General features: G+C 44.7%; 5 protein-coding genes across 21 annotated transcripts in view; 2 read left to right on the forward strand and 3 right to left on the reverse strand.

Annotated features, from left to right (window-relative positions):
* Positions 1-12,815: 12,815 nt before the first annotated feature.
* ARL11 (ADP ribosylation factor like GTPase 11) lies at positions 12,816-15,626 on the reverse strand. Its single transcript, XM_033006635.2, has 2 exons — positions 15,241-15,626; positions 12,816-14,237 (listed from the first exon to the last, which is right to left on the reverse strand). Exon 2 carries the CDS (start codon positions 14,219-14,221, stop codon positions 13,679-13,681), a length of 543 nt encoding a protein of 180 aa, XP_032862526.2. The 5' UTR covers positions 14,222-14,237; positions 15,241-15,626; the 3' UTR covers positions 12,816-13,678.
* Positions 15,627-25,891: 10,265 nt separating this feature from the next.
* RCBTB1 (RCC1 and BTB domain containing protein 1) lies at positions 25,892-59,300 on the forward strand. 4 transcript variants are annotated; one of them, XM_033006682.2, is made up of 13 exons: positions 25,892-26,165; positions 32,407-32,577; positions 33,450-33,600; positions 34,085-34,251; positions 36,896-37,054; positions 38,142-38,249; positions 39,214-39,356; positions 42,485-42,675; positions 46,350-46,476; positions 46,972-47,123; positions 47,818-47,948; positions 51,113-51,262; positions 58,994-59,300. In XM_033006682.2, exons 2-12 carry the CDS (start codon positions 32,434-32,436, stop codon positions 51,251-51,253), a joined length of 1,614 nt encoding a protein of 537 aa, XP_032862573.2. In that variant the 5' UTR covers positions 25,892-26,165; positions 32,407-32,433; the 3' UTR covers positions 51,254-51,262; positions 58,994-59,300. The 4 variants fall into 4 exon arrangements, with proteins under 4 accessions (XP_032862573.2, XP_032862574.2, XP_032862576.2 ...); XM_033006683.2 differs by lacking the exon at positions 58,994-59,300 and adding an exon at positions 54,458-55,173; XM_033006684.2 differs by lacking the exons at positions 25,892-26,165; positions 58,994-59,300 and adding an exon at positions 26,685-26,763 and having other exon boundaries at positions 51,113-52,148.
* On the reverse strand, positions 53,226-79,149 carry PHF11 (PHD finger protein 11). Of its 3 annotated transcripts, none has more exons than XM_042806051.1 (12): positions 79,061-79,149; positions 75,988-76,131; positions 71,759-71,894; positions 70,086-70,193; positions 69,191-69,324; positions 67,150-67,170; positions 66,038-66,084; positions 63,285-63,343; positions 61,704-61,770; positions 59,955-60,077; positions 58,553-58,624; positions 53,226-54,137 (listed from the first exon to the last, which is right to left on the reverse strand). In XM_042806051.1, exons 3-12 carry the CDS (start codon positions 71,864-71,866, stop codon positions 53,998-54,000), a joined length of 879 nt encoding a protein of 292 aa, XP_042661985.1. In that variant the 5' UTR covers positions 71,867-71,894; positions 75,988-76,131; positions 79,061-79,149; the 3' UTR covers positions 53,226-53,997. The 3 variants fall into 3 exon arrangements, with proteins under 3 accessions (XP_042661985.1, XP_042661986.1, XP_042661987.1); XM_042806052.1 differs by lacking the exon at positions 79,061-79,149 and adding an exon at positions 78,610-79,003; XM_042806053.1 differs by lacking the exon at positions 67,150-67,170.
* Positions 79,150-83,898: 4,749 nt separating this feature from the next.
* On the reverse strand, positions 83,899-106,319 carry SETDB2 (SET domain bifurcated histone lysine methyltransferase 2). Of its 5 annotated transcripts, none has more exons than XM_042806039.1 (15): positions 106,202-106,319; positions 105,494-105,856; positions 104,607-104,666; positions 102,147-102,269; positions 100,651-100,716; positions 99,760-99,862; positions 98,482-99,048; positions 96,817-96,936; positions 95,450-95,592; positions 94,800-95,028; positions 92,703-92,787; positions 91,625-91,733; positions 90,518-90,840; positions 89,250-89,338; positions 83,899-85,344 (listed from the first exon to the last, which is right to left on the reverse strand). In XM_042806039.1, the coding sequence occupies exons 2-15, from the start codon at positions 105,525-105,527 to the stop codon at positions 85,227-85,229; spliced, it is 2,169 nt and encodes a 722-aa protein (XP_042661973.1). In that variant the 5' UTR covers positions 105,528-105,856; positions 106,202-106,319; the 3' UTR covers positions 83,899-85,226. The 5 variants fall into 5 exon arrangements, with proteins under 5 accessions (XP_042661973.1, XP_042661969.1, XP_042661970.1 ...); XM_042806035.1 differs by having other exon boundaries at positions 95,450-95,619; XM_042806036.1 differs by lacking the exon at positions 106,202-106,319 and adding an exon at positions 106,092-106,191 and having other exon boundaries at positions 95,450-95,619.
* A 193-nt stretch (positions 106,320-106,512) lies between these two features.
* CAB39L (calcium binding protein 39 like) overlaps positions 106,513-141,420 on the forward strand; it is a 66,692-nt gene continuing 31,784 nt past the window's right edge. The window contains exons 1-3 of one of the 8 annotated variants that reach the window (XM_042806047.1): positions 106,513-106,529; positions 129,745-129,873; positions 135,267-135,415. In XM_042806047.1, the coding sequence (XP_042661981.1) occupies positions 135,314-135,415 (102 nt within the window). In that variant the 5' untranslated portion in view covers positions 106,513-106,529; positions 129,745-129,873; positions 135,267-135,313. Of the gene's footprint in view, positions 106,530-125,667; positions 126,408-126,767; positions 126,887-129,744; positions 129,874-133,321; positions 133,539-135,266; positions 135,416-141,420 lie in introns of those variants that run through there. The other 7 variants (XM_033006657.2, XM_009962781.3, XM_042806044.1 and 4 more) reach the window with 7 other exon arrangements.

A 141,420-nucleotide genomic window follows, 5' to 3' on the forward strand; every position in this document is an offset into this window, starting at 1 on the left:
CCGCTCTCCCTCGGGAGCTGGGGAGCACCAAAGCCCAATTTTTGGCTTCCCCCTCCCCGGGGGGCTCGTGGCCGGGAGGGATGGCCAACCCCCCCCCCCCCGCCTCAGGCACGAGTGACCCCCCCGGGGAGGGGAGATGGGGGGGGTCAATGCATTGATTCACCTTGTCCTGCGGCCTCCCAATTAGCACAGCCCTGCTTTAACGACGGGGCGGCGCCGGTGGAGGGAAACCTCTCGACCTGCTTTGAACCTGTGAGCTGAACTTCGAGCCTGTTGGCCGCGCAGCAGTGGCTCTGCCACCCTCGCTCCGTGTCGGGGGGGGGGGGGGGTCGCCTGGAGGAGCCCCTCTCCGGGGGTGGGTCGATGGCAAGAGATGAAATCCCAGGGCCGCGTTTAAACCTTTGCAAACGCTCCTCCGTGGGGGAATGGGAGGGGTAAAGGTTTCGGAAGAGCCCGACTCCAGTTCCCACGAAGCGGTTTAATCTCTTTGGTTCCTTCGGCTTTCGGGTGACAAAACGGAACCGGAGTTGCATTGGTTTCTTGCAACCTCTTGATCATGCAGCAGATCCTACCTCGACGACTTGAAAGACCCTACACTGGAACAAGGAATGCATTATTTTAAGAGACCTCTTATTTAGAAATAATAAAAGCTAGAGGATATCTTAATGTTCTCCGTACTTCTAACAATACTGACGCTTTCGGTTTGTTTGCTTGAGCTGCAAAACAGGAGTAAGAAGATCCACTGACGGGCATATCTGTAAAATATTTTTGAAAATCTCAGCGGACTATAAACGGTAGTTCAGGCCCACTTTGTTCCTCTAATCTGATCTGTAATGCCCTCTAGATTTTGAGTGCGCTTCAAACTAATCATTTCTACCCAAGCCAGCCTAGCGGCACCGTGTTCCTTCTGTTGCATGAAAAACACTCCCTTTTTTTTGGCGCCATTATGCTTCTATTCAAACATACGTGGGTGTCGTGGTTTAGGCCTGGTTGGCAGCCAACCACAATGCAGCAGCTCTCTCTCCCTTCCCCTCCAGCAATGAGAAGGGACAGAGAGCCAGGCTTGGGGTCCGAGATAGGACTGGGATGGGGGAAAATCCCCCTTTTATGATCACGAGCAAAAGGCAGACTCGTTAGGGGGAGGAAAAAAGAACATACATTTATTACAGACACTAACAACATGTGACAGAGTAGGACAGTGAGAAGCATTACCACATCTTGAGAACACCTTCCCCCCACCCCTCCCTTCTTCCCGGGCTCAGCTCTGCTCCCGATATCTCTACCTCCTCCCCCAGGGGCGCAGGGGCAGGGAATGGGGGGTGCAGGCAGTGCTGCCGCTTCTGCCATCTTCGGTGAGGGGAGTGTCCAAAACTTGTTCCCCCTGCTCCATCGTGGTCCCCCTCTCACAGGAGACAGTCCTCCACAAACTTTCTCCGACATGAGTCCCTCCCACGGGCCGCAGCGTTCCCCACACTGCTCCGACGTGGGTCACTAACTTCCTCCGACTGGATTCCCTCCCACGGCTGCAGCCCTTCCCGAGCTGCTCCGGCGTGGGACTCCCCCGCATGCTGCAATCCTCCCAGCGCTGAATTACAGCAGCGGGGGCTGCCTTTTCCCATGAGACCCCGGCCTTCTTTGGGCACAGCACCTTGATCAACCAGGTGGAAGCCACGGGCCATAAATCGGTGTCTGCTCTACCGTAGATCTCCGTGGGTGGCAGGGGGGGCCGCCCTGCCGTCTCCCCACAGGATACAGGAGGGTCTCTGCTCCGGCACACCTCCCCCCTCCTTTCTTCCTCCGTTCCCCCACTGACCTTGGTGTTCATGCAGCTGCAGCAACTCCTCCTCACCAGTCCCACTGCCCGTCACCACGTCCCTTCTTAAATACGTTATCGCAGAGGCGCAGCTGATGGGCTCAATTTCCCAAACAGAAGTGGAGCTGACGTGGAGCTGGGGGAGCTTCGAGAAGCTTCTCACAGGGGGCCGCCCCGATAGCCCCCTCCCCTGCCACCAAAAAACTCCACCACTCACTCAACCCAGGACAGTGGGACAACAAATGAAGCCCTTGGAAAGGACTTTCCAGGAAGAAAAGTTAAAAAAAAAAAACAAAAAAAAAAAAACAAAAAACAGTAGAAGGCTCTGGGCTCCATCTGAGGGGGAAAGCCTCGGGAGGTTTTGCTGCAGGGGTTTGCGATTGCCGCCGGGGCGGGGTGAGCTGGAGCCGCTGGAGTTAACGCGGCGCGGGTCGGCTGCTCGGGGTGCCAGGGTGCGGCGTTAGGAGCCGGAGCAGCTCCGTGCTTTGCCCCGTCCTGGTTTGTGCGGGCGTTACCCCGCCGCGGAAGGGGCGAGGGGCAGGTCGGCTCTGGGCTTGGACGCGGAGCTCTCCGAGCAGCTGCCTCTTCAGGCGTCATTCGTGATGCAGCTCGCTTGAGCAGCGTGCGCGGTTATAAAGGAACGGAGGCCCTGGGGTATTTTCAATTTTCATCTTTAAAAAGAGCCCGCTGGGGACCTTACAGCCTTGCGTGTCACACCTAAGCCTATTAAAGCCGTGATTCTTGTGTCTGAAAATGACGGGCGAAGTCCTTACCGCCCTTTGCCTTCACCCATCAGCAATAAGGTCGGGTCAGTGGCACCGTGCAACCTCGGAGGGGGAAAAAAATTTGCGAAGGATTTAGACACCCCCCAGAGGAAGGCTCCTCCCGGGAGGCGGTGAGGGAACTGCAGGAGGGGGTTCGTTTTCAGTTGGCACCACGTACGTTTAGCAGGGCCCGTGGACGCGGGACGGGTTAACTGTCATCCTTACCAAGGGGGGCCCTGCAGAAGCCGGCGGTGGTTGGGTCTTTCCAATGTGCCGAAACGAAGCGTAGGGGAGCTCGTGCCTGCACCCTCATTATTTGCAAGCCGGTCGTTTTTCGTGGCCCTTTTTCTTTTTTTTTTTTTTTTAAAACTCTACCTCATGAAGCCTAGATGATTCCCCCGTACGAAGTCTCTGTACCTGAAAAAGGAGGGTGAAATTGAAATATTTTGCCGGTGGCTTTAAGTTCATTTTCAGGTCTGTGTGGGGAGACGCTCTAGGGAAGCTGCACCCCGTGCCCTGGGATTAGACCCGTCGCTGTTCCTTTCTGTCTGATGTAAGTTACAAGTGGTTTCCCCCACCTTTTGCACTTCTACATCCTGCTAGGGTTCCCCGAAACCTAGATACTGCCTGCATTTTATAATATTTAAAATAAGGCATAAAGTCCTGTTCTTGCTGCGGTGACCCCAGTTGGTGGGAGAAGTGACTGCAGCGAGGTCTGGCCCTGGCCCTGTAGTTGTGAGGGAGAGTATTTGACATTAATTCTTTGGGAACAATTTGTGTGGTCTTGGATTTTGCTCCTTAGAGCGTGGCAGTGCATAAGGAATCCCAGGGAATTGAATGTGTGTAGGGGGAATCTTCGGACTTGTCAAATGATCGCGTTTAAATCAAAGACATCCAAACTCTTCCAAAAACGTGTAGCTTCCTGAAAAATGCAGTCTTTCAGCTTTTGCATCCCTCAATCCCTGTCGTTTTTCAGGCCTCCAAGCCGTTGCCTTTACTGGTTTAGAACAAATATTAAAAATATTTTTTTTTTTTATTTTTTTAAATGAGAGTTAAAAACCCCCTACCTTTCTGCATGCTTTGAAGTGAAATGGTTCAGCTGGTGCTAAAACACATACGGACACCTGCATCTTACATGGAAAAATTTCCATCCGAAGGGCTCATTTGTGAAGGTTCACAAGAGGGGGGGGGACGTGCAGACCCTGTGTCAGACACTCGGCGATACCGCTCGCTTCCAGCTCTGTCTGTAATCTCAGCGTTTCGGGGCTCTGGGCTGAAATGTTTAACCCTTTGCTGAGAAAAGGGCGCAGTCTGAGAGGAGCACTTGGCAAGGTGGCATCTTGCTTCTGCAGCAGGAGCGTATTCTTGCCCTCCCCGCTGCCAAACTGCTGGGGTTTTAATCCCGACCTCGGCCACAGCAGCACGGAGCCGTGTCTGCGCTGAGCTTTGCGTGGCTACCGATATCCAAGGAGGTGGGTTTAGGGGAGCTCAGCTACAGGTCTGTGCCTGAAATATTAAAAACTGATGGAAAGGGAAGAAATGACTGTTTGTAGCGGTCACAGTTTTCTCGGTGTTCGGTATTTTAGTCAACATCTGAGCTCTTGAAATAATCCAGGAGATTTACTGACCCAAGCAGTTGCTAAATTGAATTGAAGAAAGATTTGGCCCTTAAACATGGGAAAGAAGATTTGAAAATGTGAATGCTGCATGAGAAATGGAAGCCCATCAAACTCCGCCATCCTTCTTGGCGTGACCCGGGGACTGCTTCTCATGCTTCCAGTCGCAGGAATACTGCTGCAAGTGTTCCTCAGAGCCCCTGAGCCCATCAGTTTTTTGCTCTTACCCCACCTCCGATTGCCTACTCGAAGAGAAACGCTGCAAGAATTGAAGTGTTAATTAACACTGAGGACCTGGGGGCTCTTTTCTTCTCCCCTCTCACTTAGAAATCATCACAAGGACAGGTCGCTGAACTGCATCGATGTTCCTTCCCAGCTAAGGTTGCGTGAGGGCTACGAGCGGTGGCGGAGGGGCAAAAGCTCCTCGCTGGGCAGGTTTCGCAGCTCGCAAAAGGAGCTTGAGTTGCTCTCCTCTTGCAACCGGGGGCTTCGCGGTGCTGCACCTCTCCAGCAGGCTCCCAAAAGTGACATCCCGGTGTGGTGGCAGCGGTGCAGGCAGTGGCACGGCAAGGTGGCAGGAGGGGAGGGGTGGTGGGGGGGGTGTCCGTGCCCACCAGGGCCCCCGGCACACGTTTAGGTCAGGAGGGGTTTCTCGCCCGCTCCATCAGCCACCTGCACCCCTCCCTGCCCGCCTGTGGTGGGACCACCAGTCAGGGCACCCCCGAGTGCTGCCCCTTTGCTTGTTTTATCCCTTTATTCCTCCTGAGACTTCATGAGATCTCCGTTAGCCCCGGTGCGGATTAAACGCATCGCAGCCTAAGCCCCGAGTTGCTGAGCACGATGTTTCGGTTATGGCTGTGGACAGACCAACGCAAGTTTCTGCAGCCGTTCCTGCCGCGTGGGGATCTCAGCAGCTTAAAGGTTTCCCGGAAATTTGCTTTCCCAGGTGGGCCCCTTGGCTCGAGGACACTTGGTTCCCCCCGTCCCTCCTGATTGCTGAGGGTGTTTGCCCAGGAGAGGGTGGGTGTTAGGCGGGATGCTGTCGCCAAGAAGCTTGGATAAGACGGCAGGGGGAAAAATAGGTTCTTTTGCTTCCAGCTCATTTGGGAAAAAAAAAAAAAAAATACACAAAAAAAAGGTGTCCTCCTTACACAAAGCCTGCTGTGGCTGCAATCCACCAAGCGCTAAACCAGCATGAAGGCTCGGTGAGATTCCCACCGGCCATCCCTGCAGCTGACCCATGTGGGCATCACTGGTGCGTCGCCAATGCTGGAATGACAAAGCCTCCTAGAAAAATCACCGTAGCTTTTCCAAATTGTTTTTATTTCGCTGATTCTAAAGCCTCAACGTTTAAAATTCAACGTTGACGGAGCACCGAATGTTTCTGCTTCTGGGAGGATCTTTGCCCTGAAGCTGCAGGGCAGAGCACGTACGGCACCATCGGCTGGGCCTTGTTCCCAGGGACTGAACGTGCTGGGTTCAGCTGCTGGATACAGAGATGTGCAGTGCTGGAAATACACAGTGCTGTGGCCCGAAGGAGGTATAAAGAAACCAAAAATCCAGGTAAGACACGACAAACCCAAACAGTCTGACCCTGACTTCTTCATTTTTTCTGACTCTATAGTTGATTACTTCAACGAGGCAGCCTCGTTTGGGTGTAACTTTTGGGTTGCAGCAGAAACTTCCCGCACTGTGCCTGGTTTTAGGGAGTTTGTTTTGCCCGTTTTTTTTTTTTTTTTTTTTTTAACAGATGTCTTCTTTACCTTGCTACTTTATCTTTTTTTCCTTTCTAAAAGATTGACATGACCTTTAATGCAGTACTCGTACTAGCATCACGGGAGCGACGTGCAGTCTTGAAAATCACAGCAAGTATGTTCTCAAAATCTCTTTCCTTGCGCCTATTTTCTTTCCCGAGGCACATCACCTTCAAGAGAACGGCAAGAAGCTCCGTTCAGTTTCAGCACCAAAATGAGACTGAAATCATTTAATTAGGCTGCATCTCCCACGAGGAGGAGGGCAGAGGCCGTGAGATGCTCCACTGGCCGTGAACCGGGCGGTCAGGGCTCTGCTGCTGGCTGGTGACAAGATCAAAGTGACGGGCAAAAGCCGGGGGCCCAGCTTGCCATGAGCCAGTCTGTGGCATTTTCTGCTTCTCCCCCTGGCCGAGGCCCTGCTCTTTCCTGGAGAGGTAACAATTTTCCTGCGCTGGTGCTTTCCTGTCAGCGGTGGCACGTGAGCTCCCATGCAGGGGTGGAGGCGGCTAATGGGGTCTTCAGCTCTGCAAAGTGTGTGTGTGGGGGGGAACAACAAGGTCATTTGTCACCTCTGCTGATGGCACTGGGGGGATAATGTCGGGGCTTGAGCTCAAAGGGCAGCTGAGCAGCATGCAGAAATTCCCTCCCTTCTTCCCCCCCCCCCCCCCCCGCCCCAGCACTGGGAAGGAGAGAATGAAGCAAAAGGCTCAGGAATTGCGATAAGGACAGGGAGGGATGACTCAGCCATTATGGACACAGGCAAAAGACGGACTTGTTAGGGGAAGAAAAAAAATACAGATTTAATACAGACACTGAAAAACAACAACACTTAACAGTAGGACAGTGAGAAGCATTGCCACATCTTGAGAACACCTTCCCCCCACCCCTCCCTTCTTCCCGGGCTCAGCTCTGCTCCCGATATCTCTACCTCCTCCCCCAGGGGCACAGGGGCAGGGAATGGGGGGTGAGGTCAGTCCTGCCTCATCCATCTCAGGGGAGGGGAAGCTTCTGGCATTCTCCCCCTGCTCCAGCGTGGTTCCCCTCTCACAGAAGACAGTCCTCCACAAACCTTCTCCGACACGAGTCCCTCCCACGGGCACTTAAAGGAGGCCGGGACTCTGAGGGGAGAGGCAGCCCCCGCTGTGGTGGTTCGGCAGTGGGAGGGCTGGAACACGCTGGGGGGGGACCCACAGCAGAGCAGCCTGGGAACGGCTGCAGCCCGTGGGGAGGACTCACTGCTGAGAAGGTTCGTGGAGGACTGTCTGCAGTGAGAGGGGAGCCCCGGGGAGCAGGGGAGGGCTGGGCGGCGTTCCCCCCAGCTCCCGAGCAGGAAGGAGCAGGAGCTGGCTGTGACCCCCATCCCCTGCCCCTGCGCCGCTGGGGGAGGAGGGGGAGAGATGGGGAGAAGAGCTGAGCCTGGGAAGAAGAGAGGGGTGGGGGGAGGTGGTTTTTGATGTGATGGTGCTTCTCGCTGTCCCACCTTGTCTGTTAACTGTTAGTTTTGTTAGCGTTTGAATGAATGTTCTTTTTTTTTTCTTCCCCCAACGAGTCTGTCTTTTGCCTGTGACTGTAATGGGTGAACACTCCTTCCCTGTCCGTAACTGGATTCCTGAGCCATTTTCTCTTCATTTTTTTCCTTCCCATTCCTGAGAGGGGAAAGGGGTGAGTGAACAGCTGGGTGGTGCTTAGTTGCCCTCTGGGCTCAAACTATGAAGGGGGATGGACCTTTAGCGTTGGTCTTCATTTACACTATTATCAAAGCAAAGGATTACTGTTAAGTGCTGTTAAAAGCCAGAAAATAATGAGGTGTAAAGCGTGTGTTTTTATGAGCAGAAAAGACCCTCACTTGATCGTACCACCCCGGGGAAATGAGGGCCCCGGGGTTTTGCTCTCAGGTGGGATTTTGATTCCTGAGGAAACCTCCAGTTTGGTGTTTCCAAAGCCCTTTAGCTCCATTATCAAACCTCACATGGGCCGGCGTGAGTTTGTCCTCTCGCTGCAGAAACCAGTGATTTCATAACTCCACCACGGTTTGGTCAAAAAGCAAACACTGCTCCTATGCCCAAGGCAAAGCGGAGCCCTTACCGCAGAGCTGCCCATCGCCAAGCGGTGTTTGTTTGTGCAAGTAGTTGTGGCCTGTTGAAAAAAAAAAAAACAAAAAAACAAACATCCTTGTTGCCACATCCACATGTGGTCAGCCAGCACAGCCCAAAAAAAAAAAAAAAAAAAAAAAATGAGGCCTATGGGGGAGAATTTAAGAACAGTTCATCGGCTCTGAGGGGCTCCAGGGAGATTGTTTCTCGCAGCAATTAGGAGACGAGATGTTGATGGTGCCAGACTGTTTTAAAGCATCAGAGCTTTGGAGGTGAGAGGTGTTGGATTGGGTCGGAGCAGAGGTTTATACTTTTGATCCAACCACGGAGAGGCAGGCAGGGGTGTGGGCAGAGGGGGACACACTTGCCGGGTCCAAATGGGCATCACTTTTCACAGCAGTCAGCTAATTTATATATATATATTTTTTTTTTTTTTTTTTTTTTTGGTAGGAATTTTCTACAAATTGCATTGTGTGAAGTACAAGGTGGGGGGCTGGAAAGCTCCCAGCCATGTAGGCGTTGCTGTGGTCCTAACCCAAAAGCCTGCCTTCACCCGGCTTTTTTAATGATATCCAGACAGCAAGCCGAGGCCTGCGACTCAAGCAAACGCATCACAAAAAAAAAATAAAATATCGGAAAGTTTAGGTGAAGGCCACTTAAATAATGAGGTGCAAAGTGTGTGTCTTGATGAGCAGAACAGACCCTCACCTGGTCATACCCCCCTGGGAAATGAGGGCCCCAGCTCTGCTCTCAGCCAGTGTTTTGATTCCCCGGGGGAAACCTCCAGTTTGGTTTTTCCAAAGTCCTTCAGCTCGCTCATCAAACCTCACATGGGCCCGTGAGAGCTTGTCCTCTCGCTTCAGAAACCTGCGAAGGCTGTCATGTCTTGATCTGTAGTTTGTCATTTGTCTCAGTCATAATTGCACGACTGGTTTTTAATACCACTTGGCAAGCTTATTAATTTTGTTTTTAAGAGGCGGCGTCACGCGCGGTTTTACTCCTTGTTTTTTCTTGGTGAGTTACATGGGTGAATCTTTATAGGTGGTGTTTCAGGAGGAAATTAATTTGTAGCCGTTAGGTGCATTAAAGTGATAATTAAGACATGCCACTGCGTTATACAGCTTCATAATAAAATGTGGTTTTTTCAATCTTTGGGGTTTTTTTCACGTTGTATTTGAAAAGAAAGCTCTCCTTAGTTTTTTTTAAAAATTCTGAGGGACTTTTTCCCCCCACCCCAGGCCTCTGGCTGCTGCCCTGACACACTTTCCCCCAGCGTTACAGCTGGTGACAGTTCCCTGTTTAAATAGTCCACTGGCCACCACTTGCCCTGCAGCCCTGGGACCTCCTGGTTCCCCTCCAGTCCCAGGCCCTTCAGCAAGATCGTGGGGAACCCCATCAGAGAAGCTCCATCAGTAACTGCAGGGCGAATGCCCACGTAGGTCCATCCGAAAACAAAAACAACAGTGGCAAGAGCAGAAATCAGCTAACACGCCAGCAGAAAACCTTTTGTGCCATGGATTGGCTGGAAGATGGGAGCTGTGAAGGAACCAGGGAAAAGGTGAATTGTCCTTCCTGTACTGGTGAAGAGAAGAGGAAAAGGTGACTTTTCCTTCCTGTACCAGTTTTTAATGTTGTGGGTTTTTTTTTTTTTTTTTTTTTTTAATTTTTTTTTTTTTTTTTTTGGGGGGGGGTTGTTTGTTTTTTATTTTTGTTTTTGTTTTTGTTTTTTTTTTTTCCCCCGCTCGCTGTTTTGCTTCTCTCTGGGGGCAGATGGAAAACCGCTTGTCAGAAAATAAAAAATAAATCTGTGCTGGGTTCCTAGCCGCGAAAGGGCTTGTTGAAACTGCTTTAACAACCAGTCCCACAGAAAGGTTAATCAATCAGTGAGTAATTAGCTGGGTCCTTTCATACACAGGGCGAAAGATGAGCGAAGTGTCTCGGTGCCCTTGAAGGAGGCAGCGGGACCTGGCTGGCAGATCCGGCTGCGGTGCTCCCTGCAAAGCAGAGAAGGGATGGAAGGTCCCAGGACTGGAGGAGCTGGTGGCCCTGGGCAAGAGGCTGCTCTGACAGCTCCAAGCAAGGGCAGGCCCTCACCGGTATGGTTCTCAGCCCAGCGGTGGCTGGGAAGATTAAAACGCAATTATGGATTCCAGCTAGCTAACTGTGAAGGTGAACACCCACCCGAGTGCCTCTAAAGGCGCTGGGCTGCTGAACCCCCATCCTTGGAGACACCCCAAACTGCTGCACCAGCCCGCGAGCGACCGGATCCGAGCAGGGTATCGGACCAGACGTCCCTTCCAAACCCTGCTGTCCCACCACTTTTGCCAATGCATTTGGCTCATAACCACCAGGTTCAAGATCTCGCGCAAAAGCCGACCGCGTCACCAACTGAACACTGACCGGGTCAGTTAAAGAGAGCTGGTGGAACTGTAGGCAGCTACTAGCAGAGTCTGGAGGTGGGATGCAGATTGCAACAAAGGTGGGTGCGAGGGGGAAACGGCAGTGAAACTATTCCCAAACAGTGTTTTTCCTTTCTAAAGAGAGCCAAATACATACTTGTTGCTGAGAAAAACAACAAAGAAATAGACCAGAAACACCCTGCTGTTCCAAACATCTCCTTTCGGCTTTGAGACAGCCAACATCAGGGACAGCAAGAGGATGGACTTAGCATCCAGAAAAGCTGCTAAAAAAGAAATCCTGAGCAACCAGAGCGGGGCTCTGGGGCCGATAACCCAAAGGATGCTTCAAATTTGGGAGCAACCTGAAACAAGAAAATGTCCTGAGGATTTTTCTTTTGCCTGCTACTAAGAGAGAAGCTGTGTCATTTTAGAAATCGGCACAGAGGCTGTGACACTTGTCACACACCTAGGAAGATGGAAACTGTGAGTTCGAGGGTGCCCTCCTGGCTGGGGTCTGTAAACTTGTTTTAACACACTTTCCAACTCAGGAAAAAAAAGAGAAAATAATTAGAAGTAAACTCCGTGTTGCTGTTTCAAACATCATGGCCAAGCATCGTTTTGACAGTCTCTAACAATGGCCTAAATGAGCTGAGTAATGTGATAGAGCATCTAGAAAAGCCTTATTCCAGAAAACAAGAACGGTAAATCACATGATGTCCCCTGAGACGGGGTATTTTGCCAAATTACTGCTTCAGGGGAAGTGAGAACACTGAAAATAACTGGGGTGTTTCTTCATCAGTTTCGGGCATTCAGGCTTCCCACTGCCAAAAATAACCCCTTCTTCCCCATCTCCCACCTCACTATTTTCATTTTTAATTGGTGACATCTACCAAAGGCTGATGGTATTTACCGTCAGAGGAGTCTATTTTTAATCTTTAAGGGCATAAAACCCACTCGTGTGGAAATGGGAAGGCTTCAGCAACTTTTTAAATCACCAGCAGACAGTCCTGTAGAGTCAAATGCACACATCAAGCGCCGAGTTAGACTAAACCCTCCAGCCTGGGTTGAGTTTAAACCATTGCTGATCCTCCACCCTGATGTATAAAACTCAGCTTTGCACCACGTGAGACGATGCAAGACCTAAACACCAGCCAACTCAAGAAAGATGTTTTGTTTTTTTTTTTTTTTTTTTGGCGTGACGTGATGACACAGACCCCTTTGCAGTGTGCCTCGAGGACTGCCGTTCAAAACGGCCAGCTGGGCCCCCAGGAAGACGGGGCTTTTTCACGTCCTGGCTGCCAGGTTGCACAGACGACCTGAGTTTGTTCACCCCTGTCTAGATAGCAGCACGTGTGCTGTCCCACACAAGCCGGGAGCTCCACCTCTGACAGCCAAATACGCCACACGTGCGCTGGGAGACTCGCGCGTCAGAAGCAAACGATGACCACCTACAACAAGCCAAGGGCCAATCAACCTCCTTATGTCAACTGCAGAGATTTAAAGATGTGATTTTGTCCCCTTAACATGCACCCAGCTTTGTCATATAATGCGTTAAACAACCCAGTGCTGTTTAACTATACTCATAACCGTGATCACTTAGGCCAGACCAACGCCGGCGTACTATTTTATAGCATATAATAGTTCTTACATATTAACCCAGCTAAAAAATGTGACTTTTTTCCAAAGGGAAGGATTACTTTTATTGAGACCTTCCTATAAATGTCATATTCTGTTTCTTCAAGACTCTTTACGCCTTGTTTTCCAGCTGCTGTCTTCTATGAAATGAGGCTGATAACAGCACCAGCAACAGCTGGATGATTAATTCCTTAACAACTGTAAAATGCTCTGGTATGAACAGAAGAGGATTTTGCTGTGTATTTCTCCCTGGTGCTTCTACATTGAACAAGTTCTTCCTTGAAAGCAGCTCACATCTGCTGCCTGAAAATTTTATGTCCTTTCTTTCCCCTTCCCCCACTCCTTTAATTCATTTCATAATAAGGCAGGGACTGCTATGAAATTTCTTAATTTTACCCCTGAACAACAAAATTTTGGGTACAGGGAGCATTCAGGCACACATTTTGTAGGTTGTTTTTTTTTTTTTTTTTTTTCCAACGGTGGGTTCAGCAGGATCAGACAAAGACCATCACTGCAGGAAGGGACTCGGTGCCGTCGTGAGCTGCCGGGGATATTTCGACTGCCCTGAACACAGCTGAGTGTGGAGACCCCTCTGGTTACCAACCTGCCTGGGCCCATGGTTACCAACCATTTTCCATCGGGTGGTCTCCTCCAGTTTTAGAGAGGGGGGGTTTTCAGCTTCATCTTGGCTGTTCAGGCCACCACGATGATATTTAGAGGTTGACTGGCCATGCAGACGTGTTTCCAAGCATCTAGAAGTCAGATCTGATTTCTTTATTTTCAAATGTAATCCACGGAAAATGAGGTGCCATTTTCATTAAATCAGTATCTGATAAAAATAACAAATTAGAAGCAACACCCAAAACAAGAAACGCAGAAATTAATATATACACATCCTTGAACTGCATTATGCCATCCAATCCTGATTCACACCCATGGCTCAAGGATTATACCCGTAGATACCGCATTAAAACCAATTAGCTGTTGGCTATTTGAAGTCCTGCTCCAGTTCAGCAATTCCCTTGGAGCTTTTCCAGCTGATGGATGTGTGATTTAAGCTGAGAGAGGGATGTGGCATGGGAGCACGTTCAAATAGCCCCCCCTCAGCTCCGTGGGGATCAGCCCATCAGGGTAGCTGCATCTGGGCTGGGAGCTGCAGAAAAAAAATAACCCCCCCCCCCCCGTCCCTTCTGTGCATCTCCGGTATAATTTGCTCTGTCAAAAAACATCTCCGAGGAAGCACTGGACACACACACAGTGGATGAGTGGAGCCTGGTGACGGCGGGGCAAGCTGTGGCTGGTGATGAGAGCCCAAGAGATGGAGCCAAAAATGCTCCGCGGTGGGATATTTGCTCAGAGGTCCTGGGGGTGGGTTTTGGTGGCGGGCGGCCGGGTGCTTTTCAGCGCGGCGCGTTCCAGCCGCAGATCTGCTCGCTCTCGTGGGGGGCAGTGGGGGGGTGGCACCTGGAATCCGGGATCCTCCCCGGCAAACCTGCGGGCAGAGACGAGCGGGAAGGGTCTGCTCGAGGTTCAGGTTTGCCCCAGGGCTCGCCTCCTCCCCGCCGGCCCCTCGAAGGGCTGCTCTCGGGACAGACCCCCTCTGCTCATGACGCTCGTGACCCCCGCAGCAGCTCTCCCAGGATGGCCGGGATTTCTTGCAGGCCCTGCCCGGTGAGGGCACTGCAACCCCGCAGCGCCCAGCGCCTCTTTGCCAGCTGCCCCCTCTGCAGCCTCTTCCCCAGGTCGGCGGGAGCCAGGGCCCCCGGCACCTCCTGCTTGTTGGCCAGGAGGAGGACGGGGACGCCAGCCATGCTGGGGTGGCTCAGCGCTTCCTCCAGCGCTGCCACGGCTTGGGGCAGGCGGGCCGTGTCGGCGCTGTCGAGCACGAAGACGAGAGTGCTGGTGTCCTCCAGGTAGTCGGGCCAGCTCGCCCGCAGGTCGGCTTGGCCTCCCACGTCCCAGAGGTCGAAGGACACGCGGCAGGGGGTTTGCAGAGACTCCACGTTGAAGCCCACCGTCGGGCAGGTCTCCACGGCCCGGCCGCTCTTCAGCTTGTACAGAAGGGTGGATTTGCCAGCGAAGTCGAGCCCCAGCATGACAACTCGAGCGTCTCTTTCGCGCCGGCCTTTGGAGATCAGCTTCCCCATCAAGATGCTGTCACAACTGCGGCGGAAAAAAAAAAAAAAAAAAAAAAAAAAATTGCGACCGAGACGAAAAAAAAAAAAAAAAAAAAAAAAAAAAAGGAAGCGAATTGAATTTCCGCAGTAATATCAGTTAACAACGGAGTGCTCCGTTCTGCCTCTCCAAGAGATCAACTTAGCTTTGCTGAAGAGAGACGCAGGCAGCTTGCTTTTGCTTCTCTTTGTAGCTAAAATGAGGTCAGAGCTATTATTTATGAGGTATGGAGCAGAGCCAGGGAGAGCCGCTGGAAACAACCATTTCTATATCCCAGCCCTGCTGCTGCTAACTTCCATTTTCACTCACGACCTGAAATGATCAGTGCAAAAGAGAGACAACATCTAGCAGGAAGAGGTGGGGAGATGGTGGAGCGAGTTTCCTCCTCGTTGCATACAGAAGTAAATAAGCTTTTGTTCGTTGGCTTCTCTAGGGGAAATCCACCCCCAGCAGGACAGGGCAAGGAGGAACCCGGGTTTCAGACCAGAGTTACTCAGGGAATTTGCTGAATCACAGCTCAAGGGTGTGGATTTAAACATGAGCAACAACACAACTGATAATTTTTCCGCCAGTCTTACGGGAGAAAATGCAAAACCAATCTCCGTAGCATCAGCTCCCACTACCTGTTGCACAGATAGTAACGACAGCAGTTTAAAAAAAAAAATGCATGTGAGCATGTTTTGTTTTTTTTTTTTAATGTCTCATTGAAATATGACCAGTCAAAACGCCTCCCCTGGGGTGAAAATCTATAAAAGTCTTTACATCAAGTTATTCACTACATTTTAACTTTTATAAGTGAAGCGAAGTCAGTCCTCTGTGGCTGAGAGGGTAAAAAAATCCTTTAAAAGGAGGGAAAAATGTTCAACAAGACAGCACCACTTGGACTTTACATGCCAGAGGCAAAAATACGCTGCTGAAACAGCTCCCGGCGTTGCTTGTGTAAGAGCAGCTGATGGCAGCCAGGCAGACGCCCAGCAAAGCTGGTATTTACCTTCTTTATCCGTTGGTTTTTGGCTCCTAAAAGGCTGCTCAGGGGTGTGCAGAACTGAAAGCAAGCTGTAAATCTCCCGCTGCAGCATTAACGCAGAGCTACTCGCCGGCCACTTTTCTTTGAGGACGAAGAAGGAAGCATTATTCCTCTGCACTTCCCTGGGACTGCGAGGGACGTCCACGTGTCTGTGGGAGATGCAGTTTCCCCAGCGATGGTCTCCGCGTGACGCCTCCAAGCCACCAGCCGAGGCTACTGGGGAGGAAGCTCAGCACGTGGAAGGGACTGTCTGGTCAGTGGTGGCCAACCAGAGGCAGGTTTCTTATCCTGGGGGCAAGAGGTATCAGTTTTCCATCTTTTAAGAGAAAAGAAGGTGAATGAGAAACGAAACAAAACCAGGGAGCCAGCCCAGAGAGGCTGCACAGGATCGCAAGGGGTCCTACAGACCACGCTTTGCAAGGTATTTCTGTAATATATGTCTCTTCATCCGTCAACCCACAGAGCTGGCTGGCACCAAGAGCCTCCAGGAGGTTTGTGCAGCTCGTGGGAAGGTAAGATGTGTTGCTACGGTCAGGATTTAGGTTCATTCAAAAGCTAATCCTTATTTACAACAGTTGTTGCACAGTTAATCTAACAGCACTGCCACGCACGTGACAAATCATGCAGCATGTGTTCACGTGTGATCTTTTCTGAAACTCGTCTATAAATGGAAAAAGGGCAGGGAGCTCTCTAGGTGGGAATAAAAAAGGAGAACTACGATGTGCAGTGGATCCAAATCCTTCAGGGAACTGTTAGTACACCCTGCGGTGCATGCTCCTGCCCAAAGGCTACCCATTTGTCCGAGTTTTTAATTTAAAAAAAAAAAAAAAAAAAAGGTAAATTGTTGTCTGGCTCCTTAATCTGCTCGCTCTCCATTTTGGGAAAACCTTCCCTCCCATATCGCGTTGTACTGTAAGACCAATGTAGTTGGTATTTTTTGACATACTAGTGGGTCAAGTGAATTGCCTCTTGATTTTTTTCATGCTTTTCCTGCCTTTGCTACTGCTTGTCTTCTCTGAGGCTTGATAGGAGGCTGTGGTACACACCTGTTTCCTCTGACCAGACATTCATAGCTCTGAAATTTCTTTTAAGTAAAGTGGAATATAGGAACAGGAAGCAAGGGGGGAGATTCTACCATCCAATTAGTAATTGAGTATTTGAAATATGATGTGATGGAGTCTTTATTGCATCACTCTAACATGCTACAGAAATAGGCTGTTTCTGTTAAAAAAAAAAAAAAAAGAAAAAAAAAAAGAAGAAATAAAACCAGAATAAAGAATGCAACTATGGTACAGTCTTATCATAGACTGCTTTCAGGTTTTCTGTGGCACGGAATAGAGTAATTCATGGGCAAATAGAGGCAACTCTGTATCCTTTTTTTTTTTAACATTCGCATTCCCTATGTATTGAGCTGCAGCCTATTTTCTTTCTACCTGCCAATTATTCCAAATATAGGATGCAAACTGTGCCTACAGAGTCTGTTCCACCCACAGCTATGTTATAAAAGCATGGTATTTCCAATAAATAATACATGGGAGCAATTGCAAGTCTGTTTAAGAAAGAATGAAAGAAAAGAAAGTAAAAGCAGACGAGATGAGCTCCGGGTGAGTCTATTGCCAGAGCAGCAAGGCCGTATGCTAAATAATTCAGAAACTGTGTTCAGAGGCGAGGACAGCCCCTACCCCAGCTATGTCTTATGTGGGCATAACAAATGTTCTTGCCTTGTGTTTCATGTCTCCGAATTCACAGAAGCAAAGCCAGGGGTTGCTAACTCCATTTCTAATTTCACAGAAGTTCAGTCAATTTGTTTGTTTGCTGTTTGTTAGGCACGCACTCCCCTGTTTCCTAGATATTCATCACAAAGAGCAATAATGAGAACTAGTAACATCGGAGAGAATCCCCCCCTCCTCTCCGTGCCCTAAATAGTCCCATAACTGGAATTTTGTCCCAGTCACTAATTCACCATCAAAGCGTTTTGCCCTCACTTCATGGGGCGCAGACGGGACGAAGAAGGAAACTTTGAACTGAAAGAGGGTAGACTGAGATTGGACACAAGGCAGAAATTTTTTTACAATAAGACTCTGGCACAGGTTGCCCAGAGAAGTTGCGGATGCCCCATCGTTGGAAGAGTTCAAGGTCAGGCTGGATGGGCCTTTGAGCAACCTGATCTAGTGGAAGACGTCCCTGCCCATGGCAGGGGGGGTGTGGGCTAGGTGACCTTTAAAGGTCCCTTCCAACATTCTACAATTCTAGGGTTCTGTGACCCGCAGGAGGACACGAGATAGAGGCTTTGGAGAACAAGCCAACAGTTGATGGTTCCCTAGGGAGATCACGTCATCTCAGGGTTAGAACACAACGCTCTTAGTATGCCTGTCAAGGCAGTCTTCATGGCTGTGATGCCACACACCAAAACAGCTCCGAAGCAGGTAGGTCTAATTCTAACCAATTCACTGGAAATCACTGCTAATCACGGAGCGAAGGTGTGGCTGAGTCCATCAGAACCACTTCTCGGGAAGGCAGTGCCCCTTATTACACGTTGCCAAACTGCTAGAACTATCCCGAAAAGCAAGGCAGAGACTTCCAGGCAAACTGCACATCAATCCTTCCCTTTTATTAGTGCAAAACACTTCCCATTAACAGCCTCACAGGCATTGCGCAGACACTGCAGCTCTGTCTCTTGGGTTAGGCATGCTGTGACCTTTGCATCAAAGAAGTAATTAGAGGGATGTGAAAGCTTAGTTCCCCTTGCCACTGAAACCAAAATAGTATCTTCACTAAAACTATAAATAGTTTTTACCCCAGAACTGAATTTCTTTATAGATAATATGTAGACAACATGGGTCTAATATGGGCCATTTCTAAATGACCTCACAATATTCGCGAGATCCACAGGAGTCTCAGGGCACCGAGGGCACTGAGGGGCCTCACCAGCCCTAGCCATCCTCCCTGGGGGTGTCCCCGCAGTGTCCCCAGGCAGCGTCCCCAGCAGTGATGCCGCGGAGCTCAGGAGACAAACGCTTTTCCCCCTCCCTCCCCCCCCCCCCCCGCCCCCAGCACACCCCTCTAACAGGCACGACCCGGAGGGCATGTCCCTGCCCAGTGGTGGAAGTAGCTGTGGGGACACAACCCTCAGCAAGAGCCACGAATAACAGGAGGAGATCTGGTCCTTCCCGTGTTTATCCTAACGGCAATCGGCTTGGAGCAACAATTAGATCCCAGCGCAGCGGAGGCAGAGCGTACCAACCCACCCAGACTTGCTTGTGTCTCTGAGGAAAGCCACCAAAGCTGCCACTCACCTAGCCCTGCCAGTGTTCCCTGCACGATCTTCTCGCTCTATTGTAGGTGGAAGGACCATGGATGGGAGCTGAAGGAGGCTCTGGACGGAGGCGGATGGGTTGACCTGGAGATCCCACCTGTCTACCTGCTGGCAGTCATCTTGAAGGGGACTTCTTCTGAGTTTGGGCTGGGAATGCTCCTTGCAGAGCTGCAGGAGCCTGGCTTTGACCTAGCCAGGACCCCAAGCTAAAGCCCCGACAAAGCCAAAGGCGATGTTCAGCCTGAGGGAAGTTTGGCCTTTATTTTTCCCGTATCCCCGTCCGTTCCCCCTTGTTCTGACACAGATTTCTGGCGTGCCTCACGCTCTTCCCCAGCGCTCTCCCGCTCACAGGCTGATGCTGGTTCGCTTGGCACGTGGCCGGGAAAGCTGCCTGTCCCATCAGGGTTGATGGATAGCTGTGAGAACCCGCAGATGCAGGCAAACTGCTTCCTCCTGACACAGTGTCCCAGAGGCTTGGAAGCTGGTTTAGCCTACTCCGAAAGCTACAAAGCACGGCCACAGGCTACAGAAAAATCTGCCTGTGGCGACATCTCTTGACAACATATGACTGCTCAAAGTTGTTGACCAGCTCCCCAAAAGTTCAGAGTATGGGGATTCACACAACAAAATGCACAGCAGGTGTTAAACGCCTGCCCTCCAGGTGCTCATCAAGCCCTCGGAGAGAGGTGCTGGTACCTCTAGGGCATTCCTGGTAGGGCTGGATGCTGTTCCATCAGCCCAGCTCATCCTGTGGTGTTTATTTTGCTCCCGCTTCTTGGGGCAAACGTTTGATGAAGGAAAATGTTTTTTTTTTTTTTTTTGGTAGCATAACTGGCAGTGGATGTGCCATTGGCTTTGTGCTTCCCTTACCACAGTTAACTCTGCCCAGAAATGTATGACTCTAGCTGGAGAGCATAAAAAGTTCACCTGCTACACGCTCACTCATGCCGTGTCACAGTTTCCAAAGGAGAAAACTTGGTCCTTGTCTCTTCTTAGTTCCCACATGTCCAGCCTGATCTGTGACCCCTGTGTTGAAGGACGGCAGTCACCAGGAGACAAACATGCCCACCGGTGTGAGGTCCTGCTCCCTGCTCAACACAGTCAGGTACCATGAAAGGGGCTGAATGTTTGCTTTCCATTTCAGAGCACTCTGCTGTCAGCGAGACAGACAAACCGCAAAAGAAAAAAACCACAGCTTGTGGCACCTACCAATTGCCTAAAGGTGTTTGGCCAAGAGCACTGGACTGGCCATGGTTAAGCTCTGCAGAGGAGAGCTTACTTCTGAGCTCTGCCTTGCAGAACAACCACACAAGTTTTCCCCCCCCCTCCCCCAGGTCACAGGTTTGGATTTGAAAACTACAGGATAAGAAATCTCAGTCAAAGACCTTCCCTACACGGGGCTACGGCTGCCAGCAGCCCGCTGCTTGTGACGAGTTCAGTGGCACGGGAGAAACTCAGCTCCTTTTGTGGCCGGGCTCAGCATTCACTGCAGGTTGAACGGACACAATGAGCTGGTCTTCGTACCTGGAAACTTGGTGAAGAGTGCCCAGGACGGATCCAAACAGAGCCTCCATTTGAACTTCCATGAGCAATGTTCTCCTCATCGTGACCAACCAGCACCGCCTGAAAGAGCGTCAACCGTGGCATGGCGTTGATTTGTTTGTCCTCAGCACTCCTGAAAAGAGATGGTATATGCTCTAGGGTATCTGGGAAAGTTCTGATGCTTATTTTTTTTGTTTTTGGTGTTGTTTAGTGAATATTTCCCCACTGGTCAATTTTTGTATGCCTCATATGGCTGGAACGGCAAGTTGTTGAGAAGATGTCAGGGCCCTGAGGGCCTCAGCCCACCCCCTTTCCCAGGGAGGTGGCCGATGCCCAGGGCTGGGGCTGTCCCTGCGTGCCCCCCAGCCTGCCTGCTCCCTCGCTGGGGGCAGTGGGATGGGTCCTGGCTGCCAGACCCTGCCCTGATGCCCCCTTGGGAACCCTCACCACACTCCGACAGAGAGGTAGATGTGGAGAAATATGACACAGAGCAAAGACTTCTCCCTCGTGTTCTCATCCCTTAGCTGGCTGGTGTTGCAGCAGCTGATGAGGAAAGAGCACTTTCCTTGCTTTGATTTTTGTTTGAATTACTGTGTCTTTTGTATATGACTGTAGAATATTTTTCATAAATATTGTTACTCCAATCTCCGAATTCATAATTTCCAAAGCCGTTTAGAATTTTACCAGGATGCAGGTCCTCTCTGTAAACTCATTTATTCAAGTGCTACCCAAATTGTTTTAGTTTTTCCCACATGAATTGGCAATGCTCTGTACTCTTCTGCCTATACCACTAGAACTCTCATTCCAGATCCTCCTTCCTATGTCTGAAATTCACAGATCTCTTCCTCCTTGACTCCTAACACCTCAGCTTTGTTTCCTCAGGGCAATTAAAAACTGAGCTTCTTTGGCTTCTATACCTATCCTAATACCATCACTCCCTTTCCTGAGACTATGCATTAGCTCTTCCTCTTACAGCTGGTCTCTATCCCAGTTTAGGTCATATGTTCATCTATGCTACATACTGCAAACATGCTGTTTACACCTACAAAACTAGTGAAAATACAGCTCTGGCTATCTTGAAACGCCTTAATCTCAATTCTTCCATTATTCTTAATGTTTCTAGTTGAAAATGAAAAAAGGAGTAAAAAATAGGTATAAGTACAAAAATATCAAAAAAAGGCTTTTACTCAGTCCTCTCACGTAACCTAGTATTTGCCTCTCCATCTGTTGAATGTAAAAGCTATGAAGCAAGGACTGTTTTTTTTTTTTTTAACGATTCCTTCAGTTGCTACCAAGAGGAAGCCCTAGAGAGGTCATCAAATAATGCTTAACCGCACTGCCTGCTTGCATTACCTATAATATAGGCAACATCTTATCTGAATCTGTTACTTCTACGGGAGGTAAAATTACAACTTGGAGGTACGCTGACGAAGGTCAGCTCTCCAGATTAGTCCAGGGAAAATTCTGCTTTGCAGTATACAAATCCAGTTCCCCTTAAGGGGCCTTTCCTCATTCCAGTTACACAGGAAGAAATGTGACTAAAATAACAATGTAAGCATGGACCTGAAAACACACCTCATACAACTTGCCAAGTTCCAGAGCAACAGTGGAGTCTCACTCTCAGGGCTCCTCAGATTCAGGAGTTTTGGATGCAAGGTTTTGTTTGATCTTTTTTTTTTTTTTTTTTTTTTTTTTTGAGTTTTCATCTTAGTTTGCATGTTTAGGACATTTCATAACAGTAAAGGAAATGTATTGAAAGATACCGGAAATTATCAACAGGAATGAGAGCTAAGACAGATCTTTACTACCCTTCTGTCTGGTAAAACGGATGAAAGCAAAGAAAAATCTGTGAAAATTCAGAAATTGCATTTCATCTGTCTGGTCACAGAGTGGCACTGTTATCCCACACATTTCTCGATGGAGGGACTATCTCCCCAGGAATCAAACAGCTCCTGCCAAACCGCAGATGTCAGAGCTCCTGCTTTGATTAGGAGAGGACTTCCCTCTGCAGAGCCCTCAGGCCTTTGGCACCCTTTCGCTGCAGGATCGCTTTGAAACAGGTTTTACTGAACAACAGCTGTAACGTATATTCCATGTATCTGTTCTTTCACATCTGTGGAGAGCTGATGGTGAGGACTGCAGAACAGAGTTGGAGTAAGATGCTGGCTATGTGCAGGTGACGCTTAGTTCCAGGTTGGTTTCATATCAGATTTAGCTGGCATCGTATTCTAGGACTCTGCAGTTTGAATGAAAACAGTTAACTGGCTGATGGAAAAAATAATGCGGAATGAGGAGGAGGAGAGGACTGTTGTCGTGGTTTGAGCCTGGTCGGCAGCCTAACACCACGCAGCAGCTCTCTCTCCCTTCCCCTCTGGCAATGAGAAGGGACAGAGAGCCAGGCTTGGGGTCCGAGATAGAACTGGGATGGGGAAAAATTCCCTCTTTATGGGCACGAGCAAAAGGCAGACTCGTTAGGGGAAGAAAAAAAAAGAACATACATTTATTACAGACACTAACAACATGTGACAGAGTAGGACAGTGAGAAGCATTGCCACACCTTGAGAACACCTTCCCCCCACCCCTCCCTTCTTCCCGGGCTCAGCTCTGCTCCCGATATCTCTACCTCCTCCCCCAGTGGCGCAGGGGCAGGGAATGGGGGGTGCAGGCAGTGCTGCCACTTCTTTTATCTTCGGTGAGGGGAGCTTCTGGAACTTGTTCCCCCTGTTCTAGCGTGGTCCCCCTCTCACAGGAGACAGTCCTCCACAAACTTTCTCCGACATGAATTCCTCCCACGGGCCGCAGCGTTCCCCACACTGCTCCATCATGGGTCACTAACTTCCTCCGACTGGATTCCCTCCCACGGCTGCAGCCCTTCCCGAGCTGCTCCAGCGTGGGACTCCCCCGCATGCTGCAATCCTCCCAGCACTGAATTACAGCAGCAGGGCTGCCTTTTCCCACAAGACCCCGGCCTTCTTCGGGCACAGCACCTTGATCAACCGGGCAAAAAAACCCCACCGGCCATAAATCGGTGTCTGCTCCACCGTAGATCTCCGTGGGTGGCAGGGGGGGCCGCCCTGCCATCTCCCCACAGGATACAGGGGGGTCTCTGCTCCGGCACACCTCCCCCCTCCTTTCTTCCTCTGTTCCTCCACTGACCTTGATGTTCACGCAGCTGCAGCAACTCCTCCTCACCAGTCCCACTGCTCCTCACCACGTCCCTTCTTAAATACGTTATCGCAGAGGCACAGCCGATTGGCTCAGTTTTGGTGCAGAGGTGGAGCTGACGTGGAGCTGGGGGAGCTTCGAGAAGCTTCTCACAGGGGGCTGCCCCGATAGCCCCCTCCCCTGCCACCAAAAAAACCCCACCACTCACTCAACCCAGGACAACCGTTTTGAAGAATTTTCTTCTTTTAATACCCTTTAACAGGTCACTGACAGTTGCTGTTATGACTCCTCACTGTGGTCATTTATAGAGCTGCAGATACAGAACAGACTTTAATCTACAACTGACGAGATCATAAACTCTCCTAAACTTGGATTTACCTATGACTATGCACACCTTTGTAATCTCTGTTTTCAACAACATATACTTAGTAATGAAACTGCTGATTCAGGTTGCATTAGGATTTGGGGTGTAATTCCATGCCATGCCACGTCCATTTTGAATCTCAAATGTTCCCAGTTTGGTCACTTGAGAAAAGCACTTTATTGTCGCCTGCTATGGTTATCAAAAGAGATGTGAGCTGAGACTGCCAGTGTAAGAGAGAGGGATCAGCATCTGAGCTAATCCACCAAAGTCAGCAATGAGTTACACGTGTTATCTGGGTGTTGTCTCATGCCGTAATGCCTTTTATTCTACAAAACTTGTCTCTGAGCATCATTGCTTTCCCTGGTTGGCCTATTTAATGCTTTCATAGCATTTCCAGCTTGTCGTAACTTTTCCAAGATGGATATAAGGTTTCATATCCCCCTTCCTTCCAGAAAAAATGACGGGGGAAGGTTGTTTTTTGTTATTGCTGGCTTCTACAAAAAGCCAAACTGAAGGAACTGGAACTAGTTATTTGCAAGATTATAAAATTACTTCTGCTCCATACAGAGCACTTTTTTTTTTTTGCCATTTCAAATGATTGTAAAGCTCAGACATGGTATAAACTGCCTGCAACTACTGTTTAAGGACTTACTGCACATGGTGAAAACTAATTAGTGATAACTAATAACAAGAAACTTAAACCCACGTGAATAAAAAACTGACTAGGGGCTTGTGTTCCAGTACTTGTTAAAACAACTTGGCTTCTGTATATTGTAACTAAACAGGTGTGTTCTACAGTACTAAATAGGATCAAAGTTTGGCTTGCACAGCTCCACCTTTGTACACATTTCCTAGCAATGTCAGGAAAGGCAGTTCTTGACAGCCGATTCCTTTTTGGAGACACAAACACCAGCTGAAAATAAGTGTTGTGTATGTTTTCTTTCCGGCTCTTTTAGGGCTTCCCATGGAGGCTCTGATGACACTTTTCCATGTCTTCTTATTTATGTCTTCTCTTTTTGTCATCCCAGAATTTGCACAACCTATTCAGCAGTGCCTTCCCGATGCCAGCTGCAGTCACTCAACAGTGCAGTAAGCAGGAACTTGGCGGGGAAAATCTCTTTTTACCCTGGACCTACTGCTGTGCTTTCCTCGCCTCATATTCCAGGGCAGAATTTCTTCAGCATCACTGATTCCCTCTCAGAACAACCCATCCACGCTTGATTCCTGGTTACTGAAATTATTTTTTTTTTCAAATTAATTTATTCTTTAAGCCGCTTTCTCCTGAATTGACCACCCCCAAACATACTTTCAGTGGGCTCTACCCCACTGCCTTATGTTTCAGATTGATCAGCTTCCCACTCACTGTAAACCCCAGCTGCCTTTTGAGCCTGTGGAGAGTCAGGAAAATAAGTAAATTTTGAGAAAAGCGGAAGCCACTTCCTGTTAACAACTTTGTGTAACAAAAGAGCTCCCCTGGGAAGGCTGGTCTCCCATCTTCCTTTTTCTGGATCCTCCCCCAGCTTTGTCTCCTCTAAACTGCGATGAGACAAGATTATGTAAATGTTAAGGTCTAACAGGTAGTTACATACTGGCTAAAAACCTCTGAATGCAGTTAAGTCTTTACGTGACCGTGTCTGAAGACCATTAACACCACGTGTAGAACCCGGCTGGTTTCAGACGCTACAGGCGCTAGACTGAAGTGTAAGAATCACGGATCCCACCACAGCCCTGGGAGCTTCTGCTCGGTTGTGGCCAGAGCAGGAACCCTGGGCTGGTTGCAATCCCATCTGACCTTCTCCTCGGCTTCGAGCCACTGAGGGCGCGGGGGCAAAGCGGGTGCCACCCGGTCCCGTCGCCGCGGGGGTGCGGCAGCCGTGCCCGCCGGCCTGACCCCGCCGCGGCGCTCGCTGGGCCCGGCCGAGCCGCAGAGCCCCGAAGCCTCACACAATCCCCAGGCGGGACGGGACGACATGAGACAAACCTCCGGGCCCGCCGGAGCGCCCTCAGGGCCCTCAGAGCGGGGCGGGGCCGGGCGCCATCCGCTCCTCCCTCACGGCACAGCCCGGGGAAGATGGCGGCGGGGGGGGGGGGGGGGGGGAGAGGCGTGGCGCCACGTGGTCACGCTTACCGCGCCCAATAGGCGCTGAGGAAAGGGGCGGGGGGGGGGTGGGTGGAAAGCACCGCCCGCCGGCCACGTGACGGCGCGCGCGAACGGTCGAAGCGGTAGGGGGCCCGCCCGGGGCTTGGCGTCACGTGACGCGCTCCTCTGGCCCTACCCGCCCCCCCCTTTCCCTTTCCCCTCGCCCGCCGCTGTCACGTGCGCGGCGCCGGCGCGCGCTCTTGCGCCCCTCAGGCCCCTTGACCGTGGGGGCTGGGCGCCGGGCGGCCGTTAACGGTCCTAACGGCCCTAACGGCTCTGGCACCTCGGAGACAGCGGGAGCGCCCGGCCCGCCGGGCGGAGCGGCCGCGGGAAGCCCGCCGGGGGAATGTCGCCGGGGCCGGGTGAGGAGCGCTGGGTGTGGGCGGCCCCTGCGTGGGGCTGCGGGCTCCTCCAGCCCCGGGCGTTTCCGTGAGGGCTGAGGTTTGGCGTGGGCGGGAGCTGCCGGGCGGAGGTCACCGCCGAGACCCCGCTGAGGGTCTGTGCGGCTGATGATACCCACCCGGGGGAGGGAATGCTCCTTCGGGGGGGGGGGGGGGTTCATCCGAGTGACTTGGCGAAGCTTTCTCGTAGTCCGCCTGTGAATTGCTCCCATACAGCTCTCCGAAGGTCTCTCTTCCTACTTGGCGTAGTTCACAATATGTTCTTACAGATTTTTTTTTTTTTTTTCTGATTTGTGGTGTTTCGGTTCATCCTTCCCTTTGTTGTCTGCTTCCTGAAGGCTGAGATCTAGCTTACCAAAACAGCAGAGCTCTCAACATTTTTTTTTTTTCCCCCCTCACTGGGCTTTATATGAATAATTAGTGTTTTTTTCAGTGTTTCATACACTTCTTCTAAATTAAATATTAAAGGAATATTTACTTTTTAAAAGAAACTTTCAAGTTCTAATTTAGACAGTTTGAGTTGACCTCTTTCAGAACACATGTTGTCTACTGACAAAAGGTGAGTGGACTTTAATCGTTTAAACTAGGAGAACGGTTATGAGAAAAAGATACTAAACTTTGTAAATGGAAGTGGTTTTGGAGCACAAAGGTTTTTAGGAAAAACAGCGTTTGGAAGTTGCAATAAGTCTTCAGAGCCTTAATACGAACGTTTTCCTTCAAATGCTTATCTCTGTACTTGTCAGACTGAAATACAGGTATTGCTTTAGAAGATGTCGTGTCCTGAGTGAATCGCTTCAATAAGTTGCAGTAATGGTTCAGCTTAAAAATGAAAAAGAAGGCATATTGTGATTGTAATTATGATTTTGTTGTTGTGGGTGGATGACTGTCATTCTACTGAGGGTTTTTTCCTATTGCTGAAGCGGTATTATGTTCAATGGTATTCATGTGCGTGGTGCTTTTTGCTTGCTTGTATCTCAGCTGGTTACTCAAAGCAAATAAGAGGTTTGGTTGTCAGGTCTTAGATCAGCAGGTTTTTCTTTCCCTGCATTGCTCATAAAAGGCATCCAAAAATAAATCGTGCAGAGGTTTGAACGCACAGATTTTGTCACAGAAATCTTGCCTTATGTAAGGTCGAAGGAAAGTGAAGGCATGTGATTTCAGGGAGTGGAATATCTTTGTGTTGGCAGGGAGAAAGCCTCAATAACATCACTTGGTTCACACATCTGATTAATGTCAATAGTATGTATTGTTTCCTTGTTCTTTCTCAATACTGAAATACGAGATTAAAAAAACAAGCATAAACTGGAGAAAACATGGTGAAGATTAGTGCTATGTCTCGGATTTGGCTCTTTCTTGGTTGAAGTGTACTTAAAAAAGGATCAAGTGTGCCAGTCACTTCTTGTTGTCCTAAAGGCAGATATCCCAGCTTTTGTGTTCTCACTGCTGCTTATAATTCCCATAGACAATTAGGAGAAATGAAGGCCTGAGCCTGCAGTTTCTTTCTGTGCAGGAATAAGTCTGCCCAGCTAGAATACACTTCGGCGTTGGAGCCTGAGGAAAGAGTGAAACAAACAAACGCGCAATTGTGTTCAAGCAGCTTTTACAAAATGAGGGGATAATCTTGGAGGAGTTAACTACAGTTTTTTGTTTCAATGACAATTGGTATTGTTTTCCGGGTGGGATGTTGTGTTAGGCTATTGTTCTCTCCAGCGTGGATTTGTTTAGCTGAACTATAAACTCTGTAAAACTTTATTATTTAGCACTCATTTAAAAAAACATTTTCTAAACAGTCTTTGTTTTATTATTATTATTATTTAAGACAGGGATTCATGTTTGCCTACATATATATCACTGAGAATCAGAATGCACACTTTAGAAAGCAAGCTAGCGAGAAGTTGAATGCATAGGCAGCAGTTTAGCACAGAATTTCTGAAAGGCTTATGTCTCTGAAAGCATGTGGCTTTTATCAATTCTGAGCAGATCTAGATTTTTTTTCCCTAATGTTGTTGACTGCTCTGAGTTCAATTTCTTTTTATTGCGAATATGTGACCAGTTCATTTTCATTCTCTACAAGTCATCCTTTCTTGCTTATTTTTAGCCTCACTGAAATTCAGGCAGTTATCTTTGTTCCTGTTTATATAGTGAGATTGTTGGATAATTTCAAAGATGTCAAATCAGTTAGAGGTATTGTTGCCATAAGCTCCCTCTGCTGGTTAATTCTGCAGTAGAAATAAAGCTATATGGTGTATAGTTGTTTATCACCGAATCATGCAACAGAAATTAAATGACAGTTAAAATCAGTGACATACAGTGTTTCTAAAAGCAACTATCTACCAGAACACCAGGTTTAAGCTTACAACTTTTATACTCCTAAGACTTTTAATTGCAATTAATTTAAAATCTAGATGTTGATATGTAACTGACAGCTACAACCTTAGAACTGCTTCTGTCATGTTGCATGCAGAATCTAAACAATAGCTTGAGAGCTAATATATTGAGACAGCTATTTGCGTACAGATTAAATGAACTTCGTTACTTTGGCCTCCATCTGGTACCTTTGCTACCATGTTGTGCTTACAAACTTTCAGTTAAGGTGCAGTGGTTGCATAGCATGTAATGTAGTGGCGTGCAGGCCTTTATGTGATTATCAGGAGAAGTAAACAATAACCTCAGCTCTCTTATTGATGCAGTACAGCAAGGGTAAGAGAAGGACACTGTGTTTCTTCGTGCCGCTGCTTGCCGTGACGTGACTGAAGTCTCCTAAATCAGCCTTTCATAGCAAGGATTTGCCCAGAAGAAACTCTGCACATGCCTTTTCACCGCCATATTCAGCCAAATGTTGCACAAGGATGAAGCCTGAGTGTGATTGGTGTGAGAGGTCAATCACAGTATTGCAGTGTCTACCCTTTTGGAAAGTGTGCAGTGTGTCTTAAAGGATGCTAAAATTAATTGGGTTTCTGTTTTGATAACCCTCAATTACTTTACCAACATCTCCATTTACAGTGCTATATATAAATATATATTCCCTAAATACTCTTTTTCCCCACTGCAGACTGTTTTTTTTTCCCCCCTCCTGTGGCAACTAGAACTTTTATTGGAAAACTAGGAAATTGGCTAAGATTGTTAAGGAATCCATCTTTAGAGAGGAAAAAAGCGGATCTTATGCCTAGGTTGGACATTTATTTTCTGTGGAAAGCACAGAATGAGTAGTTAAAACAGCTTTCCATGCACAGTTAAAGGTAAGCAGCAGTGATCCATATATAAGCCTCAGAACTTTCAGGTTTGTGTGTTATTTCACTCCTTTAGACATAAGCAGAAACAAAAATAGCTACTGTTGCTACTGCAAAAATGTTGCAACTGAATGATAGGTACTCTAGCAAATGGCAGCATCTAAGGACAATAATATTTGTAGAGGAGGGGAAAAGGGTGTGTGTCTGAGGTGAAACAGTACATATTATATAAAAGGCAAAAGATGTTTTCTGTTTGCTTGTTTTTGTTTTAAGGATTTTTGTGAACCTTCATTGGTTGCTAAACCTGGGGGGGCTTTAGGATTGAGATTTATTAAAGAAACTAACCTGCCAGTGGCAGGTGAATTGTCATTAAAAACCTCTCAGGCAAAACCCTTGAAGTAACTTTGTAGGATTGTAGTAACAGTTGAAATTGGAAATATACAGCATTGTTTCAGATAAAGCAGAGTTACACCTGTCAAAAATTGTGAGGTTTTTCATCTGTGGATGGAGTTCGTTGCTCATGTTTTCAATCTCAAAAGTCCTGTGTGCTTGAAAGCTTTTCTTTTTTCTACTGGTATTAGTTTCTGTGACAAGATATCCAGCTGAACTCTGACATATGGGAAATGCAGTGGAACTCACGGAGGTTTTGGAAGTGCTTGGAAAGGTTTCGTCAAAGAAGAGTGGTTAACTGGGTCATACAGTAGTGGAAAATAAGCCAAGAGGATTAAAGATCTAGTGCAAAGATCAGAAAGGGAGAGGTAAAGTAGCACATTTTAAACTGGTTACCTTTAGAGTAGAGTAGGTTCTTAGGGTGCTGTAAAACTTGTTAATTTACTAGGTCATGCTTCATCAAAATAACATTTTCTCTAAATGTCTTAAATAGACGGGATGTGTTGGAAAGAACTTCATTGAAGAAAGTATTTTCCTTAATGTCCAGTTTATGACATGTTTTTGCATTGCCAATTATATAGTATATGAGGCAAATTAAATAGGTAAAGTCAGAAGAGAAAATCACTTGGTCTGCTCAAAAGAACAAGTCATCGTGCTCTCCTTTTAATCGATCGATAGTGTCGTATGTTAAATGATTTCCCAAAGTGAGGTAACAAATCTTAGCAACTAACTAGCTTGAGTTTGTAACTGGACTAGAAACTAAGGCGGCTTAACTGCATTCAAATCTGTTTAGCTGTGTCAAATGGGCTGTGGTCTTGGCATCAGGTAGACTTTTCAAGAGCTGTTCTACAAATACATTTATTATGAATGTGCCATCTGGAGACTTCAGGTGTTGTCAAGACCTGCTTCAAATGTGAAATGTAGAGTGAAGTCAGGCTCTCAGTGAGAGAGGTGCCTGTAGTGCAGATCTGGGTTTGTTGGAGCAAGGTTAAGAAATCTGATAAGGACACAAGTTTGGGTTTTCTTTGTGTTGTGTTTTTTTTGCACGTATACTTCTACTGTGACCTTGGTGTTCCTCAAACTTTTTGAAAAAATAATAATAATCCCCCTCCTTCCAAAAAACTCTGCACTAAACAACCTGTATTTTAGGACTGACTGTTGGTCTTGAATAGCTTTGTGAAGCCATGTCTTGGTTGTCAGCGCAGTTTTGAGAACCAAGCATCAGAACCAAAAGAAAGAGGCTCTCCTGTTCTCACTGCTGTCCATATCTGATACCCAGACATCGTCAAGAAGAAGCCTGACTTGAAAGCAACAGAGCAAGGAGTGGGGGGATAGCATAGGACTGGAGCAAACAAATGAAAAGGAAAGAACTGAATGTTGATGAGAGGATGGCATCTTAATAGAGACTACATTTCTTACCCGTTGAATGATTCTTTATGTGGGTTTTTTTTGTTCTGTTTTTTTTTTGTGTGTGTGTTTGTTTTTTTTTTTTTTTTTTGATGGTGGTTTCTGTTTTGTGTGTGTTTTTTTTTTTTTTTTTGTTGTTGTTGTTGTTTTTTTTTTTTTTTCCAAAATGGTTAATTGTGACTTGTATCACATCAGTGACATTCTATGGAATTCTCCATCTAGTGCTTTTCAGATTTCACAAAACTTGCTGATATGTCTGAACACGGATCGTAGATTGTCAGTGGCAGAATCCCTTCAGGGCATGAGTGATGTTACAATTTTTATGTGCAGGATTGAAGACCTAGATATGCTCTGTGTGTTTGTTGACTGTTGTTCTTGAGCTGGTGGAATTGTCCCAAGGAAGCTGGGAAGAAGGAGCATTGTGGAAGGATGAATTACATACATCTGTGTTCACTGACAGATGATGTCTATACCCAGTCATGTTTCCCATTTTTAATGTGGTCCAGCTTGTTTCTAAGTAACAGATTATGACAATTTTACTTAATTGCTTTTCTCTGATGTGTTTCCCTGCTTAATTGTACGAACTGATGAGTTTGTCATGCTTTTGTGCTCTCACAAATAGTTTTTGACCATAATAACAGCTTTTAATTATGCAAGAGGTGACAAATTTAGATCGTGTGCTTAACAGCCCTAGCTTTATTTTTATTTGCAGGATTCACATATACATCAACAGTGTGCTTACAACGGCGTATAGAAGTTGTAAGACTGCAAAAAAATTTTCACAAAGCAAAAATTTTATAAATGGGAATTCCAACGGAAATTCCCTCTGAAACCCACTCTGCCACTGGTGGGTATTTGCTAGATCACAAGCTTTTAATAAGTTTGCTTGTAGAACAGCAGATGTTTAGTTAAGTAAACTGTATTCAGTACAACTGTCCTGTTAAGGAATGGTCTGTGCTTCCGATGTCCTACCAGTGGCTTGCTATTTGTTCACCTTAGTACATGGAAATAGAATGACACGTTTCATACAGAATGTTAGACTTTCAGAGCCACGACACATGTATCTTCTCTCATTTAAAGGAAATTATTACCTGTTGCTGAAAGTGCAAAATACGCTTTTTAATAGTTAAAGTACACTTTTTTAATAATTAAAAAAAATATTTTTTTTATTACAGAAATGTCATCTTACTTGTAGAAACGTCATGACACACAGCAGCATCATGGTGGATGTAGGCAAGTGGCCAATATTTACCTTACTGTCACCTCAAGAAATAGCATCTATTCGGAAAGCATGTGTATTTGGTACATCAGCCAATGAAGCTATATACATAACGCACAATGATGAGGTAAGGCTGTAATGAAGTGGAACGTATGTTCTATAATTAGTTGTTTTCAGAGCCCACTGAATACTTGTAAGTTAATAGCTTCTCAAAAGCATTGTGTGAAATTTGTATATTTCGAAACATGTTGGATATAAATGATGATTTTTTTTTTTTTTTAAGTCTTGTACAGGGACAATATAGATGGAGTATTTAGGAAACTTGCAAATGGCAAAGGCTGGGATGGATTACGTGCACTTTTGAAGACAGTTAGAATACAAAGGAAGTTGTAGTAGATTGAAATTAAGTGAAAGCACTCCAGGTATGAAGATAAAAAATGAGGTTGTGGCTTGATAAGTAACAATCCAGCAGAAGATTATCTGTGGATTTTAATGATTCAGAAACATAATGCAGGTTAGCACTGTGCTGCTGGAAGAAAACAAGCCAGATGTTTTGGGATGTATTAATGGGTGGGTTTCTTGTAAGACTGGGTAGAGTAGGATATTTTATTTTTTTTTTCCCTCCTAAGTCCTATCCAAGCTGCCTATAGGATGAGCCTCCCACAGTACAGCTGTGGCTGCTCTTTAAAAAAATGTTTTTAAAAGAAGGTGGCGTCTTCCACTTTCACAGTTTAATACTTTTTATAGTACAGTTCCTGCAAATGAGAAACCTAGCTTTCAGGCCTGCCTGGACCTGAAGAATTCAGACCCACCAGTGAACTTCCAGTGTCTTGGTGCTGACTCTTGAGCTTATTAACTTCCACGAGGGAGGTTTCTGGCTTTTGAGAGTCTATGGCAAAACTCTTGTCCTGCATTTATGAAGACCTGGATATTGCCACATCTATGCAGTGCATACCCGAGTATAAACCGCTTGAAATGAGTTTTCCTCTGTTTTTTCAGGTATTTGTTTTTGGACTGAATTGCAATAATTGTTTGGGAACCGGAGATAATCAGAGCACAATAGTACCAAAGAAGTTAGAAGCCTTATGTGGAAAGAAGATTTCCAGTCTCAGTTATGGAAGTGGACCCCATGTTGTACTTTGCACTGAAGGTAGAAAATTCACATTTAGTGTACAAACATAAGTTACAGGTTTTAAGTTCCACTTGCATTTAATAAGAATGGATTAAGGTGTAATTGTGTTAGCTTGTTAATTGGCTCATGTACACTAAGGGGCTCTCACTGGTCTTAAGTGGAACTAAATGTATTCTGTATTAGGTAAAGTGAGTTTCCATTTCCATTATGTTGCAACTATAGAGTTTTACTCTTTCGTTTATGACGTACTCAGTCTTACCTATGCACTTTCATATATTTCAACAATAAATCAAGAGGTTATACTGTTATATATACACGTATAAAAGAGTTCTATACAAAGTATATATTTTTTTAGTATGCGGATGCTTCTTGCAATAGCTTCACCATTTGTTAATGTCCTTTCGCTTTCTTGTTGGCATTTGCTAATTTGTTAGAATTCTGTCTATCTTAACTTCCTCGGAATTTTTGGTGGTTTTTATAACAAACTTAATTTTTTTTGCAGATGGTGAAGTATATGCTTGGGGACATAATGGTTACAGCCAACTTGGGAATGGCACAACCAATCAGGGCATTACTCCTGTTCAAGTTTGCACAAATCTGTTAATAAAGAAAGTGGTGGAAGTAGCTTGTGGCTCTCATCATTCCATGGCGCTGTCGTTTGATGGGGATGTAAGTTGAAACCTGTTCAAATAGTGCACATGACCTTGCAGCCTGAAGTTCTTTCTCTATAGTGTAGTTGCAATATAACCTTTTCTCCTGCTGCCTTAAACTAAGGTGTCCTTTTCTTCAGAGCAGGCCTGAAAACAACTCAGAAGAACCTTATCCACAAACCCCAACAAAAAAAAACCCAATCCAATCACAAAAGCAAGGGAAGAAAAGCTTAGTAAACGTTTGTGTCTTTCATTTGTTGTGTCTCCCAGGGAGGAGACCAGAAAGCTGTGCCACTTACAGGTGAAAGAATGGTTTGTGAGGTGCAAAATGTAACATTGTTATTTGCTTGTAGTTCTGTTATTTAAGGGGTATATTGAGTTGTTTGTATTCACTGGTTAGTCTTTAGTCTGTTTCTTGTAGTCTTCATGAATTCCACACAGGTGCTGTAAAGGAGTGTTGCTCTGCACACTTCTCAATACCTTTGTGTGTAGCTAATGAAAGAACACTTTGTTTATATCCAAATCTGCTTTATGCTATTTGCTTAGATGGCTTAAGGCTATGTGTCAGGGGAAACGAGTACAGTTAGTTTCCAGTTAGTCAGATTTGACCAATGTGTGTGTCTCTGATTTGAGTTGCATGTTACTGCATGGAGGAAAGCCTCATTTCAGCTCTGCTTTAACAAAAGAGTTCTAATTTTAAAACCTTCCTAACAATGAAAATGGAAATTACAATTATTTCCATTTTGGTAATCTGAGCAAGTCTGTGTTATGGTTCAGCGTGGAGTCGTAGTGCAACGGTAATAGAAAGTAGCAAAGCAGTAATTTTTAGGCTAGGAAAGAGACGCTGGATTAATTTAAGTGGTCTGTGTTGTATCTGAAATGAGAGCCCGCGCTTAGGGAAGATCTTCATGCTGTGGCATTTCACTTGGTTAAATGATAAAATTTGATGTGCATGCAGGAAGGAGAGGGTGTTCAGGTATTAGTTAAACTAGTGGTGCCTGCTGCTGTGTGGTAGCTGCCTGTGATGGCCATGCTGTCTCTTGTAATAAATGTAGCATGCTTGAAATGGAAGCAGCAAAGCTTCTTTGTATTTACCACGGAGTTGAGATTTGCAGCTTGCTGGCTGTGATGGCTAGTTAATGTACTATAAATCCATCCCTAGCATACCTTGCAGTAGCTTTGTCTATTTGTGCTCAGAGGTTTTATCTGTACCAGAATGGATTATACTGAAAACAGCAAAATGTGTTAAGTAGAGTTTTATTTGCAGAAAGATTTGGCTGCAAAGCCTTGTGACTTGATATGTCTGGCGATTTGAGAGGCATTGAAGTTGGAAGTATTCGTGGAAATACTTGGCGTAATTGATTTGTACAGGTGGTTCAGTGCAATTTTAATGTAGTGCAAATTTAAAAAAAAAAAGAATCTAAATGGTAGACTTAAAGCACTGCAGACATTCATGCTTCTCAGAGAGGAAACTGAATCGCTCTTTGGTGTTTTGATCTACCTTCTGAGATTCTCTACCTCAGTTTTTTTTCTATGTTATTGAAATTAAGATATTTTGTAGAGCATTTTCAAGTATTCAGTAGGAATCAAAGATCCAGAAGGTACAGGTAACAAAACCCAGAGGACTAATGGTGTCTTTTGTTCATATTAGACATGGTAAATGAGTTGTGTTGGGAGGTTTTTTGGTTCCTGTTTTGGTGGGGGTGGTTTTGTTTGCTTTGGTGGCAGGAGAGGTGTTTGTTTCTAATGACTGGCATTTGGTTTGGTGTCACAATAAGCAAGTGGCTTCTGGCACCAAAGGATGTGCAGACTTCACATGAGGGTATCTGTCAGTGTGCCTTTACTGGCTAGCCTGTCTGTGGCTGGGTATTTTCAAGAGGACAAACTTTTTAACTGGGTGACACCCCAGAGGATGGACTCTCAGAAATAGTTCTGTGCCAATCTGTGGGTGTGAATGCAAGTAATAAAAATTGAAGGAACTGAAAATCCAGAGCTATAAATATCTTTTTATAGCAAACTGCTTCCCTGTGTTCTGGACTTTTAGACGAAAGGAACCAATAGTTTTGGTTTTATTAGTTTGCCACTGGCAAACTTTGAACTGTCAGAGATGGTGCTTTTTTTGCTAATGGCATTGTGTAAGAGTTTTGCTACTGTGAAACAGGGGCTGACAAAGCCATCTCCTTTCACAGCTCTTGAAAGATGTAAAAGAGGTATGATGAGTGTCCAGCAATAACCTGGTTTAGAGTTCTATGAAGAAAACTAACTAGCTGTAAATTGAGGAGCTCAGCTTGTTTGGGAAACAAACAACATCCTGGCTTGCATTCCTTTTTCCAACATCATGAAAGCATAAAGACAGTCCACTCGCTATGCTCTTGGTCTTATAGTCTGACTTATATTTCATATGGCAATATGTTCCTTTTGTTTTCTGTTGTAGTCAGATGCTCCAATTCTGTAGCAAGAAACTGAAAAAAGTGGTATGTTCATATCTGCTAGATCAGCCCTACTGCTGTTTATAATTTTCAGCTGTTGAAAAATAATTTTAAGCATTTTAGCTTGTTAAATAGGATACTTGACTCAATCTGATGCTGACTATGGTAAGATTATGCTTTATTACTATTATTAAGGCTTAAATTGCAGTTTTTTGTTTGTTTTTTTATGGACAGCTGTACGCTTGGGGCTATAATAGCTGTGGTCAAGTTGGATCTGGATCTACAGCAAACCAGCCAACTCCTCGTAGAGTTTCGAACTGTTTGCAGGGTAAAATGGTAGTTGGCATTGCTTGTGGTCAGACTTCCTCCATGGCTGTGGTAAACAATGGTGAGGTAAGCATTGCTGCGTTCTCTGTTACCCAAACTTACGAGATTAATGTCTGAACATGGAGAAATGCTGACACGGAGCACTCAAGTTAGAGTTGTACTGACAGAGTTATATTAGAGTTACATGCGTAACTTCTGTGAGACCAAGTAAAGGAGAACACTGTAATTAACTGGAGATGCTCTCTTTACACTAAACATTTCTTCTTATGGCAAACACTGTATTGGAACTTACAGTAATTCTTACTGAGTCTGCAACTGCAAGGATTTGAACAGTTGCATTAAGCATGTCTGTCTTCATATTTCAACAGATTAACATATGTCTTCATTAGATTTTTTTTGAAACTGTGCACAATTAAATAGTTAATCTTTCTGCCAAGAATACACTGACTGATCCTGATTCTTAAACACATTGCTTCATTTACAGCAACAAAACCAAACCAAGCTTTAGAACATTGCCCTAGTATTGTGCAACTGTTCTGGTTCACCTGAGTTTATGGTGCTGTCTTGCTTCTAGGTATGAACTGTAACCTCATTTTTATTACATTTCACCAAACTTGAAGTGTAGCATTTCTTTGTGACCGGAGGGACTGTAATAGTCCCTGAGGTTGAGATGAGTTTTCACTGTACATACTTCTGTCTTGCTGTGTCCACCATAACAAAACCAAAGGGAAAAATTAGAGCTAAACTGGGAACTTCAGTTTAAGGTAATCCCAGTAGCTAATCAGGTGAGCAGAACAACTAATTTCTTGTTTTATTTAAAAAAAGTAATACGGAGAAAGGAAGGTGTAAAAGTCAACTAAAATGGTGATGCTTTGGAGAGATTTTGGTGTATTACAAGTTTATTGCAAAATTCCTAGTACTACAAAGACAAATATACTATAGAAAGCTTCTTTAAAAGGGAAATGCAGGATTGAAGAGTTGAATAGTCAGTGCAGTATACTTAATATCTTTTGCCCTTGTCTATATTTCTTTTGGAATATCATGCAGTTTTTTAATAAGGCCTGCTTTTTTTGACTTGTGCTTGATACTAAGTCTTAAGTGTTCTATGCTTCTACGGAGGAGTGGCTTAATTTTGCTTTCCTTTTGCAATCAGGTTTATGGCTGGGGTTACAATGGTAATGGTCAGCTAGGTCTTGGAAACAATGGCAATCAACTAACGCCATGCAGAATAGCAGCGTTACATGGCGTGTGTATACTCCAGGTATGTCTAACATGGAAATGAAAATGCATTCATGTTGCTAGCATCTGCTAAAACTGTGTCGTTGGAATCTTATATCTGCTTCTAGATTTAACAGTTCAAAATTCTGAATTTCTTTCCATCCTGTAAATTATATTAGGCTTCTAAAAAAGTGCAAGTAAGCTGTAAAATGCTTGCTTTTGTAAATGTTCTGAATGATTTAAAGTTAGCTAGTGTAACTAGCAGTAAATTACGCTATGGATACAAATTGCATCGTTATTACAAAGCTGAATGAATGAAATGCACTAGGTGGAGACAAGAAATGAAAGGGAACAAGATGTTCAAATTAAGTTTACATTAATGTTGTAATTACGTCTTCAGAAGTGAGGGGAGGGGGAAAATGAGTCATGGGTGTGGGTTTGGTTGGTTGGTGGTTGGGGTTTTTTTGATTTTTGGGTTGTGTGGTGTGGGGTGGATTTTGTTTTTGTTTTTTTGTTTTTTTTTTTCCTTCCAGCTAAAACAAAAATTTGGGATTTCCTGGGTTTTTAGTAAGGTTTTGTGTAGTTTCTTATGGTAACTTGGGTAGAACAGTTTGTTGGCTGTTGAACTGCAGTTTCTCACAGTTTGTATGGCATTCAAAACATCAAATTCTGAACGTATTTCAGAGTTGCAAGACATGATGATGAAGTTCACTGTTCTTTGTGTGCAGAGTCTACAACTGAAAGCAAGTAAAGTCTAGGGAGACTTTGCAAGAGTGCAATAAATTATTTAGAAGTAGCCGATGAACACTAAATGAAGTTGGCACTTTTCCAGTACCTCCAGCTAATGTATTTTGTGTTAGCTTTACGTACTGAGAAATAACACATTGTAGTGCTAAATGAAGAGTGCCTGAGACGGTTAACATCAGCTAGACTAAGGTAATGAGTGCAATAATTTTGTTTCTGATCTCTGTTTTGTTTAGTAGTAATGCTTATACATTTACTTACAGATTGCCTGTGGCTATGCGCACACACTAGCACTAACAGATGAGGGTTTGCTCTATGCCTGGGGAGCTAACACTTATGGGCAGCTGGGAACTGGCAATAAAAGTAACCAGCTAAGCCCAGTGCAGATCATGATGGAAAAAGAAAGGTAATCTTGCCAAAGCTGTTTCGGGATTGATAAATCTGAGCATGTGTTATGCAGTCTCTAGCACTTGGAAGCATGCCTGTGTAGGGTTTGGTGAATTATTTTTCTCTTGCTGATGTTAAAAGCATAGGAAAGGATGGTAACCTACTGTTTACTGTAGACTGAGTGGTTTTTGCTATGTGTAATGATTGTTGAAAGTAAATATATTTTGTATTTACCTGATACTGAAAGATAATGAACGGCTAAGTGTTAGGCTGTTCTAAATACGGTTAAAAATCTGGAGCTCTGAAATGGATAAGCCAAGCTGGTAAGCTGTATTGAGGCCTACATCTAAAAAACAAACAAACAAAACAACAACAACAAAAAAAAAACCCAAAGCAAACAAACAAACAAACAAAAAAAAAAAAAACAAAAAAACCCCAAACAAACAAAACCAAACAAAAAAAAACAACAACAAAAAAAAAAAAAAGAAAAAGAAAAAAAAGAGGGTAAGGAAGCACCACTTTTGTAAGAAGTGACATGTGAGCAAAAAACCAATTTTCTGAAAGGCTGATAATAGCCAACGACATAAACAGAACTTGCTTTGCAAAGTTGGTAGAGCTAAGGGGAAATAATACTGCTTTTATGAACGGTACCAGCTAGCAGTTGGTAGAGTTTCCCAGACTCATAAAAGAATAACCCTAATCCTTCTCCACCTGCTTTCAGCACCCTTGTCATCCTCATATTTGGGATGGCTCTTCTGCTGTTCACATACAAACTCGAACCCCAGTCCCATTCTCCGGGCCCGTGTGTACACCTATAGACTCATGTACCTCAGTTTGAAAACCTCATAGTCTATAAATTCCTTAATCTGTCAGTCTCTTAATTTGTAATCTCCTTTTAACTAGGAAACACTTGTGATTGGTTTTTCTCCTTCATTTCTGAACTGTCTTCCTGGGAAGTTGTTCCTATTTTTTTCCCGTTTCTCACACTTAACATTAAATTAAAAGCTGTACAGTACTGAGATTCAGAGTTTAAAAACTGGGTGGGAGGAAAGAAGAAAGGAACCATGACAGTAGAAACCACTGAGGTGAGGCTGGCTTGTCTGTGAGGGAACTGACCCTAGCGAAGCAAAAATAAATATTCTTTTAAAAAGCACTGGGAAAGAAATGTGTATGTTTGCAAATAGATCAACTTTGTTTTCTTAGCAATTTATTTCTTGAGTGAACCAAAGGGTACCGTTGCATTTAGAACTGCATGTGAGCTAAAACTGTCATGTGTTCAGTGACTAAAGGAGGGAGAAAATATACCATAAAACTTCTGCTTGGAGTCTAAGTCACTTGAACTTACTCATCTCTCTTGACTTGGCTCCCTTGGAAACAGTGCTCTAAGTGGGTGAGCTGTCATTTCTCATGAAGCATGTTACTGCTGCTTCTCCTGCTCTTGTCATTTATATAACTCTTTTGTCATCTGTATGTGATCCTGGTGACAGTTCCTTAGGAGGTGGCATTTGATGCCATCCTGAAGAATATTGCACATACAGCCTGTAAGGATGTGTTAGCTTGGAGGAACAGCTCTGAGGGTCAGCTTCCGGAATTTTGATGTTAAATTTATACTTAACATGTTATCCTGTATGTGTTCTGTAAGTATACAGTACACAGGTGTTACAGTTCCTGCTCTACTACTTAATTATAGTATAGTTCCTCTAAAAATAAGAATCTCTTCTGCTAAGGAAAGAAGGTTTGGGGAAGGAAGTAGTTTAGGTGAATAGCTGTGAAGGAAAGTAAGGTATCCCTAGAAAAATTACTTTATAATGTCTCTTGCAGAGATACGGAAAGACGTCAGTGTTGCACAGAGGTTCATAAATTGATAATGGTGTAAAACAACCCATTAGTCTTTTATCTGCCAGAAATTATTGATACATATGCTGAAAGTGATTGTCGATTCTTTCCGTGTTCTATCTTGAAATAATTTTTGCACTTAAAATGTGGGCTTTGTGCTAAAAAGGCTTTTTGCCTAAAGAGCTAACTCTTCATGGATATTTTTCTGTAAAGGAACAAATATTTTGATATGTATATTCTTGGACTGCTTGGAAAGACATTTATTTGTCACAGTTGATCTGTTTCTGGCACAAAAGCATGAAATCCTCAGGTTCATTTTTAGCGTGGAGAAAAAGCAGGCAAGTGTAGCTTTTCTTTTGAACTAATACTGGAACTTGCCCCGGTTTTTGGTTATCGTGTGAACAGAGACCCTGGCAACGTCCTTGATGTCCTTTTAATGAAAGTGTGATTCTTCTCAGTTCTTGTAATGTTTCAGATAGCAAGATAGGGATTGCCTGAGCAACGGGAGAGCAGGATAGATAAGTGCGCATCAGCAGCTCTAATATTTTAAGGAACTATGTGAGGTGGGTGAAAATACTGTGTAGACTTTATTTAAAAAACAACCACAGCTCTTCAGGAATGCGGAGGTAAGTGCCTGTATTCACCTGTCCTCAGATGAAGCACTGTCCATGTTCTATGCTGAATTTCAGTGTTGAGGAAAGGAAAATAACAGCAAAATAGGAGGTCAGAAATACAGGCTGTAGGACAGACCTCTGTATACGTACAAAACAGAAGAGATGAAAAGGGGGGTGGCGTAGAAGGGTTTCTTAATAGAGGGTTAATTGAAAAATACATAGGAACTGAACCTCAAAATGGGAGAATTTTTACAGCATCTGTTTGAAAGAAGTTCTGAAAAATGCTCCGCCAAAATCTTAGTAGTTGAACTTTTTGCCTGTTCCCTAACTGGAAGTTGCATAACCACCATAAACATTTCTTCTTGCAAATAAGTGTCTGATGTTGCATTGGTTTTAAAGGGGAAACCCAAAACTTTGTTTCTCTTCACCCCTTCCCATGGCTGAGGAAGAAGGAACGTCAGCTGAGGAGACTGACGTAATTAAAGCAAGCTCTGGTTATGGTAAAGTCTACAAGCAATCTGAAAAATGTCGTTGCAGTTTTTAAATACTTATTCAAACGGTATCACATTCGCGCAGGGCAGAGAAAGTAGCACAGCAGTGTGAATGCACTTTGGTTGGCTGTTATTTTGGCGAGGCATTTGGGAAGTTACCTGGTCCCCTATCTGTAAGGATCTCACACGGTTTCTTCTGTTCGCAGGGTTGTGGAGATTGCAGCCTGCCACTCTGCTCACACGTCGGCTGCCAAGACGCAGAGCGGCCAGGTGTACATGTGGGGCCAGTGCCGCGGGCAGTCGGTGATCCTGCCCCACCTCACTCACTTTGCCTGCACTGACGATGTGTTTGCTTGCTTTGCTACCCCTGCCGTTATGTGGAGGCTTCTGTCAGTAGGTGAGACGAAGCTCCGTTGCCAGTCACGGCTGTAATCGCTGTGTAGGTTTGCAGGGATCAGTGCAGGATACCGCTGCCGCGGCAGGTTCCTGCTTTAAGGAGAACCAGCAATTAAAATTAGCTCTTTTAGCTAAGTTCTTTCCTGTGAAGGAAGTCCACTTCGGCAGCTAACGACGCAGAACAGCGTTAACAAGATTGTTTGTTTGCCAGTATGCATCTGGAGGGAGCCCTGTTTTACCCTTGCACTGTGAATATTGTCTTATTTCCTCCATTTGTATAGTTTGAACTCCAGCTCAGGACTGGGCAGGACCCCTGGATCGTTAAACACAACTTTTTTTTTTTTCTCTTAAAACTATTCCTACTTGGAAAGCTGCTCCTGACGCTTGCTGCTTTGGTAGCTAACAACTTTGAATTACAAGTGTTGTCTCTGGCTTTCCCTCCTCAGTATTTACCCTTCCAATACGAATATGAAGGAGAAGTCTCTCCTATGTTTCATGTTAGGAAAGTAAAGGAACAGAATTCCAAGTTTTCATTTTGTGAGACAATTTCTCTCAACTTGATTTCGCTTGGCTTTCCACAAAGACAGGCAGACTTGTAAATAATAGCCCCTGTAAAGCAAGGCCCTAGTGTAATTGTTTTTTCCTGTTGAAATTCTCTTCTTACACTGCCATGGATTACAGTCCCTGTGACCAACAAATAAGTCCAAGCCTTTCTTCTTGATTATCTTTGATTCACATGCTGCTAATCTTATTTAACCCCAAATATGCTATAAGGTGCTTAGCTTGCACTTAGCTGGCACTTCCCTGAAAACATGAAGGTGTTTTCACGTTCAAAACGGTGCACGTTCTGCCACTTCAGTTCTCAAGATCATTTAGGAGATCTAATCTGTTTTCATATTGACCAGAGATCCTGATTTTGTTAGTCCTTGTACAAAACTGGTTTTGTGGAAGAACCACATACTAAGTAGCCTTTCTCCAGACTCACGCTTTATCTTTTCATGTGACTTCTCCTAATTCAGCTTCTCCATCTAAACTTCCCATTTAGCATGTTGTCACACTGACAGAGGTCCAGAAAACAGCATCTTGTCTACAAAGAAAAACTGAACAGTTTCACTAAAGAGAGAGAAGATTAACTTGGATTGATGTACTTCTGAGTAAATCCAAGTCTTGTTTTGTCTCACATTCCCTCATCCCCTGCGATATGTGTTAGTCTTGCCCTCTGTAGAGGTCTGAGGGTTGTCCAGGTCTTCTGCCTTTTGCTAATGAACCACGACATCAGCCTTGGCTAACCCCAGCCGGCAACTGAGCACCACCCAGCCGCTCGCTCGCTCCCCCCTGGTGGGACGGGGGAGAGAATCAGAAGAGTAAAAGTGAGAAAACCCGTGGGTTGAGATAAAGACAGTTTAATAGGTCAAGCAAAAGCCGTGCACGCAAGCAAAGGAAAACAGGGAACTCATTCACCACTTCCCACCAGCAGGCAGGTGTCCAGCCATCTCCAGGAAAGCAGGGCTCCAGCACGTGTAACAGTGGCTTGGGAAGACAAAACACCATCACTCTGAACATCTCCCCCTTCCCTCTTCTTCCCCCCAGCTGTATATGCTGAGCGTGACACCATATGGCATGGGATATCCCTTTGGTCAGCTGGGGGGGGGCAGCTGGCCCGGCTGTGTCCCCTCCCAACTCCTTGTGCACCCCCAGCCTGCTCGCTGGTGGGGTGGGGTGAGGAGCAGAAAAGCCCTTGGCTCTGCCTCAGCACTGCTCAGCAAGAACTAAAACATCCCTGAATTATCACCACTGTTTCCAGCACAAACCCAAAGCGTAGCCCCATACCAGCTCCTACAAAGAAAATTAACTGTATCCCAGCCAAAACCAGCACAGCTGTTGAAATGGCATCTCCCCGGTTTCAGTACCTTCCAAGTTCTTGATTTTTATGGGGTATTTCCAGACTGAGTATAACGAAGTATTTTAATTTTGTACGTGCATTCTAACTCCTCTTAGCCTTGGCGGGATCTTCCCCTCTTATTCTGATAATCCTACTTGCCGAATGTTTAAATCATGAGCATTAATTCTGGGGGGATTTTTAATCTCAATTTTCCATATACATTTTTTCCTTCCCCACCTTTTATATTCATAAAGGTTTAAAACCCCCTTTTTTTCATGTGTTGGTTTGGTTTGGTGTTTTTTATGTTTGTTTGTTTGGGTTTGTTTTTTGTTTGTTTTTCCCTTAGTGAGACTTAACTCTGCGTAAAGGTTCTTGTTCTGCTTCTAGTTACGATGGCTCTGCCAGAAAAGTTAATCAGTCCCTCGGGATTGGCTGTGGTGAAGTAAAAATCTGTGGCCTTTTTTGAGGACTGAAGTTAAGGTATTTGGAGTGAAAGTTGATCTATTGCATAGCTTAAGCTAAGCTGATGACCTAGAAAAAAAATCACATGAGCAAATGGAGGGGGATTGGAGCGTGGTTTAGTTAGCCCTGAAGAGGTGCAGGTTCTGTGGAGGAGCCTATATGGTCTTTTGTGGCACAAACATGACTTCTTTGTTACAGCAGTTTGTTATAACAGTATCTCTTTTTAAATATCAGCTAATTTACCTGTCCCCAATGGTGAGGAGTAATTTGTGGATTGCGTATGGATGAACAGTACACAGCCCTGCGGGACACAGCTGATGGACCATATTGCTTTATGGTGGAAATCCACTTATTTTTCTTTTCTATACATTGCTTCTTAGAAGCCACATGTTTTGAAACGCACTTCTAAGATGCATCAACAGAAGCTTCAAATAGCGGGTTAAATTAGGTTTTCTAAAACTTCGGAGCTCTTGCTTTACCACAAGCCCTAGCCAACTTGTGCTGCAACTTTTGTATGGTTTCTAGAGACACAGAGTGGAACCTCTGTGGGACAGGGATATAAGCCTTAATATAATGAACTGTCAAAGATCTGTGAAATCTCTTTAATCTACTGCCAAAATTGCTGAAGTCCTGTGTCCTTGGTTCTGCCAAGAACACGGTAGGCAATGTTTTTCTTCTTCCACAGCACTGCTGTTGGATTTTGTGTTGTCAGAACTGACTAATAAACGGAGTATAATGGTGTCAGTGAGCCCTGGCAAAGACCTTAACAGATAACCCGCAGGCTACAGCCCATCTGCCAGCATAAAAAAAAAAAAAAAAAAGAGGCCAGCTGGTGACCTGTTCTCTTGCTTTTTAGACTCGGACCCCACGGTGTCAGTGCAGCTGAAGTGCTGTGCGCTGCGTCTCGGGCGAGTTGCAGTTGATGGGGTAGGCTCCCCTTCCCAGCAGTCTGCAGGTTAGCTGCAGAGGCTCGTTTGCAGGTGGCACTAGCACCGAGCTGCCGGGAGACTGGCACGTCCGTGGCTGGTGCCCAGGCGGAGAAGGAGAAAGGAAGGTCTCCGGGTGCTTCCCTTGGTGCTGTGCTATCCCTCTGCGGTGAGCTGGAGCCCTGCTGCCTGTAGCTGCTGTGGGGCAGACCTTGCCTATAATAGGAAACGGATTAATTCAGTCTTCCCAGTTCAGTGCTTGAGCCAGTGGAGCCCTGGTACTGACCTGTCTTCATTGATGCGTGCTCTTAGTTGAGCTGCTAGCTTTAGTTAGGGTCGTGCGTGTCTCGTTTAAGATGCTTAATGTGGTTTTCTTTTTTGTTTGTTTTAAAATTGTTTCTGTAGAGCATGAAGACTTTTTAACAGTAGCGGAGTCTCTGAAGAAAGAGTTTGACAGCCCAGAAACTTCAGACTTAAAGTTCCGTGTGGATGGCAAGTACATCCATGTCCACAAAGCTGTGCTGAAAATCAGGTAGTGGTCACGTTTCGCAGCTCTTGTTTCTATAGAATAACTTCTTAGTATCACATCTAAGGGGGGGGGTGGGGAAGGAAGGGCTAGGGAGGGGTCCCTAAACCTGTAGTATATAGCATCTGTGTATCCCTAATCACTTTAAATGAAGCGACTGTAAAAAGAGTTGAATCAACCTCTGTCCTAAAATGGTCTGTATTCAGTTTTCCCTAAGCCTATTTGTTGTTCCCAGGATAATAAATTCCGTTAAGTTGGTCTGATTGCAATGTACACACAGATGTTTCTACAGCATAGCTCAAATAAGAGTTTTATCTTGCTGTGCAAGTGGAACAGCGCCCACAGTGTGAGGAATCATAAGGTGGCCCGCTGGCTGCGATGGGGCAAGGTAAAATATTTGTCAGTCGTGCAGAGTGCCCCAAGTACTTATTTCGGGGGGGCTGTGATGTAACATCCATGTGTTTGTATAACAGTGTTCCAGCTGCTGTCTTTGTCTCTTAGGTGTGAACACTTCAGAACCATGTTCCAGTCATACTGGAATGAGGATATGAAGGAAGTGATAGAAGTAGACCAATTTTCTTATCCTGTGTATCGTGCCTTTCTTGAGTACTTGTATACAGACAGTGTTGACCTTCCGCCTGAAGATGCAATAGGTATTGCTTACGGTCTGATTGTGTTAGGAAGCAGCATCCAGAGAAAACGAGACGGGGGATGCAGAATAAATGTATCAATAGGGGTTGCTAGTCCAGCCCGTGATGCGTTTCACCGGTGATTAAGCAAGCTGTCTTTAAAGGGCTGTTGTAGCCAACTTACCGCAGCAAAAGTAGTGCGTATTTAGAAATAAACTATGAGCAGTTTTGTCAAGGTTGGGAGAGGAACTTCCTCTGGGTTAACATCCTTGCGTGCTTTTTAAATCGAGTCAGTTATTGTTTAGGATAGTATCAAAGAGAATCTCAGCAGCTCTAAAACAGGAGAAGCTCGGCCGGCAGAGCGGAGAGCAAGCCGTAATTCAAGCACAGGTTTCTCAAACGGCAGCTCTTGGCCCGTGTTGTGGGCGCCTGTTCTGCGACAGGTTCCACCCTCACAAGCGGCGAGGTGCGCAGATCGGCGGAACAGCTTGCGCGCTCACAGAGATGACCAGGATTGGGGGGGGAGGTAGTAAAAGGCCTCTCATCCTGCAAAATGGTAAAATAGCTTTTCTCTGGCTAGGGACCTCCTCGCAAAAAGCGTGTGGTAGAGAGCACTGCGTACAGAGCGCGCGCGCAGTCTGTGCCCCAGGAGCCTGAACTGCTGCTGGAAGATCAGAGGCCGTTACGGCGGACTAATACGATGGTGTTTTAATTGCAGGGCTTTTGGATTTGGCTACTTCGTACTGTGAAAACAGACTGAAAAAACTGTGTCAGCACATTATCAAGCGAGGAATTACTGTGGAAAATGCATTTTCGTTGCTCTCTGCTGCGGTCAGATACGATGCAGAGGTAAACGCCTAAACTTCAATCTCTTAAATAGGTGGCTGCTTTCTGACTTAAACTATGGAGACAAGCAGCCAAGTTAGGTTTCCGTATAAGCTCTCTCTCACTAGCAGGTAATACTATTTGCCATTTTTAGAATTTGAGAGCGTTGGACTTGAAAACTGTATTTGCCATGAGAGAGAGATCTTTTTCCTTTATTTTTTTTTTTTTTCTCCTCATAAATCAGTACTGGGAAGGTGAACCTGTACACAGATTATCTAAAGATGACTGAAATCCCAGGCTGAGACTTGGCACCTGTAAATGTTTGCATTGCTTCATTTCATGGGGAAAGATTCTGAGGCTGTGCCAAGCTTCATGAATTGCTGTTTTGGGCCGGGGGGGGGGGAAGAAAACGAACAAAAATTTTCTGAGTATGACAACACTAACTCTTGAGCGAGGGGAGGGTTTAACCACAAAAGAAACCCCATAACATTACGGAAAGCAGTCTTGCAAGCCTTCAGTTCCTTATTTGTGAGATTGTATGTTGTGTGTGATGTCATATGGTGGTAGGTTGGGGGGTTTTTTGATTGGTAGGGTGGGTTTTTTTTTATTGTTTTTTATTTGTCAGTCTACAGTAAAATACACTTTTAAGTCTTCACAGTATGCTAATGAAATGGCAGGATAAAAACCGCTGTGTGGGCCTGGTAAACGTTGAAGACAGGGAAACATTGTGTGAAAAGGGGAGAAGGCTCGTGAAAGGCTGCTGGGTGGCCAACAGGCTGCTTGGTGAGCTCATCAGGCAGTGTTCCTGGGCTGGCCTCAGCTGGCTGCGTCCAATCACGTTTGCAACTTCCACCACCCGTTAGTTTTTAACTTGCTGCTGAAGCTTATAAAGCAGTTTTGGCACTCGGTAAATCAACTCGCTGCCTCTTCTTGAACTTCATGTCCAGCAACTGGGGCGCAGATGCCCGACCTTAGAGCCTTGTGTCGCGTCGCTTGTTTGATACACCTTACCCAAAGTACTAGTGTCTGATCTGTGGTTTCAGCTCTTCTGTGAGTAGCAATTTCTTTGGTGGGAGTTCACGGAAAATAGGAAGACTTCCATATTTTAGCCTTAAAAGATCGCTCACAGGATGGATCTTCGGTCTGCTTGTAAAGGGTAGGAGTCACCCGGGTAGGAGGTGTTGGCTGTACCTCGCTAGCTGGATGAAGTCAGAAATGAAGGTAGAACCGTAGGCTTGAACGCTACATCAGGGAGATAATGGGTGACCCTGAGAGGTTGGGTTTTGGTTAAAAGTGGGTTTTACATGCAGTAGTGCTTGCTCGAAGTGGCTCGAGTGAGGTACTTCGCTCGAGGGGCTGCGCGTCTGGAAGGCGACAGTTAAAAAAGCAGCCGCTTCACTAATTTGAAATCCCTCCATGAGCTCTCCCGTGTTTTCTTCTGGTGCCTGACTGACGTGGTTAGAATCAGGCCAGGTCTGGCTTTTTCTCGTAGCTTTTAAAATAATCTTTGGATGAACTTTGTGCCTTTGTTCACTTAAGTCTGTAGTAAGTACAGTTTGCTGGGAGCGCATGCATCTGCAAATGACATTCAGCCCTTTTTTATGCAGAACTTTGAATTTTCCAAAGCTACTTACTAATACTACAGCATTTCTGTTTATTGTATGCTTCTGTTGCATTGACTTGGAATATGTGTTTTTTTTTTTTTTTTTTTGTTTCGTTTTTAAATAAAGCAGTGCAAAATATTGTAATGTGTACGATGTAATTTTGTTTGAAATGCTAGTTCATTCTGTGACTTAAAAAAAAAAAAAAAAAAAAAGGCAAACCATCAGTGTTCAGTTCTAATAAGCTTGTCTTTTTTCATTGCACAGATGCCACACAAGTCAAGATCTACAGCTTCAGAATGCCTGGTTTTAGGCCAGGATGTATTTTTATATTATTGTTGTGTCAAGAACTCTCAGTGGCACACAGTTGCTCTGGTTGTCAGCATTGACCTTAAGTGAAAACATGAATATTAATCAGTCTTTCAAACCCCACGTGGCTTCGAGCTCTGCAAATTTGTTCTGCCTTACTGCAGCACCCGGTCTGCTGAGCAGCTGAGGGAAGGGTGTGTTCTCACCTATAAAGTACCAGTTCTACAAACTTGTAAGATAATAAACAAATTAGAGCAGGGTGGGGAGTTGCTGTTCTGTAAGGGCTGCAGCATCTTCCTTACCGAAGCTTAGATCTGCCCCGCGCAGCGGAGATTTCCTCCTCTTTGAGTTGGAAACAAATAATCTGAGTGGGAAGCGTTCTGTGGTCAACCTTATATTGACAACGACTGTGTCTTGTTTGGTTTTTTGTTGTTTTTTTTTTTTTTTTTTTTTTTTGTTAGACATCTGACATCATGGGGGGGGGGCAATGGTGGTCGTGAGGCTTTTCTCATCGTTAAACGCGAGGCACTGCCGAGTAGACTCAAATATCCCGAGTCGGCTTCCTGCAGGAATTGCTGTGCTGTATTGTGCCACAGTATTTCTGTTGTATCATTTTTGGGACGTGTGTGTGTGTGTGTGTGTGTGTGTGTGAAATAATTTGTAACACGAGCCCGTTTCTAATGCACAGACAGGCTTTCTGCCTAAACCTGGCTTTAAAACTACCCGGTTAGTAGGCGCCTGCGGTGAGCCAGGTGACGCGTGGCTTCAAGGCTCTAGTTAAGCCCTTAACTAAGCTGGGAGTCAAGCAGCCTCGTGTATAGATTGGAGTTTATATTAGGGAACAAAAGAGCTGAATTTTCTTCATCTACAGTCTTGGTTCTATGGCCTTACCCCAAGATCCCCCATTTGTATTGGGTTTTAATAGTTGTCAGTGAACGCAGGAGAAACGCTTCAAGTGGGAAAACTTCTAAAGGAGATCTACATAGCTCAGAAAAGCTGACTTCTGTGCGATACAGCGAGAACAAAATTATGGTTACTAATCCCCCTGTAATGGTTACAGGGGTAGAATTATTATTTTCTATTGCATTTACATAGCGACTGTGTGGGGGAAAACCACTGAGAGCCACTGGGTTAACGCGCTTGTCTGATTCTCTGCAAAAATAAAGCTTATAGAGGCACTTGTGCCTGAATGTGATTTTTTTCTGGGATGGAAGCAAAGATAAGTTGATTTCTTTTTCTGTTTTGTTTTTTGTTTTGTTTTGTTTTTTCCCTGTTTAGGACTTAGAGGAATTCTGCTTTAAGTTTTGTGTCAATCATTTGACCGAAGTGACGCAAACTACAGCATTTTGGCAAATGGACGGTCCCCTGCTAAAGGAATTCATTGCTAAAGCCAGTAAATGCGGAGCCTTTAAGAACTGAAGTGAGGCTGTAAGTTCTGGGTGTCTGTGGGGTTGTTTTTTTGTTTTGTTTTTTTTTTTGCAGTTAGAACGGGATGTCCGAACCGTACGGCCAAAGCGAGCGTTGCCGGGTCTCTTGTAGCGGACGACAGGAAAGGCCACAGTGAAAACACGCCTTTTCTGTAAACTGTTGGAAAAAAAAAACCAAAACGTCAAGCAAAACATTCACTTGCATTGAACGAGCCCGGGTGGTGGAACCAGCTCAAGATCTCAATGGGGAGCAGCCGCTGTTAAGGACTGCCCCCTCCAGCCCAGGCACCGCCCGTTCGGATTCTCAGTTTCCTTTTTGGGGCCGGAGAACAGGCTGACCCGAGGCACCGGGCGGTGTCACTGAGATCACGGGCTCCCTGGGATTACAGAGAAGCAAATGGCACGGATCTCTCTTCCTGCACTTGCACGACTGTGAACGAATTTGCTGTTTGCCGCGTGGAATTAACCAACTGCTTAGAAAAGAGCGCAGAAATAATATATCCTCAAGGCCCACGCAAGGAGCTTTGAAGAAAGGGGTAACTAGCGAATCTGATTGGAAGTAAATCTCTACATTTGGGTATACCTTGTTCTAAGTTGTCACGTGTACTTCGTGTAACCTGTTCAAGCAATGTTTATAATGGTTAGTGGAAAAAAATTCCCTCTTTGGTGACTTCAGATTTACCCTGGCTCCTTTGGAGGGGAAGGGATACGCTCTCTGGAATTGGGGGGGTTTGCATTTAAGTGTTGTATAAATTTAAACTACATGTAATAAAACTCACTTTTTTTTTTTTTTTTTTTTTTTACCTGTTCACTGGCAAACTTCTTTGAACTTTGAAGAAAATTACAAGCTTTTTGCATTCCATATAGCAGAGAAATTGCTTTTTTTTTAAAAAAAAAGAAGCAAAAAAAAAAAAAGCCAGAACCAAACCAGCCCCACAGACTGTATGACTGGGTTTTGCTGATTTCACTGTGCTTGACAAACACCCGTGATCTCAATTTCTGAAAACAGTTATTTGTAGAGACTAATGGAGACCCCAGTGATTACAATTTATGGATCTGCTTTTTTTTTTTTTTTTTTCTCCACTAACCAGTCCATGTGTGACCGTAACCTTACAGCAGGTACGGAGGGACATACACACCTACTGGTTTTACCGGGTGCTTTTAAGGCGTTGCACCTGCACCAACCACGGGGTGAAGCAGAGAACCTGGAAGTTCAGGTTAACTACAGGTCTAACGTTGGGTTTTTATGACTGTCAAAAGTTTTGCAAACCCCAGAATTTTGTGTTGCTGATGCAGCGACCAGGCGGCTTCTGTAGGGAGTTTGGTCTGGGATGGTCTAACAAAAGGCTTCCAGATGTGTCACCGATGGGTTTAAGGAATGACTTGTGTGGGGCTCCAACTCCGAGCCTTTCAGGTACAGGACTTTCCTTGGTCAGCAGTTCAGGGAAAAGGAGCTCCCGGGAGCAGTGGCTTTGCCCCTGTCCTGGTTTCCTAACGCCAAGTGAAGCTCCAGCTTCACACACGTTTGCAGTCGGTGGGAGCTTCCCCGGGGCGGAAGAGCTGCAAGCGGCAGTAACCGGGTTGTGTCTCTACTCCTGGCCCTTTGCGGGGGGGGGGCTCCTCCACTAAAGATGCATTTTTGAAACGTTTCGAGGAAACATCTCTGAATTACACACTTAAGGAAACCACCAGGCTCTCGTTCTCCAGGAGGTGGCTGAATTCCACCCCCAGAGCTTACGCGTTGGGCGCTGGCCCATCTCCACCTTCCCAGGGAACAAACCCCAGCTCCGAGCCGGTACGAGTGGCGGAGGGAGTTTGGCTGCTCCCCCAGCCCCGGGGCTGGTGGGTGGCTGGTCCCGTGCTGCAGAGGGGAGCTGGAGGGACAGAGGGTGGGACTACACCCCCCCCCCCGCCACCGCCCGCGCAGCGGCGGGGCTGCTGAGGGGCGCACGAGGTAACGCAGCTTTCTTAAAAACATTTTATTTCATGTCACTTCCCCTTTTGTAGCCAAACGGTGCTTTTCTGTATTCAAACAATTTTTGTTTTGACAAAACACATTGAAGTCAAATCCTTTCTTAAGGCAGAAAGGAAGGTACAGTCCATTGTTTGATCTGTTTTTACACCCTCTGTGTTTAGAGTATGATGCCCAACCGTTTCTGGTCCGCCTGCAAACACCATTTCACCGCTGCCATCACAGCAGAACTAGTTATATATTAAGCAGTCAATCAAGAACCATTTAATTAAAAGAACCAAACTCCTGTTCATAATTCAGAAGGCTTCTTTGAGTGCAAGGTCTGCTAATTGGTCGTCTTTGGAAAGGCAAAGCAGCAATGTGATCCTTAAAAACATCACTGTCTCGATGCAGGGAAGCGGCTACTGCGCTCCCACAGCTAAAGTGACTTTAATGAGAGTTTGGTGGAAAAACCAAACCTTGCCTTTGAGGAAAAAAAAAAAAAACAAACCTCTTCATTAGAGGGTTTTGTTGAGCTTTAAAAAAAGCCAAATTCAGTGTTTAACGCTCATTGATCCGTGGTAAAATTTAAAGAAAGGGACAACTTAAAATTATTGCAACGGTGAGGTATAAAAATGAGTAAAAACGCCCAGTTCTTGCTGTGTCCCTGTGGGGTGGGGGGGTGGGGGTGGGGGGGGAGTACTCTCACACTGACCAGACGTGCTCTATGGTTTCTATCATTAGAAAATCCTAAATATTGACACCATGACAGACAGACCGAGGGGTTATTCAGATACCGTACTAGAGGTACTAGCGCTGTTCTCCTGGGGAGGAAGGACAATTCTTTTTAAGTCCTGCAGTAGCTCAATCTTGTTATCCAGTCTTTTTCTGCTTTCCAGAAGCTCCTGGATTTTCTCCTCCGTTCCTATTAGAAAAAATAAAAGAGATAAAAGCTTTCAGTCATATGTAACTATCGTTAATTTAAAAAGCATGTTGTATATACAGTTGGTCTCGTCACAGAGATGGACTATGTGTTGTATGAGACTAGTGGAAGTATTAAAGTGTCAAAAGAAAAAAAGTAGAGTTACATACTTCATCATCCACATACCGTAATCTCAAAACCAGCAGCGTGATAGATTTCATTTAACTCATCCCAGCAAATATAAAAATTAGCAGCTTAGCAACTACCCCAATGTTAGTTGACGTACGAGATTTAACACTTCCATTTTCCGAATCCCTTTGCAGGGGGGCTCCTCCAACAAAGATGCATTTGAAATGTTTCAGGAAAACATCTCTGAATTACACGCTTAAGAGCCAATTCGCAAGCTTAATGGATTTTAGCCAACGACAACAAAATTAAACCCGAAAAGACGACTGCGTTCAACAGCTTAGGTTCTCAAAAACCAGACAAGAGCACCTAATGTTCCCGCTTCTGGAAAAAAATAAGTTATTTCCAGTATGCTGATGGGATTAACCAAGTTCTTTATTTGCAAAGCTCTCCCCGCCCGCATTGCTGCTGCCAAAGACGGTGGAAGTCAGCGGGAGCTCCGTGAGGGGCCTCACAGGCCGTCAGCACAACCCGATAGTAGCTCCGGATGTTTTACCCCTTTTTCATTCCGAATTACAGATCTTGAACCATCCTTAACTGAGATTTTTATAAAACCCAAACCAAACCAAACAAGCCTTTGGCCTTCTCTTCCCCGCTGCTTCTTCCTCGTCGCGCAGGAAGCCCGTCGCTGCGGGGGTCTGTGTGTGTGTGTGCACACACTGTTACAACGCGTTTCGACGGACGTTGCCCACCCAGGTTGAGTGTGGATGCTGGAAAAGGGGCAGCGCCTGTTGAAAACCCTGGGCAGCAATTCAGGAAAGAGGGACTTGACGCTTCACCCTCGCTCCGACCGAATAAAAAGCAGATGACCTTCTCTCCTCTCCCTCTCCCTCTCCCTCTCCCTCTCCCTCTCCCTCTCCTCTCCCCTCCTCTCCCCTCCTCTCCCCTCCTCTCCCCTCCTCTCCCCTCCTCTCCCCTCCTCTCCCCTTCCCTCCTCTCCTCTCCTCTCCTCTCCTCTCCTCTCCTCTCCTCTCCTCTCCTCTCCTCTCCTCTCCTCTCCTCTCCTCTCCTCTCCTCTCCTCTCCTCTCCTCTCCTCTCCTCTCCTCTCTCCCTCTCCTCTCCTCTCCTCTCTCCCTCTCCCCTCCCCTCCTCTCCTCTCTCCCTCTCCCTCTCCTCTCGTTTCCTCCTCCCCTCCCCTCCCCTCCTCTCCTCTCCCCTCCTCCCCTCCCCTCCTCTCCTCTCGTTTCCTCTCCTCTCCTCTCGTTTCCTCTCCTCTCCTCTCCTCTCCTCTCCTCTCCTCTCCTCTCCTCTCCTCTCCTCTCCTCTCCTCTCCTCTCCTCTCCTCTCCTCTCCTCTCCTCTCCTCTCCTCTCCTCTCCTCTCCTCTCCTCTCCTCTCTCCCTCTCCCCTCCCCTCCTCTCCTCTCCTCTCTCCCTCTCCCTCTCCTCTCGTTTCCTCCTCCCCTCCCCTCCTCTCCTCTCGTTTCCTCTCCTCTCCTCTCGTTTCCTCTCCTCTCCTCTCGTTTCCTCTCCTCTCCTCTCGTTTCCTCTCCTCTCCTCTCGTTTCCTCTCCTCTCCTCTCCTCTCCTCTCCTCTCCTCTCCTCTCCTCTCCTCTCCTCTCCTCTCCTCTCCTCTCCTCTCCTCTCCTCTCCTCTCCTCTCCTCTCCTCTCCTCTCCTCTCCTCTCCTCTCCTCTCCTCTCCTCTCCTCTCCTCTCCTCTCCTCCTCCCTCTCCCTCTCCTCTCTCCCTCTCCCCTCCCCTCTCTCTCCTGCCCTCAGGTGTCACTTACACCTGACAGCACAGCCCATCACAGTTCCACAGCGTCACCTCAGCGGCTGCGGCAAGATCACGGTGGAAACCGTCATCTTCAGGGCTCGCCACAGGCAGCCCCCCGGGTGTCACGTCTCTGCGGTTGAGCAGGCACATACTTGAGGAAAAAGACTGTGCGAGTGGGAGCTGAGGGGGAAAAAAAACCTCTCTGAGCGTAACTGGATACGAATCAACAAGTTTTATCGGGAATAATCAAAAGGAAGAGCAAACATCAGAGCTGCGTCACCGTATTTGGCCGTAGGGGTGAGCTACAGATGGAAGACACACGGCGCTCTGTCTCTCCTCCCAAAAGGACGTGGCAGAAAGAGAAACAGCCCGGCGAGAGCTGCCAGCGGTGGGGAGGCCCGGCCCGTGGGAGCGCTTCCACAGGAAGGCAGGCAACAGGTTGGGAACCTTCCACCTCACGCAGGAGATGACCTGAAGGGCAACCAATGTGTAGCACGGCCTGCGGAATGTGGGCCCGGGAGGCGCTTCCCCTTCGCCAAGAGTCGCGGTTTAATTCCCCGCTGGCACCCAAGCGCCCTCCCCGTTGTGGCAGGAGGGGGCTCTAGGAGGAGGTACACACAACAGCTCTGCGACTCCCCCCTGCACAGCTGAGCGGCGGGATCCCCCCGAAAACAAACGCGCCCCGGGAGCACAGAGCCAAAAGGGGAGGTCAAAGCCGACTGAGGTCTCACCCCCAGCAGGACGCACGACAACAGAAGAAGCAGCAAAACTAAAGGACGACGCTTTTCCCTGGGGGGGGAAAAAAAAAAAAAAAAACCTCCAACCTAGAAACTTGAAACTGCTGTCGAGGTGATAGCTGGTTCCGTGTGAAAAGTTTTAGATGCAGCCAAGTTTGCAATCAAGCCGCGTGCTGCAAAAGAACTGTTTATCCCTGTATATAAAAGGGACTTTTTTAAAAGCACTATCAACAATTACAATTCAGAATGAACTTGCTGTGCTGATGCGTGAGGCTTCGGAAGAGATTTTGCAGGATGAGCCAAGAAGTGAAAAAAAAAGGTAAAATGAAAAAATGGATTGGAGGTAAAGCATGTCTGATGACCCAAAATCATCAGTTCCAGGAGAAAGATGGAAGACAACACAGGATTTGTATTAGTCCTGCTTTACTTCTTCTTAGACTTTGTATGTTATCACGGAGACTTGCTAGCTGGAGCTTGGAAGGCAGATTAGGACCAAAAAAAAAAAAGAAAAAGAAGAAGGAAAAGAAAAAAGCTGGTGATTTCCTTCCCTCCCTACAGATTCATTTATAACCAACGTGGTTTTCATTCCTTTCATTTTAAGAGCTCCTCTTGGATGTGCGTTTTCGTTATTGACCTTGAAATCAGAAGTAGGCTGATGGTATCAGAAAGGAAGATCGTGTGGTACAGGAAGAACTGAGCTGCTCAGGTAGTGGGGAACCGGAGAAGCGACAACTTTTCCCGCTGAGAAGCGCCCGGTTGTGTGTACGTAGGTGCCGGTGGCAAGAATTTCTCCGGCGAGCTGAGAAGAGGATGAAGTAATTGAGGAAGCCGGGAAAGAAACAAGCGTGATCCCAGGTTGTGTCAAATGAGGATGTTTGAGCAGAGGTGTTTTAATGCCCTCAGATGAGGCACTGGTGGAGCCTTGTGTCAGACTAACTGTGACACCAGCCACTCCCATCTCCGAAAGAGGAATTTAAATGGGAGAACAGGAGGCTGAAGAGGAGCCTGGCTTTTGAAGTCGATTGCAGGGGAAGCTGCAAGCATTAGCAAACATCACCTTCGCGTACGGAACCCCAGCATCAGCTAAGGAAAACCCATTTCCCTTTCCACAGGGATAAATTAAAGCAAAAGTTACAACAAAGCTGCTAACAGTTAGAGTGGGGAATGGGAGCAAGAGACTTCTGAAAAACAGGTTTAACCTTGCTGCTTGCAATAGCTGAGATTGGAGTCCAAGCCCCGGAGTTTCCTTCCACACCGGTGGTTCCCAAGCCATTGCTCCTGCCCTTGTTTTCATTTCACTCCGAGCATTCTCAGCTTGTTTTTCAAAGCACATTACACTTGCCATCAGGTCCAGGTCAGTTCTGCTCCTGGCGTTTAAGGCTCTTAACTGAAACCCACCAGCCAGTCTGAACAGCGTTCATCCGACGGGAGCAGAGCTGTAGCCCGGGGGAGCTGCAGGAGGGAGGCTGCGGAGGAGGAAGGGAAATAACCTGCAGAAACAGGACACGAGGTTCCTCTGGGGAGGAGACCCCCTGGTCTTTTAAAGCTGTGGAACTGTGACTTGCCTCCCACTTCAGGCCAGCCAGCCAGATCTGACATACTGTGTTTCTAAAGATTCAGGCAGCAATGGCTTTTATACAGTTGTTTATAGAACACTGAGAAAAAAGTTCCATTGGAATTTTCATTTTAAATGGTCATTTTATCAAAATGCTCAGAAGAATAACCTCTGTGCCAAACCCCATACCAACTGCTACTGCTCTGACAGCTTATTTCACATACCTGAATGAATATTTGCCAGTATATTTTCAAAGAGTCCACAGTCAAAGAGTGACATCACTGTCTCTTCGTACTCTGGGGAAAGAGATCGTTTGATTTAATATTACTGAGAAAAGGTTTACAGAACCCCACATTACAAGTAGCACAGAACAGCAATTACTTATTTGATATCATACCAATTGCTTGAGGTTTTAAGATGTCTTCCTTCTCATATAATCCATATTGAGAAAGAAGGATCAATTTGTCAATTCTACTATTTTTATTTTTTTTTTAAGTTTCACACAGAAAATAGGCAAGGGGACCTACCTGCAATTCCCTTTTTGGGTCTGCACCATGTGATCAGCCCATTGAAAAATGAGAAATATACTTAAGTCATATTTAATTCAGTCTTGTCAGGGCTGTATGTGTAACAGCAGGGCTGACCATACCAATTCCTCTTGACAGGTCACGTGCCATGTGGGACAGCGCTATCACCAAAAACCAGCCCAGAATGATGCCTCAATTTCCTAACTGAGGCTTCCAGTGAAATGAAATACAAAACGCCTGAAGACCTCGCAGGACCGTTAAGAGGTTTGCTTACTGGTGAAAAGCTCTGAACCCCTAATGTGTCCCAGACTCATTACTTCTTCTAGCAGCTGCTGTCACGTTACACGCGAGCTGCTCGTGAGGAAGATTTGGCCAGGTGGGCTACATTTCACTTCCCATGCATGTGCTTCAGTTACTTTGCATAAATCAGCATTCTTTATCCAAAGGTATTGTTCGTAACTTTGTAAAGCTGGGAGGACACCAGGGGTGGAAGGGTTGGTATTTTCTTTTTTCACTGTGTTGCGGACAAAGCAACATTAGAGCGGAATCCTTCAAGAACAAAGTGCTTCATACAAGCTGATACTTAAAGCAATGAAACCCCCAAATACACACTAACAGTTGACAATAAAATTCTAAGTAATCATCCAAAGACTTGAAATGTACAAGCTCAGGGATTTTTCCCTCAAAAGAGCGTACTGATACGAACAGATAGGTGGTCCCTCTGTGAAGCTGTAAGAATGGCACAGACTTATGAGCCAAATAAAGACTTCTGGTTCGGGGAATTCCCTTCTCTTCAGTGCCCAGGAGAAGAGGGCAGGCTGAACTACCTGTGCTTATGCCAATGGGCAAAAGGTGGCTTCAAAAATTCAGCTTAGAAGGCCTCACTAGAGCATGCTGAGTTAGCAGCTCTTCCCCTCTGCTGGCACGGGTGTACCAAAAAATACTCACTCTCCACCTGCTGTGCAGCTACAGAAATAAAACAGGACCCAGTTACTTGGCACTACAGAAGTACCCTCAGGAGGGTGACCCAGGGCTGAGTGCCTGGCATTCAGATCAGCGCTTTTGCTCTGAGAGCAGAGTCCCCCGTGGGTCTCCATACCTGTTTCTGAGGTGTTGTCATCCATCAGTTTTTCCTGCGCCAGGTGAAGCGTGTCCAGCATTTCTTCAAATATGTCATCCAGAAGCCCAGCTTGCTTGCATTTCCTAAGAAAGTCTATTCGGACTGTTAAAACACAAAAACACACTCTCAAACAGAAGTGTTCTGTACAGGGGGCTTTACTCGTTTGCTTCAGAAACAGAAACTTTAGCCAAAGCCTCCCCTTCCAGTAACAAACACGAATACAGATCTCTGGCTCCTCCAGCTCCCCACTCAGCCCTGTTCCGTGGGAACAAAACCACGGTCAGGCGGATGTAAGCACTGGGGATAAAGCTACCTAAGCTCGAGATCTGTCTTCATTTATCAAAAGCAAATATCTCCACAACTCTAAACACACCATTCCTAAAGCCTCCTGATACCCCCTAGTACAGGAAAACAAGGGATTTGTCTTGTTTTTTTTTTTTTTTCTTCCTTCCAGTCCTCAGGACCACACTGCGGACTGAATGGGCTAAAGGATAGAAAATGGTACAAGTGAATAAGTATTGGACATGATAAGAGAATTAAGGCTACTTTTACCCCAAGTGATCTGGGCACTGAACTTGTTTACTACAGCCCGTTTTATATGCCTGCTTTGTCAGATTTGGATCTCTAGGGAAATAACTACCTATTTTTAATTCATGTCAGAGCGGCAGGTCAGCGACAGGTTTCAGTGAGATCAATTATATGGGCTGTTCAAAAGGAAAGAGCTATCACACAGCTCACAGAAATCTGCCAGTCTCCATTAAAAAGGTTACTTTTTGTTGGGAGACGTTTGTGAAGGGGAAAAAAAAAAAAAAAAAAGATCATTTCACTTAACACTAGATGTCCTACTAGGTTGCCTGTTCTTCATAGTGGTAGTAAAAATTCAGAAAAAACATTATGCAGCGACCTACTGTTAGGATACCATGCCCATACACTAAGCACAGCCATGGGAAGGTGAATAATCACCACTAACGCCCTCCAAGTGACAGCATAATCCCAACAGGCAACTGCAGCAGGACCTTCGGGGTAACATGAAAACTGCAGAAGTGAAGGATGGGTTCAGTGGTTGATTCCACTGCTCTAACAGCATGTTTATGCAGTAAAATACTGTATTAAGCACCCAGGGTTCAAAAGGCAAGCCTGTGGTGGCAGCAGCAACCGTAGCAGCGTTCAGCCAGCCCCAGCCCTGCCCTGTGAGGCAGAGCTCCTGCTCCAGGTGGGCTGAGCTCCCCTCTCACCGCTGGGCTGCTGCTCAGCCCCTGCTCCTCACGGCACCTCCTCTTCTAGCCCCTTCCAGAGCCTGGCAGAACTTCACCCCCCTCCTTCAGGAGGGGCTCCAGTGGAAGGAGACCGAGGTGATTCCCTTTTCAATGTATTGATAGAGGGGTTGGGGGGGGGGGTCAGGCAGAGGCACCCCTATTTTCTGGGGACGGGCAGCCCAACACAGCAGCCAACGGGCGCGGGGGCATTCCCAGGTGAACTCACGGGCTCACATCACACAGCAAGTGCTGGCCAAAACGCAGAGATTCGTTCGCTGCGCAGCTATGAAAACCCGCCCGGCCATTCTGCAAAGCAGACTTCCACCCCCCTGCCAGAGCCTGGAGCGCCATTCCTCTCGGGAGAATAATAAAGACACATGTGCAGCATCGCTGCTATCAACCATCTCCATGCTCTGAACTTCAACCTAACAGATCCCAGAATCTCCCAGTTGGTCTATAAAGCGAGTCGCACCTTTATGCCGGTTGTTTTTTCTTTTTAGCATCTGTAAACTGTTTTCTTCTGCTGCCTCTTCTGTGCTCTGTAAGAAAATCAAGACAACGTACTTTTACATCCTACTGACATTTGCTGCTTTGTTTCCATTCTCTCACCTCTATATCAGCAGAAAGATAAATAGCAGCCCTTATTTCTGTGAACAGAGTCAGCTTCTCTGCACAGCTAACCATATTCCTCCCCAGACGTTCCATTTTTAAAAAGGGAAGCAAAAATTGCTTCAAAACAAAAACTCTTCAGGAAAAGCCCAACACATGGGACAACACCCTCCTTAATGATTGCATTTGCAAATAGCACAGCAGATGTTAACAAATGCCTACTGCTAACTCCCAGTGCAAATGATGATTAGTTCCCTAGACCTGATGATAGACTAGAAAGGATTTGAGAGGGGAGGGGGAATATTTTTCTTTTCCTTTGGACAGGATAGAGTCAGTCTCTGCTGTTCCACGTCATACCACAGTACTACAGATAATTCTTAAGCTCTGTCACAAAACTCCACCAGTGTACAAATGCATTGCTTGCACAGTGGTAAACAATTTATCCCACTGTGATAAATCCTGGAGCGCCTCAGCTTCTTATTTGCAGTGTTTGCCCTGATCTCTGAGATCGCTAGCACTGGAGAGCAGCAGAGACAACACATGAGTAACAGGTCAAATGAATCTCTGCTGTAATATCAGGAACGCAAGTGGATTCATAGCTCAGAAATTCTTGGAGACAAATAACCTACACCCTGATGAGAGGACTACATAAAAGCTGCAAAGATCAAACACAACTCCTCACATGATCCCCCCCCCCACTTTATTCTCAAGACTGGGAAAGGCAGAAGTTTTTCCCAAGGAAAGCTGGATGCTAAGTCCTCTAGGAAGGAGAAACCCTGACTCCTCCAAGAGTCAATGGGAGTTCCCATGCACACTTCCGTGGAGCCAAGAGAGTCACCTCTAAACTTAAAACGAGCTGTATTTACAGGTTTTCTAACAGGCCCTAAAACAACTCCCCCTGCAACCAGAGGGATGCTCTGCTTGCTAGCTCCCGAACCCTGGGAATGCCATCTTCATCAGCAGAGCTGAGAACTGCCTGATCTGCAACGAAAACCTGCCACATTTACCATCAGCACAGATTCACAAACAAGTGCCATTTTAAAAGGCCAAGAGACTCATCAAAAGCAGTTTTTCATGGCGGCTGTGTCAAGCCCTAAGTAAATCTGAGGGATGTCGTACTTTCAAAGAAAAGGAGCCCCCGGGGGGGAAGCTTTTTCTGGTCATGTCAAGATCACAGCCACCGAGCCAGCCTGGTTGGGAGGCTCCTATCACATTTGTGCCAGGTTACCCAAGGGCAGCGTTGGCTCTGCCTGAAGCAGCTCCAAATGCAAACAGTTTTGTTTTGACAGAGCGACAAGATCAAAACAAGGCAGCTGTGAAGGAAAAGTTATTGCTTCTGTGAGGAAGACTCTGCTGAATACATAGTCAAAATACCTCACTAACAAAGTCCTTTGATGTAGCAGGTGGGGGTTCCTGTTTTAGAACTACTCAAATTCAGAATTACCATTTGCTCCGTGAGAGTGGAAGATTTCAATTCATGTCTTCTCCTCTTACTAGCTGCATCTAGGAATCAGGAAACAACAAAGTTACAAATGTGTCAGTCTCAGACCGGCGATTTCACATCATTCACATTCTCTCTTCTCCCAAAAAGCTACAAAAGTGAAGCACTTTGGATGGCAAGGCAAGAGTATGCTTCAGCTTCCCCCCCCCCCCCCCCCCCCAACATGACATTTCAGTGGAATTTACATTATTCCCATATAAGAAAAATTACAGGTCTGGACCATTAGGAAGAACTGCAAATCTCTGTAGCATTAGGATATCACTTTGCCTTTTAAACTCAGTATAAAGCAAACCTTAGTTCTGAACATAAGATTTTTTTATTGCAGCAGAGTGAACTCATTCTCTCCAGCAGCAGCACTACCTCCAGGTGGTAAAAACTTCAGGAAAGTTTAAGATGACTGGGTTTTTTCAGTCAATTCTTATTTATGATAACACACTCTCAAAACTAAGACTATGTAAAGAATTATTTTAGGTGTCCCAAAGACACACAAATGGCCTCCAGAAGCAATCTGACTTGTAAGTTTAATATTATTTATGCTACAAAGTGGTTTGAGTGACATGGTATGAGATCTCTGCAAAATGGGGGATGCCTTCTAAAACAAGAGGAACACAGTCCAAAAAGCAGCCCAACTCTTCCTGCTCCCCACAGTGTTCTTCATTCTTCTGTGTTTGTCAGCCTTTACTCTGGGAACATCCAACATTTCCAGTTAAGCAGAAGTTTGAGCCTGTTTCCAAGTCCAAACTGCCCTCCCATCCCTGCTGCACAGAGCTGCAAGGAGACGTCTTAGCCCCCAAGGCACACTATCCCCTTCCAGTCACACAGCAGAGCCCTGACATTTCAGCACAGGAATGTTGTTTGGGCCAAGAACAAGGGGGCTGTTCCTTGACCCCATTTTCTCCAAGCTACGGGGAAAAACAAGCCTGGAGAGGCAGCCCTTTCATATCAGCTGCCGCTCCCACGCAGCCCAGCGCCGGCTCAGCCTGCCCCAGAGGAACAGCTGAGCTACTTCAGCTGAGTTGGATCCTGAAAGTCAAAACTCTACCACGGAGCCACAGTGCTTCCATCCCAGCCTTGTCCCTCTCCCCACCCGGTGCAGACCTGGTGGCACACTCGGTGCTGGCGTTCCCCTTGCCTGCCCGGATGGGCCAGGAGTGGATCAGAGCGCCTGCCGCTCCAGCCAGCTCCCCAGCAGACACCCCTGGCTACTGTGAGTGCCACGGGTGCAACCGAGAGCTGCTCGGAGGCAGGAGACGTCGGGCTTGGGGAACTAAGTGTCATTTACCCAACTCTCACAGTGGCTCCCCACCTCCTGGGGGTACAGCTACTCTCTCAGACAGAATGGGGGACAGACTTTCAGGGGGCAGGGCAGACACTGCCAGCAGAATCCATCCACTCCTCGTAAACGGAGGGTCTCCAAATTAAGTGCCTCTGGAAGATTTCCTCTAGGAGAAAACTCTCTTCTCAGGAACAGGCCATACATTGTGTATGCAGCACTTGAAGACACTAAGACCTTCAACCTCCTAAGATTCAAGCCTTCCTTGTGAAGGAGGTGGTCCACAGGGGCTGGGCCTAATGCCTTCATCTCATCTCACACTGGAGACAAAAGCAATCCTGGCCCTCTCTGGTACTTGGGCAGGAGACTGTCTGGACAGACCCAACAGACTGACAACCATCAGACAACAGAAAGCAAATTAATTTTAAAAAGAGAGGGGATGTCAAGCCCCAGGAGTACAGCCGAATAAAAAGCAAAACTGTGAAGTGTAATAGGAAGCTGCATTTGGTTAGTGAAACACAGCAGTATCAGGTGTTAAATGGGCTGTACGTCTGGCCAAGAAGCCTCAGACCCTATGACTAAAAGTTTAAATGATGGTCACCTAACCCACCCCCCTGAGTGACATCAGGGTGGAGCCAGTCTTTGTCAAGAAGATTAGCCAAAGTTGGCTAGACTTCAGCGGGAGCACACCACTCTCAGCATGAGTACTCACGGTTTGACTGAGCTTAACTTCAATGTGAGGGCCAGCCTAGAACCCACTCTGTTTGGAGCAGGACTGTATGAATTACCTTAACAAAGTCACAGCTTTGGTTGGCTGTTCAGTGAGATTTCTGACTACCTCTGAATCAGCAAGGAGCAGGACTGTCAAATTAAGCTCCATTTCTGTAGCAAAGGAAGCAATTCTTAAACAGGGGTTGTATAACCCTCTTGCTACACTTAAAAAGCATTTTGGGATCCTTCAGAATAAAAGGCTCTATTAAAAAAAATCACTGCACTGAATACAGAAAGTGCAAACGTGAACATCTTAATGTAACTACAGACAAAAATTCCAAGGTGACCACTCCTCTAACAGCCTTCTCTTTGCTAATCAGGTGCAAGCATGTGCATCTCACATGGATTTTACAAGCTGCTTGGGCCTATCTGCCCACAGAGTCAGAATGATACCATGAAGGTTCAGGTCCACAGTGTTTTAAGTCACTTTTAAGAGAAATTCAGGGAAGATCAAATATAAACATTTCCTACTTCAAAAAATCTTGATTTTTGTGCACACGCATGGAGCTCAGCCAAACCACTCCTGCAAGATTAGAAATCCACCACGCAATATAAAGGTGGAGTAACATTTATTTTGTTCAAACAAGTTATTGACTGTAGGATGCAAACTTTTAAAACAAATGAAATCAACGAAGCCATGAAAGAAACTCACCATAGTGATTGGTCCTATTGCCTGGGTCATGTTTTGGGCAGAACACTCTAAAATTTAAGTTCAATTGTAAGAAAAAGAGAAAAAGTATTAATAAGTATGTAAACAGAGTTATGCTGACTGATTTTAACGGATATTTTCCCCTCTTTTCATTGAATGTAAACTGAAAGACACTTAGAAAAAATTATCAGAATTGTTGTTCAGCATTACCCATCTAGGAAAGCACCAGCTATAAAGTCACATACATGCACGAGCTTGTATCTGTACCGTTAGAGCCCCAGAGGACTCTCAACACTGAAGCTTTGTATTAACAGTCCCATTACCCCACTCTGTTTGGACTTCCTCAATGTTCAGATGCTGAGCCAGGCACGTTTCATCTGACGTGGCAGTCACGGTGGCAGAGGTACTCTTATCGCAATGCCTGATTACAGCGAGATTAATGCCGCCAAGACGAAATACCCCAGCACTAACATTGCTTGATCACAGCTACTGCAGTTCTGCCCCCTTGCCCTGCCCCGCTCAGGCCAGGTCCGGAGCCTCTTCAGACACAGCTCACCAGTCAGCTTGAATTTATCAGCCCTGCCTGACCCGCTGGCACAGCCACGTGGCACGGCACCGCCGCGCACGGTACCAGTTACTTGCTCGGCGATCTCCGTGCCCCTCCCCTTCTGCTGCCCAGTCCCCAAATCCTGACGAAGCAGGGCACCCTGTTTGAGACCCAGCAGCTTAAAGCTCCTCAGTCCATTCGTCCCTCAAAGCCTTCAGTAACATGAGAGATGGGACTATTTTCTCTGGCTCTAGGAGAGCAATGTGAATTCCTTGGAAGAGGCAAAATGCAACAAATACAGCTGGAAATACTCCTTATTCTGGATACAATAATGTACAAAGAACGTGAACCAGCTTCTATAATATGCCTTTCTTACAGAAGGATCCCAAATCACTTTTTAAGCAAAGTTGCCTCCTCAGGAGTATGGTTAGCGGATCTCTGAATCACAAATCTGTTTGCTAAGACTAACGCTCAGGTGTTTGGAAGCAATTTTTAAAGGGAACTGCATCTACTACGACATTTTCTAATTACTGTCATTCTTTTATTTTAACAAAATAGAAGCACTGACCTTAGAAATGCAGTCTGTTTCCTTGATGAGCCAGCTTTTTTGCATGAAATGCATTTTAATGCACAAAAAAAAAAAAGATTTATGCGTTCCTAACAATTCAATCAGAAAACTAAGTACTGGAGGCACCTTATTTACATCCCTGAATTTCTAATGTTGACCTTGGGAGGTTGGTTTTTTCCTCCCCTCCCTTTGATTCTATTCTTTCTCAATTAAAAACAACCTTCCTAAGTACAAGAACATCTTATAAAGAATAGACAATACGTTTTACTACACAGGCCAGTTTATTTAGAAGCACTTCCTTACTATAATTTTTGAAAGATGGCAGTACAACTTACACTTCTTTCCCAACCTCTAATCTTACCAGCCACTTCCACAGCACTCTACGCTTTCTCTTTTTTGTTCTGCTCTATTTGTTTTGATAGTCACTGCTGATCATCATGATGGCAACTCAGGATTTAAAAACACCATCTTTCTCTCTCTCTCTTGAAGGAATTATCTCTTTTGATATGATTTTCCAAATGTTTTATTTCACCATGAAAAAGTGCAGGGGGGTGCGCTGTCAATCCATGTCCATTGTTTTTCAAGTCTTGCTCCTCTTCTCTCCAATAAATACAAGCTAGCTACAAATTCTGTGATTTATTTATGCCACAGATACTATGCATAAGTCTTTGGGTTCAAACCGTTGAAACCGGCCTCACTGCCTTTCTCTCACACAGTCCTTTTTTATCTTTTCAGTACAGGTTGCTATAGCCTAGTTTCCTATAGTTCCTATCTAAGAGAAGCAACTAGTCGCACACAGCGACTTAATGCGAGGCACTTTTAAGGGTCCCTCTTCCAAACCTCCAAGGTCATCTGTTCAGAAAACCACCAAATCAAACCATATATTCAACCGCTTCTTTGTATCTAGGCTGTTAGCAGTCCCGCTCATTTTTCAACATCTTGAGGAGTTCGGTCTTCCTCAGCTCAAAGTATCCTTTCTAAAGCTGTATGATGAGAGCCATTTATTCTGTGATCCCAGAGAGTTTCCATCTTCCCAGCTACACTCTTCCATGAGCTTTGCGGACTCCCAAAGACATTATAAGCATAAACTAAACATATCATCTTCTCTATACAGCTGGGCTTACAGCCTTGAAGAAAGACCTATTTATTTTGGTCTGAGAGCCCTAGTGAAGCAGCCAGGAGTGCAAGTGTTTTGACACAAAAGGACCCATCTTTCCTTCACTGCTTCTAAGGACTGCACTAGTCCACCCCTTCCTGAAACAAGTTGTGATGCGATGGTCTGCCAGATTAATCTAAGACTGATGTGGCCTGTGATCTCTCTGGCCTTGCACAGAAATGGCCACTGGGGGTTTTATGCACCACAGACTTCATCCAGCACTTCAAAAGGTCCCTAAAGTCCCAATTTCAAAATCCCCTCATCTGCATCCTCCAAGCAACTCGTTCCATCTACTAATGGCAACGCAGGCAGCCCAAGGGCAGCAGACACCAAGACTAGCATGATCAGGACAGAAAATTTAACTCTGTTTAATTGTGTTAATGCTAGCACGTACTTGAAATACAAGAAGGTCTTGTTGGGAATACAAAGTTCTCTGCTAGCATACGGAGGGAAAATTACCAGAATTTGCCTAACGTGAGCAGATCCAGAAGTGCTATAGCCTGCTCTGTGCTCAAACCACATTTACTGAAGCTTCTGAACCAACAGAACTTAAGAATTTGAGTGACATTCATAAAAATCTTGGTCCTCGAAGACTAGCTAGCTAGATAGTAAGGACTGGCTTCCCTGGGTTTGGCTTAGTGATCTTTCAGGAGTGTTGCAGGCTCAAACACTGAACAGGTTTCTTCCCCCGGCTGTGATGTTTTCCCGTGGAAGGAAAACATTTTCCCCATTGCTCGTGAACAGAGGATTGAGCATCACTTTAAGAGAGGTGAGCGTACTTGCTTTTTAAAAAACTTTTAAAACCGCACAATTTTTAGGTCGCCCTTCCTGACACTGCCCCCAAGCCCTTGACAATAATTAGTTAGAAAGTACTTGGTTAAATACCGGTAGACTCCATTTACTTCATCCGTTTCTATGGCTGCATCATCGCACAGCGCACAGAAGTAGTGGTAACTTCTGCGACAAGCTCTTTCCTCGCATCCCACAGTGGCTCCTTTCTTGCGACAGAAGTTGCACACCTAGAACAGGACGGGGTTTAGCAGGTAAGCATTACGGACAGCTACTGAGGATCTTGCCAGACAAGGCAAATACTATCCCCTGTGGGAGAATCAAATCTTTTCTGGCAGGTTGCCTCTGTATAATTCATCAGGCAAGTTCACTCCTGAAAACTCCTACCTTGGTCTTTATTTCAGCCGCCTTTTTGCTATCTTACCTCTATTTCATACTGATGAATTTGTAAAATGATGCCACGAGCCATGTGAGGACACCTGGAAACTTCTCCCCCTCCCTTAAATCTTGCCCAAATTATTTCAGTCCCTACTGGTATTAGTGTATTTACGTTTTCAAGGCTAACTTTGTAATGAAAAGCGTTCCACCCAGTACGTAAGGTCGAAGGGCAGCCAGAGACAAAGCCAATAAGAAAACCTCCGATAAATAACCTTCCTTCTGCTAACACCAGAAGGCCTTTCCCTTTACACTTATGAATTACATAACTTTGTTTCAGGCATTGGCTTAGCCCTTTACCAAATTCTCCTAGGAAACTTAGACTAAGGACTTAAAGGCCAGGAAAAAACAACACATTTTAATACAAAATGAACTAAATTTCACCAACTGTAATGTCAAATCAATGTTTCTAACTCTACAGCTGTAATTTCCTTAACCTTAGTGGATCAGAAGGACCAAGTACTTTTCTGCATTTTTTCCCAAGCATAAAACAGCCTGGACAACCTTCAGCACTATGAGATAGGATTAAGTGCAGATTCAGAAAGAAAATTCTTACCAGCCGCTTTCCCCTCTTGAGCTCTTTCAACACTGATGCCACATCAAACCGTATATCCAGATTATCTGGGTTATACTCTTCAGATTCCACAAATCCTGAGGAAAATAACTAAAGACAAACGAGACAGTATCATGAAGAGAGGGACTCAGTCACCAGTGCAGAAAAGAGAGGAAGGGTACATCTTTTCTTCTTGCACTTGCCCTACCTAAGAAGGCTGATTTTTCTCTGTTTTTAAGAGGTTTCACCTACACTGAACGGGGAGCTATGCTTAAACCTTTTCAGAGTCAAAAGTTCCTCTGTCTATATAGGAGATTTCACATGACTTGAAGGTGCACCGAGAGAAGATAACAAGGTAAGAAAGTGAACTTAGTAAGAAGTGTGAATTAAGAATGTCTGGAAGTCCAGGCTGCCCAGAGTAAGGAGGAGAAGCGCTTCATCTGACAGACCTCCACACCGTGAACATCCTGTTATCTAACCAACTGCTGGATGCAACATTTCTCTGTAATAAAATTTCCATACAGTCCAATGCCGAGAACAACTGACTGCATGAGAAACACAGGAACATTGTACAGAGCCCGGGAGCAACCCACAAAACATGTACCCATGCACACTGGGGCCACTTGAATTCCCACAGAACTGCGGTGACAATAAGTGAGGAAGGGGAAGTTCTTAGCGACTTTTTTCTGATCATCATATATAGCTAATTCCAAACAAAAGTGAGCTACCCTTATGTTAACTGCCAGGCACAGTCTGCCCGCTCAGAAGATGGTAGCAGCTAACTGCAAAAGAGCCAAACAGTGCAGAAAAGCCTAAGGCAGAGAAACTAGTAAAGTTACTGCAACACTGAAGCAACATTATAGCCCTAACAAAACACCCAAGTAACACTGTAAAACAAGTATCAGACGTTTCTGAAACATTCAGCTACTAGAAAAGGAAAAAAAAAAAAACAAAAGTAGAAAAATGAAGATTTAAATAGAAAACCTGCGAGAACAAGAAGGCTGAAACAATGAGGAGCCAAAAAAGCTGTTCCAGCAGCAGCTGCATCTTCTGTGCTAAGCGACCCTCGATGAACAGAGAATATGGATCTGTAATTGACTCTGCACACCAAGAACCAGCTCCACTAAGATGTCAGAATAAAGGGAAGGCATTCTGACAGCAAGAAGAGTAAATATATCCTAGGATCACAGCACGCTTTAGAGCTTCACAGATATTTTCATATAACTTCTGATATTTTTATTCCTCACTTTATATAAAGGCACAGACTGGGGAGTTTTTTACCTTGATATATCAAGTGATGCGAATATTTTCCTGCAAAGTTTTAAGTAAATATGCAATTTTCTGTGGTCTGAGAAGCCTCACCCAGTTTAGTGTCTCAAGAAGACCTATTCCTACTGCTAGACTGGATGTGTGTCTAGAACTGTGGATCAGGAACAGACACACATGAAAACATGACAAATCAAGGTGTCCAGCTGTGCAGCCATGTCGACCCCCCTCTCCAAAATTCTGGCCGAGCCCTGTTGCTTTCCAATCTAATATAAGCTTGCTGGTGTGGGTAACCAACCTTTTAATTCAGACACCACTGTAGAGTCAAAAATAGAGAAGCGCTGGAATCTTCCCCTTTAACCCCTCTTCTCCATTCCTTGTATGTACCGACCAACTAAAAAGCCACTCACCAGACAATCCTGATGAGCTGCAATATTTCGCTCTTTGGCAATGTACATTACAGAACCTGCCTCCCCTTCTGAACAAAATGCACACGTTCTTCTCACCATCTTCGCCATTATCCAGAAAACACCTAGAGCAGGAAAACTGGGACAAAACACAAAGCAATTCATGCAGCTATTATATGTCAAGCAGGACAAACAGAGGAAAGCAGAACTTGCTAGCACTTGTCCTCTAACTGCTCCTTCACCTACATCCCCTGAACCTTGGTGCTTTGCTCCTCCAGGAACAACTATTAGAATAGGCAAAGCCTGCTCTTGGGAGAGCGGTGGGGTGGAAATCAATTCCCAGAAGCTCCAGCACTTAGGGCAGGAGGAAAACTGGTTTCTTTCCTCTTGGAAAGTCACTAACAAGTCATAAGGACAAGAGTTTTCAAGCTTGCTTGGCAGCATCTGCTCCAACAACAGGCCCAAGAGCAAGCTAGCAAGTCATGCCCTAGATGTGAAACCCCTTTTTCTTTGGAGGAGGTCCATCATTCATAGCAGTGCTCTCCTTAAGCTAGTTCTGTCCCGTGTGGGTCTGCAAGTCAACTGAGGAGAGAAAAACAGCTGCCTCCAAACTTCTCCAGTGCCTTCCAGCTCACAGAAAACAAGGAAAAAAACACTAATTCCTTCCTGTAACAAGGATGTAGCAGTGAAGCATGGAGAGGTGTTTTGGGTTTGTGTATGGGGTGGGGTTTTTTCTTCCCCTAATGAGTCTGTGGATTGCCCATGGCCATAAGGTGTGAGTCATCCCTCCCTATTCATCATTCCTGAGCCTTTTGTTGTGTTTTCTCTTTGCCCGAGGGAGGGAAGGGGCAAGCCAGCAGCTGCTTGGTGCTCAGTTGCCTTCTGGGCTCAAGCCAGGACAGTCCTGACAATACTCTGTGTTGCCCAAGTGGGGCAGAGGAATTCAAGATAAGGATAGTAATAGGGAAAGGAAACTGGCAAAGCAGGGTCTGGTCTGAACTCCGTTAGCAGAATGACCATGAGACTTTCTGTTGTTGCAACTGTGGTGGAGGGACAAGAGGTGGAATGTGTGGATTGTGTTTCACTATTGTGATGATATTATTCTTAGTTTAGTGTGGGGAAGGGTTTGTGGTTTGTTTTTTTTTTTTGGTACGTTGATGTGAATGAAGCTTGTGAATACTGTCTTGTGTAATGAACGTGGATTTTCATGACAATTCTTAAATATGTGATTCACAGAGGTGAGGGTTGGAATGTGCTGCGTTTGTGTGTATGGCTGGGGGTTTCAGAGATGGCCCCCTGTGAGAAGCTTCTCAAAGTTTCCCTGGCTCCAAATCAGACCTGCCTCTGCGCCAAGGCCGAGCCAATTAGCGATTCTGGCCAAGCCTCTGCAATAATGTATTTAAGAAGGGGAACCTGGAAAGAAGAGACTTCTGTGAACACTGGGGTCAATGGAAGAAAGGAGGAAGGCTGGGGGGGAGGGGGAAGGTGTGCTGGAGCAGAGACTCCCCTGCAGCACATGGTGAAAGGGCAGGGCTGCCCCCTCGCCACCCATGGAGGTCCAGCGGTGGAGCAGATGCCCACCTGCAGCTTGTGGAGGACCACACACCAGAACATGTGAGTGAGCCCAAAGAAGGCCGGGACTTTCAGGAAAGAAGCCCCCGCTGTTGTAGTTCAGAGCTGGGAAGACTGCAATACATGGGGGTGTCCCACACCAGAGCACCTCGGGAACAGCTGCAGCCCCTGGGAGGGACTCACATCAGAGAAAGCTCGTGGAGGACTGCCTCCTGTGGGAGGGACTCCACGCTGGAGCAGGGGAAGAATGGGAAGAGTTCTCCCCCTGAGGAGAAAGGAGCAGCAGGACTAACTGCACCTCCTCCCCAATTCCCTGCTCCCTAGGCTGCTGGAGGGAGAAGGTAGAGAAATCAAGAGCAAAGCTGAGACCAGGAAGAAAGGAAGGGGGTTGGGGAAGATATTTTTAAGATGTGGTAATGCTTCTCACTGTCCTACTCTGTCTGTTAATTGTTGCTGCTGTTACTGTCTGAATTACATTGATGTTCTTTTTCTTCTCCTAACAAGTCTGTTTTTTGCCCGTGACCATAATGGGTGACTCGTCTCTTCCTGTCCTTGTCTCAGTTTCGGGCCTTTTGCTTTATTTTCCCCTTCCCATCCCTGAGGGGGAAGGGGTGAGCAAGCAGCCGCCCTCTGGACTCAAACCAGGACGACGAGAGGCTTGCAAATAAAAAAGGGCAGAAGACAGTCAGAAACAAGGTATTTGAACATTCCCTCTCAATGAGGTGGGACGAGTGGCATAATTCTCTTTATAGCCCGAGATTTGCCCCATGTACATCTGTTCTCTTTTCTTGGCCATATCCACTCAAGTCTTAATTGTTCTGCTTCACAGTCTTTCTTTTCCCCCAGCAGCTGCAAGATTTTAAGACCAGCTACTTATTTCACAAAACAGTCTAAATGCTTCCGTATAAGCCTTTACCCACATCCTTCACCAGCAGTTTAGAGCATCACGCCACACATTAGCAGCAAAAGTTTTACTTTGTGGCTCCTGCGCAAGTCCACCGCAGAAATCTTCTACAATTTCCCACTCCTACTAGGTTAAACTGTCCTTTGCTGGAGACATCCCCTCCGACAGCACAAATTCCCACAGGATAAGAAAAGTCTGCTTTTACTTTCAAGAAATAAGAAGATCTGAAGTTAAATTATTCTAGTGAGAGGCAGTAAGGTCCAAGCATTAAACAGGCAGGAAATCTCAGAGTCCAGCACAACTTACAACCTTTCTGTGGCTTTTAACAGCCAACTTGTTTTGGGTTTGTGTATGTGTGGCAGGTGTTTTGGTATCAGGCAAGGGGGATACAGGGTTGGCCCTTGTGAGAAGCTGCTAGAAGCTCCCTCAGCTCTAAACCAGACCTGCCTCTGCACCAAGGCCAAGCCAATTAGTGATGGTGGCCACGCCTCCACGATAATGTGTTTAAGAAGGGGAATTTGGGAGAAGTGGGAAGGGTGAGGGACACGCCTATTTAAACACAAAGGTCAGTGGAAGAAAGGTGGTGGGAGGGTGTGGTGGAGGTGTACTGGAGCAGAGTCCCCTGCAGCTTGTGTTGAGAGGGCAGGGCTGTCCCCCTGCAGCCCGTGAAGGTCCACGGTGGAGCAGATATCCACCTGCAGCCCATGGAGGACCCCATGTCAGAGCAAGTGACTGCACCCAAAGAAGGCTGGGATTCTGTGGGCTGTTGCAGTTCAGCGCTGGGAGGACTGCAACACGCAGGAGGGAGCCGCACTGGAGCAGTTTGGGAAGAGCTGCAGCTCGTGGGAAGGACTCATGTCAGAGAAAGTTCATGGAGGACTGTATCCTGTGGGAGGAGCCCATGCTGGAGCAGGGGAGGAGTGTGAGGAGTCCTCCCCCTGAGGAGGAAGGAGTGTAAGGGACTGACTGCACCTCCCCAACCCCTGCCCCTCCTGCACCATGGGAGGGGAGGACGTAGAGAAATTAGGAGCCAAGCTGAGCCTGGGAAGAAGGGAGGGGTGGGGGAAGGTCTTTCTAAAATATGGTTATACTTCCCACTGCCCTACTCTGTTAAGTGGTAGTGGTGTTTGAATTAAATTGATGGGTTTTTTTCATCTCCTGATGAGTCCTGTCTTTTTGACTGTGACCATAATAGGCGAGTCATCCCTCCCTGTCCCTATCTCAATTCCCAAGCCTTTTGCTTTATTTTCCTCTTCCCATTTCTGAGGGGGAAGGGGTGAGTAAGCAGCTAGCTGACAGGTGCTCAGTTGCCCTCTGGGGTGAAACCATGACACAACCTCTTGTTTTCACTAGTTCCCACCTCCCTTCCATAAAACGGAGGGGGTAGTCTCAAGTGAGAACACCACCAGAATAGAATGGGATTTTTTTTTTTCTTTTCCCCCCGTCTGGCTCTGCCACTGAGAATCTACTTAATCACAGCAAGTCACTTTGCCTCCACACACATCTTGCTTTTTACCTCCATCCTTCTATCTCTTGTAAGCGAGGCAGGGTAGGGCCTGATTTCCAATACTCATCTATACAGTGACTATCACATCAGTCTCAGAATTTAAGCATTAAATAAACATGATAGAAACAAATAGAAACATACAAAAATATTAGAAATAGAATAGAAAACAATGATGAAAAAAAAAAAAAAACCGAGCTAGAGTCTGAATGACTCAGAACTCAGGAAAAGTTCTCTGCAGCAAGCTACTACCTGGAATTGATGCAGATACATAGGCCCTGCTCAGGCCCAGTCAGAGGATCCAGCTCTGAGGGCTCTGGGAATTTCGTGAGGGAGAGGCTGAAGGTGGAGTCTACAGTCCTTGGTATTCTTACAGGCTGAGGAGAAATCCTGGTGCTGCAGAAAAACAGAGGACACTTGGGTCAAGGTCAGTCTTGGAGTTATTCCAGCACCTTTGCAGTAACCCTGAAATGGTGGAAGGACAGCTCTTGGCCATTTCTCACTGCACAAGCAGCCAGACTGCACCCCTTGCTCCATTTAGCTCAGTATTCTGTCCCCCACAGGAGTGCTGCTTTGGCCCTGTGCTCTTCCCTAGCTTTCTGCTACAGATTACTGCCAGAGAAAGAATACTGAGCTAAATGAGGCAATGGAACCGGCTGGCTGTTCTCAAGTGAGAAGGGAGTGGCTAAGGGCATGTTTCCAGTTCCATAGTTTAATTACATTTCACCTAAACAACCCCTTGCTTTTGCAGGTCTTAAGCCTGTTGCTCACAGATTCCATCTGACACCCCAGGAACTGCCTGAAAAGGCAAGAAATCGTTGTTCCTTACTCAACTCCTCCAATAACACTTGTGACAGCACAGATCTGTTATTCTTTCTCATACTGTCTCTTTTTCAAGTTGAAGAATCTGAAACTGTTTAATTGTTCCTTGTACAGAAGCTGCTTCACACCTTTGATCATCCCCGTCACTTCTCAATCTCTGCTCCTGCTATGTTCTTTCAAAAAGGCGGGCTACCATTTACAGTACAAAGTCACAACGGTGCTCCATATTTTTCTCTTAATGATTCTTAATACTTCAATCACATTTTAGACCGCTTCTGAGCATGGAGCCAACACTTTCATAGAACTATGCAGTACAGTTCCCCAGACCTCTTTCCTAAATGGTATCAGCATGGAGGGCATCAGCGTAATGATTGTTGCTCTGACACATCCGTAATTTTTCACTTATCAATGCTGGACTTTCACCTGCTATTTTATAGTCAAATCATTCACTGTCACAAAGTCCTTCTACAACTCTTCACAGACAGCTTTCACTTTCACTGCCACAGAAACAGACTCTGGGAACCTAAGGCGACTAATTCATCTGGAGGACCTTCCACTGCTCTCCACAGAGCAAATGAAGCTGCAAAATGGAAGACAAAGGAGAAGCAGCTGAGGGAAAGAAACAGTCATGTGCCTCTGGCTGCTGCTCTGGTACCTGTGCTGTTTCATAGAAGCAGGTTTGGGCTTGTTTTTTTTTTTTTTTTTTGCAGTGACAAAATGGAAGAGCACGGGAAACAAAACAGAAAGTAAAAAGGGACAGAAACATTGTTGGCAATTGCACAGGGATCGCACCACTTCCAAATACACCTCGATGAAACATTACCAGTTCATCCAAGTATTTCCTCCCCAGATCCAATTCTGAAAGTTTCCTTGCACATATTTTACACAGGAGGAAACTAAGGCACAGAATGTCACTCAGCATAGCTGTAGGGGAGTAAGGAAAACAACCCAAGTCCCCAACTTCCAGCATGCTACAGAAATCCACTGCCCCAGATCCTGTTCCGCTCTTCACCCCAGTATAGTGAAGGATTTGATCTACTGAAGTATGGAGAAGGAAGGAAATTACATGCCTGTTAGCCCCCACTCACTGTGTCCTCCATTTGCACTTTGTGGGGAAAGAAGCACTGCTGGTCATCTATTAGCTGGGCACGACCTACACAAACCCCCTTCTCATTCTCCCCCAACTCATTAGCAGTATAAACACACCCAGTCTTTGTAAGGATTTCAGAACAAATCCAAATAAATCTCTCTTTCCAATCACCTTTCACTGCTACAAGGGAAATAGTTTAAAGAATATTAAAAAAATATTTTCTTTAGAAAGCTATATGTTATCACATCTGATCCAAATGATGGGGGTGACTGGAGGGTTCCTCATTAGATCTAAACTCTCACCTATTCACAAGATTATAGAATCATAGAAAGGTTGGGGTTGGAAGGGGCCTTTGAAGATCATCTAGTCCAACACAGGGACACCTTCCACTAGACCAGGTTGCTCAGAGCCTCATCCAATGTGGCCTTGAACACTTCCAGGGAGTGGACATCCACCACTTCTCTGGGTAACCTGGGCCAGGGTCTCACCACCTTCATCATAAAATCTGTCTTCCTTATGTCCAATCTAAACCTATCCTCTTTCAGTTTAAAACTGTTGCCCCTTTCTTGTCACAACAGGGCCTGTGAAAAAGTATCAGGCTTTCTCAGATCTCTGCTTTATATATTAAAAGGCCACAGAAGGTCTGCCCGGAACCTTCTCTTCTTCAGGCTGAACAACCCCAACTCTTTCAGCCTTTCTTCACAGGAGAGGCGTCCTGGTTTTCTGATCATTCTCATGGTCTTCCTCTGGACCCTCTCCAGGTCCACATCTGTCTTGAAGTGGGGACCCCAGAGCCGGACACAGTATTTGAGGAGGGAGATGTTTGTGCTTCTATTGTTGGAGGTCCTCAATCGCTCCCTTCACACTGCACTTCAGAGAGTAACACCTCACCCTCTACTGACACGCCACCACCAGCATTTTAAACACAACAGTGTCATTTCAAAGAGACTAACCGTTCCCACCTTACTATGATTACCAAGTGCCAAAGGGCAAGAACTTCGGGAAGAAGGATGCAAATCGACCCTCCACCGATCTGGACAACCGGGCGCTGAGGTGGGGCTGGGACGGGACCCGCTGAGCTGCCTTCCCTTCACGCCCCCGGGGCTTCGAGGCCTACGGGGGCGAGTTGCCACCTAGCCGGGCCTACCTCGGCCCCGAGCCTCCTGAGGCAGCGAGGGGGGAAGCAGAGCAGCCCCGGGATGAGGCGGCCCGGGTCGCGGTTTGCCTCCGAGACAAGGGCCAGCGCCGCTGAGGGAAAACCCGGGGCCGCCCTCACAGCGCTTCCCCCCCTCCTCCGGGATCCAGCTGGGCCCATTCACGGAGAGCCCGGGGGAGGGGAAGCGGGCGCCGAGGGGGCACCGGACACGGGGTGGCCCCAGTCCCCCCCCTCCCCACGTTGCCGCAGTGACTTACCGCGGGGCGGCGGGAACCGCCCACCCCCGTCCCCCCTGGCCCGGCCCGGCGCCGCTTCCGCGCCCGCTCACCGCCCCCCCTCCCCCCCCCCCCTTCCCAACTCTCCCGCGCGGAAGTGGGCGTGCCCAGAGGCGGCACGGAGCATGCTCAGTGAGGGGAAAGGGGCGGGGGGAGGCGGGCTCCACGTGGTGCACCCAGCGTGACGCTAACTGGCTGCGCCGGGAAGGAAAGGGGGGGAGGCGCCCCGCCTCTCCGTCGGTCACGTGGTGAGGGACCTACCCTGGCGCCTCTGGGAGTGCCGAGGGTTCGATCCCCGCGCCCGGTAACCCCCCGTGGCCTCCCACGCGCGGCCATTTCCCAAGGTGGGGGGGGGGGGGTTTCCCCGCGGGGAAGGGGGAAATCCTGCATCCTCCCATCGCCCCCGCCTTCATCTCTGCACAGCCCTTAACCAGGCGGGCCAGGGCGAGGGGCCTGGTGCAAAGGGGGAGGTTGGGATCGGTGACCGGCGGTGGGGCTGACGCCTGACCGAGCAGCCGATTCGAGCGATGGGCAGGAAGGGCCAGGACGAGGTGGCGAGCCTCCCGCAGCCATCGGGCTCTGTGGTCAGCCCGTCCCTCCACGTTAGAGGTGCCTGCAGCGCACTGGCTTCATACCCAGCCAGCGCGGTCCAGCGCACGATGGACCCGACTACCCCAGTGCCACTGGTCAGCAGTTTCCTTGTTCAGGAGGTCAAAGACAGGCTTGTCCTTGGGCAGCGGTGATACAGGGCCTAGATAGGAACAGGGGATGTAAGGGTTAATATGGGAATAGCAAGAAGGGGATGAGGAGGGAAATAGTCGAGATAAGAGTTTGCCTAGCTTGTACGAGGTGTTTGTGTTGCTCGACCACTATCTCCTGTTTAAGTAAAAAACCTCCGAGGTGTTTGTGTTGCTCGACCACTATCTCCTGTTTAAGTAAAAAACCTCCTCCACCCCTGAGTAAGTGAAGATGTTTGTGTTGATCGACCACGATCTCCTGTTTAAGTAAAAAGCCTCCTCCACCCCTGAGTAAGTGAAGATTACCCCACAACCAGCACAAACCTGCTCTGCGGGTCCGGGGGGTGACAGAGACTGCGCAGGAATTCGGGGTGAAAAGTTCAGCACTGAGGAAGAGGAGATACTTCCTCCCACGAGCACCGCCCAGTCCTTCACGACCCCTGCCCAGGACCAAAGGAACTCACTGCGCAGACTCAACTGGGAGGAGATCATGGAAATGCTAATTTTAATACGAAGCGGGGATAGGTGATGCATATGTATAGGCGTATTGCGAAATATTATGAATATGTAATCATTTGCTCTATAAATCTAAGGCAACGGTGCCACATGGTAGCACACATTAGGAGGAGTGATCCCCTGTGTGCCCAGCGCTGAATAAACATACCTACTTTACAATCTATCAGATTGTGGAGTCTGTTTTCCGCACGTCAGCGGGAGATATAAGGCTTCCTCCCATGTCAGCTCCTCACTGCAGGGCTTTGCTGGTGGTTCCTTGCGCCTCCACCTAAGAGTTCCTACGTAGGCCGACCCCCTCCAGCCGCCTGTGTAAACAGATGATGAGCAGCAGCATCTCGCAGCAAAGCGTAAGCAATAGCGGGAGAAGCTCGTTGCTCTGCAGGCCTCGGCACAACGCACAGCGCCGCGAGGCTTCGCAGAGGTGCAATGTTTCTGCGAGCTCTTTGAATATCGGTGACTCGAGGCTTAAGGTCAAACCACGCCGGTGAGGACCACCAAGGTTTAGGCCTACACGAAGTTCCTCTGCGTTGCGTGGGATAATTAAACAAACCCAAGATTTCCACACCCGTGCAGCTCACCAGCCGCAACATAACAGGCATGCTCTGGCTCCTGGGGAGGCCACGCCAAACACAACACGGAGCTTTTTAAGATCTGTTCCCTTTACCATCTAGAACAGCTTTGGCTTTTCAGCACTGCTGGTGTTAATCCAGCTGGCTTCCCAAATCCCTTCGTGCCTGCCTAGATGCAGCATTTCAGAGCTAAGGTCAGCCCTTGTATCCAGGCCGGCAATTAGATTGCATCTATTAGCCAGATGCTGCTACACAACACCAATTCCCAGATCCGTTATCTAGATGGTACTCAAATGAGTCAACCGGGTTCAAGTACCCTCACAGGGGCATAAATCTTAATCTAGGAAAATTTTCCTAACACGAGTCTGTTCTTCAACACAGAAAAAATAATTATCTGTGGAGGAAAACCAGCTGCAAATCCCTTGTGATCTCTTCTTCCAAATCCCTGCTCTACAGCCATGTAGTTCTGCTGAAATAAGTGGAGCTGGAAATCAGTGCTCGGTAATTTAAAAAAAAAAAAAAAAAAAAAATCAATCCAGCCCAGTTTTTTATACCTATGCTGTAGGTGATCTTTGGTTGTCTCTGCAGTTGTATGCTCACCTTGGGTGCTAATATTTATTTCCCTGTAGGTCATGGAGCCCTTATATGTCCTCACATCCCTGCTGTCCCTCCGCTGGGACAGGCTTGCTCACTGTAAAAGTCAGTAATTTCCATACAGCATGGCTGAACGACACCATTTCACAGGAACATGGTTCCACCCTGAAAAAGCCTAAATTGGTTTCAGAATTCCCCTCTGCCAGTCCTCCACCAATGCTGTAGAACCTACGCTTCCCTGTAGGTCAATAGAAACTGTGATTTCGGGGCATCTCCAGAGCTCTGCTTCACTTCCTAATGTGACGAATTCCCATTGCTCTTCTCTTTTGATATCCCTGATAGGCTGACAAGAAGTCCCAAATGTGTAATTCCATGGGTGCTTTTGAGTGTTTCACTTAGAACATTTCCACCTATTCTTCCATCGGTGCTTGTGCTCGCTTCTTCCAGACGATACTCTGCTAAAGCACAGTTGGCACGATGGGCCACGTTCAGAAATACACCCGTCCCTGAGCTGTGCAAAGGCAAGCAGAGGACCCGACAGCTGAGCAGCGAGCAAGTTCAGATGAGCACTCTCACAATGTCTATTGAACTGGCACAACCGTTATCTGCGGAGGGTATTTGCCAGCCACCTTCAGCAGAACCCATTCTAATAAAATTACAAAAACAGGTGGAAGGCGTGCCTTGTAAGGTAAATTTGCAAGCATAGGTTGTGACCTCCGGTCTGGCACGTCGGATTCACAAGCAGCGAAAGCATCAGACTGCGAGGGGATGAGAAGCTGGGTTGCAAACACTGTACCTAGCATATCCTCACGTGGAAGAGGAAAATGAAGAGACACCAGCCTGAAGATAGACCTGATTAACACAGCTAGGCAAAAAAAAACCCCCTCGTACACATACCTGCTGTAAAGCCCATGCTGACAGCAGGCTCTCAGAGAGCTGCAGACCACACAGAGCAAGTGTGTGCTTTATCTTTTGAAACATCAAGTCTGTTTTCTGCAGCAAGAATTAAAGCTTTTCCTCACCAGCCCAGTACCGTAATTCCTAGCACTGATCTGGGAAACAATCAACAGCAATAAGATGTACTTTCTTTTCCCCCTTGAGGCTTTAATGACATTCCCACCTGCTTTTCCACATTCAAGTTGAACTTAAGAGACAAATATTTTCTGCACCTTCACTTATTTCAAAGGCTTACACCAGAGATGGGTTACCAGTGGGCTTGCCACACAGTTTGGCACGTTTCTGGGGGTTTTTACGCTGCACAACGTTATCCTAAGGCGTATTCCCTCTGAGAAGAGACAGATCTTCAATGAAGCAAGAAGCAGCCGAACCAAACACTGACTGCTGATAACATTGTGGTGATCCTCAGGGACAGAAGGGTGGGAGGGCGCTGATCACGGCAAGAATAGGTGGCTCTGACCCTTTGAAGGGGTTTGCACCAATGTTGTACTGCACCAACATTGGAGGTAACCCTGTTCTGCGTTTAACCTGGAGGATGCATGATGAAACCGCACATAAACCTGTAGTGCAATGACGGGGACAAAAGCTGAGGGGGGGTGTTGCTTGATGGGTATGTCAAGCTATCAAAGCAAGCTGTGGGAGAGAAAAGCTGAGGTTTCATTGTAAGCAGAATGGCTCACAGGTCTGTTAAAGGTCTATTTTTAACAGGCTTAAACTCCTCATGCATGCCGAGACTCGAGGAATTTGAGAGCACGGGGTGTTGCAGCACAACCCCATGTTTTTTAAGCTTGAGGCATCCAAAACAAATTCAAAAAACAGCTTTGGACCACAGGTACCACGTTTGTTCAGTTACACAACAGATAAAACCAAATTAAAAGAGGACTAACCCTAAGCCATGTGGACATAAGGTATTCGTTGCCTCTTGTACTCAGGGCTGAGAACTGGTTCCTGCTTTCTTTTCATTTTGCAGTATAGCCGTAGGCTTGAAATCTCTACTCTGTGGCCATGGCATTCATTCACAGGCATGTTTCAGTCTCCTGTACAATTGCTTAAATCATTCCTAGCTCTTGCAAATAGTACTTCTCTCTACTCTGTAAAGCATGAAGTCCAATGACAAAAATCTGCAAATACCTGAGCAAATACCAACAGACAATTCTGCACAATCTGCCAGGCACTGCCTCCCACAAATTCAGGAAGCGAAGGTAAGGTGAACTGCAGGGTCAGCTTCAAATCCACACTGATGGATGCACTCGACTCCTTGACCAAACTAGTGACTGGTTTAGTCTCCAAAGGAAAGAAAGGCCTTGCCTTAATGGAGCCAGAAATTCTAGTTTCAACCTGTTCTCTGAAAACCCACCCAGGAACAGGGTGACACGGTGAGCATCGATGCGTATGGGCTTGGAAACTGGAACACCAATCACACAATCAACACATGAATAGCAGGTGGTTCTTCCAAGACTCTTTTATCAAGGAACAAAGAAAGTTGCGGGTACAAGGAGTCTCATGCTTACCTTTTCCATCGTAGGTAATGCGACTCTGAGCCAAGCACTTTACTCCATAAATAGGACGGTTGGTGTGAGCCACCTTTGAGCTGTCCCTGCTAAGCAGCTGGCTGCAGGCCGTGAGCTCCCCTCGAGCTGGGACGCCTCTCAAGGTTACTCCTCGAGGCTGAGAGACCTCTTACCAGCTGCAGATCTTTGGTAAGTGACTGATATCGCACATAACCTTGTGTTATAGTGAACTAAGAATTTCTATTGGTAGCTCTGAATCATTATTACATCTTCTGCAGTAAGTAGTAGGGTGAACCTTGCCATCGAACTTTAGGTCTCGCTTTCACAACATCTTACTTCAATAAAGCTGCGTTTGCTGATACTTTTGGTGGTGGTTCTTCAAGTGGTCTAAGTTGTCTCTCGGTGACACCACCTTCTTTGCACAAGGCTCCAGCATATTCAAAAGCCACACACGTGTACACCCATCCCTTGCTCCATTTCAGAGCTGCCTCCTGCATCTGCACTCAGTGTCATCTAATGTAGCTTGTTTACCTCTTACCAGCAAATCACACAGCAAGGACTTGTGGCCCACCTGTCCCACACCTCACAGTATGGCACTGAAACGAGGCACGCTTGCTTTCTCAAGGATCACTTGGTGTGTCGCAAACGTGGAGGGGGATGCAACCCGACAAAAAACAGTAATTTCTCTCCTGCAGCAGCAGGACTTGCCCAGCTCACTTTGTAGCACAAACACAGCTCTGCAAAACTGTTCTGATTAATCTAATTTCTGCTCAAGACTATCTGTCCCACTGGATCCATCAGGCTTAGTTATATTTTAATAATTCTTAGCCCCCAAACAGGCAGACTTGCATTCGTAATGAGTTTCAGAAAGCTCAGTTTTGCTACCTCAGCATCGTGGAAGGACACAGAAAACATCAACTACCCATTGCTCTGCATCAGTCATGTCTCTGCTGCAGATGGCACAGAAGCAGAAGTTCTTCCAGTGCACCGTGGACTGTGCTTGCGAATGAGAAAAGGCAGGGGTAAAGACTAGGAGCACAGAAATTATCTAGGAAAAGTTTGATGCCTGCTCTTATGACAAACAGTTCTAATTCTGCAGGCTACAAATGTAACATTTACATGTAAATTTAAAAGACAATCATGTTAAAGGCATTTTAGTTGAATGTAATTAGCACCACAGACTTAAGTGGACTATTCACTGTGTAGCAGTCACTTCCAGGTAAATCTCCAGGTACATGAAGTGTTGACAGTAGGAAAGCTCTGCCTATAGGGTTTTTTTCCTGCACTTCTGAACTCCACACTGACAGGAAATCTCTGTCTCTGGCATGCTTCCAGCTTCATAACCATAATCCCACGTGAGCTCGGTTCCAGCTTTCACATGCCTAAGAAATTAAAACACTCGGTCAATTCGTTTGAACTAAGTGAAACAGTACTGTGCTTACAGTATGTCAACAATGACTCACATGCAAACCCCAAAATCGTAGGGGGAAGGGACCATCACACAGGCAGCTTGTTGGGAGAGAATCAAGAGATATAAGGAGTCTCTGGCACAGGCACGCTGCTTTGCCCGGGAGAGCTCTGGAGAGCAAAAAATACCCTTTTCTCAACTATGAGAAAATAAATTATCAAGTGATAGGTTCATAGTCTAAACAACCTGTTCTAACTTCAAGGCTAATTCTGGGAAAGAAAAATCAAACCCAAAAAACCCCAGAAAACACACGTAAGTGAAAACAACTAAATGAGAACACAGACAGTTTTGTTATTTTTACTATGTATGGTGCATTACTGAGGTTTGAACAGATCTCTAGATACACTGGTGATGAGGACTAACATCTTTGGTCTGATAAGCTGTGTTTTAATGCAGTTGTACACAACTATGTACACAAAGCCTAAGACTCAAAATCAAACACGTGTTCCCCATGAACCAGCTGCTCTGACAGTACATGAAAGAGAAAAAATTTCTAGAGTAGGAAATTCATTGCCCAAAATGAATGCCAAATTAAACACCTGAGACTAAGATACTGAAGGACAACTGAGGGAAAATACAATAAAATATGAGTATTACAAAGAAGAGAGCAATTCTGATATTTCTTACTCAGTACGATATAAGGGACATCAAGTGAATTAACCAGGCAGCAGGCTGAGAACAAACAAGATGGGGACTTTTCAAACAGCACATAAATGCAATCCACAACTTGCTACCTTGGGATTGTTCTGGAGGCCAGAAATATAAAACAAATAAAAAGGTGACTGGACAAGTTCATGGAAGATACACAGTTAAGCATGATGAACCAGATGCAGTCCTTAACGTAGAAAAGTAAAGGGGTGATTTCCAGAAAGCAAGAGGGCCAGTCAGGGCAACATTCCCTCAAAAATCTTCTTTCCTAATTGTCTTCTGTTGACCATTATTACCTCTCTCCACTGGCCTCAGTCCCCACTACACACTTCTTTACCAAGTACCTGAGCAAGAAAGACTCTAGCTAAAACAAAATATTTTTTTCTGACATATTACAAAATATTGTCTTCACAGTTCAGAGGATCATAGAATGGTTTGGGCTGGAAGGGACCTTAAAGACCACCTAGTTCCAACCCCCCTGCCATGGGCAGGGACACCTTCCACCAGACCAGGTTGCTCAAAGCCCTGTCCAGCCTGGCCTTGAACCCTTCCAGGGAGGGGGCAGCCACAGCTGCTCTGCGAAACCTGTGCCAGTGATTCAACAGCCTCACAGTGAAGAACTTCCTAATATCTAATCTAAATCTACCCTCTTTCAGTTTAAAACTGTTACCGCTCACCCTATCCCTGCACTCCCTGATAGAGTCCCTCCCCATCTTCCCTGTAGCCCCCTTTAAGCACTGGAAGGCTGCTATAAGGTCTCCCCAGAGCCTTCTCTTCTCCAGGATGAACAACCCCAACTCTCTCAGCCTGGCCTCATAAGGGAGGTGCTCCAGCCTCCTGATCATCTTTGTGATCTTCCTCTGGACCTACTCCAGCAGGTCCATGTCCTTCTGATGTTGGGGGCCCCCGAGCTGGACACAGCACTCTGGGTGGGGTCTCACAAGAGCGGAGCAGAGGGGAGAATCACCTCCCTCAGCATGCTGGCCACACTTCTCTTGATGGATCCCAGGACACGGTTGGCTTTCTGGGCTGCAAGTGCACATTGCTGGCTCATAGTCAGTCTTCCATCCACCAATATCCCCAAGTCCTTCTCCGCAGGGCTGCTCTCAATCCATCCTTTGCCCAGCCTGTATTTGTGCTGGGGGTTGCCCCGACCCCCGGGCAGGACTTTGCCCTTGGCCTTGTTGAACTCCATGAGGTTCGCACGGGCCCCCCTCTCCAGCCTGCCCAGGTCCCCCTGGATGCCATCCCTGCCCTCAGCGTGTCACTGCACCACACAGCTCGGTGTCATCGGCAAACTTGCTGAGGGTGCATCGATCCCACCGTCCATGTCTCCAACAAAGATGTTAAACAGCACTGGCCCCAACACCAACCCCTGAGGAGCACCACTCGTCACTGCTCTCCACTTGGACATCGAGCCGTTGACCACAACTCTTTGAGTGCGACCATCCAGCCGATTCCTTACCCACCGAGTGGTCCATCCATCAAACCCACGTGTCTACAATTTACAGACAAGGATGTCGTGTGGGACAGTGTCAAATGCTTTGCACAAGGCCAGGTAGATGAAGTCACTTGGTCTTCCCTTACCCACCGACGCTGTAACACCATCATAGAAGACCACTAAACTTGTCAGGCACTATTTCCCCTCAGTGAAGCCATGTTGGCTGTCGCCAGTCACCTCCTTATTTTCCATGTGCCCTAGCATATTGTCCAGGAGGATTCACTCCATGATCTTGCCGGGCACGGAGGTGAGACTGACGGCCTGTAGTTCCCCGGGTCTTCCTTTTTTCCCTTTTTAAAAACGGGGGTTATGTTTCCCCTTTTCCACTCAGTGGGAACTTCTCTGGACTGCCACGACTTCTCAACCATGATGGATAGCAGCTTAGCCACTTCATCTGCCAGTTCCCTCAGGACCCACAGATGCATTTCATCGGGTCCCATGGACTTGTGCACCTTCATGTTCCTTAGATGATCTCAAACCTGATCTTCTTGTACCTGGGGCGGTTCTTCATTCTCCCAGTCCCTGCCTTTGCCTTCTGCAACTTGGGTGGTGTGGCTGAAGCCCTTGCCACTGAAGACTGAGTCAAAAAAGATGTTGAGTACCTCAGCCTTCTCCATATGCCGGGTAACCAGGTCCCCCGTTTCCTTTGGAGAGGGCCCACATTCTTCCTATCTCCTTTTATAACCAATGTACTTACAGAAGCTTTTCTTGCTGCCTTTGACATCCCTGACCAGATTTAATTCTATCAAGGCTTTGGCCTTTCAAACTTGATCCCTGGCTGCTTGGACAATTTTTCTGTGTTTCTCCCAGTATTTCCCTCTGTGCTCCTTCCACTCTTGGAAGCCCTCCTCACAGTGCAATCCACAGCATCTGTGTCTGTATGGACCAGGGTTGCAAGGCTCCACAGAGTATCAGTGTTCCCTGGGGTTGGTTTGTCCCGAACAAATCCTCTCCTCTCTATTTTAAGTTCTCAGCTGGTACTCCTGCTGTCATGTGCATCAGCTGGCTTCATTTATACAATTAATTCTTCCTCTCCTGGGTTCAGCTGCCACCTTCTTGTGTCTCAGTGACACCAGCTCTCTGTACCTCCCTTTCTGTCATCCACTAAGGGAAGACCCATATCTTTTGCTTTCAGAAGAAGCTTTTACTTCTGAGTATCCTAGTCCCACCTCCTCATGACACATAGGGCTACACAAAGTCCTGCTTATTTTGATAACTGTCAGAAGAAGGCCTGGAGCCAGGTTGTTTGGCCCACAAAGTGTCTCATCCTTAAGACCCTGTAGGGTCCCATCCTGCCCTCCGGGACCCAGATCCATTCCTTGATTCAAGGCCATTCCTTGAGGGACAACACTGGGATCGGTGAATCTTGGCTTTCAAAATGAGCATGCTGAGTTAAACCTATCATCCCACTGAAGATTATCACTGAAATGGACGCATCAAAATTACGCTTCTCCACTTTACATTTCAGTGCAAAACTGAAGAAAAACTCATTTAGTGATAATCAACAGCTGTATGCCTTCAGTCTTCAGTGCACATTAAGAAGTAATTAATAAGAAGGGTAGTTCTATGATTTCATGATCTAAGAATTTGCCACCCCTTAGCATAATCATTTCCTAACAACTAAGCACTAAGTGTCTTGAATGAACAACATTAAACTTCCAAAAATTCACCTGTTTGTGAAGAATGCCACCCATGGGAAACTTCTGTTGTGAGTCTCTACAAACACACTCTGTGCAAAGAGATTTGGGCAGCAGCTGTGCTGTAAAACAGAGTATTTGAATTAGAAACAGCAAAACACCTCATTGCTGGCTGAAGAACATATTTCGTCAGACATCTGTCACTAGTAAGGGTGGTTTCTTCCTTCCCTTCTCCAGCCTGCACAGAATCTCTATTACTCAATGCTACTGCCACTTATTTTTGCAGTAACTATGTATCTTTAAAGTATGCTTTGCGTTGTATTATGGATGTATTTTTGATGAGGAAAACGAAGTTCTTTTACCAAGCTGTCCCCCAGAAATGTGTGGTGAGAATTCACCTTAGATTCAGGATGCACCACAAATTATCAATATGTGACAGACATATCTCGCTGTCAGCCAGGAGAGCAGTGCTAGGGAGAAAGCAATTGATTAAATGATTGTGTGCATTGGCAGAGAGATATGAGATGTGAAAGGTCATTCAGGTACATGTAGGAATATTTGTATGCTCACGGATGCAAAAGAAAGGTTTCAGCAAGATGCACCACTGATCTTAAGAACATATTATCTCTGCAGTGAAGAACAGCTTAAACATAGGCAAGGATTTTGCTGCAAGATACATATTCATGCCAATGAAGAGAAATAAGTTACTTGCAGAGTACATGCAGATGTGTCTATGAACCATTTGTCTTAGTTGGAGGTATTTGGTAATTCATTACTATTTCTTGGCAAGTCAAAATTGAGACATATTTAGCAGATATGTACACATTATGACAGACCACTTTCTGAAGCTATGATTAAATGGTAGAGAAATTTCCTACAATATCACAACAGTTATTCTAAATCAGCACAAGCTAGAAATTACAATGGTTGAGGAACAAAAAATGAGGCTGGGAGAAAGCTTGTGGTTCAACAAAATGTCCCATTTGTTCTCTGGACTTCCCAAAAAGGCTGTTCAAAAACTCAGGAGAAAGATGTCACTCGTTACTGGGGAACATTTCACTCAGGATGCCAAAAACTACAGCTAGTACGTAGCATGCATCATTTTATGAAGGCACTAACAGCTGGTGTGACCCAATCTGCTGTTCTGTCCCTTCAGAGTGCAGGGAGCACCACGCAGCCTGCCTCGGCATGCAACCACCACATATATGGTTTATGCACAAAAGCCTTCCCATTTATGCAAATACATAATTTAGTTATTTAAGCTAAGACAACTAAGAGAACACGTGCAACTTTTTACTTACGTTAAGAAAACGACCCACATTTCCTTCTTTTGTGGCATCCAGTACATAAATCTTTTCATTCGCATTCTTCCGAAGTGTGCTGTCACCATCAGTCTCCTCACAAAATGTGTCTTGTTTTGCCTGCCTGTGCTTTTCCTCTTTGCAGTCAGCTCTTAGTGGTACATTTTGGGATGGCCTCACAACACACGTGTCATCCAGCACACCCAACTTGCCACAGTCAACACCCTGCAGAGACAGACTCTTGCATTCTGCACTGTCCACATCAGCGGGCTCAGTCTGTCCAATTTCCATCGGATGTTTTTCTTTCTGCTGCTGAGTGGATTCTGTCAATGAACACATAAGTTATTTTTCAACGTCAGTTTAAGGCCAGAGCCTTTCCCTTGTTTGTTCCTGAACTCTTAGCCACCCACCCTTCATTCTTCAAAATGTATGCAGCTTCCTTGCTAGTTAACAAGTCTATAACACAACTGTCTTTTCCCATGCCTCCCATCCATCCACCCACAAATGACTGTTTCCTGCTGTGGTGCCTAAAGCACTTGCTCAAGTCTCCTGTGACTGACATAGTTTCTCATTCTTTTCAAATCCCATTCCAGACTGACTTCTACCACATAGCATTTTATCATCATTCTCCACCTGAATTCCGGGGAGAATCACAAACTGTAATTAAGACAGAAACAAGATGCATGTGCAAATAGCATCAGTTTCACACCACCTCTCCAACTTGAGGCCCCTTTACCCTTGCATTATATCTTGTTTAATTTTTGTTAACAACTGGAACATGTATTGGGTGGGACACAGTAAGATCTGCAAGACTGACTTTCCCACAATTGCACTGTATTTGAAAAGCTGCTGTCAGGATGTCCCAAGATCAACTCTGTAGGCAAAAGATTGCCCTGTACCAGTTAAAACACTGTATTATGCAGGGCAGCACTAATTTCTGTACTGCTGAGCTCTCTTAAAACAGCCTAAGCATTAGGAGGACAACATCATTCTACTCTGAGAATAGGCCTGCCCACATCCAAAGACCACCTTCTACATTTTAAGTCTTATCACCTGATGGGGCACAACTGTATTAAAAGTGCAGTATTTATAGCTCTGCAAACCTACTTTCTTTTCCTTTCTTTGTTCCACTGGTTAGTTTTGTTTTGCTCGACTGATGAATCTGAGAACCACAATCTTCATCTGAGCTGGCGCTGTGCACCCACGTATCAATTTCCTTTAAACAGAATAAAAGATAATGAAAAAGCTGTGATGCAACTCTGGGTCAACACAGGATAGCAAGTGGCCCTTAGGACTCTAAAGCTGAAGTTTCAAACCTACTAGAATGCATGGCGATGGCTGAGTTTCAAAAGTTCAGACATTTACTGCAACACAACATTTATCTTAATTTCAAATTGCCCTTCAGAATAACCTGGAAGGAGCTCCCCACTCAATAAAACATTTAAGTGCTTAAACCCCAACAATTTCACCAGAATTTCAACATATTTGTGTAAGTTGCTGAATCAAAGCCCAAACATGCTTTTTACACAGTTTCAGTAAAATGAACAGATCTAGCAAGATTTCTCCTCTCCCACCACAAAAAAGGCAAACAGTTATGGGCACTCCAGAATGGACAGCACTGCCAAATGTTAGCATGAAAACCCCATATGCATTTCTTAAGTGCAATGAATACTACAGAGTAAGTTTACCCCAGTTTCCCTCCTTTGTATGGATTGGCAGGCAATGCTTCATACCCAGGTCAGATCAAATTCTCCCAACTGTGCCACTGCATGAGAAAACTGCATCCAACTCCCCAGATTTTCTTCTCTCCCCGCCACGTCATTCTTTGGGGAGACATCACAAAAGCATAATCACTCTGACCCCCTAATCCTGCAGTTAGTTACAACAGCGGGTGGAGGAGGAGAATGATTTCTTAAGACTCTCAAGGCTGGAGTGCAAGTGAAGGGCAGAGAAGGGAAGGCTGTGGGAGTAGTTAGTGCTGGGCTCAGGGACCATGCTGAAGGACTGATAACGCAGAAGGGATGGGGAACAGCTTCCAGCACAGCAGCTTAGCTCACAGTGTGACACAATCTCATGAAGAAAGATCATTAGAACCAATTAAATGTGTAAGATGAAAAGGTCAAAATTAACATACATATTCAGCACAATGAAACATGTATCCATTAAAGCCACTTATTATTATTACCATTTTTAGCTGGTGTTTATGAAAAACAATCGTTCTAGTTCCAGGCCTTCTCACAGTTGCAATACTTAAATTCCTTGGATGAACCCTGTATGGAAAAGTCAAAAGGAAATTATAAAAGAAAGACCCTCAAGTAACTCTCAAAACATACACTTTTCTCTAACAGTCTCTAGTTCATGAAGAACAGTCTACACCAGAGCCTGAAGTTCTGTGACTATTTTGCCTTTTAGAATTGAGGACCTTAGGTTAAGTTCTTAATAGTATTTGTAAAAAAACAGTTGTTCGTGCTTTTTTGAGAGATCAGCAGCTGCTTCTCCATCCTTTCCCAGTTCTCCTGCTGAGAAACAAATTCTGTTGTTTTACTATTAGCGTATCAGACCATACCAAAATACAGCACCTACAGACAGAGTTTTGCCTTTTTCTTGATACCACTTTCATCAGTTTTGACAGCAGCTTTCAGATAGGAAAGCAAAGATGTTGCAGGGACAAGGGACAGACACAGAGCCAGAGGGGGAGACAGGCAATATATCACAGATACAGAAAATACTTTCCCACAAAAGAGCCTCAATGCTTCACATGAGAAGGTTGAGGAAGGATGGGAAGCAGTATATGGCATATACATTTAAAACATCTAAAATCACATTCATTTGGATTACGTGCAGAGTGCAGTCAAAAACACCAGTTTCAAAACTAATCTTAGTATCTGTATAATGTTTAGCAATAAGTAACATCTCTTATTCAAGAAAACTTTAAATGAAAAAAATTTATATGTGTTTACTTGCCACAAAAAACCTCACGGTACTTCTCTGGGCTACTGATAATGGCAATAAATGCTACTCTTTAAGGTTTTCTTAAGATTTAAACCCCCCTGTAAGTTCAAAAAGTGCAGTAGCCACAAGAGGTTGTGACATTATTATGTGATTACATTGTTTGTCCTTTTAAAGGCAATCTGCTTGGCTGAATGATATGTCAAGCTTCACAAACGGATGTCCTCTCAAAGGTTTCTCAGTTCAGCTGGTTTGTCATTGCAGAATAACAAAGTCTTTTTGTCTGTCATATTTTTCACACAGCCCACATGCAAAACATTTTTATTCTCAAGAAAGGAAATTGATGAGATTTCAGGTAGTAGTACAGTAAATGCAACTTTAAAACTGCACCGCCCTGCAATTTTTAGTAACAGCACTTAGTAGAAGTAAAATCTAGCTGATTGCTGATAATGATGTAATTTATAAAATTATAAATTCATTAGGTTTCCAAGATACTGAAATGCAAGTGAGAATATACTGGCAGGTATTTTTAAAAGTTTCCATTTGCAGTTTCACGGTGCTTCTCAAAGATCCACAATAATCTATTATGAAAAGAGCAAGAATTTGCAATCATTTATGTGTAGTACAAAGAGAATGTTTACAAAATACTGTGGCAGAGCAAGGAATAAAGTTTAAGAAAACAAGCTCCCAACTTCCTTCTGAAAAGACTACAGCATGCTGTTGACAAAGCCACATGGTTATTTTGCAGTAATTTTATTTTAGGAATCCTAATAGGCTAAGAGCTCCTAACTGTAAAATGAAAACAGGAGCAGAACTTTTGCATAATTCACTGCAAAAGCAAAGTGTTGTCAGATTCCTAGCAGGAAAGGTTAAGACTCCTAGCAGGAAAAGTTATGTTACAAAGAACAACAGATTTTGTTACAAAGAACAACAGACTTAGAGACTGGGAGTAAAGGACAGGACAGTTAGTAGCTAATTTATTATCAAACCCTTTGGTGTTACCAAGTATCTTTAAATCATTTATCTCAAATATCTTTTATTAATTCTTTCAAATTAGCATAATGCTTAATGCCCTGAACAGATCAAGTACACCTAGAAAATTCACTGGATTTCTAGAAAATGCCAAGTGGTACACACAGTAAGTAAAATTAATATAGAGGAAAAACTCTGTCCCACTAGAAGAAATAATCAGGAATTAACAAAAAAGTTGAGAAAGAAAAAAAAAAACACCCTCAGCTGAGGACATTCAGTTATACTCTAAGTTTTACAAAGGACTTTCTAGAATAGCAGAATATTAACTTTGTTATGCTTAAGTTTGCTTTGGTAAACTTACAAGGTTGTTTTACTTTCATTATCCACAGTCGGAGACAAAGATTCCTGCTTCTCAAGAATGTCATTTTTGCCAGTCTGCACCAGTTCAATCACAGAGTCTGAACAATCAGTGTCAAGTTTTCTTTTTTTGAAAAGAAATCCATGGCCTCTGTCATTCACAGCATTCTTCTCTTTTAGCTCTTGACCAGTATCTCCCAATACTTGAACTTCAGCTCTGCTCATCAATCTGCCTGGAAGAAAAAAATTATTATTTTTTTTTAAACTGTTTGCTAAGATGGGTCACACACACTATTGCAGCTCAAATTTACATTAAAAAAAAAAATACAAGAACATTATTTGGGAAAGCAAAATGTGAATGCATTTAATACTGAAAGAAAACTAGCCCTGGCACAGGATGCACAAACTCATGAGGGAAAAATCAACAGTCCGAGATAGGCTTTGTTCCAGAAAGTTCTGATTGTTTCTCTGGCACCACTGGATTGCGGAGTTCTTCAAGGTTCTTCTGTCCATTTGATCACCTTGCAAGTTAAGATTATATCGACTCAATTCTCGTCCAACCTTGTATTTCTCTCTTTGTTTCTCAAAAAAACTCCAGGGCACAGGTCACAGAAGAATTATGCTATGCATCTTCCACAGGTCACCTCCTGTTACCTGAGTAAGTACAAACAAACGTCCCCTTGTCGATATCATCTAGGCAGCGCACTCCCCAGCCTTTCTTCTCCGTGTTGAACACTTGCAACCTGACTTGAATGCCATGCTGTACAACTCTGTTCTGACACATCATCTTGTCACACCTGCACAACACACTACACTCATAAATTCTGTCGAGGAAGCAAAACAAAACACAATATAAAAGAATGCATTACCAAAACAAAGTTGCTATTATTCATTTCCCTCCTCAGCATTAATAAGGCAACTGACTGAAAAGATAGACTCCGGGTGAAACTGATTGTGCAGCAGTGCTCTGAAGCTCATGACTTTCTTGGTTGCTGATTCATCAATTCTAAGAGTCTGTCACCCAGATTTTGGTATAAGTAGACAAGAAAAATAAATGCTACCTTTTTATTTTATAGAACTAAATCACACGGAAGCAGAAACCTCTATGAAGCACCTCATTCTATGCTGGAACAGATTTTAGCAAAGACAACCTGTCTGCCTGGACCTCACTGTAGCTGTCATGAGTTTTAGGATTTACCAAAATACTTCTAAAAGAATTCATAACTCTGCTTTTTGCATTTGCTTCCGGGTTCACTGGCAGCTTTAATTCTGCATGCCAACCATAAACTAACATCACACAGCAATAAAGGACTGAAAGGGGCTCCTTAAGCCTGTGTGTTCAGCCCTTGGCTACTGCAGAAAGCTACCTTACACAATTCCTCTCCTAAACACCTGAGGTTATTGGCACCTTCCCCAGGTCACATATTAATCCACGGGAGCTGTATAAGAGAAAGGGCAAACACTTGCAGTACTGGGACAGCTTTGGAGACACTTGGAAGAGTCACACATAACCAAGTCTGGCAACGGCAGCCAGCTGACTCTGGTCCTACAGAGGAAATGGGTGGACAAAATGCAGGGCAAAGAACAAGGGTGGCTACTGCTTCCCACTTCTTTGGCTGATATACACTGTGATGGTCTTGCACTAGACCTCCTTCCCTCATGGCAGGTTTCCTTCCCCTCTCCCTCCTCCCCTTGGCATGCCTCAATGAACCAGGACTTGGACCAGATATGGCCTGAGCTCCTGCACCAGCTAACACTATGTTACTCTGCACACGCTTCTCGGACCTTGAACTAACCTGAGAAAATTGTAGTATCTGCAGTAGAAAAGTGTTTTTTTTTTCCTCCTATTATTCAAGTCACATTAAATATTTGTTATCCTGATCTGTCAGTAAAATTATGACAAAAATAGAAGGTTTCAGTAATCTAGAAACTGCAATTATTTCAGTCCCGTAGCACTTATGCTACAGGAGTAAAATGAGAGCAAACAAGTAAAACAACAATTATAGTTTGGTCTTTCTTACCCACTAGGAACAGGTCCCTCCAGTCTTTTGTAACTGTATCCACGGGACGTTTTAATACTTGGAGACAGAGAAATTTTACTACAGCCTCTTGCAGTTAGCTGTAGGCACGCACATTTTGACCTAAAGAATAACAGTAAAACATCTCAGAATGTATTTGGGGCAGTTTAAATCAAACATAAGTCTCAATAATTTAAAATGTACTTGACTATACACACGCACACACACTTATATATATTCTCCTGCCCCCTTTTACTCCACAAGGCGATTTCAGGTACCCTAACCTTCTCTTTGCCTCTTGGCTGGTTATGTGTGCTTTACAATAATCATGTTCTACTCCATCCCAAGCTCCTTCTTCTGTCAAGCTCCTTAAAAGGCACATGCAAACAGCTGAAGCACAACAGAAATTTATTATTAACAGGACACTGTCAAACGGATTGAACGAATGAATGAAAATCACCCGTCGTGGCACAGCACCCCGGCCTGTTGGCCACTACTTTGCTACCCTCCTCCCACTCTAGCCCCCAGAAAGTGAAGAATTTCACATTGCGGAGTGAAGAACTCAAGTAATAATGCTGGTCTTCACCATCTTATGTCATGACAACTCCAAAGACCCACAGCGTTTGTGCAGACAGCAACAGACCAAATCCTGAATCTGAAAAATCGCACGTCAAAAGCATCGCAACTCTTGGGAGAGTTCAGTGCAAAGAAGCAACATGCTATGTGCTTGCTGTTCCCCACTGCTCAGCTGGAACTAAATAACTTTAATTACTGAAGCTTCATTATACAAGGCCATGATTTCAAGCTTTTGTTGGGTCATGGGCAATTATACTGCACACCAGCACATGCAACTGCCCTGGCTACCAATAATACAAAATGGCTTCAACATCAAATAACACTTATAGGCAGAGATCAGGTCAAAGACAAACACCCTTCAAGAAAGCAGACAAAATTATCACCAACCTCACATACGTGAACTGTGGCAGGTTCCCACAGAGCAGTATGTAGCACAGAGTTACTGGGCTTTAGAAAAAGACAGCAACAAGCAACACCATTTGAACTGCTCAGAACATAAATGGTTTCTGAGTTTCTGATTAGCCAAGTGGAAGGATGGGATATGGAAGCTAAAAATGGGGATGTTTCTTCCTCTTCCCTCAGTAACCACCTAAGTTCCAAATGATCTGATCTCTCCAGGCTTTCCCATCCCATCTCTAGGATATCATCCCACAGCAGGAGCTGCAGCAGAAGTTGTCATGCAGGATCCTTCCCCTCCTGCCACAAAAACAGTCTTCCACTGCTGGGACAAGACTCTCCCTCCCCCACTCCTTTCCTAAAACCAAGAGATCTGCTTCCCAGCTCCGCCTGGAGGAGAAGCACTGCCAATATGGAAAGAAAGGGGAAAGGAACACAATAATCCACCTGTTGATCACTTCCTTCCCTATAACAGAGGCTGGGTGGGTTGGAGCACCCAAGTTCTGGAGAAGACAAAGACACAGTGGTGTCAGTCAACACTGAGCACGGCACAAGGCAACTACCAAAGATATTTCAGCAGCATCAGTCCTTCGTTATCGGGCAGTTTGGTACCGTGTGCCTTCACACTTACACCCCCCACCCCCTACTACTGAGGCATCACGTGCCACTTGTCTGGGATTAGACTCTTCCACCTACCTATCAATGCAACCATCCGTGCAGTCACATGAATCAACAAACATGCTGGAGAAATTGTTGAGATAATATCCACGTGGCCAGGATGCCCTCCTATATTTGAAATAAGGTAACCTCGCGCGGTCAAGGTCATTACAGAAGGAAATGGGCATGGACTCGGCTCCATTGCTAATATCAGAATCAAACACGAGGGGTTCAGGATTTACAGTGTTCCTGCCCAACAGTACGTATGTGTTGAAGGAGAAGTGATCAACGAATAAGAAATTGCACTCTGTTTCAAACAAATAATTTTTCACATCTTGGAAGTTTCTCAGACTTCGACCACAAGGAGCTTTATAATTCACATCCAGTGATTTTGAAAGGCAGTCTGCTTTTGCATGGCGTCTTTGAAAGTGAAACAGGATTGGTATCTTAAGAGGATTTTCACCCTTGTAGGAACCCACTGATCTGTTGGCAAGACATGCACTAGAGCACTTGTGGTTCTGATACTGCAGGTTTAAAGGTAAATCTTGAATTTTACTAGATGCTTCTTTACACGCTGAACTTGTTCTTTCCACCTCTTTCCTTTTGCTATTTGGAATAAAAAAGAAAAAAAAAAAAAAGAAAAAAAGAGCAGCACCTTAAGACAACCAGTTAAATGCTCAGTTTTTTAGTGGTTCAATATTATTAGCACAGAAAAGAAACAGCACATTGCTAGAAAGTCAAAGGTTTCACTGAATCACTGTTTGTATTGTATTACTGTCCTAACATTATATGAAGACCTATTCAGTGGCATTAACAAAAAAAAAAAAAAAAAAAAAAAAAGGCAATAGCTTATTTCCAGAAAGAACTTACATACTGAAACACTGTAAGGACATTAAAAAAAAAAAAAAAAAAAAAAAAAAGGAATGATATCTTTACCTGCATCTTCTAAATCAGTACCCCAAGCTAAATACAGATAGAATAAGTCATGTCCCTGACAGTCCGCACAGTCTGTGAAAGCCTGAGAACTGAACTCAAATACTGTTAAGTCCTAACCTTGATAATACTCGTGGATCTTTATTCACAACCCTAACGGGCCTGTTTTATTCTGCAATGTTCTTACATGGTAAAACTAGACAAATCTACTCAAAACCTCAGGTTTTCCATGAGAGTCAAGTTAAAAATATTTTCACTTTGAAAACTGGAAGGATTCAAAACTGGGTTTAATTCAGAAATACAAAAGAGAGATTAAAATCTCTCTCAAATGCACTGAAGACTATGGCAAAGAAGGAACTGGAATAAACTATTAAATACACTGACCTGTGAGAACCTTCTACGGAGTTTGCAGTGTTGTCATTTGCAAGAAGACGCTGCAATTTGGGTTTGGTTTCCTGTATGCTATCTCCATCAAACACGTCACTTACTGAAAAAATATGAATGCCACAAAAACTTCAGCAATCCACATTTCAATTTATAATTAAACTTTAGTTACTAAAGAGATAATTGTCAAAATATATTAAAAAAAATGCACGGCTATGAACTACAGCTGACAAAGAGCATGCTAGCAAGCACCCTACTACAAAAAGAAGCTGCTTTTTATAACTAAGTCATGTGTTTGCATACAGGTGTGCAAGTGAGCAACTAGCTGGCACATGACACACACTCACACCTTCCCTCCTGCTCCTCTCTCTTTCCTTCCCTTTCCCTGAAGGGGAAAAACTTAGGTGTACACTGACAAACTTGAGGCAAAAATGCATCATGAAGATTTACCCTTTTTCACAGGTCACTGGGTGATTTGCACATTAAAATCTTCCATGTAGCTTTCAACGTGCATGCAGACAACACATGTATGAAACACATATACAGATTTCTCTTCATTATTTGAGGTAGAAGGATGCCAGCGTATTATACCTAGTGGAGCCATGCACAGGATGACTCTGCTTGCAGCCAGCTCGGGTTCATCAGGACTTACTAGTTCAAACTCTCTTCACTTGGTACAAGCCATATACCCAAACCACAAAAGTGCAAACCCAGGTGAGAGTCCACAGTCCAGTACCTGAGGAAACTAATAATTACTTTTTTTCCCTTGTAATGCTAACAGGCTCCTCAGAGCTATTTTATTGATTTCAAATAAGAGGAATAAGCTCCTGGTGAGCAAAACAAGACAAATTAAATCCACATACCAAATAAATACAATTGAAATGCACATACCATTTGTGACGGTTAAGAGATCACCTAGATTAGCTTCATTCACCAGCGCCCAAGCCTGCCAGTATTCTATGCAAAAAACAAAACAAAACAAATATGAAGTGTAATTTAAATAATGATAATACTGGCAATAAATAATAGGAAAAACAAGGTGTAAGTCGTCCAGAGACACTTTTTTCCTTAGTATGCTAATGTAGAGCATTGTAAAACTGATACTCTTTGAAACCTTTTGCACCAGTCCTGAAGACACACCTACAAATGACAGTAAAATTACAGCTCCTATTAGTAGTTGTGAATCAGCACCAAATATCCTCCAGCTTTTGGAAAGCTGGTGTAATGTTTCCAAACACACATAAACCAGTATCCTCCAGTGGCAATAATGTACACAAACATGACTTAGTGTAACTTTCTCTCTTTACTTTGTCATCAGACTAGTCATCTTCCTGCTACGGGCTAGATCTTGGCAGACCAAATTGATGCTACTCCTAAATTGGTGGAAATGGCCCTTCAGATAGTAAGACCTCAAAGAGTCCATTTCTGTCTCAACCTCTTACCCCATGCAATAAGTATTATAAGGTGGCAGATAAATGTCAGCAAAATCCATGTTAATATTTTAGTTTGAAATCTTTACAGAACAAAGCACAGAAAAATTCAAATTTAACTATGTCACAGATTGATTGTGTCATCTGGGGCTTCAAGTTCAACTTTTATCTATTCACTGCTGTAATATTTTGTCATAAAAATCAAGATGTGGGAGCTCAAATACACAAAATATTGCGCTATCAATTTAGAGCAAGTAATACAATGCAGAAGGTGTGGTTATACCAGTTTAAAAGCATCTTACAGTACTGTACATTTTCTTGCATAAAAAAACCAATAAGATCCGTAGATTACATTTACATGGTGATTTAATAAAAAAAACCCTAATTTTTCTGATTTAAATAAAGCAGTAAAAAGAAACCTGTGTACTGCTCCAAGTTTATCAGACTTCTGATTTTGATGTACAATAGAGGAAACTTATTTCCATGAAAATCAAGAACAATCTTAAATGCATTGCTGTCACATTTTTATATTAATGTTTCAAGTTATAATGGGGTCACCAACATGAAATAATAGTTATGTGATTATAATCCCACCCCAAAACCATTCAGTTCACTGAGATCAGCTTGAAAGACTAAAACTCCTGACAATAAACAAAACACAAGGCACTGCAGGTACTTCATTACTTCTCAAGAATAAACATTTCAGTTCCACATGCTTAAGAGCCACACACAGTTTGAAAACGTATACAGGCAAAAGGAGAAAATAGCAAAATGCATCTGAAACGATTAGTCTTTTTTTTTTTTTAATAGTGGATATATTTTCCAAAGTGCTTAAAAACACCAACTAAGTAATTTAAATTCAAAGATATCTGAATTGTGGCAGATACCATGCATCCCTACACAAAGAAGGCCACAGCTCCCCTGCAGTCCAGATCAAGCTTTGCAAGGATTTCAAACCTTGGTTTGTAGCAGTTCCATTCTTGATCTTTTGCTTTAGCAACAGCAGCACGTTTTGCACCTGCTCAAATATGACGTCCACTCTTCTACTTCCCAGTTGTGTCCAAAACATCTTCAAATCACCTGAAATGGAAGTTTCCATTTACAAGTCTGCACAGATCTCAAGAATTCTAAAACAAGTAGCTCCTAGTAGACTTTTCAAATGCTCCCACTCATTTCATTGGGAGGTACTTCTGAAAAACCAGCCGGGACAGCTGTTTCCTTTTGTAGGCTTAAACCTTCAGGATTTTATTCCTAAATCTAATTATGAAAGTGAAACAGAAGTCAAGTGATGAACTTGAGTGGCTTCCGATGGTCCATGATGTTCCCTTCAACTTTTCAAGCATGTCTACAAAGAGCACCGGGGAAGCCTTTCTCTAAACACTAGCAAATTACTCCCACTATAAATTAATCAACACTGAGACTCACAAAAGTGACACAGGAGAGTATTTTCAACTGAATTAAGTGAACATAAAAAAAAAAAAAAGTTATTTGGAAAATTTTTTATAGCTGTAACCTCCTTTAGCTACACAAGCTGACTATCCTGTCCTATCAATATTTTTGGTATGTTTTCTAGGGAAAAAAATGTTCAAAATATTTTCAGATAAAAGTAGTTTCATAATTTTTGTTCACCAAGTGATATCAGTTGCAGTAATTAACACATCCCTTATATGGTGCCTCCTTCCTCCACTAGAAATAATTATAAAGAACATTTTGTTTAAATAAATGGTTTTTTTAAGCTACTGGTTCAGAATCTTTCCCAAGTGTATGTACCTTTGCAGCACCAAGGCTATTCATGAAAGCTCTTGTTAAAACATTAGCAGTGCATCTTCGGCAACGACTCTGCAAACTGAATATGGTTCGGTGTGTCAACAGATGATGTCAGGAAAGAGACCAGGCTCTCTCTCATGGTTAACATTTCTCTTCTTCAACGACCAAGCACAAAAGAATAAGTAAATCTGTTCTCCCACTCCATTTCTAGATAGAGTCCACTGTCACCATACTAGATTTACATTCCAGTTTCTGACAGCAAATCTCAGCTGGATAAATGTACTAGGGTAACACCTCTCCAGCAGTCATGAAATATCGCGTTCTTGTAAGGCTAGTAAAAAAGCATTATCTTAATTTTTGACTTGGCATAGAATGACTTTTGTTGCCCAAAATACCAGAAGCTACATAATGACATGGCAGTACAGAGTCTGTGGCTACTCTCAAAAGTATGAGGGCAGCGAAGAAAGTAACAATCTTTTGTCCCCAGTTGCTTAGGTCACCAGCAGCTAAGAGCATAATATTTAACATTAACAGGAAACGTTGAAAGCACTTCACCTTGTAAACCAACTGATTTGGTAGTAACTCTCAACGTCATTTAATGAGCCTTTATATTCACAGAAATTTAAAACAAAACGTGGAAAGGTCAAAGTCCTGTTACAAAAAATTCCCACACCACTTTCTGGAAACCTACACTACTGCTCCAAAAGACATCATCTGCCCTGTGCCATTCCCATTCTTTTGCTGTGCACGACAGGATCACAATTTTTAAATATCAAGAAATAAGAATATTTAATATCTGTGATTAAAAAGATAAATTTGGAAATTCTAGAATGAAATTCCACCACTGCAGATTAGAACTGCTGCCCTTATCTCTTATCTGGTTTCAGCTATTTCAATACATTTATTAAGTTTGGAGAGCACATATTACTTCAGAGGATGGGTTACAGACCACAAGTTTTTCATTTCTGGGTCATCAGTTTTAACCCTGCATAGGCCAAAAGGAAATAAACCATATACTACTACATGTAGTGCTCAAACCACTCACTCACCTTGCAAATGCTTCCCCAGTCCTCATGATAGAGTGCCCCAAAACTCTAGCAGCAAAACCTTGGTTTTGCATGGAGAAGCAATGATTTTATATGAAGTTCACAGCATAATTTTAATTTCAAAAAAGACTTATGTCCAAATCACTAATCTCTCCAGTGTTAATGCTGCTATTGTCAACCCCAGCCAGGACAAGAAATGGACAGACACAGTGGGGATCTACCTTGACAGCATTCAAAATGATCTCACCAGCTGATGACTCAGGCTGCGGACTGGCATCTGGTGGCAATAGTTCTAAACCATTATCTCTGGAGGGATTTTCTTTTCCCTCTCTAATATCCTTGTGGCTGTGTATCTCTTTTTTTCAGCACTGTGCTGGGGAATGATGCTAGAGTAAGAAACAAGAAGCCAAGGCCAGGGCTACTTACGTCAGCTAAATACTTGGGTGCATGTTTCCTATAAAGGACCCGTGGTGCTGCTGACTAACATCTTATACATATACAATAAAAGGCAAAATATTGTCTTCTGGTTATCATTTTCACTCCTGAAGTGATGCCAAATATATACTACCTTCCCCTTTCCGTCCATAAATCCAATTTATACTACCTTCAATCCTCTCCTCCCTGGAAATGGTAAGGTCTTCCACTTTAAAGCACTTGCACAGCACTGCAAGAGGTACAGAATGGACAAATAAGAGATGAGGTGGGAAATGAAAATGGTTCTAGCTACTTAGTTTTTCAAGCTTTATACCACAGTGGGTATGAGCGGAAGCACCGTGTGAGAAAGCGTTGTGGTGAAATAGCCATCCCACTTTCAAACAGCCATCCCATGTCTTGTCAAGATCTAGCTGAAGAACAGTCCAATAAAACAAGGTGTGGGAGGATTTCTTTTTTTTACATAGATCATTTCTTATTAACTCTGAAGGATGAAGCTGTCATGAGATGACCCATATTCTCCAGCATATTCAGCTGAGCCTACATAATCCCTGGTTCCTATTAGCTCATGTTTCTTTTTTTTTTTTTTTTTCTGTTAAATAAATGCTGTCACTACAGCAGTACTGCAACTAAACTTATTTATTTAGGGAAAAATAAAGGTTTTTTTAAGTAAAAAAAAAAATACTGAATCTGTTTCTCAACAGGTGCAAGATAAAGAAAGATATCTATTTCTCAACAGATGTAAGATAAAGATACCTCCACTGTAATAACACTACGCAGAAGGCAGCATTCTTCAACCACATTGAAGATACTAAGATTCTGACTATCACCACTAATGACACAGAGAACAGAAAACATACCATACTTGTAAATAACTCAATAATCTTTTCTATGCTATAACTGAAAAAACATTCCTATTCATTCTGGCATAAAAATTTCATTTGGCTGACTGGGAAAAGAGGTTAAGTGAGGACTGCTGATTGCTAGAGAAGTTTTACACCATGTGCCTAGTGACCACTCAAAACAAAGCCTTTTTTTTTTTTTTTTTTTAAGGCATACTTCTTTCCTCTTCCATCTTCTGGGGCGGCTGCATGGAGACTGCTGTTCCACTCGCTGGGCTATCACCGGCACCAAGCCCAGCTCAGGTAGGAGAGCAGCACGTTGATCTTGCTGTCCTTCCACACCACTGCAGGGCCAGCACAAAGGGCCCGCGGCCAGGAGCCGGGCTGCCCGTCAGGCTGGGAGTGCTGGGCCAGTGCTCGCCGATGGCTGACATGGGGCGAACCTGTGGCGGGGTCAAACCTTTCAGGAGGGGTTGGGCGGCGAGATTCCGGTCAGGGGCCACCCCGGGACACCGGCACACCGTTCCGGGCCTCGCCTCAGCACTTTTCACTTCCCTCTGGCCAACGGTCCTTAGCTCATCTGGGGACGAAGGAGAGAAAAAGCATTAAGGCGAGCGGCGCTGGCAGAAGGACACCCCGCCAGGCTGAGGCGCGGGGGTTACCAGACACCCCCTACCCCTTCAAGCACGAGTTCCCCGCGGCGTGGGGAGCAACGGGCCGCAGCCCACGGGAGAGGTCGGGCGCAGCCCCCCCCCCCCCCGCCGGGTGACAGGACCCACGCGGCTCCGCCCGTGGCGTTACTTCCCGCCACGGACCTTCGCTTGAGGGACCGGTGCGGCCCCGGCGGAGCCGCTCGCGAGGCCCCGGCTCAACCGCCCTCGCCCTCCTCCTCTTTCTCTTCCTCCCCGTCCCTGCTCAGTGGTACCTGCAGGCGGCGCTCGGCCGGGCCGGGAGCGCGCTCAGGCACCGGGAGCGCGCTCGCTCAGGCACCGGGAGCGCGCGCTGCGCTGCACCGGCACTGCCCGCCCGCCACCATCACTCCCCGCCCCTACGGCGAGCATCACGCATGCGCACTAGCGCCACACCGACCCCACTCCTCCGCCGGGCTGGGGCGAGAGCGCGTGCGCCGAGAATCTTCCCGCCCCCCCCCACCCCAAGCCCGCGGCGCAGGGCGCCGAACCTTCCGGCTGGTGGCTAGGACGCATGCGCAAGGCGGGCGCGGGGCCGCGGGAGCGAATGGCCGCGCGCAGGAGGTGGGGCCGCTCAAGGGAAGGACGAGCGCTTTTCTTCGTCGCTATTGGCTGCGGCGGGGGTGTGTGGTGGTGCAGGTGCGCACAGCGCTGGCCAATGGGACGGTCGTGCGGCCGTGGAGTGACAGCGGGGGCGGGGGGGAAGGAAGCTGAGAGGCTGGGGGTGCGTCCGCCATTTTGGGTGGGCGGAGCGGGCGCTGTGGGAGCGTCGCCATTTTGGCGCAGAGCTGACTGGTCGGAGAGGGCGGGAGGGAAGCGGGGGGGGGAACGATGGCAGGCAGCTGATTTGCTTGAGTGAGCGTGAGGCTGCTGGGGTGGCTCTGAGCGCTCTTTTGGGTCTGGTGGGGCCTGTCTGGCCCGAGGGGCTGGGGTGGCTCTCTCAGCATGTGGTGTGGGCAGCTTGTTGGACCCCCACCTGCCCGCCGGTGGGGCTGCCCACAGCTGTCATGGAGTCGCTAGGCACCTGTGGGGAGGTTGTCTTGGTCACAGGGGCGCTGACAGCCGGCTGAGGTCAGCGGGGCTGCGGGCACACGGGTGGGGAGAAGGCAATTAAAGCGAGTTACTGAGGGGTGTTTGGGCTTTTGATTCCAGTTCGCCAAATTAAAATATTTGTTAAGTGAATGAGTTGCTTAACTGCTGGCCCCTGCCATTTGCCGTTGCTGGTTGCAGCTGTACCCTATGAGGTGCTAAGTTATGACTGCCTTTTTGATTCAAAGTGTGAGAATAAAAGAAGTTTACATTGTCCTTGACATTTTCAGCAGCGCTACTTTACAGGTGATTTCATTGCAGCTATGTAAAGGGATTTTTCAGAGAGACAAAAATTAACTCCTAAAAGGTGGGGAGGGTGGTTTGTCGTCACTTCTTTGTCGCTTCTTTTTCTACCACCACTGTAAACTGTAGAGATAGACATAATATGCTCAAATAATTGCCAAAGCATTTCCAATCTTGTGGATATTATTAAAAGTATTTCTTTAGTTGGGTGGAGGGGAATAGAAATTGAATTTGAACATGGGAGAATACTATGTTTACATGACTGGGAGCTCTGGTCAGACCCAGGATCCTTGAGAAGATTTTGATGTCCAGCATCTGCTTTGTACTTTCATGAAACCTTTTAAATGTTTACATAGGTATGCCTACATCTGTCCTCAAGTTTGAAGTTCACTAATTAGGCCATGAGTACTAACTACAGAGAGAAATGAGATAACCAACAATGACATTATTTGTAACAGGATGGCTGGGCACTACTAGTGTGCTTACAAATCTCCCAATAAAAATAATCCTTCATGTTTTAAAAAAAAGAGATTTCTCTCCTGTAATTGTTTATTTAAAAGTTGAATACAAGCTTTTCTCGTTCATGGAATATACTGCATTGTGAGATGATGTTTGCAGATTAACTGCTTTCATTTTACTGAATTATTAATATATGTGAACATGCAAGTGAATAATGAGTGTTATAAAACACTTGGTGGCCTTATAAAGTGTGTGTCAGAAATATATCAAATACAGAGAAGATGGAGCCAAGCATCATAATGATTGTATTAATTAGAAATTATTTTAAATGGTTATTTCCTCATAAAGTTTTCCTTCCTTGAATGCCTCCTAAATAGGTTCCTGTGCTTGCCTACATGCTTTGAAACTGTATGGTAAGCATTAATCAACAAAATGGAGATGATACTGCAGTCTCATAAACAATGGCCGTTGTACAATAATTATGTTTATGGTTGGATAGCAGGATTGTATATGTCTGCTTCCCTGATATGGTTAGGTCGATGGTTTGACTGGGTTTTTGTGATGATAAAGTTGCCCTATGCTTCACGGTCGTGAGCAGCAAATGAGCGTGAGCATTTTTCCAGCAATAATTCATTGAAATGTAAGTATTAGGAATCTGACCATGGTGGCGGTTTTACTTGGAAGCAGTCAGTGGCGTTATCCTGCAGCGCTGAGGAAAGCAGCCCCTTCGCTCTGAGCAAGCTGCTGGAGCTTATTCCGTCTGCCGCAGCGGGATCTTTCGCCTGGTGCCTCTCGGTGAGCACGCACTGCTGCGGTCCGTGGAGGTCGCTCCAGGAAAAAGAGCAGGGAAGCACCGAGGCCGTCTGTGGGGGCTAATGCAAAGAAGCTACTAAATTGAAATTTAAGACCGATCGAAATCAGTCAATCATTTATAGATGCATTCGCGCATGTATAAATGTGCTTTACGTCAGTGCGATTGGAAATGCAGTTTTCTGTATTTTAGCACGTGAATGCAGAGGGCATGTAGCGAAGAGGTAACGCTGGTGTCATCTCTGTTATTCCTTATAAAGTGTCAGCAGCACTCAAAACCTTTTATTAGCAACTGGGAGTGATGGAAGAAGCTGGAAGCACATGACTGCATGCCTCTCAGACAAAAGAGAAATTAGTATTTCGTTTGTTATTTGAAGCAAAAGGAGCGGGAATTGAGTCTTTCTTAATGACAATAAGGTGGCAGTTTTGAAATATAGCCAAGTTTCCTTGATTTTACTTTTACCTGGAACTGTAAGACAGGCTTTCTGCAACATAGCAGCAAATTCTGCCAGTGAGCTAATCATCTCAGTTCTTCCCAAACTTGTTAGGTGGCAGAACCTCACAAGCAATGCTGCTCTGACATCCCAGTAACCTGCCTGCAGCCACATGAGCTTCTTGGGGCTCTGCAGTCAACACCTGGGCTGACCAGCTGCACCTAGAGGTGAGGACAGCTGGTTTCAAACGCTTTACAGGATCCCTACTGCCTGCGTTAGGGTGGTGGTGGGAGAGTGGTGCTGCTGGTTGAGTTGCTGAATTACACTTTTGTGTTATGTAATTCGTAATTCTGGTCCTACTTGGAGACTTCGGGTGAACGATTGCATAGATGGGCAGACTGCAAATGGCCCCTTTGAGTGGGAGGAGATGAAGCTGATCAAAAAAGAAACTATCTCATCCAGTTCTCTTCTCCAGGGTTGTTTTTATCGTCTTGAACGCGGTGGGGATTTGGGTGTTTCCTCACATGGCCAGATAGGCTTGGGTGAGGTACAGAGACACCAGTCAGACTCCAGAAAAGAGCAAAGCAGTTAAAGCCATAGCCCTTGGAAAGCCATGGGCATTCGGAAAATGTTTTATAATTCTCATTTAGCTTGTTGTCCTTTTCTGACGGGATTGGCTCTTTATTTTATTGCCTCTTCTTCTTAAAGTATTTTCATGTCAACTGAGTACTTTTACCAGCGCCTTCTCTGTCACATCCTCCCTGCTATCCTTCTTGGTGATTTAAGTTGCTCCCTTATAGTTAAGTGTCCACACCTCATTCTTTCAAAATGTAACTTTAACATTATGTTCTCTTCTATTACGTTTAAGTATGGCTTATATGTAGTCTCTTGTTTTTCACACATCTAATCTGGCTTGAGTAAGATAACAGATCAGAGAACAGGCAATTTTATACAGATCGTAGATCATTGCTTCTTTACAAAATGTATTCATTGGGGCATCTTTTGGTTTATCTTAGTTTTGCTATAACACATCATTACTTATGAAGACACAGACTAATACTCCCTGTAGATATGTTGCTTACTAATTGGACTTCTCACAGGCTATTTACAGGCCCTCAGTACGTTTTGTTACTGTTTTCTAATTCTGTTACTATTGTAGATATGTTAGGTTTTAATTAGGTTATTTGAATAATAATTTTTCCAGCTATTAAATAAGAGAAAGGGGAGATTTGGGATGTCTGAGGAGTCTGTAAAATGATTTTGTTCTACCTGTGATGTAAGCACATTTGCATTCCTGGCATTTAAAAGTCAAACAAATTGTCTATTTGAGAACTGGAGCTTCTAAATTCATAAACTGTTATGGTCCTAAGGGAATCTTAAAACACAGGCAGAGACCGGCTATGAAACGGAAAGGAAAAATTTGTGTCACTGTTTAAACAATAGACTTCTTTCATGTGGAGGACCTAGATGTCTGTTAATTACCAAGTGGCTTGAGGGTTTTGGAGGCTGGCCCAATACGCTGAAACTCTTAACCATCCACTAGCTGGCATATCCTTCAAGGTCTGCATTTGGAGACTGGTAACGTAATGGATTTCATCTTTATTAGACTGTTTATGTAGTAGAAACGTTTTCAGTTTTAGTTATATTTCTGTCTTACAGTCTCAGTATTCATTGCCAACAGATTCCAGACAGTTGCATGAACGCATAAAGCAAAGGCTGGTTTAAATATTAGATAATGTCAGACCAAGTTGAGCAGCATGCGTTGCCTTTGCTGTGCCACAGCCCCACCACAGCATGCTGATCAAGACCTAAAACTGTGTCCTCTAATTTCAGGTGACTCAGATGAATTAACAAGATCCGAAAGCCTGCGGTTACAGTTGCACTGGAAAGGGCCCAAGATCTCTGGGAAGCAGACAGTAGATATATATAATGAAAGGAACCAAAAAATAAATGGATGCCTGAAAATCTTTTAATTTCTCCATGTGAACATAACTATATATAAAGAAAATTTTCACTGGTATTTTCTGAAGTAAAGCTAGTGGTTGTAAAGAATTCTGACCCCTTTTGATGGGCTCTGTTTGTGGGTTTTTATGCAGATTAAAGTATGCTCACAAAGTATTTTCATTAAATGAAGATGTAGAAGAAAAAAAATTGCTAAGCAGTCTTCAGGATTTAGTGAATTTGTGGTGTTCCTGCTCTTGAGAGATGTTTTGTGGGGTGCTCCACAACTTCTTTTTGATTTGCCTTTTATTTTGGTAAATCAAAGTGTAGAGGAAGGTGTCCTTGTGATGCCAGCTGATGTAAGGTTGATCGGTTAGTGCTGGTCTTGGTAGCAGCTGTACAAAGGCAAGCGAGTGAGTGCCTGGCGTAGAATTGGACCTGACCTAATAAAAGCCATTGAATGGAGGCATATGGCAAAAGCTTGAAGTCGTTATTGTGTGTAGGCCGAATAATCGCTTTCAAATAAAACTGAAACCTGCAAGGTTTCAAGTATACTAAAAGGAATTTGACTACAACCATAGAAAACAGGGTAGGTACCTGTTGTGATGTAGAGGCTCAACAACAGGGCTCTTAATAAGAGTATTCTGAACTAAATAATTCTTAGTCACAGCCTCCTGTAGGAAAACTAATTTAGCTGAAGAAAACCCCATTTTTTTAGTTGATTGTTTTTCCTGATCCAGTTTACTGTGCTGCATCAACAGTTGGTTTGGTCTAACTTGGTAGAGGTGTGGAAACTGTCAGTAAGGTGTGGGGAATAGGAGGACCAAGGGTGGGAAGCAGTGTTGTCCTATTAATATTTATTGTGTTTGGTTTTACTAATAAGCATTATGAAGGGTCAGGGAAGCTGCAGTCCCCTGAACATTTCAAATTGTCACTGGCAAAGAAAGAAACAGTTCTGTTCTCCCTGAATTTAACTTCATTTTGTTGTTGGTGGTGGTTTTTTTGTTTGTTTGGTTGTTTTTTTTTTTCTATAAAATTCTTGAATGACTGAAACCAAAGCAGCTTAGTTGAAAATAGGTGGAACATCCTTTCAGCAGCACTAAGTGAACTATGGGCCCAAAACCTTTGCAACCTTGTTTCATAAGAAATGTTACCTAAGTGACTCTAATATATGAATTTGGCCTTGCTTTCAGAGAAATGGATGCATATGCTATTTGTTACACAGTAATACCAACAGAAATTTAGATTGCATGCAGACAGACATTTAAAAAAAAAGAAAAAAATAAAACAACAGAAAAGCTTTAGTGTGATTGAGTACTGCTAGACAAATAGATTTCATGTGCAACTGCCAAAAAAAAAGAAAAAAGTCTACCAAATACTGCTGGTTAGCTTCATTTTGTGTGCAGATATGGTTTCTGTCAAGTTTGTGATGAACCAGTTACGTGAGTTGTGGTTTGGTAGCATAAGTTTTAAGTGAAGGATTGTTTTTAAGGTTAATTGATTTTGTTAATGAATTCATACCAAGGTACTACAACCTTTGCATTAGCAGATCAAGATGTATGAGAATGAGGGCAGGATTTTTTCTTTTTAACTGTTTTTGCCACCACATTGTAGAAATATTTTAAAATTGCATCCCCCCTCTTCCAAAAAATTGTTCATGGGTGGATGGATTTTTTTTTTCTTTTCTTTTGTTCTTTTGGTATTGTAGTCTGGACTGTCCATTTTAGAAATTAGCAATAAAGGTAGTTCCAAAAATTTCCCACAAATTACACTTAGTAAGTCCCTCCACAGTTCCTCTTACTTCTCCAAAAGCTGCATTTTTATGGGAGAGAAGAGAGGCTTTTTTTTTTTCTAGCTGTTAAATTTTCAGGGTGCCCGGCAGGCTGATCTGTCTCCCTCTGCAGTTGTGCCATTCCTAGAAGTGATGCAAGGGAGGGGATGGCAGGAAGGGCTGGACTTCCCTTTTTGGCAGCAATGTGATCTTAGAGCAACTTAATCAGTTGTGAAACAACATCTTTAAATTATTTTACAGCATGACTTTTTAAAAAAACTTCTGATATCCCAGTAATGTTCATGCCTTGTGTTTCCTGTTGCAAGAGATGATAAGATGGAAGAAAGTACTGCTGCATAAGTGGACTTTGCAATGTGGGGCCAGATGAGTGACAGCTATTGGTTTGGGTGATCTTTGTTGAAGACATCGTGTCAATGTGGCACAAAGGCACTTGTGCAAATTTATGCGTACAAATTTATTGCAGCAAAGAATACAGTTCACTCGCTTTTAAGTGCGGGAGGGAAGCTGTGTGTGGGTTTTTTAGTAAGGGCACTGGAGATTACTGAATATGGAGAGATTAAAATTATATGGAAGGAGAGTTCATTCCTGGCAGCTGTAGTGTTCTGAGAAACATGTAGCATTCAGCTCTTTGTTACGCCTTTTTTCATGTGTCAGCAGAGAGGCACGGCTGTATAAACTCTCCCTCCTCAATTAATTGTGTGCTCTCACTTCCTGCAGTTCATTGGCAGTCAGGCAGCTGTCTTTCACTTCTGCAAATAAGCAAAAGACTCCCAGTTCATGGTGGTCGTTCACTACCTGTTGCTTTCAGATACAGGAGAAGCTGTCTGCAATATGTTTTATTTGTTGTTAGAAATAAGGCACCAGATTGGACTTCATAGGGTGATGGCAGGATTGCAGGGCGGTTGTAATTCCCTGTTAAGGCGAATATTGAGTATATCACATAATCACTGGGAAAAGTCTGTGGTTTTGGGGCATTTTTTTAGATCACTGTTCTTTGATTTGGGTTTTTCTGTTGTTTGTTTTTGTTTGTTTCTTTTTTTTTTTTTTTCCTAACAAATTGGTTTAAGTGAGCTAAGTAAGGCTGAACCTTCTAAATGCAAGCTTACTACATAAAAATTGTGTTGACCTTTGGTGCTGCTCTTCCTCATCTGCAGGCCATTAGTAGGTCTTGTCTTTTACATTACAATCCATGTTTAGGTCTGTAACTGCCTGCGACATCTGTACTCCTCTATTGCGAGCATCACTCGCAGCCTTGGGCAAAATACGAAAGGAAAAGACAAAGTGCTTTTGATCAAAGGCAGTTTGAATGAAGACAGGTTTGAATGAACTCTGAGGTCAAATAGGGTTGGTAGTCTTTAGATTGTGTGTTGACTGGAAAAGGTTTTTCCCTTCAAAAAACCAACATTAATGTGAGGAGATACGTGCCCCTGCAATTCATGTGTTCCACCCTTTTGTCAGGGAAAGAAGGATGTTGCTGGAGGATTTCCCAAGATATCTTCATGCTTTTCAAGTTTCCTGGGCAGCAGTTAAATGCTAAGAAAACACGCACAGAGATGTTACCTGTTGTTTTTCCTCACTCATGAACTCTCCCCACCCTGTAAACTCAGTAGCTCCTTGTTCATGCTTCATAAGGTCTCATTGCAGTTCTTAAGGTCATCGGAGAAGACCACTGAAAAACTACATGACATTCCCATCTTTGAGGATGAAAAACATGAGGGACTAAGCAAATCTGTTCTGCGTGATGTGACGTACCGTTGCATCACTAATAGACTTCTAATGTTGCTTACAAGAGTGCGTCTCAAAGTTGGGGAGGGGTGGAAATGCAAAAACACGTGGCTATCTAGAATGTGCAGAGCTGAATACGAAAAGATCGAGATCGATTAAGCAAAGGAAGAGTCCCATTTTAATTTAGAAGTGGTTCAAGGGCAGCAGCCAATATAGAGGAATAAGTGTAAGTACTTTTTAATAAAGATGATTAAAGAAAACTCCCCATATTTTCTGTAGGATTTAGGGCTTATAAGGAGAAGTTCTAAAAATGCCAGGAACAAAAAGAACAGTGACATACGTCTGGTGGCTGCGCTGAAGTTGTCAACATCTGTGCTGAAAAGACAGAACTGTTATGTCTGTCTGTAGTGAGAATGAAGCTGAATATTACAAATAATCATATAACTGTAAACAAACCCATCATATTACAGCAGTAAATAAAGATGGAAAGATCACTTCTGAAAATTTGTATTACAAATTTATGGAGACTGAGGAATATTTTTTTTAAATGGCTAATGTAAAACTGTCCAGAATTTTAAGGATTGTCATGTAGCAAATGCTATTCAAGATGATTAATAGAAAACAGGTACTATAAAATGTCTAGTATATTACTTAGATTAAGGGTTTGATGTAGTCTAAGTCACTGACTCCTGAAAAATGTTCCGCTCAATAGGAAATCATTGAATTAAGATATAATTTTGTGATGTTCAATCCTTGGATATTTGTTTGCAAAAAAAAACCCCAAGCCTCAAATGAACGTAGTTGGAAGAAAGTGCAAAATCCTTCCTGACAGTTTTATCTAGGCCACATAGAGTAGAAAAATTACAAATGATGGCATAGCCTCTTGCATTTGATTGAATTCAAGAGCGCATTAGCTGACTCTTTTGAAAGATGGACTTAAAGATTTGGGAAGTTTAATCACCATGAAAAAAAGGCTGGATGCACGTTAAAGATGAGGAACAGTATCTGAAAAAACGCTACTGCAAGTTATTGAGGCTCAGGGGCAACAGGCAGTGGATCAGACACTCCCTGTAGATCAGTGGCAGCGAAGAGCTGGTAGTTGAACACATGGAACGCAGAATGAGGGATTTCCTTTCCAATATTATTGACCTCACTTCTGGAATATAATCAGGTTTGATGGATTTACTTCAAGACATGTTTTTAAATCAAAGTCAGCACTGGTTGCAAGTGTTGTGAAAACATACCTGTACAATTAATGTAGATGGTGATGAAGAAGTAAATTCTGAGTTTGTTGAAGTGATTTGATTGTGTACCTGTGCCTGAACAAAATGGGGAGCCTTCAAAGAGCATACCTTTGCAAATACAGGAGTCACAGTGGCAGGAAGCAGAAAGTAAAAAAAGAATATGAAGTAGCATAAAAGGAAAAAATATTTAAAGTGGTAACTAGTTAACTATTGCACTACCTTATTGATGGATTTCATAGATTCTCCAACACTTGAAATTAACGTCAAGATCCAAGATGTTTTAAGAAGTTGTTCTTGTTCAAGAAGCTGTTAAGCTACATCATACAGTAATCCATGCTCTGTGAGAACCAGAACGGATCTTTGCAATTTTTAAATTCTTCTGTTTCTAGTAACAACATTTATTCCTTGATTTCAGATGAGAAAAAACTGTTTCAATCCTTTTTTTTCCCAAATTAGCTCTTACTTCATAAGTCTATAGGAAACATCTAGAACCTGTCTTCAATTTTGAAAGAAAAGCCAGTTCTGTCTTTTAAACTTCCTAACCATGCCATTTATATTTTTTTTTTAAATGGAAAAACATAAATACAGGTACTGTGGTGGTTGGGTTAAATGACGAGGTATTAAATAGCTTAGGTTTATGTCTTTATTTAGCTGATGTGCAGCTGTTCAGATACAGGTCTTTGTGTGCTGCTAGCTTTCATTGGAAGTTCTCAGGCTTACGAAAGTAATTTCATCCCATGATGACAGCTAGTAAAGACTGCCTTGCTGTGATCATGGGAAGTTGAACTGTTATGGGTCCTGCTAGGTGACCTTCTCACGGGATTCTGCCTGCTCTCAGAAAACAAGCCATTTCTTTTCCCTGGTACTGGGGTGAAAACTACCAAATCGGCAATAACGCCAGACATAATCTTACATCCTTACGAGCGCTGCTGTTTTGATAGAAATGGTTTTCGGAATTTTCACTCTCAATCCCACTATCAGACCTACGCTTCTGACTCCTTGTGTTTGGGAATCTCTGTTTGATTTAGTAGATATGAAATTTTGTCTCCTTGTGATGTTAGGCTTGAATATGACATTGAGGAATGTCATATGAGAGAGAGAGAATTGAGGTACTGAATGCATATACAATATGAGAAAATGTGTTCTGCAGGTGTTCAGACTCAGCTTCTGACTGATATAAATATTTTTTTTGCAAATATACTAGATAACTTTTCACGTCTGGGCTGATATAGCTTGAGACTCATTTGTGAGGGCGTACACCTTACTTTCAGTGCTATTCATGACTTTTTTTTTTTTTTATTGGACAGTAGCGGTCTTTTACCCTTCAGAAGCGTAGATTTTGATGGCAGATAAAGTTATTTTGGCTGCTCAGTCTCGAGAGTCAGAAGCAATCTGGAGCAATTTGTTGTACCTAAGTATTGCAGATATGATTCCAAAGTCCTTCAAGAAGAGCAATAGTTGCTCTTTTATAATGCAAACAGCCATGGAGCTATTTGTAGCTATTTAGCATGGTGATTTTGGATGAGCTTCAGGAAACCTCAAAGGTGCTAATTGGCAGAAGCAGAACAGTAGAGTGGTCCTTCTGGTTTATATTTCTTTTTCTACTTTGCGCTTGGTGTCAGCTGCTCCTGGAGATGGGATCTGATAGAGCTTTGTCTGATCCAGAATGATGGTTCCTATCTATTGGCATTCTTTAACAGTACATTTTAGAGTACACATCTGTGTGTGTTTGCTTGCTGCCACCTCAGTTTCCTCATACTAAAATGGGTGTTCTGGTGAGTGCCTCACAGGAGTGTTTCACTTTTCTTTCGAATGAAGCTTAGTTTTGTTTGTTTGCAAGTCATCTTGAGAGCATCTGATGAAAAATGCTTTAGAGCTCTATAGTAGCAGTCAGTAGAGGAAAAGTTTTAATCACAAAGTGCTTTCCAGCTTGTCAGAAACAGAGCCATACATTATGTATAAAGAAATTACTGTCATCAGAAGGCAGTTGATCTGCCTGGCATATTCATTGCACATCACCATTAGTGAGATGAATATGCACTAACACAGCTTTCAGCTTCAAGCTCTGTTAGGAAGTTTAAAGTTCTGGTTAGGGATGCTCTGTTGTGTTTCACCACCGGGGAAGATGTATAGGGTTTTTTGCATACACAAGCGTGTTGGAAGGGAATGTCTTAACATACAGTACCCCATGCTGTTTTACTAACTCGTGCCTAACATTAAGAAAATTGCTTGGTGAAGTTATGTGGAAACCAGCAACTAAATTCAGTATTTGCAAGAAGACTAAACAGTATTAATATTGTTTGAATGTTTTGGAAATGGGAGATGGCAGATAAATGCTCTTTTGCATATGAAAGAATTTTGCAGTCTAATGAAGAAAAGTGCTAGCAGTGATGCAAGGACTGTCTTTTAGCATGCTAGACAGAGAGGGCTTATTTGACTGTGTAGAGCTTCTGCTTGTTGCTACTGTAAAAAACCTATTTTTTTGGTATGCTGCAACACAAACTGTAAGATTTGGCCTCTTATGGTACACATGTGATGAGAGGTTAAATTATGGATCTTCAGCAAAGCTCTTTTTGTTGTTCCTTTTGAAATGAACTTTCCTTTTCACATTTTTAATTCTGTGAATGGGCCTTGAACAAACAAACGTGGCCACTGAAGTGGTTGACTATACAGAGCTGGGATAGAAGCAGTTTGGAGAGGTGAAGGCTTTAATTATATTAAAAATACCCATTCAGCTCTTCAGGGAGTTACTGATTTTTGGAGGACTAGCTTCTGTTCGCATCCATCCACAGGTAAAAAGCATGATGTTGTCATGAATTCACCGTTCCTCCACTCCTAAAAGTGGGAGTGCAGGTGTGGTTCCTAATTGTGTTTTGTGCTGGGACACAGTAGATAAGGGATGTGATTAACATTTTATTAGTGACTCTTTAGAGCAGGCATAAAATTTTAAAGTTTTATTTTCCAGATGTTGGGCTTTAGTAACCTCCCATTTAGATGTAATTCCTGTTTGGGGATGGGAATGCGCAAGGAGAGGGAATCATTTTAGCTGACTTTCTCTAAGGATTCAGCTGATGGATGCCTTTAAAATCAGTAAAATTTTAAATACGCTGTCCTATCCATAAAGTATTTATTACATAAATGTTTCTGGTAGAAAGGCCAGTGTCAGTGCATGATTGCTGGAGTGATGTACATCTGAGTAATACATTCAGTAAAAACTCTGGAGCAGTTTATAAGAATTAGTGCAGCTCTTAAAAAAAAAAAAAAAAAAAAACAAAACAAAAAAAAAAAACCAAAAAACCAAACAAAAACAAAAAAACAAGACCAAAACAAAACAAAAAAAAAAAACAACCAAAAAAAACCAACCCAAAAACCTAAAACCAAACATAGAATCATAGAATGGTTTGGGTTGGAAGGGAATTTAAAGAGCATCTAATTCCAACCCCCCTGCCATGGGCAGGGACACCTTCCCCCAGCCCAGGGTGCTCCCAGCCCCGTCCAACCTGGCCTTGAACCCTTCCAGGGAGGGGGCAGCCACAGCTGCTCTGGGAACCCTGGGCCAGCGCCTCACCCCCCCGCACAGCAAATGATTTCTTCCTTATATCTGACCTAAATCTACCTTCTTTCAGTTTAAAACTGTTACCGCTCACCCTATCCCTGCGCTCCCTGATAGAGTCCCCCCCCCTCTCCTGTCCCCCCTTTAAGCCCTGGGAGGCCGCTCGAAGGGCTCCCCGGAGCCTTCTCTTCTCCAGGCTGAACCCCCCCAACTCTCTCAGCCCGGCCCCCCAGGGGAGCTGCTCCAGCCCCCCCAGCATCTCCGTGGCCTCCTCTGGAATCATTTGAGGAGGTCCATGTCTAATGCTGGGGGCCCCTGAGCTGAACACAGTACTCCAGGGGTGTAGGGTCTCACAAGAGCAGAGTAGAGGGGGAGAATTACCTCCCTTGACCTGCTGGCCACACTTCTCTTGATGGATCCCAGGACACGGTTGGCTTTCTGGGCTGCAAGTGCACATTGTTGGCTCATAGTCAGTCTTCCATCCACCAATATCCCCAAGTCCTTCTCCGCAGGGCTGCTCTCAATCCATCCTTTGCCCAGCCTGTATTTGTGCTGGGGATTGCCCCGACCCCCGGGCAGGACCTTGCCCTTGGCCTTGTTGAACTCCATGAGGTTCGCACGGGCCCCCCTCTCCAGCCTGCCCAGGACCCCCTGGATGCCATCCCTGCCCTCAGCGTGTCACTGCACCACACAGCTCGGTGTCATCGGCAAACTTGCTGAGGGTGCATCGATCCCACCGTCCATGTCTCCAACAAAGATGTTAAACAGCACTGGCCCCAACACCAACCCCTGAGGAGCACCACTCGTCACTGCTCTCCACTTGGATATTAGGCTGTTGACCACAACTCTTTGAGTGCGACCATCCAGCCGATTCCTTACCCACCGAGTGGTCCATCCATCAAACCCACGTGTCTACAATTTAGAGACAAGGATGTCGTGTGGGACAGTGTCAAATGCTTTGCACAAGGCCAGGTAGATGAAGTCACTTGGTCTTCCCTTACCCACCAACGCTGTAACGCCATCATAGAAGACCACTAAACTTGTCAGGCACTATTTCCCCTCAGTGAAGCCATGTTGGCTGTCGCCAGTCACCTCCTTATTTTCCATGTGCCCTAGCATATTGTCCAGGAGGATTCACTCCATGATCTTGCTGGGCACGGAGGTGAGACTGACTGGCCTGTAGTTCCCCGGGTCTTCCTTTTTTCCCTTTTTAAAAACGGGGATTATGTTTCCCCTTTTCCACTCAGTGGGAACTTCTCTGGACTGCCACGACTTCTCAACCATGATGGATAGCAGCTTAGCCACTTCATCTGCCAGTTCCCTCGGGACCCACAGATGCATTTCATCGGGTCCCATGGACTTGTGCAACTTCATGTTCCTTAGATGGTCTCAAACCTGATCTTCTCCTACAGTGGGCAATTCTTCCTTCTCCCAGTCCCCACGTTTACCTTCTGAGACTTGGGTGGTGTGGCTGAAGCCCTTGATGCCAAAGACTGAATCAAAAAAGTTGTTGAGTACCTCAGCCTTCTCCATATGCCGGGTAACCAGGTCTCCTGTTTCCTTTGGAGAGGGCCCACATTTTTCTCCATCTTCCTTTTATGACCAATGTACCTATAGAAGCTTTTTTTGTTGCCTTTGACATCCATGGCCAGATTTAATTCTATCAGGGCTTTGGCCTTCTTAACCTGATCCCTGGCAGCTCAGTTTCTGTGTATTCCTCCCAGGCTACCTTTCCTTGCTTCTACCCTCTGTAGGCTTATGTTTTGTGTTTGAGTTTGTCCAGGAACTCATTGTTTGTTGATACAAGCCTCCTTGGATTCTTACCTGACTCATCTTTGTTGGGACACACCAGTCCTGAGCTTTGAGGAGGTGATCCTTGAATATTAACCAGCCTTCTTCGGTCCCTCTTCCCTCCAGGGCTTTACCCCATGGTACTCTACCATGAAGATCCCTGAAGAGGCCAAAATCTGCTCTCCTGAAGTCCAAGGCAGCGAGCTGGCTGTGTGCCCTCCTCACTGCCCTGAGGATCCTGAACTCCACCATTTCGCGGTTGCTGCAGCCAAGGCTGCCCTTGAGCTTCACACTCCCCACCAGCCCCTCCCTGTTGGTAAGAACAAGGTGCAGCACAGCCCTTCTCCTCGTTGGCTGCTCTATCACTTGGAGAAGGACGTTATCACCAACGCGTTCCAGGGACCTCCTGGATTTCTTGTGCCCTGCTGTGTTGTGCCTCCAACAGATATTGGGGTGGTTGAAGGCCCCAGTGAGGACCAGGGTGTGTGAACATGAGGCTGCTCCTATCTGTCTATAGAGGGCCTCATCTGCTCCGTCTTCCTAGTTGGGTGGCCTGTAGAAGACCCCCACTATAATGTCACCTGTCCTTGCCCTTCCTTTAACATCCCATCTTAGCATATAAATGTTTATATTTTCATTAAATAAAAACAGGAAGGAAAAGGCAGTATGTGCTTGAAAGCACTAGAGGGAGCCAGGAGGAAGAAGAGGGGAAAACTGTTGAGGGCATGCTTGGATTTTTTAGGAGTAGCTTATACAAAGCATCCATTTAAATCCTCCCGTTTACATCAGCTAAAATGAAGCTACGGGTCAGCTGCTGCCTCTGGCTGCTCTCTGTTTCCCCATGCTTCACTAAAAAAATTTCAATTTTGTAGTCCTGAGAGAGTCCAGAAACTTTGCTGTTTTTTAAATGGCTGTAGGGAAAACCGCCTGCCCCTCCGTTGACTGTACCCCCTTTTTTTTTTTTTGCCTTGTTTTGTATTTGGATGAGCAGCCAAATGTTAATTTGCCTTCTGGTGCTGGTGGCTGTTTTGGGACGATGGGTGTGTAGGCTCAGTTCTGAGCTTGTCTCTCTCAGAGATTATATGGGGGAGAAAGAGACAAAGTGGGGGTCTTGGTGTATATCTGTACTGGGGATTGATTAGATGAAGAGTTTTAATGGCATTAATTTGGAGTGGCTGCATTGCTCTTGCAGGGGATCTGAGGAAAATGAGTTATCTGCAAACTTGTAGAATAACATAGAAGCATGAAGTTACTGTAAAGTCTCTCTTATTTTTTGAGGTTTTAAAAGTGTTGTTGGGCACACTTTTTATATTGCTTTGTTGTAAAGCTAAATGTCTTGAGGTAAAGTGTAGCAGCTTTATGATGTAGATAATATAAGTGATTTGGTTTTAATTCCCCTCCACCCTGATAAACTGCCATAATGTTGATATCTTGGGATCTGTAAGAGTGGGATGAAATCCTCTGTGTGTGGTTCTTTAGTTTTCAGGTTTTGGAGGGTGGGGAACTCTTTTTAGTATTCTAAAGTTTCTCCTCTTGATATCCAGTATTAAACAACTAAACCTGTCGGTGTGCAGAACTGAATTTTGATGGCCTGGGGCCTTGGCATTGAGCAATTTTGAGGAAAGGAAGGATGTATTATCATTATTATTATTATTGTTATTGCTAATAGTAATAATAATCTGAGGCTGCTTAGGGCTTTGGAATGCTGGAAGTCATCTTGGAGGAGGTAGACAGACTGGAAGTAGGTGATTAAATGAGCAGAATTAGTATGTATGTACTGTGTGTTTGTCATCTGCTGCTGTAATTTATTGCTGCCACACTTGTTGCTCAAGTTCTCTAATGTCTCTTTTCCACTTTAGGAAATAAATGGAAAAGGCAGGAATAATGGACTGGGGTGTCCTTCCTTTAGATGGAATGATTTTCGGTTACAAAAGCAAGGATAAACATTTCTCAAAAGTACTCTAACCATGCTTTAGCCTGAGGACTCTGCTCACTGTAGAGGAAAAAATATAATAGAATTTAAATATGTGGAGGCTGAAGTCCTTTAGCAGTACACAGAGATTTTTTTTTCCAGTGTACTTTGAGACTATAAAGAGTTGTTGGCTATTTATAATTACATCATTCCAGATTTGAGATGTTTACAAATTAAGAATTGAAGAGAACATTTCTTCTGAAATATTTAATAACCTCTTGGCAACAAAAAAAACAGACAGGTAAGAGCACTAAGTAGTTATGGCTTAATTCCTGTTGGATGGTTTAGAGCCTTCTCCTGATCTGAGAATTAACTGCACTGAAGATTAAACAGATTATTGGTATAGCAGAGATATTTTTTTCCCTGCCCCTTTAGCTGCTCTGCTTTGCATTGTTTCTCCTGCTGCAATGCAGGGATGGGGGCAGGCGTGTTTCTCACTCTTCTGGCGTGTAGAGGCTTCCTACTGAAGCCCAAAAGTATTTCCTTAGGTAGAAGACTCGCAGAGTTGAACTGTAAATTGAGTGCATATTCAATTTATTCCTCAGAACCAGGAAAACAGGCATATTTAGTCCAAAACAGAGGATGGTGATTTTCTTGATAAATTTCTTATGCTTCCAAGAGGCTGTTCACTTAGAACGGTCTGTGAATACTTCAGGGAACTCAGTGATACACAGATTATCCAGTGGGGCCCCTTGATGTGCAACTAAAACAACTTTTTTTGTGATTATTCAGTCTTTTTTTGTGATTATTCAGTCTTTTTTTTTGTGATTATTCAACTGCAGGGTAGTATCTGCTGACGTTGAACTCCACGGGACAACAGAGGGGTGTCTTTTTACCTGCTGAAGTGGTGGTGGATGCACTGTGGAAAGGATCAAATTTCCCTTGGGAGAGTTAGAGGAAAAAAAAAAGTTATTCTCTTAAAAACACACAGTGGAAATTAATGACACGGCGTACTCAGATTTTTTTGTTGCCTTAGGAGAAGCCGGTACCTTCAGTAGTAGCCCAAGGGCAGAGTTTTTATCATTTGACTTTCGCTGTGACGTTTACCCAAAGGCCGTGATACCCGATAAAAAAGAAAGGGCCAACCCCAGAGCGGGCGTAAGGTGTCCCGAGGTGCAGCACCCCTTCCCTCTCCCCGCCGAGCTGGGGCAGAGCAAGACGCCCATGAAACGGTGCCCGGCGCCGTATTTTCCCCCCCCCCAAGTCCTTCATGTTCAGCCTGCTCCTCGCTGTCCACCTGCCCGCCGAGCTTCGTGGAGAAAGATGCCGCTTCGGAGGGTGGCTTTTCCCTCTCTGAGCTTGGTGTCCACAGCGTCCCTCGCCGAGGTGGCCTGGAGAGGAAACCTGGCCAGGGGTGTCTAACAGAAAAAAAACTTTAATTCTGTGCTGGGGGGGAATGTTTCGCTACAGGTTTGGAGCAGAAATTGCCACTTGGTGTCACTTGTCCCAGCGGTTTTGGGCGCAGCAGGAGCAGCGCTCGTGCCTGTTCCCGGTACTGTCCAGGGCAGTCCGAAAACATGGGGCTGAGGCGTCTTGGTGATCTGTTCGGGCGAAGCGCAAGCACGAGCGGCGGCACGCTTCATGGATAAGTCAGGAGCGTGCATCTGCTGATCTGAGGTTGCCTCGGCACCTCCTGTGCAAACGCCGGAGCGAATTCAGGGGGAGGTTAAGGGAGCAGGGACTGCCTCTGCCTCTTTGAGCCCGGGGAGGGACGGGGAGTGACTGAAGCCAGGCAGGCTGATGGTTCTTGGCTCTTCAAAGTGAGGACTTGGGACTCTCCTGTTTGCCTTGGTTAGGAGCTGGGATCGCTAGCATAGGGTGGTAGCCCTTTAAAAGGTGGCTGTTTTGTCCGTATTCCTCAGAAATGAGGTTTCTCATGCTTTGTTTGCTTTTAATGTAGGGCTGTGAAGAGCTACTGCAAGTGAGCCCTAAGTTAAAATCTGATGAGACTGTAGTGCTGGTATGCGACAGGGGCTGAGACTAGCTCCCCAAGCAAACACAACAATATACAGAATTATTGATAATGGTGTGGGACTTTGGCTGGGCTTTGCCCTAAGGAAGAGGGGCTGGGAGGTGAAATCAGCCTCCGAGCTGGTGAGCTCAGCATAAGTACCCGCTGGGCTCTTAGCCTTGCTGGGTCTCGACTGAGATCTAGGTGAGGATGGGATTTAAATCCCATCCTGCAGTGGCTGGTAAAGCACCCTCCTTTCCCTGCTCTCAGTGCCGGGTAGACAGCTGGGGTTGGGGTGGGGAGGGAAAGGCACTCGCCATTCCCTTTGGGAATATGTGGCGCTTGCTGGGCAATAGCTGCCAAAAGAGAAAAGCGAAGCATTAAAAATTCCTTTAATTGCGTTTTGTTGTATTTGTGTGCTTGATAGCAGCTGGTAGTACTTGTTTCAGAATACTTTAATGGTGTGATTTTTTTTCTCCATCACATTAGCCTTTAAAAAAATATTTTAGGCTAGTGTTTTTCTTCAGTGGGGTTTAAATTTTGATAAGAGTATACTGCGGGATTTTTTTTCCCCTCCAGTATTACTGTGGAAAAGTATTTGGATCTTTATGTTATAATCTATAGTCAGGCAGGAAGCAGCTTAACTTCGGCTTCTCTGAGCAGGACTGTTGAAAGGCGCGGGGTGTGAGCATGTTGATTTTATTGTTGTCTTGTAATAGCAACCCGCTCTCGGGCTCCCTTATTTGCATTCTCAGCAGGACGGCAAGGTGAATAATTTAATTCCAGCAGCCTCTGCCACGTGACGATGCGAGGGACCCGTCAGCGATGCCTCCCCTGTGCCGACAGACTTCGGAGGGGAATGGAAACTTACAGAAGCGATGCGAAATCGTCGCATCTCCTCCCTTAACCCCGGGGAAATCTCCCGGCAGAGCGATCGCTTCTTCCTTCGCTTTTCCACGCGTTCCTCTGACGTGGAGCTTAGGGGAGGAGGGGAAGGGGGGGGGTGTGTGTGAGCCTGCGAGCAAGACGAGCGAGGGAGTGGGAAGCGGGGAGGGCAGCGGGGAAAAATGCACACCCAGCCACCGAGCTAGTTGGAGCAGGAACGACGAGGAGCCGGAGCGAGGCCCGGAGCCCAGCCGCCGGCAGCGGGGAGTGGAAATTTACAGCTGCTTGTGAGCGCCTGTGCATGTTGAAGCGATCCTTTCCGCTAACGCTTTTTCCAGAGGCTGAAGAAGAGCGGGAGGCCGAGTCGAGGGATCCCTTCTCTCTGCCACGTGTCAGTAACCGGAGGGTGGGGGGGGAGAAAGCGGAATTAAATGGAAGATAACTGAAGGCGGCTGCTGGCGGCGTGGCCTGCGGGGAGGCGGCAGAGCTGTCTTCAGCACCCGGCCATGGGGCTGCACGGGGCTGCCTAGGAGCCCCCACCTTTCCTCACGCAGTAAGTGTCGCCCGAAATGATGTCCTCCCAGTGACAGAAAGTTAAGCGATTTAATAAAACTTTTCTTTTTTTTTTTCCGGTTAGCACCAGCCTTTTCACAATGAGCCGCTTGCCTGCTTGCTCTCGATAGTTACGCTGTTAGCTTTTTATAGCTTTGTAAACTGTGTTACCAGGAGTGGCTTTTTAAAACAGGCAACCCTAAACAATACTCCTCCTGTTACATAAGGCGCTGGCTCCGCGACCAAGCTCTCCGTGTCCATGGAATATCTCTGGAAATGGCTTTATTTACAGCGTGGTTTCCAAAAATAAAATATCTGCAATATATCATTTCTCTTGCTCCTCTCCGCTGACTGCCTGCAGCTGCGGACTGGCTCTTGAGATGCAGAGGAATGAGAGCGTGGCCGCTTGCATAAGACATCGGGGAATGGTTAGAGATGAAGGGAAGATGGGCGCGTGTGTGAACTGTCACAAGCAACGGCGTATGTAAATTAACCATCTTGTTGTTTATAGTCAATAGGTCTTGTCCACCTGAAATGCTAATTCTGTGTAACGGGCTCTTCACGAAGACATTATCGGGCAGAACTTTCATTGGGCTTAAGGGAAGTTTTTTTTTTCTGAGCAAAGACTCTTTCGTGGGCTAATATTAGTAGGAAAGTGAGATTGCTGCTATAGAAAATTATTAGTTATGAAGCTATTGAAAGTAACACAGCAGGCTTGCTAAGAACGTGGCCAAGTGAGTGCTGTGTAGAGAGGTAACTTTCAGTAACATTGAACAAAAAGCAAAAACAGTATTCACATTCCTTTCTAATGGATTTAGAGGCAGTCCTATTCCCTCTTGGCTGCTGCCTATGTTATCTAAATTATATTACCGGTTTCCATTATTTCTATCGTTATTACTACTATAAATGTAAATTTAACTTGGTTTCCCTTTTACTTAAGTAAATGAAAAGCTATTAAGGGCTGTTCTGTTAGAATTGTGTGTATTTCAGAGACATTAGTTAAGAGATCTCCTTCTGCATGACTGAGCTTGTGGGAGTTTTGCTATGGACTACAGTTAGGCATGGAATTGAATTCTTAATTTTTTAGGTTTGAAAGAACTCCATGGTGACAAATGGAAATAGGGATCCCAAATATTCTTGACTCATCGATCCTGCAAATTTGGTGGCTGTAACACTGCTGGTTTCTTATCTTTCCAGTTTTATTCAACATCAAGTAATAACCTACTACTTCTAGCTAGTTCATTAGCATGAGTGGGAGAACCTGTGTAATTCCATGATACAGAGATGATCGATGCCGGTGTGAGTGTGGTGCCACAGGATGCTGCTTCTGCATGGGTTTAGAATCAGAATGTTGCCTGGCATGGCAGTGTGCACATGCTGTTTTGTAATAAATATTTTATAATAAGAATGATAGATGCAGTAGCACAGGACAATGCATAAAAGGACACCAGGCAGGAAAGTCAAACACTCAGAAGAGTTCCTAGCTTTAAATCTGGTATTTATCTGTGCCAGTGTAATCTGTTCTGTGTACCCTACTCGGGATACTTTCATTAAGCTTGTGCCATCACACATCTACAACGCTTTTCTCATCATCACTCCCTCATTCTGGTTTTGGCTGGTGAACACCCGAGCTGTAGTCTCCCCTCCAGCAGTCCTGTCTCTCTACCCTCCTTCCACCCCCTTCTTCCCCTCTTGTGCTGGAACAGCTCTTTGTAAAACCGTGGGGAGAACCGGACTAGAAACCCACGTGACCTTTTTTGACCCGCCTGGGGCTGGTTTTGGTTAACCTGGGTCGGTTCCCTGACCTGGCTCACCACGTGGCCCCACGAACAGCTGTACCCACGCCAACAGAGGCTGCAGGGATGTGGGCCGATGCGGGGCAGAGTGGCACAGTCACGGAACAAAGTGTTTATCAAACTGTGGCCTCAGTGACCAGATAGCTTATTCGGCGTTTCACTTTATCCCCCGTGTTTGCTGAGAGACTATATAGGCTTTTTGTTTTGGTTTTTTTTTTTTTTTTTTTAATTGAATGGGCGTTCAAGCACTCAATTAAAAATAGAATTATTAATTTCTTTGAGAGCTTCCATAGTGCTACACCACAGCACTTGAGTGGAGCATCACCATGAATGTCTTCAGTTCCATGACAGCGTTGAACAACTATGTGAGATTATTATTCTCATTCTGTAGGGGTGATAAGATTAAGGGCAGAGCTGCCTACTTATTTTCAATGTCTGATCTTCGGGGTTCTTGCCTTCTGCTAAAAATAAAAGGTGTTTGTGGCAATGGTAAGCATTACTGCAATGTTTTGTGTGTTCAGGTGAAGTTTCAGCCAATATTCACCTTCATTCCAGGTGATGAAACAAGTAGCCAACAGCAAGGCTTATGAAGAATAAATTCTTAAGTTTTTGGAATAATTTTGTTGCCACACAGAGATGGCATTCATCCACCCTAACCATAAAACTGTCATCTCTTCTGTTAATCTGTTGTCTCATTTGCAATGTACTTTCTAAAATCTGCAACTTGTTGAGGAATTGCAGAGAAGTTACTTGTTGTGTAGCCCTGATTACCTCTGCATATCGAATGTAACGTAGGTCGTGTGAGAGAACCGCATGGGGGGAGGACAGATTGGATTTCTCCAGGACATCATCACACATGGGGGCTTCCATCCCCTGGTTTGAGTACGTGACTCTGAATTTGCAAGAACTTTCCCAAATACGGCACGAGGGAGAAATGAGTAGGGAGTAAAGTGTCTCTTCTATTACGTAGAGACTGAATTAGGCAAAACTATGAAGAAATTGTGCTAATTCAGGCCAAATATGTGGGTCTTAGGCACACTGGCGTGAATGGAAAATGAAGGTCTCTTTCCATTCAAGAAGCTCTCGCCCAATATGAGTTACTGAAATGCTTTGATTCTGAACAGTAAGTCAGTGAAGGTTAGGAGCTAAGACAAGACAGATATCCGATACCTGAAGGGAATTTTTTTGCTTATTCATTTTTGAAGACCAGTTGGCTTATCTGGGGGAATGTCTGCGAAGAGTGAATGGATGGGCTCACGTGCTCTCTCCCACTCCTGCCTTGACGGGCAGGAGGAAACGTTTGTCACCGAGCTGCTTAACTGAGTCATTTCACAGTGGGATGGGCCAGTGCGTAGAGTGGTGTTACCGTCTGTATTTTTCCTTCATCATGCTTACAAGCTCAGTTGTAATCTTCCGGGAAAGTATATGATTAAAAACAAAGAAACTGTTGAGAACGTCTATAAACAGAACTAGATTTCTTACTGTACTTTATAGTTGTATTAAAGAGCTCAAGTTGCACTAACTTTTTTTTTTTTTTTTTAGTGCATTCCCTTTATGAGCAGATAAACTGTCAGAAGAGATATTTTGAAGACTGATAAAGCATAGGCTTTGGTGTCAAATGACTTAGGCTTCATTCCTGACACAGCCACTGATTTTTTTTTGTGACCTTGGGTAAGTCTTCTAATCTTTCTGTGCTTCAGCTTCTCACTTTGCAGACAAGGCAGAGTAACAGCAGGTATAGGTTTTTTTGGAAGTGTGTTTGCCATCTTGGTTAAATGATTGAAGAGCTGGAGGTCTCTGAGGGAGAGCATGTTATGTTACCTTTGACAGGCTACTGAATACCCTAAAACTCATGTCTGGTAAACCTCATCCACCTCTGGATTTAACTTGCTGCTTTAGCCTGTGTGATATTTTTTTTTCCTTTTTTTTCCCGACTCTTAAAAGAAACAGCCAAATAATTTAAAAGTCATGCTTTAAAATTGCCTTTTGGTGTTTCTGTCATTTACCTAAAATAAAAACAGTGCCTTTTTTTTTTTTTTTTTCTCCCAAACAAACACAGAATTATATTCCCTGTAAGTATTTTTGTGAAAGTAGGGCTCGTAAAATGCGCTGAAGACTCCAGATCTGGCAGCTGAAACGTCCTGTTCATACTGATGGCAACATCAAGTTTTGGAAACCACCGTTCCTGCTACAGCACCGTTGGGGCGTTCCCTGTGTGACCAGGAGAGGCAACCTCCCAGGCTGGGAGTTGGTCCAGTGGGATACAGCTGTTTCCTTGGTCTCATAAACTCCTCACTAGAGCACCAGTGAAATAACATCATCACAATTAAATGTTTCAGAAGTTGGCTGATCCCCTGTTCTGAATCCAGGAGTGTCCACAATGCATTTCTGATGTTATAAAAACATATGCTGTTGAATAACCATTAGATGGAGAAAGTTTTCCTAGAAAGCATGAAAGAAAGGGGCTCATTCAGTCCTGTCCCCTGCTACCAGACAGCAGTGTCAAAAATTTATGAACAGTTGCTCTGTAGAGCGCTTGGTAGAGTAGGTCATTTCAAAATCTCCAAGTTCCAATGGTTGGAAACCTTTATATTTTCAGCTTAAGTTTATTCATCGGCAGTTTATAGCCATTTGCTTCTACATATATAAAGTGTTATTATTATTTGAGCTGAAGTAGATTCTTCAGATTCCCTGTATTTTTATTCTAAGCTTACCAGGGTGGGCACTTTTAGCCTCCTAGGGTGCTGGTCTTCCCATTTTTCTGACCAGCCTAGGGTCCTTCCCTGCACCCACTCTAATCTCTGTTGATTTTACTTGACTGTGGGTATTCAGGATCGTGTACAATGTTCCGTATGAAGTTCCATCAAGACTTTGTATTGCTGCTGGTAATTATTCTCTTAATTCATCACAGATTTATGTCTGTCTGTCTCTTGTCTGTAAAATACAGGTGTAGTCACCAGATGTCTGTCTTTGTCACGTCTCATAGTGAGTCCTCAGCTTGATGCAGATATTCATAGAATCACAGAATGGTTTGGGTTGGAAGGGACCTTTGAAGGTCACCTAGTCCAACCCCCCCTGCCATGGGCAGAGAAGTCTTCAACTAGATCAGATTGCTTGGAGCTCCATCCAGCCTGACCTTGAATGTTTCCAGGGATGGGGCATCTACAAATTCTGTCTTTTCTGCTGTTCAGTATTATCTGATAACTTTCTGCACTTAATTTTTATCCCATTTTTATTATCTCAGTCCTTGAGGCAATCCGATTTCTCAGGTAACGATATTCCAGTCCTCTTCTATGTTGATAATATCTTCCTATTTTGAGGCACCACAATTTTGGGGTAGGCTCTTAATTCCTATGCATCTCTAAATATGATCCTGTTCCCAAATTGCTCTTACCTTCTCAGACAATCAGTCTCCCTTTACATGATAATTTTCCTTCAAATAGTTTATTTTCTCCTACATGCAATTTAGTGTATTTCCACGTTAGATGCATGGATTCTACTGTGTTTTCTCTGTCTAAAAATATATTCATAAGGGATTATATTATGAGCTACCTTTGGTAAGCCTGTGTTGCATTCTCCTCAGTTGTCATTCATCTTTGTGTTTCAGTTATTTTTAGATTGGTTTCTTGAAAAAACAAAGCTTATGTGGTCACGCTGTCCATCTCTCATCGTACTTCTCTTCCCATGGTAACTTTTGAACTTACCGGCCAATTTCAAGCAACCTTGACAGAAGCCTAGATGCCTGGAAAATACAGAGTGCCAAAAAATAGACTGAAAATAAGTGCTGACAGGGATAGGGAATTTAAACCAAGTTAGTGCCTCTACCGAAGATAAGTCCTTCCAAGTAAAGCTTAGAGAGGAGAGAGCTGATATGAGGAGGAGGACAGGGCAGAAATGCCCAGCTGCATTAAGAGCTTTCCTAAAAGTTTGTGCTTTCTTTCATGAGGGAGAATCCAGTCATGAGGAGTAAAGCTGGAGGAGAGGGGTCCTTGTTTTGCTATGTGCCTTATGGAATAGCCAGCCATAAGACCAAGTAGTACAACCCCCAGACCTCAGCAGAATGACTTGAATTGTGAATAGCACGTGCCCCCCAGGAGATTCCTGCATAGGAAAGCAAAAGGGACCATAACCTGCAGCTGCCAGTATGCATTTTCTGAAGTGATGGGTCATCTTTTGCCAGGTGCTGATGGGTTAAAAAAATGTGTCCTGAAAAGGGGTGAATCCAAAAATGTTCTCTGATAAACATCTGGGGCTCTTACCCTTTTTCTTTCTGTGTCCGTCCACTTGCATACGGGGGATGCTTTGCTTTATAAGGCTGTTAAATGAAGTGAGGCAGACTTGCCTCTGTTCAGTGGAGGGATTAACTAAACAGTCTCGAGTCCATTCCTGCCCTATTATCCATGGTTTTGCTGTTGCAATTAGGACACTGGTAGGGTATGAAGTGAAAAGAAATGGTATTTTGTCACTGAGCAGTGCAGCGGTGAGTTGGTGGTGAGACTGGAACTATACAGTAGAAAATTGCTAGCCTGGTTATTGGAGTTTTATGTCAATTAGTGATTATACAAATACAGATACCATACTCTAGACAGCTAGTAAGTTATTTTGGGGGAGGAAAGTGTGTTTATAATTTATAGTCAACATTTCAGTTAGAAATGTGGACTTAATTTTTTTTAAATCTCAGAACCTCTAGCGCGTGAGTACTTCAATTTAAAAATTAAATTATTTCCCCCTTTGCTTTTCCTTGTGTGGATACTTCTAAAAGGGGAAGATGAAAGGATGGCTTCAGCAATCTGAATAAACCTCCTCCACCTTTGATGAAAATGCTTCTTTTCTGAAATGCAACGTGCCTGTTGAGCTCCTGTTCTCAGACTCTCTCTCTTGCACCTTCACAGCCTCATGCTGTGTCTTCATGGATAATAAAAACGTGCAGAATCAGGTCCTTCTCAAAGCGTGTTGTGAATTACTAATCTTCTAATTGCAGCACGCTGAGGATTAAGAGGTGCTTGGTGGTTGCTAGCAGCGTTTAAACAAATTCATTGTATAATCCTGGCATCCCAGTCTTTTCCAGTGCTCGTATGTAGCTGGAAGTGCCCAAATGAGTTAGTCATTAGGATATCCAGTCTTCAGTCTTGCACGTTGTCAGGTCGAGATGTGACTCTGTTCTGTTGCTGGTCAGATGGTGCTGCCAAAGCTTGCAGTCATGAGCTCCATGGGAGCAGGACTAATGCAGTTCAGAGCTCAGCCAAGGAGTGAAGGTTACGTAGTCAAAACTGCAGAAAAAACCCAATTAGTTTGAACTGAATTGTGAGGAGCTTGAAAGTGGAAATCCAAAAGAGGTGAGCTTTCAGACAACGAACGTGAAAATATTCCTGTAAAACTGACTTAGCAACAAATGAGAAGCTATATACAAATTGACCTCCTCTGGACACTATAAAGGAGCTTTTGGTTTAAATAAGACATTTGAAAGTATTTCTCGCGCGTCGTAGAAACTGTTCTTGTAAAGATAATCTGCAAAAATATTTAAAAATGTTTTTAATAAGACATTAGTCTGTATAGATTTATATATATTTTTTTTTTATTTCTAATTTTCTTAAAGTATTCCTCCATAGTTTGAATTTTGTATTTGGCTGGTTTATATGGTTGCTATTTATAGTTGTAATAGAATGTGTATCTAATCCGATAGATGTGTATCTAATTCCATAGGATATTTGGGGATTAGTAACACATGGATGTATGGCACAAATGGGGTCATACTTCCTGAGGGACTCTGTAGCGTGTCAGTAGTAACAACGAAACATGAGAGGAGTGGGTTCTTTGGGACCACCGGGAAAACATCGCCCTATTCTGTTTTCTTCTTTATACTGTGCGTATTGTGCTCGCTTAATTCTCTCCTTTGTATAATGCTTGTTTTTTAATTGTAAAAGTTGAAGAAGAATAAGGAGATTGAAGTGGTTTGTGGTATACATTTATGTTTTCATGACTAATCTTGCAGATGTGTGTGGGGAGGGATGGTGATGGTCGTCTTTTGTTGTGGAAAGCGATAAAAGTTTGAGATTATTTTTGCTTTTCGTTTTTTGTTTTTTGTTACCTCATCTTTGTTATGGTCCAAACTGGAATGCAGTCCATAATGGTACTGGGCTCTCCCTGGAAAGTCATACTGCCTTAACCAGAGCTTATTCCACTCTGTGGTCTGTCCATTGTCTTTGGTAGATCTTTGTATCGAACCCTCGTCAAAATCCATGGGAATTCACAACCTAATGCTATGTAGCATCAGAAACTAAGCTACTTGGTTTCTTTCATGTTTAAATACAGTGATGTGGTATTTGCCTTTCTAACCATACAGAGGAAGAATGTTTTAAATTAAACAAACAAAACCATTTTCTCCAAAATGCTCGGTCTTTCATTTAAATGCCATGAAAACATTTGTGTCCGTATTTGGGCCTGATCCTCTGTTCCTTATTTAATTCAGGCAATGTTTTACACAAGTGAGATCTGTTCCATAGATTCTTGAAGTCTGTCAGAACTTAGGGGATAGCTTAAACTGCTTCCTCCTGAGAAGCTTTAGGCTGGAAAAGAAAAGCAGCTGAAGGAGAAGGAGTGATGGCGGAGAAGCTGGGACCTTATCTTGAGTGCTCTAAACAAAGGACACTTTTGGTGTGCTGGAGTCTGCTGTTCGTTATCTGCCTCGCCATGAAACCAGTGAAGTTTGGCAGCTGTTGGAAATCCAGTGGATCCTGCCAGATACGCAGCATCCAGAAAACACTGGACATAGGCACAGACTTGCTGGAGTGATGACCTGTAGGTCGGGGGCTTTGGGAAGCATCCAGCTCCTGTGCAGGTGCTGAGCAGTGGCTTTCCACATGCGAACGGTGGCTCGTGAGTCCTGGATGAACTTGCAGTAGCTGTACGTGAGAACTTTTACTGCTCTACTGAGTAGCTGAAGCAAAATATAGTGCCTGGGGCATAACCCTTTCTTGTTCATAATGTCTTTGTGCGTTTTTATTGCATTTTTGTATAAAACTTAAAAGCTTTTTTTTTTTTTTTTTTTTTTCGGTTGATTTAAGGCGGTCCTCTTCTATCCTGAAAGAAGAAATCCAAGTGAAGAAAAAACATGCCTTTGTTTAGTAAATCGCACAAAAATCCTGCTGAGATTGTGAAAATTCTGAAAGAAAACATGGCCATATTGGAAAAACAAGAAAAAAAGACTGACAAGGTAAGAGGTAACGGTGTGGAAGACCGATAAGGTTTTTATGCTGGGGAAACAGTAGAATAAAGGGAATAAAATTTTGTTTGCTCACTGCCCTGATTCTGCAAGCACTTGCACATGTAAGTAGCTTTGTGCTTGAACAGTTCTGCTGAAATCAGGGGGCTTTTGCATAACTAAAGTACAGCCAATCTGGGGATCAAGCAGAAAATTTTGAGATCCAGGAGCCTCAGACAAAGCAAAGGGTGATCCCCTACTACTTCAAATAGTAATGCATCTAACAAAACCGCTTGGAAGGCCTTTTGAAAACTATTTAACCGTTAATTGTTTTAGCAGGGTAACAAATGAGACTGCCAATTAACGTGTGGGTACCCACAGAGCAAAACTTACTTCTCATGAACATTGTTCGTGTAAAACAACAAACCTGTGTGTATTCAGGTGTATAAAAACCAAATCTCATTCTATCGATCCTTTCTGATCTTCTGGGTGCTAGTGCTTCCTAAATGAACCGTGCTAATTGTATTCTAATTATAGTGCTAGATTTTTGCTAATACTATTGCTCTCCTGTAACCCCGTGACACAGACCTGAGTTACTTTTGCCACTCTCCCAGTGACCAGTTAAGAAGATGCACCCCAGAGTACAAACTGGTCCCAATTAGGAATTTGTGCTTACATAAAATCAATTTTTTTTTTTTTTTCATCTGAGACTTTGACCCTTTATATTATTAGTGTAGTAGAAGTATATGATTTTCATTAATAACAAACTCGTTTTAGGTTAAAACTGAATGTCTGTGGAAAGAGAAATAGCTGATAAGTGACATTAACACAATTTTCATTCAGCTGATGTTTGTGTGTGCATGGTGTGCTTCCCCCACCCTGTGCAGGAGCCTGAATTAAAATGAGCCCAACCCACAAGGCAAGCATGGAGCCCTTCGTGCCCTTAGTGAAATCCTCTTGAAACTTTTTGGTTCAAAGCAAGTCGCTCAGGGTGTGTTAATTATGTAAGATCAGTCACATGGATTTCAGGGAGGCCTCTGGTATTTGATGTCTCATGCTGAAATACCTTCAGTTAACTGAAAAGCACTGAGAGAATTTGACTCTGAACTAAAACTTGAAATAAGTAAATAAACCAACAGAATCTGCCCTCCCCTGCTGAATTCATCCTTCAGAGCCCGATTAAATAAGACATTCAAAGCAGAAGCTCTTGACTTGGATTTCTTTTCTATTTGCTTTGCAGCATGACTCCTCTGGGTTGTGGTTTTGAGGATTTTTGGCTTTGAGCTGGTTTGTTTATTTGGGTGTCAGTGACAAAGGAGGAAAAATTCAGACTTAGAGAATCGAGAACTCGATGTAAATTTTTCATAAAAGTCAGAACAGCTGGTGTGTGTTTTCCTCACAAAGCAAAAGATATGGGAGCGTTCCCCTGGCATATTAGGATGAAAACAGCTTGAGAATTTAACGACAACGCTTCTTTTACAGGAGGAGGTTGGTTTTTCAGTGTTTTATTCCATACTTCTGTCACTGTGGGATGGAGGCTGTTCCTCGGGTGAATGTGGATGGCTGGGGGAGAGGAGGGAGGGGGGGACAAGGCAGGCACTTCAGCAGCAAGGCAGAAAGGGAAGAAAGCAGCCCTTTTTTTGAATGGTATTTACACGTATGTTTTACGTGGCTTGTTGACTCAGGACTTTGTGCTGAGGTGTAGAGGAAGCACATAAGGCCTTTCTCCCTTTGGAAGGGAAGATGTGAGCCTCTGCAGTAATGCTACCTTTCATCTGAAGTGTTGCACTGACCCGCCATGAAATAAATACCTATTAAAGAAAATAGCTGGATTAATTCCCCTGAGTTTAAGGAAGTAAATTGTAAGGAATATCTTCATTACTGTGACAACAGTAAACTTTAAAAAATGGCAGGAAAAATAACTCTTGCAAAAACAACCACCCCATCACATCTCTTACTATCCATACAGGTTTGTGGACTTAGTAAAACTATTTTTAAGTGTTGTCTGCATTTTGAATTGGAGAAGAAAAGATGATGGGGAGACTTTCAGTGGCACACAGATGTTCAAAACTTACTTAGTAATACTAATGAATAACGTCTTTTCTTGAGTATGATTAGAGAAATTTAACTGAAAACAAAAGCAAAACGAAACAAAGCACAGTGTTGTACTCTGTGCTCTTCAAAACCTGGTAAGGTTTTAAATTTACCTTTGCTTTGATTTCCAAAGGGAGATGAAATGTGTTAAACTTTCATAAAAGGGCTCAGAGTTCTGGCTCCTGCAAGAGCCGCAGATCCTGGATATCCCAGAGCTGGTTTTGGACCCTGTGGGCCTGTGAACACAGAAGTTTGGGAATCAGGGCCCTGCGATTTCTTCAAATTTCTTGCTCCTTGTCATTTTCCATGTGAACCGGGGACGTGCCATTTTGCCTCACCATAAAACCGAGGTTCCCAGGACTTTTGGGGTACGACTCCACAGCATCTCTGATTTTGCTCCTGTGCAGAATAGCTTCCAACTGGGACTTGCCTCAGATGCCTAAACAAGAAGATTTATCCTGTGACAATTGAGCTGTTATTGTAGCACAGCCAGCGTGGTATGTGGGCTGAGACAGCTAAAAGCTGCTAATACAGCCGGAATTGGCAGAGAAGTGTGGCAAAGCCTAAATTAACTGCAGGGCTAGTGGAGAACCTCCTTGTTTCTTTTCCCAGTTGAGAAATTGTAAGTATGAGGTGAAGATGCCCTGGGCAGCTGCGGGGGGGGCGTGAGGTTGGACAGGATGAGGCTTGACGCTTCTAATACAACTTTTTGCAACTTTCAGCAGGAACCATCTGTGCCTGGGAAGGGGCTGTTTTTAGATGATGCAGAAATGATCATTCCTACCAAGCCATGCAGTATGCAGGTAGAGGGAGCCTTACAGCAGATCAGTTAAGACTTTCTGAGTAATGGGAAGAGGGGGGGAGGACACGACTTGATACACAGGATGCAGAGAAGCCATTTGTAAGTATAAAGGCAATTTACATCTTTTCTGAGACACATTTCCATGTGCACACGTACTGTACAGAAGTTTGTGCTCTTTCTTAATGATGCTGCTTGTTAGTCATAGGATAGGACCCATTCAGGCTTTGACTGAACTTTATTGACTGTGCTAGCATCCATCTTCTTACATAAGGGTTGAATTTGACCCAGTTCCTCCATGCGTCTTATTTTTTAAAAAAAACCCAAAACTATTAATGCGTGTAGTGTTGCCCTAGTGATTTTTAAAACTCTCAACTGAAAAACAGGCTAAGTTTGAATGTTTGGTTCTTACTTTTATTTTATGGGTGGGGTTTTTTGTTTATTTGCTTGTATGGATGTGTGTGTCCTTAAGGCTTTGCCATTTTCTCAGCTACATTCTGATGGCTGATAGATCACAGGTTGAGAAGTGCCACCACACATGGCTCTTCTTCCTCTGAAGTGCTCTTTCTAATACCTTGCTTTTAATTTTTTTTTTTAAATAACATCTATTTTAAGGAAGGTATTGCAGCACTGGCAAATCTAATGTAACAATTGGGAGATTAAGTAGGGTAAGACAGAGCTGGAAAAGTGGACTGAAGCCTTCTCTATCAACCATCCTCTCTTCCAACATCTGAAATAAATAAGGTGTTCTTGTCGCACGTACAATTGCTGACATCCTGTTCAGGTTTTGATGCGGCGAAGAACAATTAATTATGGTTTATTACAAAATTCTATAAATGCCATAAAAAGTCAATCTTGGTCATGTAGAACCAAACTGTGCTTGGATTGCATGAAAAATACCCATTCTGGTATTAACTAGAAAAGCAGGGGAGTATTTAAATACCTAGGAAATGAAGTCTTCAGAGCTCGGACTCTCTTCCTTATTTCTGGCATGAACCCCCGTAGCGTTTGGAGGACGCACATAAATAAGGAGCAAGAGAAGAGAAACACTGTTATCAAGTGGACAGATTTGTTGAACCTGAGGAAGAATGGACAGCATGGGACACACTGGTCATACCTCTTCATTTATTACTGATACGCTGCCATGTCTTTTGCTGATGGGTGTCGTAAAGGAACGTTGATAGAAACCTGACCCATCTCACCAAAAAGGCGGGGAGACATCCCGGCTTCTCAAAGTCTTGTGTTCAGCTGCGGAGTGAGTCCGGTCAGCACAAAGCAGTGCAGGTGGCATCCAGTTTGGCACTGGAGGATGTCCTTGGACACATCACCCTTTCCCTGGTAACCAAACACCTTTGGGTGCGGCGCCCGTGACTCAGTGCCCTCTGTGGTACCTACAGGTTTGGTAACATTTTCTGAACCCGCCCTGCAGCAAAAGTCTTCAAAGCGTCACAGGCTTTTAATTTAGTACAGCAAATGGATCTGAGGCCGGTTGAAACTTGGCCTAACCTTTGTGCTTGGCCTAGATGAGCTGGAAGATTTGCGGTTTCTGGTGTAGCTGGTCCAAGACTTGGGTTTGTGGTGGGAGATGAACCCAAGGGAGTTAGAGCTGGTTCAGGGTGCTGTCCTGGCAGGCTGAGCCTCAGGCTGCAGTGCCTTTACTCGGTGTTCAGAAACATCGTGAAGCCAGATGTAAAATAACCTGAAGTGTCTACCTTCTTCCCCTTTCACTCAAATATATCTAATGAGACTGCTTGTTCAGGTAGGTCACTGTAATCTGTCCTCTGTTTCATCTCCGGGTACTGTAACAAATTTGGTACTGTTCAGAAGGGTCAGGAGAGCAGCATTTTACTAAGGCTGCAGTTAAAAGACTTTTTAGAACAAATGTATTGATAAATCCTGCTTTTTTACATAGCAACAGGGAAGCCATTATCAGCCTCTGCTCACCTTGCTTGCTCCTGCACTGATAAAGCAGCTGGGGACCGGTGTGTGAGATGAGGTGCATGTGGAGGACGTGATGTGCATTCGCATGGAAGAATGGTTGCCTGACTCCTGTCAACACAAATACCCACGGATGTGATTCTGCAGCTGCCAAAGTCGGTTGCAAAATTGCCTTCGACTTCATTGCTGCACGCTGAAACCGAGGGAATGAGATAAGAAGGGCTTGGCACCCCTTCCTTCTAGCTCTGCATGTCCGGGGGTTTTGTGGAGCGTTTCATGTTTCAGCTTCCCTGCTCTGCTAAGGCCTGTTATTGCTCTAGAGATGGGAGAAACTCCAGATACTATCAGGTGCCGGTGCCAAGGGTTTAAAACCTGTCTCTTCTGGTTGCCTTTTTCTAATTATTATTTCTAAGGACCTTACAACCTTTAGTTCTGTCTTAAGTGCAGATGTCTTAAGTGGGAAATATGTTTATGTCCACCTGTCCTTTCCACTTAATCATACGTCCTTTTAAAAGGCATTTCCCTATTGTGCCTGCTTGGATAAATCGCCTTTTCCAGCTTCCTTGAGTACTAGGCTACAATATTTTGCTAAAGGACGAAGTTCATGGCTCCCGATCTAAAATCTCCCCAATTTGTTCCTATATATCCATTTAACATGCATCTGTACCAAGAATAATATTCTTTTAGGAGAAAAATTGGTTTGAATCGCACAGAATATTTTTAAACAAGATAAAGCCAAACCAAGGAGCTTTATGCTTTTGGTTGTAACATATAACACGGAGTACTGGCAGTTCACTGAATCACACATTGGAGTATTTAACATCACACTGGCAGGCAGCTGTGTGTGTCACTGTCTGCTGCTGTGCAAGAGATCAACAGTTTAGAAAGTGATTTTTGCCCTGGAAATAAACTAGGTACACAAACAGAAGCTGGATGATCCAATTCACCATATTCTTACGAACAATTGAGGATTTCCTGATCACTATGCAGATGCCAGATGTCAGGCATCCCATATTTTTCTTATGTATATTTGGTATCTGAGTTTGGAAAGGTGGAAAAAAATTCATGCAGTCTGTTTTTTCTTCACTGTTATGGTTGGTCATAAATGTTAGCTTAAGTCCCAGGATGAATAAAAGTAAGAATAAGCCCTTCTAACCTGTAACATATGTACATAGGTGTGAAACCT

Source organism: Tyto alba, unplaced genomic scaffold (assembly GCF_018691265.1).
Source record: "Tyto alba isolate M040663 unplaced genomic scaffold, T.alba_DEE_v4.0 Super-Scaffold_45, whole genome shotgun sequence".
Classification (NCBI taxonomy): domain Eukaryota; kingdom Metazoa; phylum Chordata; class Aves; order Strigiformes; family Tytonidae; genus Tyto; species Tyto alba.

Bases quoted from the DNA above. Each gene is read 5' to 3' on its own strand.
- ARL11 (XM_033006635.2), bottom strand. From the start codon at position 14,221: ATGGGGAAGCTGATCTCCAAAGGCCGGCGCGAAAGAGACGCTCGAGTT.
- RCBTB1 (XM_033006682.2), top strand. From the start codon at position 32,434: ATGACACACAGCAGCATCATGGTGGATGTAGGCAAGTGGCCAATATTT. The intron at 37,055-38,141 runs GTAAGCATTGCT...TTTTGCAATCAG, and splicing joins CTGTGGTAAACAATGGTGAG to GTTTATGGCTGGGGTTACAA. The intron at 47,949-51,112 runs GTAAACGCCTAA...TTCCCTGTTTAG, and splicing joins CGGTCAGATACGATGCAGAG to GACTTAGAGGAATTCTGCTT.
- PHF11 (XM_042806051.1), bottom strand. From the start codon at position 71,866: ATGGCGAAGATGGTGAGAAGAACGTGTGCATTTTGTTCAGAAGGGGAG. The intron at 70,194-71,758 runs GTGAGTGGCTTT...GTTTGTCTTTAG, and splicing joins CAGCTCATCAGGATTGTCTG to TTATTTTCCTCAGGATTTGT. The intron at 63,344-66,037 runs GTGAGTTTCTTT...CCTGATTCCTAG, and splicing joins CAATAGGACCAATCACTATG to ATGCAGCTAGTAAGAGGAGA.
- SETDB2 (XM_042806035.1), bottom strand. From the start codon at position 105,527: ATGCAGCCGCCCCAGAAGATGGAAGAGGAAAGAA. The intron at 95,029-95,449 runs GTAACAGGAGGT...TTTTTCTTCCAG, and splicing joins GTTTGTTTGTACTTACTCAG to GCAGATTGATGAGCAGAGCT. The intron at 91,734-92,702 runs GTAATAATAATA...TTCTGTTTAAAG, and splicing joins ATAAACACCAGCTAAAAATG to GAAATTGATACGTGGGTGCA.